Source organism: Impatiens glandulifera, chromosome 3 (assembly GCF_907164915.1).
Source record: "Impatiens glandulifera chromosome 3, dImpGla2.1, whole genome shotgun sequence".
NCBI classification, from domain to species: Eukaryota; Viridiplantae; Streptophyta; class Magnoliopsida; order Ericales; family Balsaminaceae; genus Impatiens; species Impatiens glandulifera.
Window position 1 is genome coordinate 12,489,463 of NC_061864.1, and position 142,175 is coordinate 12,631,637.

At 30.2% G+C, this 142,175-nt stretch overlaps 18 protein-coding genes and 1 pseudogene across 20 annotated transcripts; 14 read left to right on the plus strand and 5 right to left on the minus strand.

The window, feature by feature from the left end:
• Window positions 1-2,175: 2,175 nt before the first annotated feature.
• LOC124932661 (guanylate-binding protein 4-like) lies at window positions 2,176-8,888 on the plus strand. The gene is made up of 18 exons (XM_047473323.1): window positions 2,176-2,658; window positions 2,917-3,019; window positions 3,555-3,624; window positions 3,713-3,751; window positions 3,843-3,960; window positions 4,048-4,105; window positions 4,769-4,833; window positions 4,976-4,982; window positions 5,067-5,127; window positions 5,557-5,616; window positions 5,706-5,725; window positions 5,817-5,882; window positions 6,345-6,512; window positions 6,802-7,059; window positions 7,244-7,456; window positions 7,931-8,202; window positions 8,476-8,608; window positions 8,734-8,888. Exons 1-17 carry the CDS (start codon window positions 2,570-2,572, stop codon window positions 8,606-8,608), a joined length of 1,800 nt encoding a protein of 599 aa, XP_047329279.1. The 5' UTR covers window positions 2,176-2,569; the 3' UTR covers window positions 8,734-8,888.
• Window positions 8,889-15,636: 6,748 nt separating this feature from the next.
• Window positions 15,637-19,680, plus strand: LOC124929560 (tryptophan synthase alpha chain-like). Its single transcript, XM_047469955.1, has 8 exons — window positions 15,637-15,898; window positions 16,548-16,694; window positions 16,786-16,851; window positions 17,412-17,520; window positions 18,091-18,167; window positions 18,923-19,000; window positions 19,172-19,249; window positions 19,329-19,680. Exons 1-8 carry the CDS (start codon window positions 15,683-15,685, stop codon window positions 19,521-19,523), a joined length of 966 nt encoding a protein of 321 aa, XP_047325911.1. The 5' UTR covers window positions 15,637-15,682; the 3' UTR covers window positions 19,524-19,680.
• Window positions 19,681-20,550: 870 nt separating this feature from the next.
• LOC124932327 (transcription factor bHLH7-like) lies at window positions 20,551-21,853 on the plus strand. Its single transcript, XM_047472948.1, has 4 exons — window positions 20,551-21,098; window positions 21,196-21,261; window positions 21,351-21,416; window positions 21,496-21,853. Exons 1-4 carry the CDS (start codon window positions 20,757-20,759, stop codon window positions 21,748-21,750), a joined length of 729 nt encoding a protein of 242 aa, XP_047328904.1. The 5' UTR covers window positions 20,551-20,756; the 3' UTR covers window positions 21,751-21,853.
• A 399-nt stretch (window positions 21,854-22,252) lies between these two features.
• LOC124931373 (NADH dehydrogenase [ubiquinone] flavoprotein 2, mitochondrial) lies at window positions 22,253-27,698 on the minus strand. Its single transcript, XM_047471822.1, has 10 exons — window positions 27,530-27,698; window positions 27,388-27,420; window positions 27,156-27,221; window positions 25,299-25,415; window positions 23,949-24,026; window positions 23,691-23,796; window positions 23,529-23,575; window positions 22,938-23,015; window positions 22,770-22,835; window positions 22,253-22,678 (listed from the first exon to the last, which is right to left on the minus strand). Exons 1-10 carry the CDS (start codon window positions 27,593-27,595, stop codon window positions 22,571-22,573), a joined length of 765 nt encoding a protein of 254 aa, XP_047327778.1. The 5' UTR covers window positions 27,596-27,698; the 3' UTR covers window positions 22,253-22,570.
• A 1,816-nt stretch (window positions 27,699-29,514) lies between these two features.
• LOC124931625 (auxin-induced protein 22D-like) lies at window positions 29,515-30,669 on the minus strand. The gene is made up of 3 exons (XM_047472138.1): window positions 30,394-30,669; window positions 30,016-30,188; window positions 29,515-29,921 (listed from the first exon to the last, which is right to left on the minus strand). Exons 1-3 carry the CDS (start codon window positions 30,588-30,590, stop codon window positions 29,755-29,757), a joined length of 537 nt encoding a protein of 178 aa, XP_047328094.1. The 5' UTR covers window positions 30,591-30,669; the 3' UTR covers window positions 29,515-29,754.
• A 9,722-nt stretch (window positions 30,670-40,391) lies between these two features.
• On the plus strand, window positions 40,392-43,111 carry LOC124932859 (phospholipase A1-Igamma1, chloroplastic). Its single transcript, XM_047473569.1, has 3 exons — window positions 40,392-41,278; window positions 42,298-42,749; window positions 42,829-43,111. The coding sequence occupies exons 1-3, from the start codon at window positions 40,457-40,459 to the stop codon at window positions 43,013-43,015; spliced, it is 1,461 nt and encodes a 486-aa protein (XP_047329525.1). The 5' UTR covers window positions 40,392-40,456; the 3' UTR covers window positions 43,016-43,111.
• A 1,372-nt stretch (window positions 43,112-44,483) lies between these two features.
• Window positions 44,484-46,878, plus strand: LOC124930725 (U3 small nucleolar RNA-associated protein 18 homolog). The gene is made up of 2 exons (XM_047471072.1): window positions 44,484-44,649; window positions 44,897-46,878. The coding sequence occupies exon 2, from the start codon at window positions 44,924-44,926 to the stop codon at window positions 46,583-46,585; it is 1,662 nt and encodes a 553-aa protein (XP_047327028.1). The 5' UTR covers window positions 44,484-44,649; window positions 44,897-44,923; the 3' UTR covers window positions 46,586-46,878.
• Window positions 46,879-51,756: 4,878 nt separating this feature from the next.
• LOC124932627 lies at window positions 51,757-54,063 on the plus strand (annotated as a pseudogene).
• Window positions 54,064-60,141: 6,078 nt separating this feature from the next.
• Window positions 60,142-64,267, minus strand: LOC124931973 (probable galacturonosyltransferase 6). 2 transcript variants are annotated; one of them, XM_047472566.1, is made up of 7 exons: window positions 64,147-64,267; window positions 63,921-64,071; window positions 63,756-63,832; window positions 62,700-62,932; window positions 62,221-62,578; window positions 60,696-61,220; window positions 60,142-60,600 (listed from the first exon to the last, which is right to left on the minus strand). In XM_047472566.1, the coding sequence occupies exons 4-7, from the start codon at window positions 62,876-62,878 to the stop codon at window positions 60,325-60,327; spliced, it is 1,338 nt and encodes a 445-aa protein (XP_047328522.1). In that variant the 5' UTR covers window positions 62,879-62,932; window positions 63,756-63,832; window positions 63,921-64,071; window positions 64,147-64,267; the 3' UTR covers window positions 60,142-60,324. The 2 variants fall into 2 exon arrangements, with proteins under 2 accessions (XP_047328522.1, XP_047328521.1); XM_047472565.1 differs by having other exon boundaries at window positions 63,756-63,844.
• A 3,963-nt stretch (window positions 64,268-68,230) lies between these two features.
• On the plus strand, window positions 68,231-72,023 carry LOC124932933 (E3 ubiquitin protein ligase DRIP2-like). Its single transcript, XM_047473645.1, has 7 exons — window positions 68,231-68,381; window positions 68,524-68,772; window positions 69,091-69,190; window positions 69,270-69,965; window positions 70,058-70,108; window positions 71,316-71,388; window positions 71,724-72,023. Exons 2-7 carry the CDS (start codon window positions 68,652-68,654, stop codon window positions 71,898-71,900), a joined length of 1,218 nt encoding a protein of 405 aa, XP_047329601.1. The 5' UTR covers window positions 68,231-68,381; window positions 68,524-68,651; the 3' UTR covers window positions 71,901-72,023.
• A 1,799-nt stretch (window positions 72,024-73,822) lies between these two features.
• LOC124932371 (signal recognition particle 9 kDa protein) lies at window positions 73,823-75,433 on the plus strand. Its single transcript, XM_047472990.1, has 4 exons — window positions 73,823-73,966; window positions 74,085-74,153; window positions 74,864-74,957; window positions 75,167-75,433. Exons 1-4 carry the CDS (start codon window positions 73,895-73,897, stop codon window positions 75,241-75,243), a joined length of 312 nt encoding a protein of 103 aa, XP_047328946.1. The 5' UTR covers window positions 73,823-73,894; the 3' UTR covers window positions 75,244-75,433.
• Window positions 75,434-85,622: 10,189 nt separating this feature from the next.
• LOC124932919 (histone H1-like) lies at window positions 85,623-86,980 on the plus strand. The gene is made up of 2 exons (XM_047473630.1): window positions 85,623-85,857; window positions 85,987-86,980. Exons 1-2 carry the CDS (start codon window positions 85,690-85,692, stop codon window positions 86,734-86,736), a joined length of 918 nt encoding a protein of 305 aa, XP_047329586.1. The 5' UTR covers window positions 85,623-85,689; the 3' UTR covers window positions 86,737-86,980.
• Window positions 86,981-103,730: 16,750 nt separating this feature from the next.
• LOC124931735 (flowering locus K homology domain-like) lies at window positions 103,731-108,857 on the plus strand. The gene is made up of 7 exons (XM_047472283.1): window positions 103,731-103,831; window positions 104,327-104,833; window positions 106,596-106,830; window positions 106,992-107,140; window positions 107,313-107,588; window positions 108,035-108,229; window positions 108,487-108,857. The coding sequence occupies exons 2-7, from the start codon at window positions 104,330-104,332 to the stop codon at window positions 108,631-108,633; spliced, it is 1,506 nt and encodes a 501-aa protein (XP_047328239.1). The 5' UTR covers window positions 103,731-103,831; window positions 104,327-104,329; the 3' UTR covers window positions 108,634-108,857.
• A 757-nt stretch (window positions 108,858-109,614) lies between these two features.
• On the minus strand, window positions 109,615-112,850 carry LOC124931667 (fructokinase-1). The gene is made up of 4 exons (XM_047472190.1): window positions 112,324-112,850; window positions 111,960-112,219; window positions 111,435-111,879; window positions 109,615-110,204 (listed from the first exon to the last, which is right to left on the minus strand). Exons 1-4 carry the CDS (start codon window positions 112,711-112,713, stop codon window positions 109,809-109,811), a joined length of 1,491 nt encoding a protein of 496 aa, XP_047328146.1. The 5' UTR covers window positions 112,714-112,850; the 3' UTR covers window positions 109,615-109,808.
• A 4,377-nt stretch (window positions 112,851-117,227) lies between these two features.
• Window positions 117,228-118,010, plus strand: LOC124929740 (glutathione S-transferase U19-like). The gene is made up of 2 exons (XM_047470134.1): window positions 117,228-117,542; window positions 117,663-118,010. The coding sequence occupies exons 1-2, from the start codon at window positions 117,228-117,230 to the stop codon at window positions 118,008-118,010; spliced, it is 663 nt and encodes a 220-aa protein (XP_047326090.1).
• A 10,337-nt stretch (window positions 118,011-128,347) lies between these two features.
• LOC124932618 (glutathione S-transferase U19-like) lies at window positions 128,348-129,306 on the plus strand. The gene is made up of 2 exons (XM_047473276.1): window positions 128,348-128,724; window positions 128,842-129,306. The coding sequence occupies exons 1-2, from the start codon at window positions 128,410-128,412 to the stop codon at window positions 129,187-129,189; spliced, it is 663 nt and encodes a 220-aa protein (XP_047329232.1). The 5' UTR covers window positions 128,348-128,409; the 3' UTR covers window positions 129,190-129,306.
• A 1,108-nt stretch (window positions 129,307-130,414) lies between these two features.
• Window positions 130,415-131,481, plus strand: LOC124929741 (glutathione S-transferase U19-like). The gene is made up of 3 exons (XM_047470135.1): window positions 130,415-130,444; window positions 130,756-131,016; window positions 131,134-131,481. The coding sequence occupies exons 1-3, from the start codon at window positions 130,415-130,417 to the stop codon at window positions 131,479-131,481; spliced, it is 639 nt and encodes a 212-aa protein (XP_047326091.1).
• A 326-nt stretch (window positions 131,482-131,807) lies between these two features.
• LOC124931212 (iron-sulfur protein NUBPL) lies at window positions 131,808-134,038 on the minus strand. The gene is made up of 7 exons (XM_047471635.1): window positions 133,847-134,038; window positions 133,569-133,691; window positions 133,386-133,486; window positions 133,164-133,290; window positions 132,749-132,834; window positions 132,321-132,446; window positions 131,808-132,152 (listed from the first exon to the last, which is right to left on the minus strand). The coding sequence occupies exons 1-7, from the start codon at window positions 134,004-134,006 to the stop codon at window positions 131,982-131,984; spliced, it is 894 nt and encodes a 297-aa protein (XP_047327591.1). The 5' UTR covers window positions 134,007-134,038; the 3' UTR covers window positions 131,808-131,981.
• Window positions 134,039-135,323: 1,285 nt separating this feature from the next.
• On the plus strand, window positions 135,324-140,479 carry LOC124929483 (ribosome biogenesis protein WDR12 homolog). 2 transcript variants are annotated; one of them, XM_047469856.1, is made up of 14 exons: window positions 135,324-135,673; window positions 135,812-135,912; window positions 136,058-136,164; window positions 136,820-136,855; window positions 136,944-137,029; window positions 137,584-137,651; window positions 137,729-137,839; window positions 137,924-138,049; window positions 138,647-138,790; window positions 138,881-138,989; window positions 139,081-139,217; window positions 139,836-139,871; window positions 139,971-140,088; window positions 140,217-140,479. In XM_047469856.1, exons 1-13 carry the CDS (start codon window positions 135,511-135,513, stop codon window positions 140,061-140,063), a joined length of 1,317 nt encoding a protein of 438 aa, XP_047325812.1. In that variant the 5' UTR covers window positions 135,324-135,510; the 3' UTR covers window positions 140,064-140,088; window positions 140,217-140,479. The 2 variants fall into 2 exon arrangements, with proteins under 2 accessions (XP_047325812.1, XP_047325811.1); XM_047469855.1 differs by having other exon boundaries at window positions 135,325-135,673; window positions 139,971-140,075.
• Window positions 140,480-142,175: the final 1,696 nt, after the last annotated feature.

The window sequence follows — 142,175 nt, forward strand, 5'->3', positions numbered from 1 at the left end:
TGTCATTGACAGGAATTCTACTTATAAAATGAGATTGAAGACATGAAAAATTCTTATATGGTAGAATTTTGATCATAATGTTGGAAAGTAAAATAAGTTAAACTGACCATATGGGATGACAATACATGAATTATTTCTATGTTATGAATCCAATGAGATTGTGATTTTGACTAACAATATTTATATGAAAGCATGTTTTATGATTAGATGTTGTTGGATCTGTCTATAAGACAGGAACGACTCTGGACTAAACTCATCAACCCCGGAATAAGGCAACCCATCTCCTAGAGCAGTCAATTTAAAAAAGAAAATAATATAATATATATATATATATATATATATATATATATATATATATATATATATATATATATATATATAAAAGTTAAGGCACCACAATAATTCACGTCATCAATTATCTCTCATTTCTTATATTATCTCTTTCTTAATTTTTTTTTTCTCTTATCATATATATATATATATATATATATATATAAATATTTAATATTTTTTAAAAATAAATTTAATTAGGAAATAAATAATATAAATAAACATTATATAATTATTATACATTAAAAAATAAATTAGATGAAAAATAATTATTCAAAATCTAACTTACAAAATATATATATACATACACAAAATTATAAAATTATTTCAACAACTATAAATAGTTTCGCAGTTAAAATGTTAAAATTTCATACTGGAGACTAGAGTTCGAATCGCATCAAAAGAAGTAATTATGAGTGCGCAAATATTGGTAGTTGAAACGAAATCGAGAATGTTGACTTGAGTAACGCAAATATTGGTAAAAACATCTAAGGGTTCATGGAGGAAATGTTGGTTTGAGTAATGCAAACATTGGTGATAAAAAATTAAGGGTTTTTCCATGGAGAGAATGTCGGCTTAAAGTAAAGACCATTGGAGAGAAAGCCTAAAGGTCCTTCCACGGAGGGTGATTTAGGACTTAGGATCATGCCCAAGAATGTTTAAGAATGCACTCTCGAATTTGGTTATTAAATAATTAAAATCATTATAAATATAAAAACTTAAATGAATTGGTTAGTTGATTTTTTTAATATTTAATTTTTTTCAAATAAGTAATATTAGACCCAATAGATAATTTATATAATTATTCAAAATCTAAGTTATAAAATATATTTACATACACAATATTATAAAATTATTTCAACAATGATAAGTGGTCTAGCGTTTAAAGTGTTAACATTTCATACTAAAAATCAGAGTTCAAATTCCTCTAAAAGAAGTAATTATTATATATGTGAGTGCGCGAATATTGGTAGATGAAACGGAAGCGAAAATGTTGGTGAGAAAACCTAAGGGTTCTTTCATGGAGGGAATATCGGCTTGAGTAACACAAATATTGATGCATAAATGTGTAATCGAATGTTTAAGAATGCATTATTGAATTTGATTATTAAATAATCAAAATCATTATAGATATAAAATATATAAAAATTTAAATGAATTGGTTAGATAATTTTTTTAATATTCTTATTTTTTCAAATAAGTATATAATAATAAATAATATTAGATCTTAGTAGAACTTTATATTTGATTGATAATTTGATCCAAAATTCAATGTTGGAAGATTTTTTTATCGAAACTACTTTTATTTCCATATAATGAATGTTTTTAATTTATATGATTTTGGGTAGGTTTAGAAAAATATCAAAACAATTTTAAATAAAACGAGTGGATAAAGGTATCTTTTGTCATATTTTTTAATAATTAAATAAAAATATATATTGAAATAAATTATAAAGTCACATTTTTAACGTAATTTTTTTTATTGATTTTTTATATCATTACTTGTACAAATGCATGGGTGAGGTGTAGTAATTTTTTTTATGCTTTTTCTACTTTGTAACTGGGCATCCCAAAATTCAGGCTCGACATCTCTCATAGAAGTTGAAATTTTGTGGGTGATGTCTGAGTTGAAAATTTTAGATAAATAGAATAGTTATGTGGATCTAAATTGTTCGATTGATGCAACAAATATGGTCTTTTATCTTTTTCTTTCTTTATTTTTTTTTTCTTTTGGTACTGTAATATGTTATGTTTAGCCGTTTTAAATTATAAAAAAGTAAGCTAAAATATAATCCAAGAAAGGTATGCTTACAGTTGCACCTTTTTAGAGAAATGTTCCTTCTTTCCTTCCCTCGCTTTGGATGCAGATCATCTTTATCTTTCTCTTTCTTCTTCGTTTCTATAAACCTTCGAAAGGGGTCAACTTTCCTGCTTTCGAAAGCGCGAATCTCCTGTCTTTCTCCCTTTTCCACAACCCCTTTTCTTTGGGGCCACCCTTTCTGGCTTCTGCAACGACGACGACGTGTTTGAGAAATTAAGTACATACGTCCACCTCAGCCTCAGCCTCAGCCCTCAGGGGATAACTTATTTAGATCCTCGGCACCCTCTTCGCCATTCTCTCTTATCTTCTAAAACGACTCCTCGTTTATGGACGATCTCATCATCTTCCGCACAATTTCAGCTACCACCCCTTTCAAAACTATACACAACATTTTCATCTAATATTTATTTATTGCCAATGTCAATATCTCGATGGCTTGTCATCTTACCTATGCTTTTGTGCTTGTTCCCATCTGGTTCATTGTCAATAGACGATTTTCGCAAAACGTAAGTAATCTCTTCACTGCATGTTCTCAACTTTGTTTCGGGCCAGCCAATGCCTTGTTTTCTTAAGATAATCTTAGGTGCTTCCTCCTCAGATTTGTATTCTTGCTTCTTTAGGATCTTGCTCATGTTTTGCATAATCACAGTCGTCTAAACTGTTTTTTTTTTTTTTTTTTTTTTTCATTCTCAACTTATGGATTTGCAGTAATTTGTGATTATCATTTTGTAAGACCCACTTTCTTTGCCATTGGTTTTCTGTAGATTTCGTATAGTAGAACCTGATCCTGGCCATACAAAGCTTCGTATTTCCAAGGAAGGATTGGATGTCATTGAGAGAATAACCACGCCCATTGCTGCTGTTGCTGTAAGCTTCAAAATTAGTTCTATAAACTACACACGCTTTCTAGTTATCTTTTTTGATAATGTATTGAGTGTAATGCATGATGAGGGTGAGATGACTGTAATTTGACTTGTATCTGTAAGAAAGCAGAATTTTGAACGGCTTATTTCATATTAGACTGTTGATTGGATAGTGGGTTATTTCGAATTAATCTCAAATAACCCACATCACACGAGGCCTTACAAAAACAATATTTAGCATTGAAATGTTCTTGCATTAGGTAATTGGAAGAATTTTATTTAAGTCTAAAAAAAGGATAAGGAAGATCTTTGTATTCTGAAAAAAAAAACCACTGATTTTCTAATAAGTGGAAGAGTTAGACAAAATTGATATATTGATTCTTATGGTTTTCTGGAAGGGGAAGGAAGGCATTCATTCTGCTATCTTTTTTTTGTCATGGTGTTTTTATTTTGGTTAATTCCCTGTACTTTTATTCTCATGCTGTTCATCCATGAACTACTCTCTGATCATTCTCTTTATTCCCATCTTACTGTTTTAGGTTATTGGTCCATATCGTTCCGGAAAATCTTTTCTGCTGAATCAACTTCTATCTCTTTCCTGTTATGAAGGTGACATCTGTAGTATTGTTCTTTTTGTTGATTCTGATCCTGTAAAATTTAGCCTTCTCTAAAGCTCCCCAGCTTTACCATCATGCAGGATTTGGCGTTGGGCATATGCGTGACACAAAAACAAAAGGTAGATTAAATGTCAATGTGATGAAGATGGATTCAGTGTGCACAATTTTTTATTATGACTAGTTTTTTTAACATTTAGCTTTTCATCCCAGGAATCTGGGTTTGGGGCAGTCCAATGGAATTGGAAATTGATGGAGAAAAAACTTCAGTTTTCTTCCTTGATACTGAGGGTTTTGAAAGTATTGGGAAGTCAAATGTATATGATGATCGGTACTCTCTAAATAACTTGATTGTTCCTAGTTGATGCTTTAGTCAGTTTTATTTATGCTAATTTTGTTTTATGATTACTGTTTCCAGGATCTTTGCTCTGGCAACAGTGCTGAGTTCTGTCCTAATTTACAACCTGCCTGAAACGGTTTGTTTCTCTCTTAATATCTCTTTCTTTTGCTTGCTCATGCTGTTTTATTTATAGTATTATCAATTAGGTACCCAAAGGATTCCGAAAAGAGTCTAGTAATGTTCTTATTTGAGAAAGGTTATTATATGGTATAGTTTAATAACAGAGTATTACATCTTTATCTGAAGGAGTCAATCTATTCTATAATTTCTTCACATTAAGGTATGATTTCAAGCTCCAGCTGTGAATATAGTCTAATAACAGAGTATTACATCTTAACTAAAATGGGTGCTGGTTTAACACATTTGAGGATCAGTTATTATTAACTTTCTATGCATGCCCATCATATAGATATTTTCATATGACTGACAAGGTAGCACCCATCATGTCCTTCAGACCACATATTGTCTTTGGGCCAGATGTGATTACTCTTTTTATAACAAGAAAAGAAACTATATTTAGTTATGTGCGAATAAAAAGAAGAATTAGGGTTCGTTGGGAAAAGTAATTGAGTCAGTCATGTCCTTTTGACTTCTCATACACAAATTCTTATTTGGGATTTTTTCTTCTTTGTTCCCTGTCAGAAACTTACTTTAATAAGTTTGATTTATAGTATCTGTAAGCTGTTCATTAAGTTTAAATGGACACTTATATTATGGTTGTCACTGTCTGTGTTGTTAGATTCGTGAGGCTGATATTTCTCGATTATCATTTGCTGTTGAGCTTGCTGAAGAGTTCTATGGAAGGTTTGTGAGTTGGCCATAATCCTAGAACATTTCTTTTATATTGGTTTGAACTGGCATTTTTTTCTTGTACTTGATTCTTAACCTACTTTTGTACTAACACACAAGTTATTATGTGGTGTGGTATCAATGATTGCTGCTGTAGAGTGCAGGTACTCTTCTACTATTTAACATTTTATTTTCATGTTACTCTTAAGGTTTGTATGCTGAGTTTAGTTAACTTGACACTTGTTTAGGGGAAAGATGTTGCCTTTGAACCTGCAAAACTGTTGTGGCTTATCCAACGCGATTTTCTTCGTAAGTTTGTGTATTCCTGGAAAACTTGTCTTTCACAATAGATAGTTAGTGAAGTTTTGTCTAATGCATTTAAAGTATAAACTAAAAATCCCTGGTCTAACAAAACACTCTCTAACTTAGATTTTGTTTTTGTTTCTGCTACATCTTCTCTGTTGCTATATATATAGCTCCTCTAGTTGGGTTACTCGTAGAACAGTCTATAATAAGTTAGATGTAGCACCCACCCAACGTAGCTTAAAAGGTTAGGTCTCAAGTTTGTTTCCCAATGAAGCACCTTGATATAAATGTGGGTCCTGTCGGTGATATAATGTGCTAGCCTCAATGAAAAAACTGTAGTCTAAAAAAATAGATGTAACACAACAATGCTTGAGTCAAATCTTCTAGCTGCAGATTGACTGTTTTTAGTCTAATGCTTTTATTATCATGCAGAAGGGAAATCTGTACAAGAAATGGTACAAGAAGCTCTTAAGCATGTCCCCAATTTGGATGGTTAGTTATTCGCTCTTGCATATATAAAATGTTCTTTCCATGTGTATTTGCATAATGGGATTTGATTTGGAGTGCTTTTTCTATGGCAGGTAACAGAAATATTGATCAGGTTGGCTCTACTATATTGTGTTTTGACTATTTTTTCCCTTTTCAAGTCTGGATTTTTATCAACTTCTTTTCTCTCTATATTATTTAATTAGGTCAACCAGATACGGGATTCGTTGGCCATCATGGGTGACAACAGCACAGCTTTTAGTTTACCTCAAGTATGTGTTTGTGGTTTACCTCATTGTATATTCTGCACTTTTTTTAGTCTTTATTCTAAGAGAGGTAGTTTCTGAAATTATTTGCTGGTAAGGAACTTTCTCTGTTTGTGGATTTTAGAGGTATGAGTTAATAAGTCAAGTCTATTAGAACTTGTTTGATGTAGGGTTTTTTGAAAAAATCTTGTTTGATGAAAAAATGGATTAATTGGGGATTATTTCGGTTAAATGACTAAAATATCATTTGTATTTTATTTAAAATGTTATAAATTTTTTTGTAAGAATAATTTGGTATTTTGAAGGATTTTATTTGTCAAGTGATTGTTGATGTGTTAAGGGGAACCTTTCATCAAACAAGGGCTAAGCTAGCTTCTAAATTTCTAACCATTATATTCTGGAAGAAACTTCTCAACTAGAGACCTCTTTTCTGAGGATAATCTAATGCATATTTAAACTTCCTAACAGCCTCATCTACAACGGATAAAGCTTTGTGATATGAAGGATGGTGAACTTGACCCCATTTATATTAAGAAGAGAGAAGACTTAAAGAAACTTGTTGTTTCTTCTATCCGTCCCAAAATTGTTCAAGGCAGACACCTGAACGGGAAGGAGTTTGTTTCTTTCCTGGAAAAGGTGACTTTTTGAATCTTTATGTTTTATGTGATTTTGAGCATGTAGTTATGCTGAGAATCAGTGAAATTGCAGAGCTGATTATAGATGATCTTACTGCAGCATTTTCACTACATTTTCTGTTTTGTAAACCTTTTTTATAATATTTTTGACACTTTATGACAAGACATATATTTAGGCCTATTTTTACAATAATTTTGAAAGGTAACATGAACCGAGTTAAGAAATGCATTAATGGTTACGGGAGGTTTATCCTTCGCGACTATCGTCATTAAAGCATGTTACTATTCAGATCCTCGAAGCTTTGAATAAAGGAGAGATTCCATCAACAGGCTCACTCGTGGAGGTCTTTAATAAGGATGTGACGGAACATTGTATGAAACATTACAATGACAAAATGGTTAAATTGAAATTACCCCTTCCAGAGAAATCTCTGGAAAAGTATCACCAAGGACATAAAGGGGAAGCCATGAAAATGTTTGATGAACAGCATTTTGGCCGGAATCATGCTAAGATATCTGTAGAGAAACTGGTTGGAGAGATTGAGAAGGTACGCTACTTTCTCAGAATAATTTCTTATCTTTTGTGGCCAAGTGCATGTTCCTTTTTAGAAATTTGGCACTTGTCAAGAAATGATGGGTACTGAAGCTGAAATTTACGGGCTGTATTTTTATGTGCAACTTCCAGGATTTGAGTTGGCAATGTGAAAATCTAACTTGGAAGAAGCTTTGCAGGTCTACAGGAACTTTGTAATGGCAAATGAATACCAGTCTTCAAGATTATGTGAATCATTGTTTACCCAATGTGAAGATAAGATGGATCAGCTTCAAATCCTTAGACTTCCTTCCATGGCAAAATTTAATGCGGGTTTTGTCCAGTGTAATCAAAGCTTTGAGAGTGAGTGTGTAGGACCTTTGAAAAACAGCTATGAGCATCGGATGATGAAGGTACTGTTCTTCCAGCACTTTATTTTCATTATCATTTGTTTAGTATCCACATTCGCTACTACCCGGTAGCTCAAGTGGTAAAAGATTACAAGGTCTCATGTTCGATTCCTACTGAAAGCACCTTGATTTAAGTGGTGGGTCGTGGGGGTAAGATGTTGTGTTAGGCTTATTGCTTCCTATAAGAAACAAAACTAATAATAAGAAGAAGAAAAAAGTAAACATATTTGGCTGCTATATATTTAATTGATGCAAACTTGCAGCTTTTATGGTAAAAAATCAAGGGATCTTTGAATCCTAAAAAAGATAGAATGGTCTTTTTTCTGTTAATTTCTATCAAACTTCAAATTTAAAGGAAATTCTTAATTGTAATATGCTACTGGTAAGGCCCAGTTGATGCATTTTTAGTTATTTCCATTGTCCATGTATGTTCTGTTCTGAACCAAATCTTGTTTGCTTGTCTTTTTGATTTGGCAGATGTTGAACAAGTCGAAGTCTGTGTTCATTAAGGAATACAACCACAGACTTTTCAATTGGTTGGTCACATTCTCACTGGTCATGGTTGTGATTGGCCGGTTTATCATAAAGTTTATTTTGGTTGAGATTGGGGCATGGATACTCTTTATCTTCTTGGAGACATATACAAGGTTGTTTTGGTCCCCGGAATCACTTTATTACAATCCATTTTGGCATGCTATTGTAACAACATGGGAAACACTTGTTTACAGCCCCATCATTGATTTGGACAGGTAACAATTCCATTCTTATTTTATTAACCCTAGGGGTAAAAGACCAATTTTCCCTTGATGCTTGTATAGAGTAGCATATACTAATAATACCAAGATCGTCTACGAGGTCTTACAAAATCATGTCCTTTCCAAAACTTGAAATTAACACTAGATCCTTCATTCCATGAATCTGCTAGAATTAAGAATTAGGGTCATTTAGAATATGCTTCTTTGTGGGAAGTTCAAGGGCATCTCTGGTATGTTATGAACATACACTCTTTTTGTTTTTTTTAGGTGGGCTATTCCCTTTGGTGTGGTACTATCTTTATTTGCTCTTTATTGGAGATGTTATGGAGGGAGTCATGGGCAACATTGGCTTTTACCTCTTTACAACAACAATCAGAAGGATCGCCAAAGATCAGAATAGGTACCCGTTTGATTATTTTGTTGCAGTTCCAAACTATCTTATTTTTTTAGACGTGAATCAAAAACTTAGCCCGACTTAATTTGATTTTCCTTAAGAAATCTTAAATTGTGAAAACTGTTTTGAAGGGGGTGGGGTGGGATGGATGGAGGGTTGCCAAGATCTATTATTGTACAATCAAATGGAATTATATCACAACACCATCATCAGCTGACTACAAACATTGGATATGCTTCTTAAAGTTACCTACAACATTTTCAGGGATAGTTTTTATACTGAAAATTAGAAGTAGTTCAGTTGCGTAAGTGAATTTGTTTGATTTTATCTAATTGTAACAATATTTGACAAGTGGGAATTTCAGGCTTATGTTGTTAAAAAATATATCAAACTATGAAATAACAATTGAGTATTATATTTGTCTTTCTGTGAACAACTTTTCTTATTCTCTTTTATGAGTGGAGTTTGAGATCAAAAGATTTGTTGGTAGGTTTATTTATTATAATGTTATTAGTGTTAATTTTGTTTCATTTATTTACTAATTATAGTACTTTTATATCAACTAAAATTACCTCCACAATAATTACCTTCATTTCTATTTATTGGTCTTCTTAAGTTAAAAACCAACAGATAATTCTTATCTTTTAGAAAGAAAAAAAAATTAGTTGAAATACCTTTGGAGTAAAATTATAATAAATCAACAATAAAATATATATATATAATAATGTTTAATTTTTAAAATATTTAAATTATCTGTAATATATACAAATTTTGAACTTGCAACCTCACACTATAATTTTAACATTTTATACCTTACTAATAATATAACTTCAACATTTTAAATAATTAAATTAATAATACTTTTAATTTATTTATATAATTTATTATATATATATATATATATAACATTTTATATATATATATATATATTTTTTTTTTTGTTAGTCATATCATATATATTCATACATAAATTTATATAAAAAAAATCAACCATCTTAAGTGGTGTAATGGTTAAGTATTTATTCTACATAATAAAGATTGATGTTTCGAATCTCATCCGGTGCAAATTTATAATAATTATAAAGAGGGATTAAAGAATATGTTGGTTGTTTGACGGAAGTCATGGGTTGGTAAGTAGGTGATAATAATATTGTTGTTTGTCGAAAATGAGTTGATAAAGCTCGATAAAGAGGAGATAATTGGGTAATATAGAATATGCTGGCTAACAAAAGTGACTTGGTAAGTGGGTTAAAAAAATATTGTTGGTTGACCGAAAGCTTGGTAAAGAAAAGATGGTTGACTAATAAGGAATATGTTGCTTGATTGACGAAAATGAGTCGGTAAGTAATATGTAGGTGAGGATAAAATTATTATTTTGTTTTTAACCGAAACCTCGCTAGTTCTATTAATGCTATTGTAATCATACTTGGATTCTAAAAATAACTTTTATGTGTAATATAAAAATAGATTTACTTAATTAATTAAAAAGAATATAAATTTGTGTTTAGACAGATATATATTTAATATTTTTGATTCATTTTTATATCCATTTTGTTATAATGATTAGAGTACCAGTATAATATAATATATTTGTAAGATATTATCACATAATTTATGTAACCAAAAGTAACAATTTGATACAATTTTTCTCACTTTAGTTTAACATTGTATCAGAGTCTTGTTATCGTTCTTGAGTCAATCAAGTGATAGTCTTCCGTTGTCTTCATCAATAGTTACTTTAACCATTGATGGAGGACCTTAATCATTTATTATTAATATTATTTTTTGGCAGTGGTCTTAAGTAGTTTATTTGGGCTTTTGAATTTCATTTAAGTGGATTTGTTTTCGTCTAGATGGATTGGGGATTTTGGTAGTTTGGTGGAAATGAGTTTGGTTGTTTTGTTCTTAAGTGAGGAGGATAACTTGGACGGATCGAAATTGATTTGGTTGAATTAGTTGGTTTAGAAGAATGTTGGTTTTATTATTAGTCTTGGAGGAGAGAAAAGCGGATGTGAATATTTGAATATTGGTTTGATTGTTCTTTGTTTGATTGGTTTTGGTTTTAGTTGTTTTGTTGAGTATAGTGAGTTAAATTTGGTTTGATGTTTTCCATATCTCGTGACACACGAGTTTCTTGAATTTGGTTTGGGTTTTCCCTAAGTTTGTAAAGTTTGGTTTATTGGTTTTTGTTTGGTTTGGTTGTTGTGGGTTGTTAATTTCAGTCTGGTTTTTTGGAGGAGTTTGTGAAACTTGGTTTGATTGGTTTTGGTTTGGTAATTAATTTTGGTTGGTCTGAATCGAAGAAGAGTTGTTTTTTGGTGGATGGTCAATGGATTGGGCAGAAGAGAAGGAAAAGAAGAAGATTAAGAATGATGCGTAACTTCTTATTGTCCGCGCTTTCGTTTTCTGACTGTCAAACTCTCAATGCTTATTGTTGTTAAATCGTGAGTTTGAGTGAGGATGTTAGAGTATATAATATAATATATTTGTAAGATATTATCACAATATTATAAATTATGATAATATTAATATTATATTATTTAATTTTCTTATATGTCAATTATAATGTCTATATAATAGACATAATTTATGTAACTAAAAATAATAATTTAATACAATCTTTCTCTCTTAAGTTTAAGGGTAATCATATTTGGATTTTAGAAATTAATTTTATGTTTGTTATATAAAAATAGATTTACATAATTTATTAAAAAATACATAGTATAAATGTCTCACGTTCATCAAATTTGGTGTTAAATTTAAAATACAATATCGGTTTATTATTCCTTCGCAAACCACATGTCAATCACATTTGGTTAAAGTGTTGTACTTGTATGGTTAGGTCGCAAGTTCGAAACATACATATATAATATTTTTAATTTTATTTTTAACCGTTTGAAATTTATAGGCTGGTCAACCCACAATCCGACTCAGGTATCCATTTACTCTCACATATATATTCAAATTAACCACACCTCTTGACCCGGTAATCCGGACACTTTAAAAATTAAGCATCATTATATATATATATATATATATATATATATATATATATATATATATTAGTTAGTTAAAAAAATTAAACTTATATTATTAAAATGTCATACGTTTATCAAATTTTGTGTTGAATTTAAAATATAAAGTCTTATTAACCTAGTTGGTTAAAGATTTGTACTTGTTTTGTTAGGGTGAAAGTTCGAAACATACATAATACATTTTTAATTTTATTTTTAACCGTTTGAAGTTATGGGCGGATCAACCTACAATCTGACCCAAGTATCCACTTACTCTCATATATATATCCAAATTAACCACAACTCTCGACCTAGCAATCCAGACACTTTGAAAGTTAAGCATCATTATATATATATATATTAGTTAGTTAAAAAGTTGAATTTGGTGTTGAATTTAAAATATAAAAGTGTATTTGTCTATTTGGTTAAAGGATTATACTTGTTTTGTTAGGTTGTAAGTCGAAACATACATATAACATTTTTAATTTAATTTTAGAGGAGTGATAGAGTGAGGAAATTTGGTGAGGGAATTTGGTGAGAGAATGACGTGTCATCACCTTCATTGGTTGGAAAATGTAAAAGTGGGAGGAAAGAGATAAAAGAGAGAAATTATTTGATTTTTTCAACGAATAAGATTATGCCATGTCATTCCCTCACCAAATTCCCTCACCCAATCATTTCTCTTAATTTTATTAGTTTGAAGTTTATGGGCGGGTCAACTCACAATCCGACCCAAGTATTCATTTACTTTCACATATATATCTAAATTAACCACAGTTCTCGACTTGGCAATTCAGACACTTTGAAAATTAAGCATCATTATATATATATTAGTTAAAAAGTTAAACTTATATTGTTAAAATGTCGTTCATCAAATTTGGTGTTGAATTTAAAATATAAATTTTTTTAGCCTAGTTGGTTAAAGGGTTATACTTGTTTTGTTATGTGTAAGTCGAAACATACTTATAACATTTTTTATTTTATTTTTAACAGTTTGAAGTTTATGGGCGGGTCAACCCACAATCCGACCCAAGTATCCATTTACTCTCACATATATATCCAGATTAACCATAACTCTCGGCCCGACAATTCGGACACTTAAAATATTAAGCATCATTAAATTTGATAAACGTGAAATATTTTAACCATATAACTTTAACTTTTAACTAACTAATATATATATATATATATATATATATATATATATATATATATATATATATATATATATATATATATATATAATATATTAGTTAGTTAAAAATTTGAACTTATTTTGTTAAAATGTTTCACGTTTATTAAATTTGGTGTTAAATTTAAAATATAAAGTTTTATTAGCATAGTTAATTAAAAGATTGTATTTATTTTGTTAGGTTGCAAGTTCGAAACATATATATCATTTTTAATTTTATTTTATGGGCGGATCAACCCATAATCCGCCCAAGTATCCATTTACTCTCACATATATATCCAAATTAACCACAGCTCTCGACCCGGTAATCCGAACATTTTGAAAATTAATCATCATTAATATATATAAAGATAGATATAGATATAAATATAAATATTTACTAAAATTTTAATTATTTTTAAAATTTATAAATAGATAAATCATTGAATCATGATAAAATATGCAGAAGTTTACTTGAAATGATATTAACATAATAGAAATTATTTATTTACAAAATACAATAAAACAAGTAATCATATTTTTATTATTATCTTATAATTTAATATTTAAACACTCACAAGTTAATAAAATTTGTGAATGACAGATTTAATAATTTAGATTTATAATATCATAGGCATAAACTGACCCACTTATGGTCGAGTAAATAGTATATTATCTAATTTTTATTTATATTATATAGAAAGTTTCTAAAAAAAAATATGCTACTCTAATACTATTTTGATATACTAAAATTTTAATAATGATACAAATAATTTATCAAATATTGAAGTATACTGAAATTTAGGTGAAGTATGTCAATATTTATACTTTTAATATTGAATAATATTAAAGTTTAATTATATTTTGATTTAATTTTTAAAAATTAAATTTTATAATTAAATTAATATTAAATTTATTTAAAGAAAATAAATAAATTTATATCAAATTTATTTAGAGAAATTAAATAAATTTATTAAAATTAGAGATAAATAATAGATATTTCAAAGAAAATAAATTTATTTAAATTGATTAATGGCTGTTTGATTTTGTAAAAAATATATTTATAATGACTGCTTGAATAAAAAGTAATATATCTATATGTATATTTTTTAATTTATAAACATTATTTTGTGTTTCTTTAAATTTGATTCATTTTTTTTTATAAATAAATTAACAACAAATTTAGTTAGAGAAATGAAATAAATTTATTAAAGTTAGAGAAAAAAATATACATTTTTTATAGCAAATCTATTTAAAAAATAAAATAAATTTAATTTTTGAAATGAAAATTTAATCATTTATAAGTATTAATTTTTAATTTTATAAATATTATTTTAATATTTGAGTATAAAATTTATCCTTATTCAGACGCATGTGACAAGCCAAGGCCCTGAAAGGATCACTAACAAAATACCGCATTTAGAAGCCCATTTACTCCGCAATTTAGGCAAAAATGGAATTGTGATGCTGGGATCTTGGGTCGAGACGGGTGATATTTTAGTAGGTAAATTAACGCCTCAGATGGTAAAAGAATCTTCGTATGCTCCAGAAGATAGATTATTACGAGCCATACTTGGCATTCAAGTATCTACGTCAAATGAAACTTGTCTAAAACTACCTGCGGGTGGTAGGGGTCGAGATATTAATGTAAGATGGATCCAGAAAAAAGGGATAATCCAGAAACTATTCGTATTATATATATATATATATATATATATATATATATATATATATATATATATATATATATTTAAAAAATTTAAAAAAATACAACAAATAAAAACACAAACCCCAGACCTACCCTAGCAATTAGAGGTAATCATTTCCCACCAACCCTCTCAAACAGGCCCACCCTATATCCGATTTGTCTTATTCACTTGGATTTCAAATTTAAGGTAACTCATTATCATTATTATTTTTAATATATATTCTTATATTAAATAATCGAACTAATATATCCATCTAAATCTAACTTATTGGAAGTTGATTTATATGCCTATAAACTTTTTAAACAATTTAAAATTATATGAGTGCATTTTTTATATATCCTGAATTGTATGAAAATCAAATTTTAGCGATGTGGGTTAAAAGAAATGATGAATAAGGTCAATTTGAATAAATATGATATATTTAACAGACTTGGGCTGTTTGAGGAAGTAAATTTTTGGGTTTTAGTTTGGTTTTCTCCTAAAAAAAAACTCTTATTTAATAAAAATTAAGAAAAAATTAATTTTTAAAATTTTAAGACTAATTTTCTTACGATAAATATGTGAAAGATTTGTGGATTAGAGAGATAAATGATAAGGTGACTTAAAAAAATGGATAATTTTAGTATTTAAATAGATAAAATTAATTATTAAATTGTTGATAAAATATTTGAATTTTTGGATAAAAATTAAATTTTATCTCCATAACCAATCATCAAATAAGCCCGGTATAAATAATATTTTTAGTATTAATAATTGTGACCAAATTTGTAAATAAGAAAAGTTAAAGTTTCTGTCAATTATATTATTTATTAATGATGTGTCAAGATTAGGATGATTAAGGATAGAGTACAGTCCCTTACCTAATTATTGATAGGGAGAGATGATTAACCCAAAAAATAATAATAATTTTTTTCATTTTTATCATTTTTTCAATTAGTAAAAATTATTTTCTAAAAATAAAATAAATAAATAATCTCCTATCAAGCTTCTTAAAAAATAAATAATAATAAAGCTGATTACATAAATCTTTTAAAGGTCCACTAAATATTTGTTTTTAATTTAATTTTTGTTTTTCTAAGAAAAGGAATATATATATATTTTAACAATGCTATAAAAGCACTTGACCTTGATGGACTACTGAATTCCTCTGCCATAATCGTCTTCTTCTTCCTCGTGGATATCTCCCATGGCAGGATTTACCTTGAATCTGAAAGCCGCCACATTATTTCAAGCCAACCCCGTCGAGGGACGCCGTCACTCCCTCTCCCTTTCATATCCCCGCAGCTTTGCTATTCCAACCAACAGATCATCCAAGTCGATGCTGGCAATGGCCAGTCTCACCGCTGCACCTTCTGTTCGTTCTCTCTCCGAGACTTTCGACCGCTTGAAAGCAGACGGAAAAGTTAGTATCCCGTTCCCTCTCTCTCTGTGTGTGTTTGTGTATAGGTTTAATGGTTCTGTAATTATGTTATTCCCATTTCCTTTACTAAGTAGCTCAATAGTGTGGTGGATGCTTTGTGCATTTCATCTTTCCCTTTATGTTCTGCAATTCATCTCATTTCGACGGATGGTTATGTTTACATGACTTATGATCAGTTTCTTGGTTGCTAGAATTCACATTTTAAGAATTATAGATATGAATTCTCAAATTGAAGATATTCTTTTACTTTTTTCATTAGTACATTTTGATGGTCTGTCAAAAGATTTTATTTTGTTTGGATTTTACCAATTATTGATTGGACCAGGTATAAGGCCATTAAGATGATTTTGCCACTCAAATGTGACTGAGAGTTAGAATCAAGGTCTCAAGAGAGAAATGTTTTTAAAGTTATGCTACTAGTTTGTAGATCATGGACATTAGAAATTCATTTGGTTACCAATATTTAGAAGCCTTTATGATGAGATACCAAATTTCTATGCTTCCATTCTCTAAACAAGTTCCAATTCCTGAATATGTGGTTGATGATATGGTTTTACTACCATTCTTATGGGTATTCTAATACGGGTAAACAATGAAACTGAATATGATGTCTATATAACTTTGATAACAGGTGGCATTTATTCCATATATTACTGCTGGTGATCCTGATCTGTCAACAACAGCAGAAGCACTTAAAATCCTTGATTCTTGTGGATCAGACATTATAGAATTAGGTGTTCCATACTCTGACCCCTTGGCAGATGGACCAGTTATACAGGTGATACAAGGATATTTTCATCCATTTTTTCTATAAACTACTAGTGTTTTCCAAACTCAATGTTAACCTACAAAATCTACTTGTTTGATAGGCTGCCACTACTCGTGCTTTGGCTAAAGGAACAAATCTAGATTCAATCATTTCAATGCTGAGAGAGGTAGAAGTTCTATCACTACACTTTGCTTTCTACCTCATCTGAAAAGAGAAGAAATATGCTTTAGTTTTGCAGAATAATGATCTACATCCTTATCTGTGGTTACTTGAATATCTGAAATTCTTTATTGAAGTAAAGTATTCACATATATGTGTATCAAGTTGTGCTCACAAAAGTTGCCACAGATAATACCACATATATGCCAAAGATTGTCTTCAGACTACAGCTTGAACATGGTCGGGGCTATAAATCTATATGCAGCAATGATGTAATAATTAATTTTTTACATAGACATTCATGTTGAATCTCAGAACTATATCCCCAAAATGATGATAAAACTGTATCGATTTGACTAACCTAATGTATGTACCCTACGTTCTGTTATGCTTGTAACCTTTTTTGTAAATGTACAATGTTGTTGCCCCTAATTCCCTTATACTAAAGAAATGTTTTGCCTATCCAATACTTAGAAGCTTTTAACTGTTCATGTTTTATACAAAGATTAGACCTGTTAACATGCTTTACCCAACATGGACTTATTATGTATGTCTTTACTGAAACAGGTGATACCACAATTATCATGTCCAGTTGCATTGTTTACGTATTACAACCCCATACTTAAGCGTGGAATTGAGAAGTTCATGGAAACTATCAGAGACGTTGGTGTACATGGTAAATTGGTTAGCCATAATATTCTGGACTTCAAAAACTTTAGTTGATCTTCCTCTTTTACTATTTGAAATTATGAAGAAAAATGATAAAATCATCTGTAAATGCAATTCCTATTACCAGTCTGATACTTTTTGATGAGGAACTATTTTGATTTGTTTCTTATATTCAATGCCTAAAAGCCTCCTTGATCAAGGCCTTGTTTCATGTGATTTGAGATTAATTTCATATATAATCCCACTATCCAATCTAGATCTACTCATCAATCACATCATCATCCAAAATACCATCTATCTTTAAAGAAATCATTATAAATTTATACCCCTAATGTTTTTTACCCAAATAACCTAATTTAAGCCTAGATCAAACAAGGCCCATGCATTGGTGTGGGTAAGATAAGTGATTGGAAAATAATATTGCTTTTTCTTTCAATTGCATCTTTGCCTGCAAAAATAATTCTCTGCAAATTTACATAGATGTGTCTATGCAATCGTTAGCTTCAAAATGTCTATGTAACCCACAGAACAATGTCTTAAAATCCTTTCTATGCTTTGATTCATTGCTTATTTTCAGGACTTGTGGTCCCTGATGTTCCTTTGGAGGAGGCAGATATCTTGAGACGGGAAGCTGTCAAGAATAATATTGAATTGGTTAGTTTTCGTGAGAACAGCTATATTATTTGTGCCAAGTACACATACATATATTTGCCCCAATTAATACCTTGTTTAAATTAATTGAGTTTTAAAGGATGTTGGAGATTAAGATCAATAAAATTGTCATTATATATTATCCTTGTGAGTCTATGAACAGGCCTGATCCTCTCTAAAACCAAAGGTCAATATAACATCTCTCTGGTTCTTATGTTCTTCTACATTGCTTGTACAAGATGATCCAAATTAGGACTCTTCAACAGAATGGATAAAACTGTTAATATTTCTCTTCTTCTGGAATGAAATAACCTCCATAGGTCTTGACATCTATTTGACAAGGCCCTGATCATGCTGATCTCTTACTGAGTCTGAGCCATGATATTATTTTGTTAACTGAAATCTTTCTTTGCCACCACAATCAACGTGAAAATCGCATCTTCCATGAGTCGTGATTATATTAATTCAAATTCAGGTCTGATATTGACTTCTTACTTAACCTTTGATTTTCTTGGGTGGGCAAGTGATTATATTAAGAGACATTTGGAAATTGCTCCAAGTGATTCCTTCTGCTGCTGTATTTTTTCTGGGGAATAAATTTGTAATATCTTCAATTAGTAGTAGTAGTTGAGAACTTGAACTTAGAATTTGTACTCTCCTATTGAGTTATTTTAGTTGGGAAATTAGTTTGTAGGATGGTTACATGGATTTGATGAGCTTAATTACATGTTTCCTGAATTGGATCTTGGTTTACTTAGGTCCTTTTGACAACACCTACTACACCAACAGAAAGAATGAAAGCCATTGTTGAAGCTTCGGAAGGATTTGTGTATCTGGTAAGGTCTTTCATAATAAATATTATTCAATCAGAATAACTTTTAATAAAAGGAATTTGGTCCTCTTATGGAATAAGCTTTTGCTGATGGTTGTATCTATTAATGATGAACCAAACCTAGTTGTTGCCAAAATATAACCCTCGTGTTTAAAAGAAGAAACTCTGTTTACAGGTGAGTACAGTTGGAGTGACTGGAGCTCGTGCCACGGTTAGTGGTCAAGTTCAAAACCTTCTGCAGGATATTAAAAAGGTTAGTTTTTTTATGCCTACCAATGATACATATATATATTGAAAGCAAAGAAGATGTTAATATTGTGTGGAATTTGCAGACAACAAATAAGCCGGTGGCAGTTGGGTTTGGGATATCGACCCCTGAGCAGGTGAAGCAGACGGCTGCATGGGGTGCAGACGGTGTGATCGTGGGGAGTGCGATGGTGAGGCTTCTTGGTGAAGCAAAATCCCCACAAGATGGATTGAAAGCCTTGGAAGAATTCACCAAATCACTCAAAGCTCCTCTTCTTTGATCTAATCATCTTATATATATATTATGTACTAATTATTAAATAAGGAAAGAGGGAAAAAAGGACTATAGTTTTGTTTTTCCCATGTCTTTAAGTTTCTTGTAAAAACATTTTCTTTCTTTTCTTTCTCAATTACAGAATTTTACAATTCTCTTTTTTATTCTTTCAATTCTTTTTATTGTTTTTCCCTTGAATGCTTTTGCCCTGTTCTTTTTCCTTCAAAAAAATTGTGTCATTATGAATATTGGAATTCATGACTTTGAGTATCCTAAGTTGATATGTTTTATACCCGGGGACTGTAAAATAAATTAATATGTATTTATACATAATAATTTTTAAATATATTTATGTATTAGTATATATAATTTTAAGTGGTGTTCCAAAATATAAAAGAATAAATATTTTGAAGGGAGGAATTTTAAATAGAGAGATTTTCAAATAGCAATATTTGAAATGAGAAACAAAAATCAGGCTTACCACAAACCAAGCAATATTTAAAGGTTCATTTGATTTTGAGTTTTTCTAGTAAAAAATTATGAATGTTTTAAAAAGAAATATTGTTTGTAAAAAATAGTAATAGATTAAATATTTTCTTGTATTTAAAATTTTAATTTAATTAAAATAAGATTATTTTAATTGATTAATTATATAATTTATCTAGCAAATCATTAATTCAACCAAAATATTAAAATATGTATACTTTACTTTAAAATTTAATTTTTAAACATAAAAATTTATAATAAATCAACTAATTAAAAACTAAAGTAATATTTTTTTCATCCTAAAAAAATTTTAAAACAAAGAACTAATAAACACCCCCAAATAACCCACACATCAAACAAGACCTTAATGTTGCAGTAAATTAATTGTCATTATTAATAGAAAGAAAAGAAGAAGAAAAAAAAGTGGATTCTCCTTTTTTGAGTGGAAGAATGAAAAAGTCGCCGCCCTCTTTCTTTGTTTGTTTTTATTTGATATTATTATTATGATTATGTATATCTTTCTTGTTTGCTCTCAAATACCCGCGGAAGAAAAACTGATAGAAAGTTTTCACACTTCTCATTCATGAGGAGGAGGAGGACTATTCAAAAGCCGGCCTCTTTTTCTGTTTTGTCTTTATATGTAGCAGCTATTTTACTCTCCTCCCACCACCTTCATAGATTGCTTCTATAGAGAGAAGAAAGAAAGAGCTTTTGTTGTTGTTGTTGCCAAATCCTTTATTCTCCATCCCATCCCATGGCTGACGGCGGCACAACTAACAATTTTTTTGAACAAATCCTAGCCTACCCATCACCAGCAGCAACACCCATGATGCTGCAACTGAGCTCCGGCCATGGTGGTGGTGGTGGATTTCATGGTGGAGTTATGAAGGTTGATGATCAAGCTTCAGGAAGTGGAGGAGGCCGAACAAATTCGTATATGAAAACTGTAGTGGTGAGGCATCAGCAGCAGCAACAACATCATCATCAGACGACGACAACAACAACAACAAGAACAGGTGCAGGAGTCGTGAACAAGGGGGGAAGGGTTCGGGCCAGACGAGGACAAGCAACTGATCCACACAGCATAGCTGAGAGGGTAATTTTATTTATTTATTTATTCATTCATTAACTTCTATCTTTTGGTTTGGTTTGGTTGGTCAGGGGTTTCATTCCTTCATTACTTCTTTACACAGTTACGCAGAGAAAGAATAGCTGAAAGAATCAGGGCATTACAGGAATTGGTACCTACTATCAACAAGGTGGCTCTTCACTCTATCTGTCTGTCTGTCAGTCATATTTTACTTGATGATAGATAACATGTTAATTGTCTGTCCCTTTTAATTTGCAGACAGATAGAGCTGTGATGATGGATGAAATTCTTGATTATGTCAAATTCCTGCAACTCCAGGTTAAGGTAAATTCTTGATTTCTTCTTCTTCTTCTTTCTTTTTTTGTAATGAATCTAATAATAATCTCTTCCTTGTTTGGATTAGGTTTTGAGCATTAGTAGATTGGGTGGTGGTGGTGGAGCAGCTGTTCCGCTTATATTGGAACAAGGGGGGGATGAAACCGAATCGTGTTTAAGCAATGATGGAACAACAGAGAAACAAGTTGTCAAGCTCATGGAAGAAAACAACATTGGGGCTGCAATGCAGTTTCTTCACTCAAAGGCACTTTGCATTATGCCCATAACAACAACAATCAAATGTCACTCTACCCTTCCTCCTCCTGCCTTTTTGAATTCTTAGTAATAATACTAGTAGTAGTGCTCAGTGGGTAATTGACAAGATAAGCACTTTTGGTCTAAATAGTGGAATTCTACTTAATTTCTTATTGGAAGAAGAAGAAGAAAAAGATGGTGGTCAACTACTTTACTTAATTATCTTCTTATAAATAAAACCAAGGCTGCCCTGCCCACCTTTTGAATTCTTGCTTCCATTTAATTAATAATAACCTAATAATCCCAGCTCTATGACTTAGTTACTTACTTTCTCACTATATATTAGCCTATGTGATTCTTTCTATAGTTTTATATCATCTATTTATCATTTATTATACTCAAACTTATCAAAAACATATCATATTTGAACTGAACCTAAGACTTCATCCTCTTACTACTTAAAGCTTAAATCTATTATTCGAGGCTGGCTTTGGTAGTTGAAAAATGGGGTTCAAATCCCACTAGCACCAAACAACACAAGTGCATGTGTATTGAAATGAAGACCGAGTTTTCAAATCAACCACCAAAAAAAACATAACCAGGTTATTTATAGTTTGACGATAAAACAAATTGCATCTTCTCATCGTTAACAGGAGAAAATGTGTTCCAGTCAGTTGGTCTTTATTATGCTCTCAACATAACATCAACTAACAAAGGCACACGACAAAAGGGGAACGAGCTTTGTATATCAAGAAAATTAAAAATTCAATAGGATCAACCATAACCTTTGGAATGCTTGGTTCGCCTTTCATGAAAAGAAGGGTGGATCCAGTAGTTGAATAAATAGGCTAATTAATCCGTTCCTCAATTATTATTATAGGGACTGAAGAAGTTGTCAAAGTTCAACTTTAACAAGCATCTAGATCCCGGCATGGGGGAGGCAGAGGATCGCTCAACAAGGTCGTGTTCCCACCTTCAGGTCCAGCATTAAGGCGTTTCCCATTTTGAGTCCCTCGCTACAGAAAACAAAATTTAACATTTCTGCATTCAGTATATAAATCTCACGCTCAACCCCATAATAAATCATAGAAAACTGATCATCCTTACCGGTGGCTTCTCTCCTCTTCTAAACTTCTCAACTATGTCCACAACTCCCTCCGGAGTCACATCTTCCTACAGAAGACCAAAAAAAAATATCCATATTGTTCCATAAATTGCTCTTGTGGTGACTGACTGTCCACAAAAAAAAATAAACTAAACAATAAGGAAGCTCACATAGTAATTATATGTATATCCTTCAGATCCATTGGAATAGTCTGCAACTGTAATCATAGGTGCATTTACACAACATCCCTGCAAACACCACAAACTTATGTTAAGCTTAACAAATGTTTTAGCTCAACCAAACCAACACCTAAAACACTTGGGCCTTGTTTGATATGGGTATTTAGATTAATCTCAAATAACCCACTATCCAATCAACAAACTACTCAACAATCATATCATTCAAATCATCAACCAAAATACCCTCTATTTAAAAAATAAAATAAAATTTTAGTTATATATTTTTTCTCCTAAAGTCTTGTTACCCAAATAACCTACATCAAACAAGGTTATTTGAAAATAATCCTAGATTATAACCACTACAATGCCAGGAAGTGCCTTTTAGGCTCTTGTTTAGGTTTTTTTATCAAGGATCGGATCTTCTTTGAACTTGTCAAAGTGTACTCTTGCAATCATCATGAGATCATACCAGTTTATTCTCATATTTATTTGGTTAGGTGGGTGAGCAATTCTTCAATCACAGTCCTAGTCAACAGCCTAAGCCTACCACATGACAAGGAAGGAAGAGCCAACTGGACTCACCATGCACTCCATTTCTCCAACTGAGAAGAAGCCGTCCTTGGTCACTTCTGCAGAAAAGAAAATTAGAAAACTTAAATCCAAATGCAATCTATATTCAATTGTCAGTAAGAATTTTATAGGCACGTATATGAAAATCAGATGGTGGCAATTGTCAACACGAACCACCACGCTTCACTCCCAGGTGTTTTAGCAAGGCAGATTCAATTTCTCTTGAACCACGTATCATGCAAGGTGTTGTGCCACAAACCAATAGGTGATATTTACCAACCTGCGGAAACCAAGAAGATAAATCGTGTATACAAATGCATAATAACATTAGGCCTGAAAAAATATTTGGACTGTGAAAACAAGGTAATCTCTTCGGGCCCTGTTATTGAAGTACACACAAGTATTATCAAGAGATTAAACCAAATTCCTCACCTTTGCTCGGTTGAACATGGAATAGAATGTAGCAACCTCATAGACCCTGACAGGAGCTACTTCAATAACTTTAGCTACCTGAGTAAATGACAGAAAGCATTGGCAGAAGAAATAACAAGATAAATAAGAAAGTCATAACTCTATTCTTGGTACACTATCAAAAGAAATAGAGTGGCTAGTCGTAAAGTTTAGTACCATATACCCTTCCTTTGTTATTGAAAAGAGAGTGGGAAAGTTTAAGTATATCTTACCAAAAATAGATAAAATTATTGATAGGGAAAGGTGTCGAGTTGGTAGATGAAAGTGTTAGAAATGCTTAAAAGTGGAAAAGAGTGAAAAAGTATCTATCAGATAAAATTGGACAGTAGTAATATTATTAACAAAGGTAAACAATTCAGTATGCCTAACCAGTTGGGTTGTGTCAAGTAAATGAACTTCAAAGCTTCCTAGTGATTATTACAACTAACAATGATATATTGGAACAGGGAAGGTGTGAATGGAATACCTCTTGACCCAACTATGCTTGGTTCTTTTGTAAGCATTTACCTTCCTATCATGTCATTTAATATCACATAACCAGAAAATAATAAAGGTTGCAGTTATAAATCCTGACAACTGTGTTGTCTGAAATTGGATTCAACATGTCATATCATGAGGCCAAAATCAGACATGTCAATCCATGGTATTAGGCCTCCAAAAGATTACTTTAAATAGGAGATATTTGCAATATATTTCACCATTTGCAGTGACATGTATTTGGGTATAGAGGGTTGAAATGCTATCAACGAATTGGGCATTAAATGCAGCAGTATACATGAGCGACAAGAGTATATTCCTATTATCTTTTTAAGGAACTACTCATGTAGCTCACCTGACGTTAGCAGCAACTATATATATCATGCATGTGAACGATGATAGAACTTAAGTATGACATTAGGAAAATGAATATCACTTCTTAGATGCACAAACACTTAGAAACAATATATATATATATATATATATATATATATATATATATATATATATATATATATATATATATATAGGAGGCATTCATCTGTTCAAACCATGTTACTTCAACCAATGAGTCTGATTTCCTTAATGATGGGTGGAGGTGTTATGCAGGCCACATGATTTGCCTCCAAAGATTTAAGTATATGTTCATGTGTAAACTCATCCTAGCATTCAGAATTGGATGAAAGATAGTGGATGGGAATCCATGTTTCAACATGCTTAACTTCATAAAACTTTTCCCAAAAAAAAACTTCATAAAACTACCTTCGTCTTTTTTGGGGTCTAAATTAACAAAAGAGAACTACACATTCCATTAAATGCAGACACCATACTTACAGCATTCATTGCTGAAACAGGAAGCCATCCTCCATGTTGTTGCTGAGCAAGATCTAGCAAAGGAATGGCTGCAGATTGCTTGTAGTTGGATGGATAATGAGAGAGTATCTCCTTCACCTGCATGGGAAGGGATACTGATAAACACCCAAACAAAAGGATTTCTTGATATACATAAAATGCTTCTTATGAGTTATGAGTCGTAGGATAAGAAATGTTCACATCAACTATTTTATTCTGTCAGAATAATGTTATATTGCCAACAGCAATTTAGATATCTGAAGAGAGTCAAGAGACACACACTTATTATCTGACTTGGCACCCTAAGGGGGAAAGAGGATTATCTACATCCCAATTACAAAACTACAAGACAATTTCATAGCAAGAGTATGCTCAGCTCTCACCAGTACTACAGTTTTTATTTTTTGCTAGGAATTACTTACCTGTATGTTAAAAGTTTACTGCACCCAATTTGGTTCACCTCTTTGAAATGAAATCATGTTACAGTAAAAATTCAAATTATTCCAGCATATATGATGTGCAGGGTTAACCCTCCAAAAATCAGGGTAACACCTATTAGAGGACATGTTTGTTTCATAAATAAATACAACATAACACTAACACCCATGAATTGTTATAGGATTATCCTATAGGATGCATCCATAAAAAAACAAGCTCATCAAGTGGTTTGGATACCCAACAAGGATCATATGTACTCATAATGTCATACATGATATCATTCACAGTGTTATGCAAACCAAATAAGAATAATCAATGCCATATGATACCCTTGTATGATATGTATAGATAAGATGTACCACTTCTTGAATCAAATATATTAAAATTTCATGCAAGAGGCCTTGCTTCATAAATTTTCATGAACTAAACACATCTAGTCTGAAGATCATGTCTCATATCATATGCTGTATATAAGTTCTATTGAAACAAGCATAAATGATAATAATAGGTAAGAAGATCATAACAAAAACATCACTTCCTCCAATAAAATGTTAGTTTTCCTTTCAGACATCATAAACCTTTTGTTTGGCTATTCCAACTTTTTGAAAAAGGGTCAACTTTTTATTAAAGAGAAAGTGAACTTGAGGTGCGATTGTTTATACAAGGAAGGATGAGGGGGGAGGAAGACAATAAACGAAAAACAAAACAAAAAGAACGTAAGTTAGATTCCTATCATGTCAAAGAGATTTCATCCCGTGCAAATTCCCCTTTTCTTGATGGAAGCGAACATGTGGAGGAAAAATCCTTTGATCCTCTCATATCCTAGTAGTTTTCCATGGCTATTCCAATTCTACATACTTCTATCATTGTTCTTTAAATATTAAAGTTTATATTAATAAAGTTATCGCGAATGTGACTTCTAATAATACAAACAATGTTTATACCAAATCTTGAACATGTGACTAGCTTTGATCGTTGAACAACTCAAGCATCACACCACATTAAAACGGTAGTTACATAGTTACTATCTTACTATCCTTGACACAGTGTCTAGGTGACAACCTTCTACATTGATAAATATACTCCAAATTTCGGTACAATTAGAAACAAAGGAAAATGATGCGCATGTGGAATATACAATCTAGCCACTTCTGTTGCTGTTACATAAAGCTAGAAATCACACTAAGTTAACTCAAAAGCAACTTTAACAACTGTTTCCAAATAGGCTAATGTGTACAGGGCAACAATAAAGAATCTAGACACCCTATCAAAATCAACTAATCTCAGTCTTAAAATTGATAGTTGAGTTCATGTCAGGATTCATAAGGATGTGGATAACAAAGTATTAATAAAATCGAATGCTCAAATTGGTCAGAGATGACAAAATGAGACATGATTAACCTTTTCCTTGTTTGCTTCGTTGAATTCCCATGGAAGGTCCGGATTGTTGTCAGGTGTGTCAAGGTGCTACATCCAACAACAACAAAAGCTGAATCAAATGGAAACAAATTGGGAGCGCAATACATTCCATCACCACACATCTAGGTATAGATAGAGATATATATAATAGGTGTGCATCTGAAGAAGAGATGATATAATTAGATTAGTAGTTGATGAGCTAATAATTACTTACATAGTTGAGAGCAGTGGAAAAGGATCGAGAAGCCTGCGTGAAATAGGAGAAATCGGAATAATGAGTTTACAGAGATTCTGATATGAATGAAATGGAAGCATTGGAAGGATCGGATTTGAGGGAGAGAGAGAGAGAGTTAAACCTGAGGCGTTCGCCGGAAAGCTTGGCGGATCTCAAGCAGACGCCTAGAGGCGAGCCGGCCGAACATTTTCGTTTCTTTTTAGTTCAGATGGGGGCTCGGACGGACGAGATAAAGAGAGAGAGAGAGAGAGAGAGAGGCTCGATGCTCAACTAATCTATTGTCTATAAACTCTTTAGAACGAGGGCACAAAGCGCACTCAGCTCTTTACAACGCGTGTTCTCCACGAGCTTCTCTACTGTGATTTTTTTGGATTATTTGAAATTGTTTTGTATGTATAAAATGCTTAAATTGGTATGTCATTTTGTAAAAAAAAATTATATATATATATAATTAATTTGCAAAGATAAAATATTTTGATCTTTCAAATTATTTTACCACCATCCAAATTTTTATTTTTATTTTTTTGAAAATTAGGTCAAAGTTATTACCTTCATCTCTATTTATATATTTTTTATTTTAAAAGTTAGTACGATATCATTTTCATTATTCAATTTAAGGTGTTTTAAATAAGAATTAAACTTTAATATATTATTACCACTTAAACTACCTAATAGGTTATTTAAATATTTTTAATAGAATCAAATCTAAAAGTTTTAATCTATATATTAAACAAAATTATCCTAAAATAAAGTCTATTACTTTCTTTTTCATCTAAAATTATATACTAATTATTAATTTAAAACAAAAAAAATCTTGAAAAAGAAAACATAATCTTTCTTAACTTTGAAGGTATTCTCGATAAATATCGAATATAAGTGAAACTCTTTTCACCTAATTAATCAAAGAATGTAATTGAGTTTGTATGGATTTTCATGTGATATTTTGGGTAAAAGTTGTTCAAGAGTAAACCTAATATTTAATTTGAACCTAATAACATTTATTCATGTAATTGACTCGGTAATGGCTTCATTTCACTGTATTTTAAAATTATAAAAATAATTTTATTTTTCTTATATTTAATATGAAATTTTTGATTAAACATTTTTAATAAAAAAAAGTGTGAAGAGTTAACTGTTACAAAAATGGTTCATAACTCTTTTTCAAATGCTTTTTGTCCATTTGACAAAAGTTGTTACTAAAAAGTCTTCATTGTGTATAGGTTTTTTTACTCAGTGATGGGAATTCCTAGCAAAGTCCAGCCCAATCTCCAACAGGCCTTTTATATATATATTTTCATCCTTCATACTTTTAATAAATATACTTCTATTTTAACCCACTACGATATTTGGGTGGTAAGAGTCGATTTAAGATATTAAAAGATCACGTATTCGATTCCATTTAGTAAATAGTTTGTGGATTGACTTTGTTGATTCCCTTCCAAATGGTCATGAATCTTTATTTTTATTTTTTGGTTCGATAAGTGTTTAATAAAAAGATTAACATCTTTTTAATAAAATGACCATTTTATTATAAAAAATTATATATAATAAAATTTAAGAAATCAAAATGATATAATCAACTAAAAAGCTGATTAAGATTATTTGGTTTGCAATAAAATATTTAACATGTCTAAAAACAAGGTGATTAATTAAATGATCTTAGAATGAGTTGTCAAATTTTATCAAATTAGAAAATTTGGACATAGTTTAATTCATTTATCTAGCAATAATAATAAGGATGAATAATTTTGATGTGAACTTTGACTTTAGAAGATGTGGTGTAGGTGAGAGAATAATGGTTTAGAGAGAGAATATAAAATTAGAGGGTAATTTTGGTATTTAAATGATAAAATTATTTGATTTTATGATTGATAAGATGTTTGAATTTTGGGATAAAAACTGGGTTTTATCTCAAAAATCCCTTCCTCAAACGAGGCCTAAGTAAACCTTCATGTAATAAAGACTGTTTTATTTTTTTAAGGGAAACAAATCAATTGATTGGTTAATAAGTCCTAGTCGACATGAATTAATATAAAAATAAAAAATAAATTACTAGTAGATCAAATAAGACAAGTCTAGTCAACTCGATCTCTAGTCCCCTCCAAATTCAATCAATATCATCACATGCATTGAAGTCAAACTCAATCAATTTACATATTTTGCTTCGAATCAAATAACAAAAGCACTATGATCATGATCTATTATATGCAATCAAAAGTATCATATATAAAAATAAATATTCAAATGATGAAAACTATATATATATAGATTTCCCACAACAAAACAATAATGAATTATATATAATTATAAGAGTATGTAAATGTAATGTATATATGATAATATGATCTATATGCACCCCAATCCTTTGGCATCCGACCCTTTCATAACTCTAAGCCTCTTACAAGAAGTGATGAACATCTCCCATGGCACATCTCCAGCCAACATCCAATCCCCATCTTTATCCTCATAAGTTGCTACATATTCACATCCTTCTGATCTTTCACAACACATTCCTGTTAACCCATTCCATTCTTATTAATTAAAACACACTCAATGATTTTATTTTATAAAATGATTACATTATTATAATATGTATCTAGATCTTACCAATGGTGCATTTGAACATGGTCTCCAATGACTTGAGAAGCTCATTGTAGCTTTTGTAAACCCTTAGATCTATCTTTCTCAAATAAGGAGCTCCGTCCATGCTCACTTTTACATACATCACTTGACTGTTTTTCCAGTGAGATCTTACCGGCGGCCATCCCACAATCTGTGCTCTACACGCATCAACAAGGAAGAATTAATGATATTTTTTAAGAAATGTATCATCTGGATATATAAACAAACAAACTTAGAGCTCGTTTTGAGGAATGGGTTATTTGGATTTTATCTGGTTTTTCTTCAAATAACCCTTGTTTGACGAAATTAAAAAAAAAAATTATTTTTATCCCAATAACCAAATATCAAACAACAAGCCCTTACTTGCGTGGAGGAGGGTTGCTGCTGTGTTGGGAATCATCGGATTCGGAGGAAGGAGAGTTGGAACCTGACTCCGATGAAGTCCTTTTAGTACTGCATTTTGAACTATGATCGTCGATGGAGCTGGTCGATCTTCCTGGCAAACCTAACCTAAGCTCGGTCGCTTCAAGAAGAAGATCATTCTCGTAACTCATCATCATCTTCAAACAAACAAACAATAATAGGAGTTTTCACCGACAGAGAGAGAGAAAGAGAAAGAGAGAGGTTTTGTTATTTGTTAAGGAAGGAGTCGGAGAAGACGATGATTTTATATGAAGGAAAGGTGATGATTAGATTATTAGGTGCAAAGAGACAATTTACAGACAAACGTATTCTTTTCTGGTCATGATCTTCGTGCGTGGGGAGGAAGGAAGGAGGGACGAGGGAACCACGCGGGTTTAAATGTACTCGCTGTGCTGACCAGTGATACGGGGACACGTATACCGCGTAAAGGAGGCGCGTGATTGGAAAGCCAGTTACAGATCTAAATGTCGGTAGTTAGACTGACAAAAGTGGGTCCTATTGTTGTCAAGTGCAGGAACAGATGTGGGACATGCCAGAACCGTCCACATTAAAAGACTTTCGTGTGGGTCCTATCCATAAATCCAACGATCCTGATTCAATTGAGACCGGCTTTCTTTGAATTGGAAAATATTAAAATAAATATTCTTGGAGCTCGTTTGATGTGGGTTTTTTATGATTGTTTTGGATTTTAATCAGTTTTTTTTATAAATTATTATCATTCTAATATTTTTATTCTTTTTTTATAAAATTTAAATTTTAAATAACAAAAAATATATTATAATTTAACAAATTAAACACCCAAATAATTTAATTTTTTTATCAAATAATATTATTTTAACAAAATCAAAAACACCCTCAAATAACTAATATGAATAGAGGTAGATCTTGTAAAAAAAAAATTAGTATAGAATAAATCATATTAATAGGATACAAATAACATATAATTTTGACTATATACAGAAATTTTAGTACGATATTATACCGTTTCATAACCAAAAAAAAATAATAATAATTTAAACTTCATTAGGTCTATTTTATAAAAATAAAATAAAATTATACATTTTACCGTGAAATCAAGTTAGAGTTTTATATTTATTAAAATACATGTCTACTTTAATCTAATTCTTAAAATGAAAATTTAATTATTTATAATTTTATTAGTCATTATTTATTATTTATAAATATTATATATTTTAATTTATAAATATTATTTGATATTTAGGTCAATAATCGTATACAAAAATTTTAAAATCTAATATTTTAATTCGATAATTTCAGTATCAATATCATATCTTATAAAAAAAATTCGGTATACCGAAAATTTGATATTATTTTTAAATGCCGAAAATATTGATCATTTTTTCATAAATAATCGTGGAAAAAGCCTTTGAATCAACGAAAATACAAAGCATTCTAAATAATTTTATTTGTACAAGTTATTTAATATTTAAAGTGTAAAAATATAAATATATATATATTAATTAATAATTTAAATAAATGAGTGTTAATTAAATATTATAATATTTAAAAGTAATCTTAATAAATACAAAGCAATAAAGTTGACTGTGATTCATATTATTTGGATTAGAGACAAAAATAAATTTTATTAATAATATAATTATTTTTCTAAGGCCTTGTTCGGTTGTGAGTTTTTTAAAAAATTAAGAGAGAAAAATTAGATAATTGGTGATGATTTTAAGAAAATAATTATTATTTTTTGATAAAAAGATTTAAAGGGTATTGATATTTATAAATAAAATAAAAAATAATAATTTAAAATAGATGGTATTTTTTATTTTGGTTAATGATATGAGTGATGTGAATTGTGATTGGTGAAAAGTGATTGATTGAAAAATAAATTTTGTGTGAGTTTTTTAAATAACCCAAATAGAACCGAGCCTAAAAATACAAAGTTAAAATATGTATAAGAGTTCAAAATATATATGTTGACCATTATTATTAGTTGGCTAGATCAATAATATTTTTATATTTTTGATTTGATTTAAGGATATTGTTTCCGAATATATATAGTATTATTATCATTTATTTTGTCTTTATTATTTTAAATATTATAATGTTATTGAATGATTATTCAATATTTATACTAACATTTTTACAAGGAAAACATATATATGTATTTGCTAAAATTTTGCTTATTTTTTTTTTTTTAAATCATGAGAGACATTACTAAAGGAAAATAAAATGAATAAAAAAATGGCAAGAATTGTCGCTATAAACATACCCAATGACATATATTTAGTAACTCAATGAAACATTGAACTGAACTTGAAATTTATAATTAATTAACAAGTGAAAAGCCTAATTAGACTAATAATTAATGAATTAAGAAAAGATTATCTACAATTTAATTGATTATATAGCTTGGGCATATAGGAATCCTGTTGGCTAAACATGATGTCTTTGATGGAGTTGACATATCACGTGGGATTCTCAAATTTATATTTTATTATTGGGCTACTTTGTTTTTTTTTTGTTGGTTGTTTAAAATACATTATTGTATATGTTTTTAGGTAAGCATATACATAGAAATTGAAATACTAATAAACCATAACAAGTTTGTGGAGATAAAAGAATAAAAATAAAAACTCATAATACTATTGTGGTAGGTTTAGAGTTTGTTTCATTTTGGTTATTTGAGGATTTTTTGGGTTTTATTTAAAAATTTTGTTTGACAAAGAAAACAAAATTATTTGAATTTTTTAATTGATTTAATTATTAAAATGTTTTTTTTTATATTTAATAAAAATAAATTAAACATATATTAATATTTTGTTGATGAAATGAATTATTATATGATATTAAAATGTTAGTGACGTGATATTGAAATAATTAAAAAAATAAATTTAATAAATTTAAAATAAAACTATATCAAACTAGATATTAGATATTAATGAGTCTTTGAATATTTGGTAAAAATTAACAGGTTAATAATAAAATAGATAATACAATTTAAAGTTCATAAATTTGATTGAGAAAAATTAATGAAATAATTAAGGATTTGTGTTTTTTATGTTTCTTCCAAGTCAGCTTTATTTTTATGTTTTCTTAAATGATTTTGGGTTAGCAATAAGGTGATATATATAATCAAATTTGATAATCAGCAATAATAAAATAATTAGTATATATAATTATTAAAAAAAATCTCGAGGGATAATTAATTTGATTCTGACTTCAAATTTTTTAAATGATAGTTTATAAATTTTATTGAGAGGAATAATAAGATAAGATAATTTAAAGCTTACAAGTCTTAGTGGGAAATATATTTAAATTTAATTAGAGTTTATGTTTTTGGTGATTTTTAGAGTTGATTAGTGTTTTGTTTGATTTAGTAATTTTGGATTAAACCATCAAAATAACTCAAATAAAAATAAACATCAAATGTCAGGAAGCAAGTTATAAATCATGACACTGAGTGATTATGTTAATTTACTTTAAAAATAAAAATAAAGTGATTTAAACATTAAATAGTAAGTTTGGATATATAATAAAAAATTATCAAAATTAAAATTGGTTGCATTATTATATGTTTAAACATAAAGTAAGTTCATGAATGATTGATATATCTTCAAAGTTTATGTTTTTGTTTAAATATTTAGTTAAAATTTAAGATAGTCATTTAAATTAGGCCCTCTTTAAAACATGTGCTAATTTGGATAAAGTTGTGCAATTATAGTGTTCTACCAAAAAGTAAATAAAATTATAAAATAGACTCAAATGATTAAAGTGGTTACCATTTGTTAGCAAAAGAAATTAATTATTCCTTCTCTTCAATTAACAACTACTAGCAAAAATATTTAATCATATATTTAACAACTACTATTAAGAAGTTAATTATTCTTTCTCTTCAATTAACAACTACTATTAAGATTAATACAGAAAGTGTCTCTATAATATTGTTGTCGTTGATATATTAGTTATTCTATTTTCTTTATTCAGTTTGCTTCATGAACTGTAATAGCTGTTTTTTTGTTATAAAGTTGTATATCCCAATATCATTCTTAGTTTTATTTCTTCATTTTTAATGATTTTGTTAACAATTAAAACTTTATTGTGTGTGTTTGCCCATCTAATTAAGTAGATGTAACAATCTTATTTGAAAATCATCTCATTTTTAAAATGTAGGTATAGAATGTGTGAAGTTTACCGTAAAATGTCTCACATTTTGGGTCAGTGGACTATCTGGGTTAAATAGGTTAATATGTAGATCTGCTCTTGGTTAAAAGAAGGGAAATTAGTAAAGTTTAACATTGGATGAATTATAATATGAAATTCAATTCGAATCCGAAATACTAATTCTTATTTGATATTTCTGATTTGATTGAGATCGGATTGGATTGAGTGCGAATCGGATTACATTCGAATTGGATTAGAATTATCTAAATTATCAAAACTATCTAAATAAAAATACATTTTTCAATTTTTTTTTCTTTAAATTATATTTTACTTCAATATAATATATTATTTTGAAATTCAATTCGAATCCGAAATACTAATTCTTATTTGATATTTCTGATTTGATTGAGATCGGATTGGATTGAGTGCGAATCGGATTACATTCGAATTGGATTAGAATTATCTAAATTATCAAAACTATCTAAATAAAAATACATTTTTCAATTTTTTTTCTTTAAATTATATTTTACTTCAATATAATATATTATTTTATTTATTTCTGCGTCGTTTAGTAAATAAGATTTTTTTTTCAGATTCAATTTATAAATAAACAAAATTAATTATAACATTAAAAATTTAATACTGTTTTTTTTATAATTAAAACACTAAATAATAAAATAAATTAAGTAATTAGATTTTCTTAATCCAAGAGAGGAGCATTTAACGGATTAATCCGAACCGAATCCGAATTACAAAATTGGATTAACTATTTCGGTTTGAATTAAATTCGAATTGAGTTTAATTTGAATTTAATTTGAATAATCCAATTAATTTAAAATTATTGAATAATTTCACGTTGACATTTACAAATATATAAATATTTTTTAGTTTGTATTGTCCAAACTAGGACGAATTTAAGAAGGGGCTGAGGTGGGCTTAAGCCATCCCTGAAGAAAAAAAAATCTTTTTTAAAAATTATTATATATATCAAATAAAATTAAAAATCTAATTCTTTCCAAATATATTAGTATATATATTTCAATTATTTTATATATATTATAATTCTTTCATAGTTTACTATTGATTTTAATTTTAGTTTATTCAATAACTCGTTTGCAAACAAACAACTTTTTTTTATACTTCTCATATTTTTAGTTGGTATAATCATCAATTTAAGTATATATATATATATATAATTGATTTTATGTATGTTTGATTTAATGTAGAATTTTGAGAATTTATATTGTTAGTATTACTTTTTTTTCATTCTACTTTTTCATCATTGTACTCTAAATTTTTAACTGTTCGGTTAAATTTTTATTTTTATTTTTTAAAATATTTTTTCGTTCTTAAACAATGTTTGATAAAATATTCAATCTTAAAAATTGTGTATAGGTATATAAAAAAAGAGATCGTCAAACTAGTAAAAATTCTCCATCTGCGGTATTTACAATCCAAAATCAATCTAGTAAAAGTTTTCAAATTTTCTGTTTTAACAACGGACATAATTCATTTTGTTTTAACATTACATGTTTCTACCACTACTATTGAGTGATCGTCTGGTTTTAACATTACCTAGAGTTCTTCACGTAAATCAATCATTTGTCTTTGGGGATCCGACATTAATCCCCTCATACCTACTAATTGATGTATCTGAGATGCGTTTTCTCTAGCTCCCTTTTTACTATTACTACTGAGCGATCATTATTAACAATGAATAAGGTGAAGATGGGACTTCACAATAAAATGGAAGATGATTTTCTTGTCGACTTCTTAACACTTTATATTGAACGAGATTTAGCTAAAATATAAATGTAGATTCTATTATAAATGAGTTTTATGTTGTAAAATCTCGTAAAGCTTAACTTATTTAAACATTATAATATTTTTCATATATATATTTATACAGTTTAGTACATTAAATTCAAACCCACCCAAAGTCAAAATCCTGGGTCCGTCCCTGGTTCAAACCATATTTAATCCAATTCATATCCGATACATATTAATTAGTAAAATGGTTTGAGTACGGATCTGATAAATTTAGTTTAAATTTAATACAAATCGGACAAAACGGATTGATTTTATCCATTTGTTTACCCTAAATATTAAAAAAATATATATATGTTATTAGAAAGATGTATATTCTTTGATCAAATCATATCCATACGTTGATATATGATTGAGAATGAGATTCATTCATAGTATTTCCCACAAGTTTGAAGTAATTGTCAATTTGTTATGTCCCTTTCTTTCTTATTTTCCTAACAAAATTAATTGTGATGCATACTAAGAAGGTAACTGTCGCTTTTTTGGTGTGAATTGACATAGATATTTTTTAAAGTTGTGGGGAAGAGATTTGTGGCTTGAGGTTAGAAAATTGAATATTTTAATATAAGTTTTCATTTAAAAGCTTCTCAAAACAAGTTAAAAAGTTTTTGTTGAGTCATGATTAGTTGTGGTCCTCTGATGGAGATGGACTAATCAAGCCATTTTTAAAATTATACATTTTGTATAAAATATTTATGCCCCCAAACAATAAGCATTTGATCATTATTTCATTAACTTTATTTATGAATAAATATTACTTTTCTCTTTCTGCTCATTCTCAGCAACTAATTCACTGTAAAAAAAAACGAATATTGTTTTCTTTTATTTACAGAAACCCATGATAAAATAAAATATTGTAAAAAATCATCCTTATTTATACACGTGCAGCACCGGCCTCTTATTTGGGGTATCTAGGCAATAATTTGTTGGTACCCCTACAAAATAATACATTTGTTATATGATCAAATTAATATATAAAATAAATTAAAAAGTTTAAATATGAAACTACACAATAAAATTATTTATAAAATAAATTACACCTCACTTTAAAAATAGAAAAAATGAATTGTTTTATGCTTAAAGAATATAAAGAGAAAAAAAATTAAATGAAACGTCCAAATAATTAGAAAAGGGAGAGAAGAACAAAAACAATTTCCTATTTAATAATAATAATAATAAGGTTTCACTCGTGTATATATATATATATATAACAATAATAATGTTTAATGTTAAAATATTAGAATTTATTGGATTAAAACAGTGATTAATTTAGATATATATATATATATATATTTATGATAATAAATTGATATTTAGTATTAATAGAGTTTCTTAATTATTATAAAATAGGGTTAGTGGGTTATAGATTAAATTTCAAAATAAATTAAATAACTTAATTCTTTAAACATTAAGTCAGCCTAGTTTCTTAGGTGCCCAATAGTGGTGGTCACTCCTATAAGTACGCTTAGTTTGTCTTACCATTTAGCCGATCATGTGCATTTAATAGCTAGCTACAATCATTGATTTTTAAGTTAAGTTATTAAATGAAAATCAAAACATCATTCTTACCTAGACAATTATATTATTTTAGAATATTTAATACTTATATAATAACATTAATTGATGAATTTTTCTTTTTGACATCATGGTATTGGTTGAGAAAATAAATTAAAAATAAAAAAATAAGAGAAAAGAAAGTAATAGAATTTTTATTTTATTTTTTCAATTAATCACATTGTCACATCATCTTCTTTCACGTCTAGTTTCCAAATTTACTTTCCCTATATTTATAAATAACACTAACTATTTATTTTTGTATTTTATTAGGTGAATTATTATTATTATTATTATATATTAACTTTAAGTAATTCTAATTAGTTTTTGACGAATAAATCAAAATATCAACAAAACAAAACTCAACTTAAGATTTTTTTCATAATAATGTCAATGCTTTTGGTTGATAGAAAATTTCAGTTTACAAATCAACCAAACTGAATTGTTTATAACTTTATCTTAAAATATACATAAATAGTTCAATTATTGTTTCAGAAGTATTTTATTTCTCTGACTTATAACTCCTTATTTCTTTAAACTTTTTATTATTATTATTAATTACTTAAATATATAGGATTCATCGTTATCATATTCACACTCATTCCTCTAAATTTGCTTGTTCTTATTTTTTGGTCTTTACATTTTTATTTTGTCTCAAAAATATTGTTGAATAAAAAAATAGATTATTTGAGATTTTAGTTAGTTTAATTATTAAAATGACTTTTTAAATTTAATAAAAATAAAATAATAATATTTTAGTTGATAAAATTAGTAATTTGATAGTTAAAATAATAGTATAAAATAATTATTTTTTAAAAACTATAAAAAAATTCCTAAAAAACAGTCTATCAAACATGCTCTAATTGTATCTTTATTAATCATTCATTTTTAGATGTTTTTATACCTAAGTTATAAAAAAAAAATCAAAATTTATTTGTTGTCCAAATTATAATTCTAACTATTTGAAACTAGTCTGATATCATTTTAAACATGTTTAAGTCAGCTGCAATCAGTTTCTAACTCTTCTTTTATCACTTATCTCAAATAATTATTTTAATATTTTAATTAATAAAATAATTAATTTAATAGTTAAAATGAAACATATATTATAAATATATAATATATATTTATGAGGGTAAAAATTAGTTTATTTAAAATTCTTTAGCATTCAAATTGTGACATCTTGAAGAGAATCTAACACATTAGTAGTATTCTGATTTTCGGATTATTATTAATTAATATTAAACTCTTCAAATCTAATGTAAAAATTATCTTTAAAATATTATTTATCTTTATTGTAGCATTTAGTTATAATCAAATGTTATATTTTTAATTAAACAATTTTTTTTTAAATATAAATAATATAAAATTAATATACATATCAACAACAACTAATAAATTAAAAATTAATTTTAATTAAACTTATATATAATCAATGTAACTAAAAATAAGTGCATAAATTATTTATCGGTTGGCAAACTCAGAAATAGGCTAATAGCTGGAAATAGAGATAGGCATTATCAAATGGCCCAATATGTAAATTTCTGACATTTCATTTTCATAGATAATTTATTAGAGATGATCTTTATCTTTAATCTGAATAATATACATATATATTGATTTTTATTTTATACTAAAATAATTAAATAAAAATATATATTGTAAAAAAAAACATTTTACAATAAAATATGATGGTAGCCAGCTATTTTAGAATTGGAAGGTGTTCAGACAGTCTAGCTGTTTTATAATTGAAAGATTTTTCAAATTTGACCTGCTCCGAAAATAATGAGAGTTGAGGTAGATATCAAACAACTAAATAAAAAAATTATATAAAAACCAGTAAACAAACATTATTTTAGCATTTTTTTAAAATTAGAGAAAAAAAAATATAATTAAGTAATATCAGAAATAGTCCGCCACAAATGTCGAAATTTATTCATTAATAAATTTGTTTAGATATAATATTTCCATTACATAATTATATTTAATAAATTTATAAATTTTCAGTTAAGATCGTATATTCGAGTCCTTCGGGCGACAAGTTCTGCGTCTACTTAATGATTAAGTGTATTTGCGGGTTCTATGCTTAATTCGTTGTCACATTTATTCCCTCTTTTAGCCTAACAATAACAAGAGATGAATATATCTGATCTCCTTGAAGTCCTAAGTTTGGTAGGCGAAAAATTTTGTGTGCTTTGTTAAATGGTTAAGTGTGTTTATTTGGTTATATGTTTAACCCGCGGAAATTAATCGTATCCATAAAAGAATTGAAACCGAACATTATAAAAAAAAAAAATCCAGTGTACAGCTCCATCATCTTTATTCCTTAATCAACATATAGTAATGTACACATAAAAATATATCCTCACCAACCAGTATACATGATACATGCTTCCCTTGTTTAAGAACATTAGTTGTCACGAGCTCTATATATATTTATAATTAATTTCAATTTCAACCAATCTTCATTATCAAATTTCCAGGATTAATGGCCGCGGCTTCCTCTTCTACAATTCTCGTTTCCCTCCGATCAAGCTTAATTTCAAATCCAAACCCTAAACCAGATCCATCATTCTCTTTACCATTTCCAACTTGTCAAAAACCCTTACCAAATCGATTATCAACCTCCCGTCGCCGCGTCTCGCCGGAGGATAACAGATCAAGCCCATCCCTCTTACCATACACTCAAACAGACGCCGCCGCCGCCGACGATTCGCCACAACTCATCGCCGACTGTTGGCGTCAATTAAACGGAGAAGACGATTGGGAAGGACTAATCGACCCGTTCCACCCGCTTCTACGATCCGAGTTAATCCGCTACGGCGAGATGGCTCAATCCTGTTACGACGCCTTCGATTTCAATCCATTCTCCAAATACTGCGGTAGCTGCCGATTCAGTCGCCGCGATTTCTTTTCCCGGCTATCCTTTTCATCGCCTCAGATCGGTTACACTGTTTCACGTTATCTCTACGCAACCTCGAATATTAATCTCCCCAATTTCTTCAAGAAATCGCGATGGCCTAGGGTTTGGAGTAAGAACGCGAACTGGATTGGATACGTTGCGGTTTCCGACGACGATACTACCCGCCGGCTCGGGCGTCGCGACATTGCGGTTTCGTGGCGAGGAACCGTAACCCGACTTGAATGGATATCGGATCTTATGGACTTTTTACGACCGGTTTCTCAGGATAAAATACCCTGCCCCGACTTGTCCGTTAAGGCTGAATCGGGTTTTCTTGATTTGTACACGGATAAAGACGAGAATTGCCAGTTCTGCAAATTATCGGCCAGAGACCAAATCTTATCAGAGGTAAATTAAATAGAACTCAATTATTTTTTTTTATAATTTTTTAATTAATTTTAAAATATCCAACTACCTAACCCCAGAACTAATTTTAAATCAACATGTGTTGAAATGAAATTTCAAATCAATATTAAAAAATATCAATTAAAATAAACTAGGATTATGTCATTTTCGATGATGCAAATGTTAATTACAAAATAAAGAATTATTAGATGCTTATTTGTTGGTAGATCATGGTTTGATGCAATGTTATTTTATATTAAACTAACCACCTCAAATATAAAACATTAACAAAAACTTTAACTACTAGTCAACTATATTTATGATCAATATATATATATATATTAAATAAAAATATCTCTATATTTATAATCATGAGCTAGTTTGATGTAGGGTTTTTTTGAGATTTTTTTTTTTTTTAGAGATGTTATATAGTTTTTATAAATTCTTTCTATGTCACGTTACAATTATTCTAACTATGGAGTCACTAATTTAATCAAATGGAATATTAAAATATCCTTACTTTATATTAAAATAAATACATTATAGGAATTTAATAAATTAAAACTTAAATAACTTAATTTTTCATTAAATAATTTTTTTTAATAAAATCCTAAAAAATCTAAAATAACTAATATGGAACAAGCCATATTTATTGAACATATATAACTTTTAATAGTTATATAACAAGTAACAAGTGTTACCATGCATACTTCAAATAGTTGAAAAATATATATAATTTTTTTTTTATATGGTACAAAATGTAAAAACTCAAACTCATTGCTAAGTTATGCACTGAACTATAAATCTCCATTAAATGTAGAAAATTAGTATTATCACTCATTTTAACAATGGCTTAATAATATAATAAAATATTAATTTTAAAATATTAAATATAAAGAATAATCATTTTTAACCTCAATAACATCAAATAATTCATTTTCTTTAAAAATAAAATCATATTATTAAACAATCAGTTTCTCAAATCTTCTTCACTCTTTCAAACCTTGTTTTGAACTAGCTAGATAAAAAAACTCATAAACCAATATCCAAACGAGGAGCTAAGCATAACGATCACCGGGCACAGCCTGGGCAGCGCGTTAGCAATATTAAGTGCTTATGACATTGCGGAAACGGGCGTAAACCTGACACTAGACGGGCGTGTTATACCCGTTTGCGTGTTTTCCTTTGCGGGTCCTCGGGTGGGCAACATTGCTTTCAAAGAGCGGGCAGAGTGGCTCGGGGTAAAAGTGTTGAGAGTGGTTAATGTTCACGATGTGGTGCCTAAGGCACCCGGGGTAGTCTTCAATGAGGGAACCCCACTTGTAATTATGAAGGCTGCATGTGGACTTCCGTGGAGTTACTCTCATGTAGGCGTAAAACTTGTGTTAGACCATAGTAAATCTCCTTTCTTGAAGCACGATGCGGATCTGGCTTCGGCCCATAACTTGGAAGTCCATCTCCATTTGTTAGCCGGGTAAAAAGATAGTTTCATAGGTTAAAGTTTGTATTAAGAGAATAAAGGTTTAAAGTTCGATTTTCGTGGTGTATTATAGGTACCATGGGAAGGGAAAGAAATTTGAACTTGCGATTGAGCGTGATCGAGCACTTGTGAACAAGTCATCTGATTTTCTAAAGGATGAGTATATGATCCCACCTTATTGGTGGCAGGAGCAACATAAGGGCATGATCATGAGCGAGCATGGCTGTTGGATGCAACCTGATCGACCGGTCCTTGAATGACTAGGATATGCAAATTTATAATATGGTTTGGTGTAATAATATTTTATTTGGATTTTAGATTATTCTTAACAAATATTGTAAATGCATGAGTTTGTAGTTTGATTTACTTTTAAAATGTAAAACAACTACTGGATTTTTTTACCAAGAAAATTAAATTTAAAGTGTTTTATTGAAGTTTTGAAATGATATAATATGAACCAAGCATTCATTGAAAAAATAAATAGATGCAAGTGTAATGATGGTGACAAAGTTTGATTGGGGATGTTATTGGATGGTTTAATTTAATTGATTTAAGTTTTAGAGCATGTTTGATTTGGGTATTATTTCAGAATTTTACTTAATTTTAAAAAAATATAATTATCACATCATCATTAAAATAATAAATGATTTTGAGTAGATAATATTTTTTTTTTGTTAATGAATCGAGTGATGTGATATTTGATTTTGTTTGAGTTATTTAAATTTTGAATAACTCAAACCGAACAAGACGATAGATTTAAGTTACAATTATGTGAGCTCAATTCACAAAAATAATATATATATATATATATATATATATATTAATAAAATAAAGTTATTTTTTCTTCTTAATTTTATAATTTATTCAATATAATTCATTATTTTTTTAAAATATACATTTATATTAAAATGATAAAATTCATTTAAACACATCAAACAACCTGACAGGAAAATAAATATAAAAGAAATAAAATAAAAAGTGTAACTCAATAAGTTATCGAGTTTATAAATCATCTAAAAAAATAATTAACTCCCCGAACTCTACTGATTCTCCGAAACGAATCTTAGAAAACGTCGTAATAAGAGCATTATGAATGATACGAATCGGACGACTACGATCATTGAAAGTTCGATGATTTATCTCAAACCAAATAGTTTATCAAAAAATATTTGGGATGGTAACCCAAATATGTATGTCTGTCATATCAGTCGCACCAATCCAAGTTTCTCAGCAACTACCCAAAGACTCAGACATCACCCAATAAATTACGATAATACTCCATAAAAAACACCATCGACAATATAAAAATAAGTGAGTTGCCGATTCAATATACTCGCTTTGAATAAGCGTTTCATCAAAAAAAAATGAGATTTTGAATAAAATTTTTGACTCTCAAAATTTTCCTAACAAAATTATATGGAATCTTCTCATAAAAAACATCTTGTAACAATGTCATACATGAAAACTATTAATATTTTTTAACGCATAATATTTTGTTAAAACAGGAAAACTTGTTTGTCTCGTATATCAAAACTAAAACTTTAAACGAAATATTTATATCCAAATGAATTTTGATAATATAAATGATCAAAATATATTTATTTTATTATTATATATATTTTTTAAAATATTAAATATTTGATTAAATAAATCATATAATTGTTAGTGTAATAAAACCTTGGGTTAAAGGTTATGGGCCGGGTATTAGGTTTCCAGATTTTAATCCAGTTTACTATCTTCTCTTCAAACCTATTTCTTTCTCTCTCTCTAGACAAATAACAGCGGCCGGATTTCTTCTCCAGCTTTGACGGCAACATCGCCGGAACTTCTCTTCTACGGCGCCTCAACTTCTTTATCCGGCGGATAGATTCTCGCCTCACGCAGCCCTACTTCGGTAAATCTCTCTTCTTCTTCTTCTTTTAGGAAGGTCATGAAGTTCAAATTAGCAGTATTTACAACCATTAATACAATTCATAGAATTCCTCACCGATTTCTGATTCTTATTATAGTCTTCACATAATAGTTCAACTTACTACCGCCATTGAGATCAAATTCTTATCTTATCTTTTCTTTTCCAACTTCAGTTTAATTCAAAATGGGTTGTTCAATGTTATTATTTATATATTTATTGCTTTTTACAGCTCTGTGTATTTCATTTGCATTCTGCAATGAGTTTGATCTCCCAAAACGCTATTCTCAATGGCCGTGAACAAAAGGCTAAAAGAAAGCCCGAAGATGGAGCTTTACCTTTGGAGACTGACCGGGTGATTGAAGATGCAGAGGAATCTGATTTTGTCATGCTGGAAGCAAAGAAGAGAAAGAAGAAACAGCCTAGTGAAGAACAAAAGCAAATTGAGCTTGAACAAAAGAAAGAAATCAAGAAATTGGAAAACTTCCTGTTTGGTTCTCTTTACACCCCTGTTGAATTTGGAAAGGATGGTGATGAGGAGGAAGAAGAAGAAACTGTTGCACCTACTAAGAAAGATACCGCCCTTTTCTTTTATGATGGATCCGCTGATAGTTCACTACCTGTTTATGAAGAAGATTCTGAATTTTCAGAAAGCGATGAAGAGGAGCTGAAACCTGCATGGGTGGATGACGAGGAGGAAAAGACTAATATAAACATATCTAAAGTGAACAGATTAAGGAAATTGAGGAAGGATGAGAAAGAAAAGGTGATCACTGGTTCTACATATGTCTCCCGTTTAAGAGCCCAGCATGTTAAACTCAATCAAGGAACAGAATGGGCTCAACTGGATTCACAAGTGACATACAACAGCTCTGATGAAGAAGATGAAGAAGAAGAAGATTCAGACATTTTTCGAACAAGTGAGAATCTTGTCGTGAATGGTGGAAGGCTCCTTCCTGGAATTCTTGGTTACTCGAGATTAGTTGATGCTAATAAAGAAGATCGATCAAGCGGTCCTATAAACTCGGTTCAGTTCCATAGAAATGCCCAGTTACTCCTAACAGGTGGACTTGACAAAAAGCTGAGATTTTTCCAGATAGACGGTAAAAGGAATACCAAAATACAGAGTATTTTTCTCGACGATTGTCCGATTAGAAAGGCTGCATTTTTACCTGAAGGTTCTCAGGTAATCGTATCTGGCAGAAGGAAATTCTTCTATAGTTTTGATTTAGTTAAAGCAACTGTAGACAAAATAGGTCCTCTTACTGGAAGGGAGGAGAAAAGCCTTGAATTTTTCGAGGTTTCTCCCGATTCAAGCACAATCGCTTTCCTGGGAAACGAAGGGTATATCTTGTTAGTCTCAACAAAAACAAAACAACTGATTGGAACACTGAAGATGAACGGAACTGCTCGTTCGATAGCTTTTGCGAAGAACGGAGAACATCTGTTGAGTTCAGGAGGAGATGGGCATGTTTATCATTGGGATTTGAGGACTAGGACTTGTTTCCACAAGGGAGTTGATGAAGGATGCATACATGGTACGTCTATTTGTACTAATCCAAACGGGTCATTGTTTGCAACTGGATCAGACAGTGGTATAGTGAATGTTTACAATAGGGAGGAGTATTTAGGAGGAAAGAGGAAACCTATGAAGACAATCGAGAATCTGACAACTAAAGTCGACTTGATGAAATTCAATCAGGATGCGCAGATATTGGCCATTGCTTCTACAATGAAGAAGAATAGTCTGAAGCTGGTTCATGTTCCATCCTTCACTGTTTTCTCCAACTTTCCGCAACTAAACCATCCACTTCATTTCCCTCGATGTTTGGATTTCAGTCCCGGTGGAGGTTTTATGGCAATGGGAAATGCAGCTGGTAAAGTTCTACTCTACAAGTTGCATAACTACAATCACGCTTAGAGCATCTATTCTTATTTTTGTTTTTTTCGCGGTTAACTATTTGGTGCTTTTCCTAAACAATGCCGAGGTTATGGTGCTGAACAGGAACCCTGAATGGGAGGGATTGTGTTATTTTTATCAAGGATTATAATGTACTTTGTTGTTTGATCTGCAATTTTGGCATATTCTGAAACTGAAAGTAGTAAGCTAATTGATGATATACTTGTGGCAGTTATTACTTGATCATCAATCCTTTTTGCTTTATAGAGAGTATCTCATTATTTATTTTATTTACTTTTTACAATTTCTTGATTTGAATTTGTGTTGGTTAGATTAATTTTTTAATAATTACTAAGTAGAAACAACATTTCAGTCTCTTAATTTTGCAAAAATCTTGGTATTTCATCAGTGATTGTATTATGTAGCGATGATGAATATCAATTTAACCTTTTTACCAAATGATTGAATTATAAAATAAAATAAATAAATAAAATTATCCAATTTATCAATGTTATTGGATGAAAAAAATGAAAAGGTGGGATGTGAAAGAGAAATTTTATAATTTTTTTAACTAATTAGATTGTGCATTATAATCTCTCTTATTACCTCACCATGATTTTCTCCCTATCATTTCTTTAATTTTTAGTGTAATTTGTTTTTTTTATTCTTAAATTAATTATATATAATAATATTATTATTTTATAATAAGTTTGTATGATTTAAATAGTTTTTCCTTTTATTTTAATGTTTTCTCACTTATATTTTTTTAAAAATATGTACAAATTATAAGAGAATATTCATGAGTTGTATGCTAATAAGTAGCATAGTGTGGATTGATTATAAAGGGTTTTAATTATGTAAATTTATGGTATTTTCTAGTCTTCAATTTTTATTTTTAGTCTTCATGATAATGTGACATAACTTTGGGACGAGACCACCCTATCTTGTTCTGAAACCACCACATCTTGTCATGAAATCACTATTTTTTGTCCCGAAACCACAATTTCTTTTCCTGAAATCACCATTTCTTGTCCTGAAACCACCACTTCAGGACGATAAACCATTATTTCGGAGCGCATTATCTTATAAAAAATTCAATGTGACAAAATGTTAAAAAAACCCAAAGTTACAACATGATCATATAATTACTATCTTCGTTGAATGTTATCCCCACACGCATTATCTTCGACATATATTTGCGAGAACAAAAGTGATGTGAAGGACAATTGAGCTGATAGTGGATCATTCCATTGTTGTTGTTGGGTTGAATCCAACACTATTGATCTTGTGGCCGTATTTCCCTTCATTTTTTTATCTCGAAAACGACTTCTTAGGAATTTTCTCAATTAAAAATTGTTTCCTCTTTGTTAGTGGTCGTCCTCGACTTCAAACTTTTTTAGAAGAGTGTATCAAAATGGATGTAACTGGAGATGGAGATGTTTCTGTGCTTTTGTCTTTAGATGCTTCTGTGTGCTTCAATAATTAAGTGACATAAATTGTTTCATTAAGCATTTTATGTCGTTCATCCAAAAAGAATAATTGTCTTCAAAATTTACTCCAACTTTTTGAACCTTTTGCATCAATCGAGTTAGACTATTATGACGATTTTTTTCTTCCACAGACATATCTGAATCATAAATGTTGGTGATAGTTTGATACTCATTCTTAATATCTTTACGTCACTAGTCCATTATATAACACATTGATACCTCATTCACCCCCATTTTTTTCAACACAGTCATGATATGCCTACACAAAATACCTCTGAACTCAAACAATCGACATTGACATTTAATATTGCAATCCATTTCGGTATAATGCACTTTGTAAGAAACATCTCTTATATATTCTCCATTAAACCCCAAAATGATTTCATCAACTCTAAATATACAAGTTGTCCTTTCCTCTTCAATGACTGAGATGTCGCACAACATCAACCCTCTAACTTCTTCTTAAACCAACCTAAATATATTTGGAGTGTAGAAGGTTTGGTATTTCCGTTCAAAGACAAATCCACTAACAATTGTTATAAAAAATTAAACGATTGAAAATCAAATTTCTTTTCTCTCGATATTTCTCAACAGAGCCTTATCATATTGCTCGACGAATTGTTTGAGGGATGTTTTGAACTGCACATAGTCATCAAAAAAGGCATTCATACTTTCACTCCGTTGAGATGTTGACATCCCGACCCAAAATTGTTCTTTCACATAAACAAGTATCCATTTAGATCTTTTTAAAAATAAAGAATTCAACCCGACATTATCTTCCAGCTGATAATCTTCTATTAGTCTAATCCAATCGTCTTCGCATTATTGAATATTTATGGAGTTATATACTATGTTTTCAGCCTATTCTTTATTAGATGATATTCAATATGACTTCCAAGTTTTGTAAAAGTTTCTTCATTTTATGCCACAAACAAAAACGATGATGAGTTGTAGGAAATATTTCTCAATTGCAATCGCTATGGATCGACATTGGTATGTGATTATGACATTTGAAGGTCGACCATACATACATTCTAACAAAATTCTAAACAACCAAGTGAAAGAATGTAAATCTTCACTTGACAATAAGCCACATCCAAGTAAATTGGATTGAACATGATGATTAACCCTAACAAACGGAGCGGAAAACATGTCATAGCAATTTGTCAAATAAATTGTATCGAAAGAGATAACATCGTGAAAATCGTCAAAGGCAGCCCTGCACCTACCATCTGCCCAAAACACGTTTTTAATTCAGGATTTCTCGTCTAAATCAATAAGGTAGAAAAAGTTTGAGTTCATGGTTTGCATTCTTAAAAAATAATTAGTGAGTGATTCAGCATCCCCACTCCCTAAACTTAACTTGCGTGCTTCTGTAATGTAATTTTACATTTTCTCTCATCGGAAAACATGTTTCCATACATTTCCGTCTTCTCGTTTGTATCTAATCTTCTCAGTTAAATGTTTTGAACAGTTATTCCAACTTCATCGTTTGTATCCAATCTTCTCTTTACATTTCCGTCTATTACTTTGTAGGATATAACATGGCGTATCCTCTTAAGGCTTAATGTATGGTTGTGCTCCAAACAAATACTTGTTATCACATATTCCTCTTTATTCCGAATAACAAAATTAATCTTTGCTGTACAATCTATCTCCGTTATGTGAAGAGAATTGGTGTAGGCCGATGGAACTTATTTTTGGCCTTCAATTCTTTCATAAAAACTTTTGGCACAATCAATGCTGAAGTATTTCCTTTTACCACATACATTTTTGCTCCCTAACTTGGTAATGCTGAATTCAGTTAAGTGGGCATATGATGTGTAGAATTTTAAAAGTTGTTATTCGAAGGAAAATGTCATTCCAACATTAAGAATTTCACTGCGAAAAAAAAGTGTAACTATAAAAAATACGTCCCGAAACTACCATTTTGGAACCAGAAACCACAATTTCTTTTCCCGAAACCACCATTTCGGGACGAGAAACCACCATTTCGGGACCTGAAACCACCATTTTGGGACCATACATCAATATTATACTAACTATGGGGTCCTGAAACCACAATTTTCTCGTCCCAAAATGGTGATTTCGGGACACATTTTGGGACATTTCCCCCGAAAATCTATTTTCTCGTCCTGAAATGGTGGTTTTGGGACATTTCCCCCGAAATTCTATTATCTCGTCCTGAAATGGTGATTTCGGGACCCGAAATGGTGGTTTTGAGATATTTCCCCCAAAACTTTATTTTCTGAATGAACAATCGGGTACCTTTTCAGTTCAATAGGGGTGATTTGTTCAGGTTCGGTGCTTCATCTACTGCGTTGTTCAGGTTCGGTGCTTCAGTGCTAGTTTCATGAAATATAAAATAGTTCGTTATCATACAGTTATCTTTTAGGGAAGTTTCAGAGAGAGAAATAAATAAAGTCGGAAAAGATTTATATCGAATTTTATTTCTCTCTCCTACCCAGCCACGTAGAATTCGTGGCATTGCTTTCGTTAAACATTCGTTGAGTTTATTATTATTTTTTAAATCTAATATTTTAACTAATATTACAAATATAATTGACCAAAAATATTAATAAATATTTTATCTTTAAACAACAGTTAATCATCCATACTACACAATATAAATTTATTCATCGTAAAATAAATTAATTCATACTACAAAATATAAATAAACTTAAAATGGATATAACAATATACTTAAACATCAAAAATATTCATTATTAAGACACTTTTCTAAAAAAAAAAATATCATTTTTGAATAGCCTTGTAGAAATTACAGAAATCATAATTTTGTTGCTGCTAAAACGGAAGAAAAAGCTACACAATAGAAATAGAAGTAAAGATTAAGTTAATAACTAAGTATAAGATTATAAAAGTTAAGAATAAAATCACAACTTTATTAAATAATAAATAACATTAAAATTAGTAATACCAAATTTTAAAAAATAAATATAACTATTTTTATTATTATTATTGAAGACTTGAAATTTGAACAAAATGTAGAGAGAAAGAGAAGGTTGAAGATATAAATAGAGTTAAAAGAAATGAAAAATAAAAAATAAAGAATGAAGAGTCATGATATAAGGAAAACACTTATTAAAATGATGTTAATGTTGACATGAATTATGGTTTTGGGTAAAGAAAAAATAAATTCTATATTTCTTATAATGATGGTTAAAATAATGATAGTTAAGAAGTAGAATTTGAAAAGTTATTTAAATTTTAATAAAATATATATGAGAAATGATTAGATGAGGAAATTTGGTGAAAGAATTTGATGAGGGAATGACTTGTCATAATCTTATTCGTTGAAAAAATCAAATAATTTCTATCTTCTTACTCTTTTCTCCCACTTTTACATTTTCCGAAGGTGATACTAAATCATTCTCTCACTGAATTTCCTAACCAAATTCCCTCTCTCTGTCAATATATATTAATATTAATATACTCACTTATAAATTTAAGTTTTGATACTATTATTGCCATCCCATCACTATATGTGTAACGAGAAAAGGCAAATCCCTATATGTGTAACTAGAAAAGGCAAACACAAATAGATAGAAAAATGGTGCGCAAATTCTTACAGTACGCTCATCTCCTGCGCAATTTATCAAAAGCTTCACCCCATTCGTTGATTTGAAAACAAATACAGTACTTATAAGGGAGAGAACTGCTCGGGTTCATACCCCTCTCTCTCTACGGCGCTTTGTCCAAATCTATCTTCAACCCGAGCCGGGTCTCTCGAGATCATTGCTAACTATCTGTGTAATCTCACTTCAAAATCCAATCTTTGCAGGTTCAAATCTGCCTCTTTTATCTTTCCCAACTCTCTAAACGCGTAATATGTCTGTAAACAGCAGATTACATGTTATTCGTCTTAGTTCTTTAATGGGTTGTTGCATCTTTCACTGCGTGTTTATTGCTGATTGAATATACAGGTGGGAGTGGGACGTGTAGTGAAACGAATGCTTCCGTACTAGCATGCACCCTACTGTATACGTGCTTAGAGTTTTAGATTGATTAGAAAAAGGGAGGATATTTAGGAGGAGCGCAAGATGTCTAATCGGGCTGCGGCGGCGAGAGTAAAGACGGAGACGATTGCTTCATGCATGACCTGCCCACTCTGCAATAAGCTCTTTAGGGACGCGACCGCCATTATCGAATGTCTACATACTTGTGAGCATTACCATTTGTCCTGTTTTCATACTGAATTCTTTCTTCATATTTGGTCTGGCTATCGTATTTGTGTCATTTTTTGTATATTTCAGAATTCGATGAAGTTCATTATTGGGTTCTTCTTCTGGTGAAGGAATTTAGAACAGTATATGTAGTTGTGGCTATGAAAAGCTTCATTTTTTCTATGGAAGCTTGAATTTAACCCCCATTATTTAATTTTTTTTATTTAGCTACTTTAAACCAAGACATTCCACTTCTGTATAGTTTGCAGGAAATGCATATATAAGAAGCTTGATGATGAGGACCTAAAATGCTGTCCTATATGCGATATAGATTTGGGTTGTGCGCCATTGGAAAAGCTGAGGTTGGATTTAGTCGGTTTATTCCTCTTCAATTTGTTTCTTAATTCACTCTAAATTGTTTTTTCCCTTCTGTTATTAGGCCAGACCACAGCCAGCAAGATGTGAGAGCCAACATATTCCCTTTCAAAAGAAGAAAGGTGAAGGCATCCGAAGAAGTTATACCTTCGGTTTCACTACTTGCGAAAAGAAAGGAAAGATCGCTATAATCTCTAGTTGTTAGTACCCCTAGAGTATCACCATCATCACAAAGCCCATTGACAGGAAAACGTTCCAAAGCTGTTGGTAGAAAGGCATCTTTCTTAGCTCACGACAAAGATCATGTTAATAAAGAGGACTCTACAGATGAAAATGAAGAGAGTAGTTGCTCTCCTGAGACAAGACTAGTGATAAAAGAAAGAGAAGGTGGCTCTGAATCGAAGGAAGGTAAAGACCTTTGGAAGCCTTTGAATTGTTTGGTAGAAGCTGCAGACAGGAGTAAATCCACAAAATATATCTCACAAGGGTCTACTGATAATAATAATAACAGTGATGGACAATCTTGGAAAGCTAAAGGCAAGGCTAGTGTATGTAATAGTATAGATCCTGTGGCTTCGGAATTGGTACAACAACCTAAAAAAACGAGGAAGACTCGCCTCAAAAAGGCGTCTGCTGTTGCTGCTGGTAGTTCTGGGGAGCGGTTCATTTCTCCACAAGAGGTCTTAGATGCTACTAGTGCAAGAGCTGAAAGAAGTACTGGTCCAATATGGTTCTCTTTGGTGGCTGCTGAACACCAGTAAATATCTATTTCCTTTTTACTCTGGTTTTGATGTCTTGTTATGATTTCTCTTCCATTTTCTAAATTTGTTGTTTACTCTTATGATTCAGGCAAGGCATTGCACAATTGCCACAGATACCACTCAATGCATCCAGGGCCAGTCCTCTGACCTCCCACTCGACAGAAGTGCCCGTCTCAACTACTCCACCCGAGTCAACTCCAGTCAATTCAATACCGATCAGCCCAGTTGACGAACAGCAACCCTCCCCAACAGAGCAGCGAACTTCCCCGGCTGCATTCAGTCCATCTGCAGCAACAACTGAAATATTCACAGACATCGATGTAGATGTAGAGACTGAGCAGTTTGAATTTACATCTCCAGCGCTGAATCAGCAGCCCTCTCCATCAGCTGCTGAACAATCGACTCTTCATTCAGCAGCGGAGGAGTCATCTCGGGGAACAGTAGATATCCGACAATTCATCATCGATGCTCTTGCACCTATGCAGCAGAGTATCGAAACAATCTTTAGTAGGTTGGAGTCTCTGACGGAGCATTCTGCTTCGATCTCGAAGGCAATAGCCGACGTAGCCTCGGCGCAGACAAATGCCATTAAGGATGTATGGAGGACTTCTATTGAATTGTCGATTATCCGGAATCAGATGACCAGGATGCAGTCTACTCTGCTCAAGAATTCCTTCGATCTCCACAAAGAGACAACTACAACATTGGAATCTTATCCTCTCTTCTAGCCTAGCGGAAACAAGAGGTGGATATCCCTTATGCCTCCATGAGGTCTTGGGTTCGAGCCCGTCGGGCGTCAAATACTGCGCCTGGTTAAATGGTTAAGTGTGTTTGCGGGCTATGTGCTTAACCCGCGGGGATTAGTCGCACTCTATAGGAGCAGCAGAACCCAACGTTCTAAAAAAAATAAAAAAAAACATTGGAATCTTTCGGTTTTCAGTTTCTCGAAATATCCAAATCCCTTGAGACAGCAGCATCAAAACGTATCGCGGATGCTAGTAGAACAGCAAAACGTCTTGCAGATTCTGCTGATAATACTGTTAAAAATGGGGAAGGTAACAGTCAAGGGGGAAGGGAAGGCTGCAATCAGAGTTTATTGGAAAGACTGAGTCCTCAAACAAGAAGTAAATTATTGGAAAAACTTTTCGGGGGCGAAAGCAGCGAAGACGAAAGCTTTTGAAGATATTTTACTTACTTTATTGGTACATTTATATGGAAAAAAACTTGTCTTAGAATTATGTAATTGTATAACCAGTTCAAGATATAAAACTTCTAAATGTTTATTAAAAATTAGTTAATTTAGTCTTGGTGAGTAACTAATTCTGTTAACTTTTTTTAATTTTTTAATATTTATTAATTAAATATTTATTTTTTTCTATATTTTTATTTAATTAATTAATTAATCTCTTTTTATTATTTTTTTTTGTTATTTGAGTATTTTTTTTATATATTTTTTTTACTATTTTGTTTCTTTTTATATAACATAATATTATGTATAAAATAATTTAATTTTTAATTCTATTAAAAATTATAAATCATAAATTAAAGATTAAATATAAAAATTATTAATTTCATTTTTTTTTTATATTAAGAAAAAAAATCAAAATCAAATCGTTAAGTCTTTTTAAAAAATTAAAAGACCTATTACAAAATTAAACAAATTCTTTTTAAAACATTACAGTAGAAGAAAAATAATAATAATAATAATAAAATTGTTAAATATTTTTTCACAAAAATAGAAAGCATGTTACAATATAAAAAAAACCTTCATAAACCTAAAAAAAATAATTTCTCAAATATTGTACATCTAAAAGATCTCAAATACAAACAAGTTATTAAATCTAAACTCTCATACACTATCAAATAACACTTATGTTATGTGATGTCAAATCTCAATTATCTCACAATATCAACTAACACTCTTGTGTTGGTAAGGATTGCGATGTTTGACCGTCAACTGTGGTAATCATTTGTTTTCTTCATCTTTGAGGCTATAAAATAGAGTACACATTTGTAAATTATAATAAAAATATAATAATTTAAATTGAACTTAGATTTTCAATTGTGACCCCATCATTGGTTTGGTAAACTCCAATGCTTTCAAATTCTCTAGTTCTTCTCAAATTCTTAACAACACAAAACTTATTTTAAATACATATATGTTAAACTTATGTAAATTATGTTAACCAACTAAAAATATTGAATTTAACTTACAATATTATTTGTCAATGATGTTTAACCTTCTTGTTTGCACCTCTTTTATTATGAGTATTTGAACCACAAACACTACAATGCATGATTCTCCCCTTTCTTGACAGCTTTCCAAACTTTTCAAAGTTCATTGGAGGTTCATTCATATATTTACTTGTATTCTTTTTTGGCCGACTTGCCAGTCTCTTAAAGATAGATGGATGAATAATTGGAAGATTCGACGAAGACCACGTTCTCTCCCAATGAATTTGTTCCATGGTGTTGGCATATGATTTCAAATACATGTTTTTTCTTATACCCATAAGATACAAAATCTTCAATTCTCTTCCTAGAGTCATCAATTGCTCTCAAGGCATGTTTACATGGAATACCAGAAATGTTCCATTCTCTATCAGAACAAGATTTATCTCAAAGATTTACAACATGTTTGTTATAACAGAATGCGTGAGAATGACGTAAACAATAAATAGACAAAGATTTAACGTGCTTTACTAAGATAGAACTTGACTACGTCCACATAGAAGAGAGATTATTATTGAGAAAATTGTTGACAAATGATATATGTAAACTTGGGTTATAACACGAGTTTATATAACACTCGGCCCCTAAAACCCTAATACAGAAACCCTAACAAATAGAGAATTGGGCTGACCCATTAAGAAAGCTCAATTATTCAAATCTTATTCAACAAATCTCCACATTGACTTGAATTCTTTCTGATGTCCCAGGTGCATTAATCAATGCCCAGATCTCTCAAATACATTCGTCGATGTTAGATAACCCAAATACATTCGTCAATGTCAGATGACTCAAATGCACTCGCTAGTGTTGGATGACCTAGATGTTTTCGCCGGTACCGGATGTCCCAGATGCATTTATCAATCTTAAATAGTCCAGAGACATTCGTCAATGTTCAAATGACTCAGATGCACTCGTAGGTGTTGGATGACCTAGATGCACTCGTGGAATGGCTCAGATGCTTTCGTCAATACTCGTATATTTCACTAAGGGTATAATAATAATAATAATAATAATAATAATAATAATAATAATAATATTAACTAAAGTAAAAAAATATTTTAAAATATATATCAAAAATATTAATATAATAAGTTATAAACGAATAATTTATTAATTAACTAGTATTTTATTCACAAAAATACTCCTTGTATTTTTTGATGCAAAATTTTTAATTAAATCATTATACTATAAACACTATTTTTCAGTTGATATCATAACTAATTCATTCGTGATATATTGTGTATAATGTCTCTATAATGAAAAAAAATATAATAGATATTTTAAAATGAGAAGAGATTATGAAGATAAACATAAAAATAAGAACAAATAAAAAAAATAATTTAAAAGCATTAAAATGTAACCTCAAATATGATTTTCACAATTAAGGTTGGATTTATGATAAAAAAAAATATAAATTATTAAGGATGGAAAGCGGCTAAAATATAAATAATATAATTACGGTTAGTGATATAAAAGTGATCAATACAATAAGAATAAATAAAAAATGAGTATAATATTAAACTAATATTAAACGATAAAAAATAATAAAACATTTACGAGAGAAAAAAAATAATATATTACTATATTAGATATAATATGGAGGGAGAAAAAATTATTATATTATTATATTATATATAATAAAGAAAAATAAGTAATATATAAAATTATTATATTATATATAACAGAGCAGAAATAAGTAATATATATTATTATATGATATGGAGAGAGAAAAATATATATTAACATATTATAAGGAAATAAATATAAAAAGAATAAATAAATATAAAGGAATATGATATTATGTGATAAAATAGATATTTTATAATATATAATTAATAATAAATATAATAATATTATGAGGAATGATAGAGAGCGCGACTTTGAGACAGCGACTGTGAGCGCGATGCCTACGTGGGTTGACAGCGATGCCTACGTGGGTTGACAGGTAAAATATTCTCTTTTTATTAATTATTTTATCTCTCTTTTTATTAATTAATTTCTCTCTCCTCTTATTAAATAATTTCTCTCTCTATCTCTACAAATTAATTTATCTCATTTATCCATATTCTCACGATTATTATTTTACTCATTTATTTGATATTTATTATCTCTCGTTTAGTTTAACGGTTAAAATAAATCAATAATTTATAACAAATTCTCACATTAAATATTTTAATAATATGTTTAAATAAATTCTAAACCCTAAACCTTAAACCCTAACCTCTAAATCCTAAACTCTAAAACCTAAATATTAAATTCTAAACCCTAAACCCTAATTAATATCAATGATCAGTTGAATTATGAATTTATCTCTTTTATTTTTATTTTATTTTTATGACTTTTCAAATCCTTTATTTATCAAATATTTTTTATGGCCTCTTTTTTCTTTTTTTTATTATTTTTTTTTATATTGACTTATTAATATTTTTTTAGTTTTATTACTTATAAATAAATGTTTATCTAATATTTCTATTTTCACGATTAATTATTTTCTCTCCAGTAACTAATTATTAATAATATGAAAGAGAAAATAATTAATAAAAGGAGAGAGAATATTCTACCTGTCACCCACGTAGGCACACCACGTAGGCATCGCGCTCCCAGTCGCTGTCTCAAGTCGCGCTCTCTATCATTTTTCTAATATTATATACTAAAAATTTAGAAAACTTTGGGGCCTGTGCAATTGCATTGGTTGCATTGCCCTTCGAGTCAGGCTTGAATGCATGCAACCTCTCACTCGACGAAAGTGCCGACTCAACTTCTTCACCCGAGTCAACTCCAGTCAATTCAATACCGATCAGCCCAGCTGCCGAGCAGCAACTCTCACCTGTCGAGCAGCAACCCTCCCCAACAGAGCAGCCAACTTCCCTGGTTGCATCCATTGCATCCAGTCCGTCTACACCAACAACTGAAATATTTACAAAAATCGATACAGATACTGAGCAATTCAAATTTACATCTTCAGCATTGAATCAGCTGCCCTCTCCACAATCCTCTCCATCTCCAAGAGAATCTAGGTCAGCTGCCGAACAATCAACTCCTCATTCAGCAAAGAAGTCATCTCAAGGAAAGGTAGATATACGTGGCCTTATCCAGGACTGCATTGCTCCCTTGCAACAGGGCATTGACACTATCTTATGAAAGATGAAATCTCTTGACTGTCTCTGCTTCTGCCTCTGCCTAGATAGCATCGGCCCAGGACAAAATCCTTGGCCAGGTCACGAAGAATAATATTGAGTTATCAATAATCAATGAATCAATGAGCAGGTTAAGCACGTATTGAGCAATTCCCTCGGCAATTACAACAGAGAGATCTTCGCAAAGATCAATACTATCGGAATACAGATTGCCGAATTAATGGACTTCCTTAAACAAACAAGGGATAATTGATCGGGGTTGCTGATGATAAAAATGGAGAAAGTAGTAGAGGAGAAGGAAGAAACCGGGAAGAAGAAGGTAGCAATGAAAATAAGCCAGTTGTAGGACGCAAGCTACAAGGTAGAAAATAAACTATGAATATCTTACTTAGTGCTTGCTTGATGAATGAATTATTTAGATAAAGTTTGGGTTTTTTCAAATAACCCTTGTTTGATGAATTTAGTAAAAAAACAAGTTTTTGTTTTTTTGTTTTTTTTTCAATTATGCCCTCCTCTTTCTCTATATATATAATATTTTTTTTAAATGAAAATTAAAATTTAAAATATAATAAAATAAATATTAAAAAAATTATAGATATGTTAATATTAATTTTTTTAATACATAAATAAAAATTTAAATAAACACTAATTTTATAAATCACTATTATTCCGCTTTATCTGAAAAATAAACTAGGTTTAAATTATAACTTACCATTCCACTTTAAATAGTTTTTTTAGTTTAATAAAAACGGAATTAACTAGTTCAAATATAAGGTGGAGTTTGAGGTGAATGGAAAAATTTAGAACTAAAAATAGTATTCTATCCACATGAAACTAGAAATATGTAAATTAATGAGAACAAAAAAACAAGGAGATGAAACTGATAGAGTGATAAGTGAGAAAGAAAAGAAGTTTTTTTTTTAAATAGTATAAACCCGCTGGGTTAACCCGGACTGCTAAATTTCTGGTTCAACCGGCGAATTGACCGGGTTTAACTGGATTAATTTCATTTCCGATTTTTTCATCTACCCAACCCGGTTTGATAAACGATTCACCGGGTTTGCCGGTCCGACCAATAAATAAAAAAAAGTTATCAATTGATTAACTATTATATTTTTTAAGTCTAATTTGTTTTTATTATTGTTCTTAAATTAATTATATAAATAATAATAATATTCTTTTATAATAAGTTTTTATGATTTAAAATAAACTAGTATTACAAATTTAGACATGATTTTAAATAGTTTTTCCTATATTTTTTGCTCAGTTATACTTGGTAAGTGTGGTTTAATACAAGCCAATGCATTAAAAAATATTACTTTCTTGGATACAATAATTCTTTCTTACCTCTATAGACAAAAACAATAAAAATGGTCAGCCATTTGTATTTAATAACTATATATATAATTAATTAATTATGTACAACATAATAAACATAGTACAATCCAATAATAATTCTTTCCTCTTATACCTACCTAACTTTTTTCTATTCAAATCATACACTTCAAATTCTCTATTTTTCTCCTCCTCTTCAAGCAAAAATACAAGTTACCACCATTATATCATCTGAAAAAAAATCAATTACTGGTGAATATAGCACTGCTGGAGAAAAGCATGTTCATATTTTACATGTCTCCTCCAATAACCTTTGTACTTCTCCAATCCAATATCCAACCATGGCTTCATAATCCCATCATAGTGTATAACCGCCGCCTTTTCTATATCCTTTTTCGAAACACCCGATTCATAACCTAATCCCAGTACATGCCAACTCCTGTCCAAACCAATCGTGTTGTTATAGAAAGTAAGCCAACCCAATGCCAAACTTCCATCCTTCCAAATTGCCCTCTTCTCCCCCTGCATCAACCCCCATAGTAGTAAACACAACCATAAGTTTCAGAAAAATAAAAAATAAAAGTTTCTTCAATTCGATTAACATAACTGAACCATACCAAGTGCAAATACTTGTGATAAACCCCAATTAAATCTTGTCGTCTCCACTCTATCAGATCAAATATGTTCATTCCAAAAGCCCATGTGCATGCTTCTGGATCAATTCTTTCAGCCACGAATGGATCTGAAACATTGATGAACATATCCATCTTGAGAAATGAAGGTTCCTCTTTTCGACAAGTTTCCACAGCTCCATTCACCTTTCCCTTCATGTTGACACTCCAAAGTTTCGTTAGGTCCTTTTGAACAACCACGTCATGGTCCAACAGAACAATCTTGTTTAGCATAGGGAAAACATCTGGCAAATAGAAACGAAGGTGGTTCAGAGCAGAAGTATATCTTGGATCAATGGAACCACCTTTCTTTTGCAGTGCAACCCTTTTGTTCGAAGACAACCATGGAAAAGATTCTATACTCTCTATATAGATAGTGGAGTTTGCAGGAGGATTTAATAAGAACCACATTGACATTGCTGGAAGGTTGAGGGAATCAGTCACTACGTGAAAAACCAACTTCTCTGGTGCCTGCAAATTGCTAACCGGACACAGTTGAGAAAAAAGCTAGTGCGGAATATAATAATAAGTTAACAAATTCTATTCAAAGAGCTTCGCCTCGCCAAACAACTGTTTAGGATGTTAATAGTGAATACAGATAAAGAAAATGTAAATTCGGAAAATCAGTTACAGAACTTAGACTACAAAAGTTTGTAAATTCAAGAAGAAAAAAAAGTAAATATGAGTAAAAAAAGGGGCTGGGAAGGTAAAATATCTCAAGGAAGATGTACTTATACACTGATCATTTTTTCCCCTTCGAGGAGGCTAACACTCACTGTATTCCACCGCCATGACAACCCCAACCCCCACTTCAATCAATGTGTTATTAGTAGGAATCGGATTTGATAGGAAGACTCACAAGAGAATGGAAGAACACTTAAGGTGTGCTTAGTTAGAGATGTATTGACATTGGCATAGGAATTGGAGGGGGCAATTTCTTATGTTGTTTGATTTAAGAACTTAAAATAAGGATTTGGATTTAGAATTTGAATTCTTATGGAATGGTCCTCCCTTTAATTTACCAGTTGTTAATTTGTCTAGTGTCAGTACCCTTTCTTATAACAAGTATATACTTTTAGTTTGAATTCCACTTAAATTAAGTGAAAAAAGAAGAAACAAATTTCTTAAGATTACAATACTATTTTTTTTTCAAACAGGAGTAATCCAATGTTAATTAGAATTCTAACTCCAATTCTCCTCATCCACACAACCTTAGAGCTTGTTTGGATGTGTATAATTAGAATAAGAATTGAATTACAATTTAATTATGTTCAGAAAAATTCATAGAATCGCAATTCCAAAGTGGGAAAGATGGAATTGACACTTTAAAATTATATATATTCAATTTCATTGGAATTAAAATTCCAATTCCGACCGAACCAAACACAGTCTTATGGAGTCCGTGTGTTGAAGCTACCTTGAACAACAAATAACAAAGATCAATTCTACTTGAGTTGAGAATCCACTTTACCTCGGAAGCAGCAACAGTTGAGCTGATAACCACAGAGCAAGCTAAAATGTTGTCAGAGAAGACAGCAAAGTGAAAAAAGTCAGGATCATGCAGCCTATGTTGGTTAGGAAAGCTCCGTTCCTCAGGTGGCAGGGTGAAGTAATTGACAGTCAACTGCATGGAGAGGCAGTGAAGTCCTTTAGGACTTGTCCTTCCTGCAAGCCTCAAAAGAAACGAAGCTTGATTCTTATGTGCTCGAACTTTTCCTTCAGCCTTATATGTCATAGCACGGAGTTTGGTACTCATGGAGTCGCAGTCACCAAAAAAACGGTTTGCTTTTGATAAGGTGGCCTCCATTGATCTCATCTTTAGTGTAGCACTGAGATTTATAGCTATTAGTCAATTGGGATCCAAATCCATTTCAAAGATAATAAAATACCAAGTACTTAGCAGAACTCATCATGGGAGAAGTGAAAGAGAAGACGGAACAATTTAACCACCTCCTATGCAAATCAGAGTCCTTGGTTGAATCACCCATAGCATGTTCTACATCGTTGATTCTCTGCTTCAGCTCCCTCACTAAACTCGAGGTGCTTTTAGGTGATTCAAATGCCAAATATGTTTTGGCCATAATTACTTGGTCTTTCATTTGTTTAACTTTCTCATCCACCAGTCTCATAGAACTTGAATGTTCACTTTGATTGGAATTGAGAATTGCATGTTTTAAAAGATCCTGCCATGCAAATAAAAATAACCTACTTGACAATATTTCTCACAATTGCAGCAAGTTACAGATGCAAATTAAATAAACTCAGAAAATGCTACAACCAATTGAAACCACTTTTGGTGAATGGATTCCACACGTTTTAGTTGAAACATGTAAATTGGTAAATAGAGTCTAATGACCGATGTTGCACACTTTTTCACATTGACATTGTTAAAATTTTACTGTTCTTGACTACAGAATTCTACTAAAATCATTCATACAACCATACCTATTCAGTTCTTTATATTTTCTCAAGCACTTGAACATAAAGAGACCTACTTGAAGGAACATACAAACAGGGTTGTGGAGACAGTGGAGTACCTGTAGAAATATCAGATCACTTCACAGATCCTAATTGAGAGAAATCAGATTTCTTATTGGTATATATAGGTGCAACCAACTTTTTTTCTCAAAAAAAAAAAGATCTTGAGATTTTTTGTAATAATGAATACAATAGAGCATCTTCTTATATGCAACATGAGTGAGTATAAGATATAATCATATTATAGCATTCAAACTAAATCATCCCAATTTAGGGAATCTCACCAACACCTTCCATATTTTCATTATTTGCAATATTCTACACTTTCATTGAAGGTGGGTTAGTAAATCATGTAATGACTTGTTGGATTTTGTTTGGTTTTTCAAATGTTTTTCTCACATTTGATGCGATTTCAGCATTGACTCTTGATAAATAAAAAGTTTCTCTATTTTCAAACAATATATTTTCATGTACATAACTAAACATCTGAAAGCCTCCTAAACAAGAAAAAAGATCCAAATTGCACACCTTTCTTCCAGATGCATGTGATAATACATCCGTCTGATTTTGCAGATTCTGCTGCTGCTCTGTTCCCTGCTTAGTGTCTGAAAGTAGAACTAGAACCACAGTAGATCAAGTCATTAAGCTATACAAAGATTTTAGTAACTCTAAAAGATTCCTAGACCTTTTTACCTTTTCTATCTAAAATGTCAGAGCTGCTTTCAGCATTCAAAGATACATTAGATGTATGATTGCTTTCAGATGAATTATAGCTAACAATGGAACTTAGATCTCCATCTCTATATACAATCACCGGTGGTTCTTTCAAGCTTTCACCTCCTTCCTACATTAAAGCATAGACACCTTGCTAATATCATCCTATTTTACTAGACAAGAAAAAAGGATGAATCTGAAATACCTTCTCAATAACATTATTAGCTTGAAGTACGTCTGTTCTATATTTCTGCAACAAAAAACATGAGAATCATTAATATAAGTTGGTGGATGTGTAAACTAATAAGATAAATCGTACAATACTGGATAAGTCTTCAATGAAAGCATCCGAGTCTGCAAGAGAAAAGAAATGAAGTAATGATGAGTATTATGAGAAGTAATATTAAGTTGATATAAAATGATTGATGAGCTAACTACCTCCTGCGTTGAAATTCTTGACGGTGCCGGAGAGAAGAAAGATTGGAACAAATACGGAAACAAAAAGGAGAGAGAGGATCAATATCCTCGTAGTTTGACGTATCAAATTCATCATGTATATCTTCTTCGGTGGAAGCAGAGATAGGGATTCGGAGCATTTCTTGTAAGAAAGGAAGATCGAGATTCGTTCCTTTGAGGAATTGGAACTTGAGATTTCTCCTGATTCGAGAGGGTTTTAGGGTGAAGAAGATGGAGAAAATGGTGCCATTGTTGGTTCGTTTTTTGCAGAGTCAGTTAACGAGGTTTTATACATTGGGATTTGTGTCAAGATCTAGGCCGCTTGATTCATTCATTGATTTGTATCATATTTTATTATTCCCACATCTAAGGACCTACAAATGATTAATTCAAATATATTATTAAATTCTTATTTATATTTTCAAATATTAAATAAGCAAACTATTTTATTCAGCCCACACTTTGGGCGGTGGTCGGATTGAGTGAAGAAAAAAATAATAATTTTGATTAATATGTAATATCCAAATTTAAAATAAATTTATTTCCATTTGAATTGTTCTAATTAGATTAGGTTGAGTTCGAATTAGAATAGAATTATTCAAATTATACCAACAAAATAAAATTTTTAATTTTTTTATTAGATTCTACTCACTAAAATATATAAACTAAAATAGAAAGTTTTTGCATAAGTAACAACACACCATACAAATTTTTTGTTTAATAAAAAATATTTCAACTATATCACTTTTAGAAAAAATAAATTTATATTTATTATTAGACAATAAAAATTATATTTATTGACTACATTATTTTATCATTATTATAAATATAAAAAATTTAAATATAACAAAAATGTATTATTAAAAAAAATAATTTAATAACAATTATTTTGTTGTGGAATCAAATGGTTCATAAAAATTATAAAGAAAGTGAGAAAAGTATTAATTAGAAAAAGGAAATATATTAAGCAATGAGATAGAGAAAACCAAATACAATATGTATTAATCAACATGTTTGGATTATGAGTTGGATAAATATAATTTATATTTAGAATCAATATGATAAAATGGATAGATTTTAACCATTTGCTCCCAATCTGATTTCATGTCGTTTTATTGTGAACAAAAAATTGAAGAAATAATGAGTTAAGATTTTTTTTCTCTTAATCTTTGGTACGTACAAAAAGTTTTATTCTAACTTAAACTCAAACTTAAATACATATGAAACTCATTTTAAGATAATGAGAAAGAAAACATAAATCAACTACAATAATAAATGAGAATATATATCAAAGAATCCTATGACATAATATATATAAGAAAAGTCACTTCTCAAGAGATCTTTTGCATCTCATTCTCTTAGAGCTTGTTGGGGTTATTTTAATAGTACGAAGGAAGGAAGAAAAAATTAATGAGGCATGATATTTAAAGAAGGTAATTATTATTTTTGATAATAAAAATATTATTATATATAAATAAAATATAAAAATAATAATTTTAAATATAAAGTATTTTGGTTAACAAATTGAATTGAATGGCATGATAGATAAGAGAGGAATGAAATGACGTTCGACAATAAATTTGGACATTTAAATAGTTTTCAATCTTTTGTCTCTCTTGTGATTTATTTTATCCTTTTATTTTTTATTCTATTTTGACTTTGTTATTCAATATTGTAATGTTTATTATTAATTTTTAAATAGTAATATTTTATTAATATAAGAAAAAGAAAAAATAATTAAATGATATAAGCATATGAAATTAAAAATTATTACTAATTACATCTTTTGAATAAATAAAAACAAACTAGAAGGAATCCTATGAGACCAAAATATGACGGATTTGACTTCAACTATGAAATAAAAATTATAAAGGATCATGCTAACAGACTTTTATTCAAATTTCATGTAACAAATCAACTAATTAATTATTAAAATTATGCATTTTTCATTATGTACAAAGTAATGTATTATGAGTTGGGTTGACTAATTTGTTTCAAATTCAATTTGGAATAATAACACGTTTTAAATCTTATTTTCAAATTTATGTTGGAAACCAAAAACTAAAATTTCAAATAAAAGGTCTTGTTCGGTTAAGGGTTTTTAAAAAACTAAGAAAGAGAAAAATTGATTGATGGGTAATGATTTTGAGGAGATAATGATTATTTTTGGTAAAAAGACTTAAAGAGTATTGATATATATAAATAAAATATAAAATAATAATTTAAATTAGAGGGTATTTTAATATTTTAATTAATGAAATGAGTGATGTGATTGTTGAGAAGTGATTGATTGGAAAAGTGATTTGGTTTGGGTTTTTTAACCTTTTTTAAATAACCTAAAGAGAACAAGGCCCAAGCTATAAATGAATAACTATATTAAGGTAGTTTAAAGGACAAAATTAATTTTTAAGAAATTAAATATTACGAATTTGATTACCACTTAAAATATTATAAATGAATATATTTACAAATTTAAAAACAAATTATATTTTTTTTTATTCATACACATCTTTTTTTTTTTACATTGATTCAATCATAATTAAAAACAAATATTTGATTATTGAATCAGATTAGCACAATACAAGAACATTGAAAAAAATATATGTCCAAACATTTATTTTTCTTTTAGACATAATAAACATGTTTCATTTTCAACAAGCTTGAATTTGTTAACTTAGTCATTAGTTTACCAAAGTAAACTAGACAAAGTATGAATTAATGCATTGAAATATTTTCTATTAATTACATAAATTTTCACTGCTTTACTAATTCACACATTTTTTTGAGTAGTTGAGAATTTATCACACACTTTTCAAATTTCATTAATATTTATAGCATAAATCAAATTTTAGAGTAGGGGTTTAGGGGTTAGGCCTTGGTTTGAGTTATTTAAATAACTTAACTCACTCAAACATCATTTCACTTTTTTTCTCATCAATCATATCACTCAATTCATTACCAAAAATACTAAAATACCTTATATTTTAAATTATTATTTATTATTTTATTATTATATATCAATACATATTAAATAATTTTAAAAAAAATATTCTCAGCTCTTCAAAATCATTACTAATCAATATTCATAATAATCTCAATCCAAACAAAGCCCGATGTATTTCGAAGTTTCATTAGTCATCAAATATATGAAATCTCTTTTAAAAAAAAAACAAAAAATGAAATCTTAACTTCTTTGCAACTTTCCAATGAGATTACATACATAGTTGTGTATTAAAAAAAAAAAAAAAAAAAAAAAAAAAAAAAAGGCTGTCATCTCATAAAATTTTGCCAAAAGAAAGTGTATCTTGCCATATTAAATTTTAAAACCAAATCTTTATTTAACTACTTCTAATAAAATGATATTTTTTAAAAAATATTGTTTTTTATTAAACACTAAAAGAAAAGAAAAGTGAATAACATTTATTTTATTAATTTATTTTGACTCATTTGAAGTGGGAGTTATATAGATCTTTTAAAATAACATCTTATCTATCATCGATTGTTTTTAAATCATAAAATTACTCATTTTGTATTATTATTATTTTTATTTTTGTATAAAATTTAAATATAAAAAAAAAATATTTATGAATTTAATCCAAATAATTTATATTTTTTTAAACAAAATTTTATTATCCTCAATCAAACTAGTAGCTTTTAATGTGACTTGCAGGTTTGAGTTTGGGCTAACATGCGCCTGTCATAGCAATATATAACTAGAAAGGGCAAAGCAAATGGTGCGCAGCTTCTTATCGTACGCTCATCCCCTGCGCATTTTATCAAAAGCTTCACCCATTCGTTGATTTGAAAACAAATACAGTACTTATAAGGGAGAGAGAACTGCTTGGGTTCATACCCCTCTCTCTCTCTATATCGATTTGGATCTCCCGCGGCGCCTTCTCCAAATCTATCTTCAACCCGAGCCGGGTCTCTCGAGATCATTGCTAACTATCTGTGTAATCTCACTTCAAAATCCAATCTTTGCAGGTTCAAATCTGTCTCTTTTATCTTTCCCAACTCTCTAAACGCGTAATATGTCTGTAAACAGCAGATTACATGTTATTCGTCTTCGTTCTTTAATGGGTTGTTGCATATTTCACTGCGTGTTTATTGCTGATTGCATATACAGGTGGGAGTGGGACGTGAATTCAACGTGTAGCGAAACGAATGCTTCCGTACTAGCATGCACCCTACTGTATACGTGCTTAGAGTTTTAGATTGATTAGAAGAAGAGAGGATATTTAGGAGGAACGCAAGATGTCTAATCGTGCGGCGGCGGCGAGAGTAAAGACGGAGACGATTGCTTCATGCATGACCTGCCCACTCTGCAATAAGCTCTTTAGGGACGCGACCACCATTATCGAATGTCTACATACTTGTGAGCATTACCATTTGTCCTGTTTTCATACTGAATTCTTTCTTCTTATTTGGTCTGGCTATCGTATTTGTGCCATTTTTGGTATGTTTCAGAATTCGATGAAGCTCATTATTGGGTTCCTCTTCTGGTGAAGGAATTTAGAACAGTATATGTAGTGTGTGGCTATGAAAAGCTTCATTTTTTCTATGGAAGCTTGAATTTAACCTCCATTTTATTTATTTATTTAGCTGCTTTCTCTTTGTTCCAAAAATCATAGCCTTAATATAATCAAAATCACAAGCTTTAAAGTTTAAACCAAGATATTCCACTTCTGTATAGTTTGCAGGAAATGCATATATAAGAAGCTTGATGATGAGGACCTAGAATGCTGTCCTATATGCGATATAGATTTGGGTTGTGCTCCACTGGAAAAGCTGAGGTTGGATTTAGTCGGTTTATTCCTCTTCAATTTGTTTATTTAGTCCACTCTAAATTCTTTTTTCTTCTTCTGTTATTAGGCCGGACCACAGTCTGCAAGATGTGAGAGCCAGCATATTCCCTTTCAAAAGAAGAAAGGTGAAGGCACCCGAAGTTATACCTTCGGTTTCATTACCTGCGAAAAGAAAAGAAAGATCGCTATCATCTCTAGTGGTTAGTACCCCTAGAGTATCACCATCATCACAAAGCCCATTGACAGGAAAACGTTCCAAAGCTGTTGGTAGAAAGGCAACTTTCTTAACTCATGACAAAGATCATGTTAAGAAAGAGGAGGACTCTACAGATGAAAATGATGAGAGCAGTAGCTCTCCTGAGATAAGACCAGTGAGAAAAGAAAGAGAAGGCGGTTCTGAATCGAAGGAAGGAAAAGATCTTTGGAAGCCTTTGAATTGTTTGGTAGAAGCTGCAAACAGGAGTAAATCCACAAAATATATCTCACAAGGGTCTACTGATAATAATAATAATAATAACAGTGATGGACAATCTTGGAAAGCTAAAGGCAAGGCTAGTGTAAGTAATAGTATAGATCATGTGGCTTCGGAATTGGTACAACCTAAAAAAATGAGGAAGACTCGCCTCAAAAAGGCGACTGCTGTTGCTGTTGGTAGTTCTGGGGAGCGGTTCATTTCTCCACAAGAGGTTTTAGATGCTACTAGTGCAAGAGCTGAAAGAAGAACTGATCCAATATGGTTCTCTTTGGTGGCTGCTGAACACCAGTAAATATCTATTTCCTTTTAACTCTGGTTTTGATATCTTGTTATGATTTCTCTTCCATTTTCTAAATTTGTTGTTTATTCTTATGATTCAGGCAAGGCATTGCACAATTGCCACAGATACCTGCCTCCTTCTTAAGAATCAGGTGAGTTCCAATTAACAAGATTTTTGTGTGTTTAGTAGTCTTGGATCATCTCTCAAGGTATCTCTCATTTTGATATATGAAATTTTCCCAAACTATACTCTCTTTTTTTACTTTTTTTCTTGCATGTTGCTGAAAGTTTGGAGCTTTGGTTGATGTTTTTTATTTTATTTTAAATAAACTGATTTTTTGGAGAAGGAAAAAAACCTTGTTTGATACATAGGTGGATTATATGGGTTAAATGGTTAAAATATCTTTTGTATTTAATATTTAAAATGTTGTAAAAAATCAAGTAAGAGTAATTTAGTATTTTGGTTTATGATTTTAATGATTTAATTGATGAAGTGATTAATGATGGGATAAGTGATTATTAATCCAAATAACCCTCCATTAAGCAAGGCCTTGAAAGTGGGGATTAGATGTGGAAGTTAGACTGAGCCTTGACTTTAATATGTATTAGAGTTTAATACTAAATCAAGAACATAATCAATATTAGATGCAGAGCTAATATGGTCTTACATGCTAATTTTACCCATATTGCCTTTATATAGTTCCATTTTTTCAGGATTTTGCTAATAATTTTATGTCTAATTGGTGTTCTATTCACATTGATATATTTGTCCTTTTTGGAAATCAATTATTTCTCATGAATGTGATCTTTTTGGCTCTCCTGTACTAGTGTTTTGTAATTTATTTACTTTTTATAAATGTGTAATGTTGGGCATTGTTGTTTGTTCCATACATGAGAATTCATTGTCTTACAACAAAACTAGTTTCACCTTTGTAGCTTCCATTTTCCATGTTTCCTAGCCAATTGGGCAACTTCTGAAAGGTTTTTGTGAAATGTTAGAGTTTGTGTTAGTATAGTTGTCACAAAGGAGACTTTATAGTTGTTTGATTGAACAATTCATGCTTCAAGCCATGATGAATTGGGTGGGCATGATCTCACAGATTTTAACAAGAATGCAAAGCTGCCTTCTTGTTTAATTTCAGTTTTTCATTACAAACTTGCTTTTCACTTATTCTTTATAAGAATCAGAAACAAATAACTGGCAATTTTTGTTGTTAATGGAATAATTGCTTCATTATTTTTAGAGATGTGGGACACAGTTCATATGAATATGATAAATCTGCTGCCTGGGCTAGTTGGTTGGATGAGGAAATAGAAAGATTTGAACTTGAATGACATGTGTATTTCTTTGTTCAACAGGGATGGGTCAATGCCCGTTTCTTTTATCCAGAAGTATCTCGTAACAAAGCTGAATCTGACTAGTGAAGATGAGGTAAGTAAATCAGTATAAGAACAATTCATTTGAGTAGAAAAAAGTATGCATTTTGCATCATTGGTTAGCAGTTCTTCCTATGAAATATTGTTTGTTTTGGGAAAATTTTCAATTTTAAGAGGGTTCATATCGTTGGCTAACACTTGCAATTACCATTTTACCCTTCATTACTAATGACCCAACTTTGTTTGGCTGTCCTTGGTGGGCAATTCTGTAAGTGACACCCATCGACAAAAAAGATTAATAAAATGAAACAAAAAATTGTAGTTTCTGGAAATTTATGGTTTAATCCATTGATGGTGGTGAGAAAACATTTGCACATTTTTCTTATGCAGATTGAGATCAAATGTATGGGTGAGAGGGTGATTCCGACATTACAGCTGAATCATTTAGTGGATTTATGGCTTCAAAGCACCTCGATGTCGTCCCAAAAGGTAACAGCATTGATTGGTTCGTCGGCCAAGGAATTCGTCATGGTCTTAACTTATGCCCGCAAAGTTCATCATCCTTAGAGAGAAACAATTCTCAACATTTTTTTTACCTTTATCATTACATATGGATCTTTCTTTTTTGTTAATTTGATTGATTGCACATTAAGTTGAATGGTTGCTACTGATGATCAAAAAATTGTTTTATAAATTTCCTTTTATTTTTCTGTTTACAGGAGACTCTTTAACCATTTTATCTAGGAATATCAATTTCTTTATTAGGTAGTTAGTAATATAGGGGAAATATACAATTGACCTAATACAAATTATGTGCATTGTTTGAATCTATGCCATATGTAACTTAGATAACCAGATGCTTCAATTATTAGGTTTACCATAATACCATTAGGTTTACTATATATATATATATATATATATATATATATATATATATATATATATATATATATATATATATATATATATATATATATATATATATATATATATTATTTATTTTATTTTTAATCACATTTCTAACCACAACTAGGGTTAATTGGTTGGTTTTTGCGTTCCTCGGTTTAGGTTCATTGATTTTTTTATTAATTTTTGTAAAAAAAATTTTAAATTTTTTTTTAGCTAATTTAAGAACCGAATTTAAATAAATTCAAATAAAATCAAATAAAATTGAACAGAAATTAAATTAAATTTGATTTCCAGTTCGAATAGGACAATTTGAATTAAACATTTTTTAAAATATATTATATAATAATATATATAATTATTTAATTATATGTATCAAATTATATAATATATAATCAAATATTTAATTAAAATAAATAATTAAAAATTAATTCGTTTTTTTGTTTGATTTTCAAGTTAAAACCAATTTGAAAATCGTATTTGATTTAAAATACGATTTGAAAACCGAAAATAAAATTTTAATTCAATTTATTCGAATTTCGTTAGATTTTCGGTTTGTACTAAATATTGAATCCTTTAACTATAATTTTATTATGAAAAGTCTTTTTAAAATGGTATGTATTATATGAAAAATTAGTTTTTATTTATTTATTTAAGTATAACAATTCTAAGAATGACAAGATTATCAAAAAGATTAGGCAAATTGAAAAAGAAAAAAATAATGGGATGAGTCATAGAGTGAGTTTGTGGAGATGCGAATAAGGATATATATATATATATATATATATATATATATATATATATATATATATATATATAATTTTTATTTAATGTATTTTATTTTCTTTTATAATATTTTAATTTAGTTTATAATATTTGTTTTAATTATTTAATTTAGTAAGTTTAATATTAATTATATATATTATATTTTTACAATTTGATACATATAAAATATTTGTGTTATTTTAATATTTATTTAATATATTATATTTTAATATTTATGTGATATATTTTATTTTAATATATAATATATAATATTTATATTTTATTTTAATTCTTTAATTAAGTATTATTAATTTTAATTATATATATTTTATATTTATAAAATGAAACAACAAGAGTTTACCTCGTAAAATAAAATAGGAAAAGTGGGTATTTAAAAATAAAATAAAAAAGATGTAGGTATAATGTGAAAAATTGTATAACCCATTGTTAAATTTGATGAGTAAAATATTGATACATGATTATTTGGAATTAATCCAAAACAGTTCACATCAAATATATTAATTATAATTATATTTATATATTTTATTTTATTTTATTTTAATATTAATATAATATATAATATATATTTTATTTTAATTATTTAATTAATTATAATTATATTTATAAAAGGAAGTAAGTAGTGAATTTGAGGAGAAAAAGTGGGTATTTAAAAATTGTATAACCCATATTGTTAAATTGATGAGTAAAATATTGATGATTATTTGGAATTAATCTAAAATAGCCCACATCAAACAAACAAACAAACAAACAGGGCCTTTAAGGGACAATTCAATTTGAAGAAACGTAGTCGCCGAAAAACCATTCATCTTCTTCTTCTACGCTGTGAAGCTACCCCAGTTCTCTTTCTCTCTCTGCTTTAGAAGGTGAAGATGGTGTATATTACCTCCTGGGACGAGTTCGTGGAGAGATCAGTGCAGTTGTATCGAGCAACCCCTGAATCGGTACACCTCTTCTTACCCCTTTTGATCTTTCGTTATTAGATCAATCAATCAATCAATTCCCCTCTTTTTATGTATACTAACTTTTCCTTCTTTTTTAAATCAATCGCTACGAGTTTAGACGCGTTATGTCATGAAGTACAGACATTGTGATGGAAAATTGGTTCTCAAAGTTACTGATGATCATGAGGTATGCTTCTTCAGATTTATCCTTCCTTTTGATTAATTTTCAATTCATGCTAATGGGGTTTCGTTTTTATTTCTACATCCATGAACTCTTTCTCTTTTACGCTTTTTAGAATTACTATTTTCTTGAAAGGCATTATTGTGGGATTCAATCAATTATCTAATTTTACTTTTTCTGCTGAATTCAATGTGATAGTGATGATTCAGATGGGAAGTGATTATATTTAGATTCACAATATTGTCAAATTGCAGAATGTTGATCATCTGCTACTGCATTTTACCCTCAAAACATAAAAGGCTAAGTCTTTTGTACATTTTTCCTGTTTAACAGTTTCCAAGAGCAGGTTTAGGCCAAGATTTGTATCTGATAGTAAGTTTTTAGCAGCTACAAGATGAAATAGTTAACCCTGTCTTATGTATATGGGCTGGTATATCCCTATTTCATCAGCCCTAGCCCTAGCCCGAAAACCATTCTATCTTTCAGTTTTTTAAGATGTTTTAATGTTTGTTGTAGCATAGTCGAGAAGAATCAGTTGGGTTTTGTTCCCGATAGTTTGTCTGAAACATGATGTTTTATATTGCAACATAATTTTAATATCCAAATATGATCTTCTAATGTTGCAAAGACATAGTGCAACAGAATGAAAGTGTTTGTTTAGGTTTGAATTGCTACTTGCTACTTCATTTAAGGTGGTGTTCTTTTTTTGTTTTCAGTGTCTCAAGTTTAAGACAGACCAAGCTCAAGATGCGAAGAAGATGGAGAAACTGAATAACATCTTTTTCACTTTGATGGCTCGTGGCCCTGATGGTAAATTCCACATCTCTTCCTTTGAAATCTGATACAGAACCATATCCATCTCTTCTCTGAAATTGCTGAGTCTGTGGCCTAAGAAATTGAATCTATTCCTAATTTCCTATAATGTCTCAATCGAAAAAGACACTCGAGTATGCATTTCTGTTTGCTTTTTCTGAATTCTGGTAATGATCATTGATTTTGTTCGTTATGTGCTTTTGCAGCCGATATTTCGGATGTTACTGGAAAGGAGCCCACAGAAACACAGCCTGCTAAAAAGGGAAGGGGAAGAAAACAATAAAAAAAATTAGGACTTGTGTTTTTACCGTTGGAGACTAGGTTACAATTTTGTTTGTAAAAGATTTTCTTTGAGTGGATTAATATTTATTTTCTTTGGAATATTATGAGGCTGACTTATGCTTCAATTTTATAATGGGGAACTGTTTCTATTTTATTTTTTTTTAGCATTAATAAAATTTGCATAAATTTCTTAAGGCAATGTAAACTATCATTGGTAACATCAGTTGTTTTTCGGAAGTCCCGAAAACAGTAAGATAGATTTGAGATAATAGATAAAAAATAAAGAGGTACTTCTAAGAATAATCACCACTTATAAAGTTCACAACTTAATCTTAGTCCAAGAAAAAACCCTCCTAATGATGTTGGTATATATTCCCGTGGTTATTGGATTGGATTCCATCGTCACTTTTGCAACCCGTCGCTATAGGTGTGAAGTCCGTCGTTCAATGCTTTTAACGACGGTATTAAGAGTCGGTATATGTTGTTAGACCATCGCCAATCTTATAACGACGAGCACAGTTTACCGTCGTTAAAATAACAACGGGAGCTAAAAACTGTCGTTATAACCTTCCACAAATAGAACTACAATTTTAATGCCTATACAGAACCAGCAGCAATGGAACACTTTCTATAGCTTCATACTATATATTAATAGGACCATGTGTTTAGAGATTAGAGTTAGCTCCCGACAAGAAATAAATAGAAGATTGAGCAATTTGCAATGAAGTATGTTATGTGAATCAATAAGTGATTGACACAATTGGCCTGTTAACTCAATCCCATTATCAGATTCCGTTATTTTTCCTTAGGTTTCATACTGAGTTTTTTTTAGGCGACTAACACAACAGTTTTTCACCGCTATAACCCTGTGGGCTGGCTTTTATAAGGTAACAGATATGTCTAAGGATGGTTTATGTATGAAATATGTTTTAAAACCTTAATTGATGAATGACCCAATTTTGTATGTCAAGACTCACAACGATCAACAATTTTATTCTATTCCTGTAACATTAGACACATTTTGCTAAAAACATGAAACATCTAACATACAAATTTCTAGCTATTTTTTATCTTCCAATGATAGCTTTAGTCTGAAGGTCTTGGTATAAAGCATTGATTTGGGGATAATGAATATATATTATATCTAAAATGAGGTATGAACAAAACATGTTTAGTTAAGCTTCATTCTGTTATGAATGATAATCTTTCTCGCCTAATTCTGTGCTTTTACTTTCTTTCTTGTATCTGGTACACTGAACACGAAAGCCAATCCCCTTCATTAATTTTTCCATTATATTAGACATATTTGATGGAACCATCTGGTAGGTGTACAGGGGTAGATTTAGGGATAGGTTTATTGTCAATCATATGCTAAGTTTTTCTTCTTATTATAATCAAGAATACAAACTGTAATATTAAAAAACATATTTGACAGCTGTTCTTCAACTGCTTCATCTTGTATCTTGCTGTCTTTATATTTGTTCGGTTACTTACTGTTGTAAATTAGTATATGGAGCACACTCCATCTTGTATATATTCTTGATCTTATGAAGAGTTTGTATTGTGAATTCTAATGATGTAAATCTAATTGTAAGATAACATTGAAAGTTTAGCCTTTGAAAGTTGCATGCATCATACTCTTTCTTTCCAGTAGAGTTCTCTATTGATTCTTTGAATAATCTCATTCTGCTGTAATGTTTCTCTAATTACAAAATATATGAATTCAAGGTGAACAAACTCAAGTCCATGTCTTCAAAAATATAAAGTTTACAAAAATCTATTTCATTATCTCTCATGTGTCATTTAATATTTTGTTTTAACAGGGAATTGGAAATCCTATTAAAAGTGATACAGACAAAGCAGTTAGTCCGAATAGATACACAATCTTTTTTAAATAATCTTGAAAATTTATTAAGATTGATTATTTGAGTTCGTTCAAATTCTATGCTACGGGTTCTTTTGAGAAATGTTGAAATTATAGCTTTATTTTCCTTGTTAGAAAAATTCAAGGGATAAGGAACTCAAAACTTCAGACCTATTTAGCCTCGTGACGAACTTTTATAAAATATTGGCAAAGATTATAGCTAATAAACTCAAAATTATAGCTAATTAACTCAAATTCGGAGAATGATAGCAGGAAACTCATTGAGATTGTTTCATTGAAGAGATAAAACAAGCATTGTTTTGCATGAAATGTGACAAAAGCCTGGGTCCAGATTGTTACAATGCTACTTTTTTCAAGGAATATTGGGAAATTGTTGGGCAAAGTGTTAGTGGAGGGGTCATGGAGTTCTTTTGGAATCGAATGATGATCAAACAATGAAATGTTACAGTTTTGAACCTCATTCTGGAAAATTTCACACCCGAAAGGATTCAAATTTCCGTCTAATTTCATGTTGTAATGTAATTTACAAAATCATTTCCAAAAATTATTTCTCCAGCTTTTATTCATGGTAGATCTGTTTCTTATAATATATTGTTTATGCAGGGATTATTAAAATGATATGACAAAAAATCAATCTCACCTTATGTGGCTTTTAAGGTTGATATTCAAAAATCTTTTGACTCAATTAGATGTAATGTTATTCATGAGTTTTTAATTATCTTTGGATTTCTTTGCATCTTTATTGAGTGAATTATGCAGAGTGTTTCGATTTCTCATTTTATTGTTAGCGTTAATGGTATTAATGATGAGTTTTTCAAGGATAAAAATGGGGTAAGACAAGGAGATCATCTCTCTTCATACATATTTGTCCTCATAATGGAGATCTTTGAGAGCATCTTTAAAATGTTCCGAAAGAATCGATAATTTACTCACCATCCATATTGTAGAGAAGAGAATATCACTCATATGTGTTTTGCGGACGATTTGTTTATTGTGGCTCATGCTAATGTTGAATTCATCAAAACTATAAAGGAAATATTAACAATCTTTTCTAGTGTTACGGGTCTCAATATTAACAGGATAAAAGTTTAGCGTTTATGGTGGTGTGAAGGAGGAAACAAATGAGAGCATTTTTAACATTATGGGGATCAAATAAGTCACTTTACCAGTTCGTTATCTGGGCATTCCATTATCTGCTAAGCAGCTACAGATTTCACGCTTATTGATAAAGTTAAGAATACAATTAGAGGATGGGCGACAAAAAGACTTTCGTATGCGGGCATAATTGAGCTTGTTCAAAGGATATTCATGGACATAATTGGTTACTAGGCGCAATCTCAAAGAAGGTAATGAAGGACCTTGATCAGCTCATGCGAGATTTTATTTGGGGTGGTCAAGAAAGAGGTGAGAAAAAGTCAAATGGGAGGATGTGTGTAAGCCAAAGGAGGAAAGGGCCTTGAAATTAGAAATTGTATTGAATGAAATGTTGCTCTTATGTATAGACACTTTTGGGCGATTTAGAAGAAATAATACTCTCTTTAGGTTAAGTGGATACATTCAGGGTTCATGAAAATGGAAACTAGTATTTGGACTTGCAAGATCAAGAGTGACATGGGTTGGTCGTTGAAAAAGATTCTCAAACTAAAACAAAGTGCGAAAAATTATGGAATTCCGGATTAGTGATGGTAAGGGCACTCTATTTTGGCATGATCATTGGATTGATGGTAGTCTTATTGTTTCTAAAGCTGATTTTAAGAGAGTTCAAATTAGAAGAGTCTGTCAAAGGGCTAAGGTGTGAGAAATCAATGATGGCGATTGGAACACACTTCAGAGGTGAATTCTAAAAGGGGTCATAATATTTGAAGTGATGAATCAAATTAGTATTCACGATCGTATTGATTGGGATCATTTGGTTTGGTCTTTCAAGATTATCCTTCGGCATCAAGTTGTTCTTTGGCTTGCATTTCATGGGGGGCTATACAATAAGTACATGATTGTTCCTAGTATTTGTTGTGTTCTATGTTCGAATGAGGAAGATACTATTGCCCATATTCTTGGAGAATGTCGTTTTACTAGTGCATTGTGGGGGAATTTTCCTAAAAACTTGAGATTGCATAATATTTCTTTTGATTGAATTCACAAAGAAGTGGTGCTTGGAAACGCCAAAGGCAATTCGTTCAATGTTAATGTTAGTGTGGACGAAAAGAAATTCAAGGGTGTTTTCAAGAACAAGAAAAAATGAAGATTGAAGTTAGAAGGAAATCGTCATTGATGGTCATGCATTTATTCATACGTAGAGGAGAATACACACGAATCCAGAAAATTAGGAGCTATGTCAAAATTGATCCGTCAACTTTGAAGAAGTCGCAAAAATTTCAATGTTTAAGACGCGATAGATTACTCAAGTTTGTTAGTTAATTTGTTGATTGTTTGTAAGCTTGTTAATGTGGTTTTATTCATTTTGCTTGTATGTCGTTTTTCTTTAAAATTAGAGCAAATGTTTGTTTTACTCCAATTCATGAACTTATATAGATTTTTTCCTTTAAAAGTTTTTTTTAATGAAATGACGTTAAGTCATTTTTTCAAAAAAAAACTCAGTTTTTTTTTAGAACTCATTTCTCCTAATCATATGGCATTCATATAAGATAGACAAACCATTGACACTTCTCTCTTTGCAAATGAGTGCATTGACTCTATTATTAGATAGATGGGACAGAATGTCTTTATAAACTTGATACTAATTTTTTTTCAATCACGTTAGTTTATAATTTCTCTTATCTCTCTTGAAAAGATGATTTTTTTTGTTAAATGGAGGAGGTTGATCAAAACTTGTGTTATTAAACTTAAATTCTCAATTTTTATCAACAACACAGTGTTTGGGTTTTTCAAGAGTTCGAGAGGGCTTAGACAAGGGGATTCTTTACCATGTCTCATTTTCACGGTGGTTACGAAGGTTTATCAAAACTATTTGATAGAACAATCAATGTTAGTCTTTTTAAGGGGGGGGGGGTGGTGGTGGTTAATAAGATAATGATGAGAAAATCCAACTGCATATCTCACTTATTTTTTGTTGATGACATTCTTTGTCTTACTGAAACTATAACGGAAAACTTTTATTCTCTTAGGAAGCTTATTATTTTTTTGAGGTGTACTTAGGGTTGAAGATTAATAAAGAAAATTCTAAACTTTATTTAATCGGTAACATTCATAACACTCATAACACTCAGTCATTGATAAGTATTTTGGGGTTTATAATCAGTTCTCTCCCATCAAAGTATATCAACTTTCCCTCTGTGCTTAATTCAGTTGCAAGAAGATTTAAAATCCTATCATCGATAAAATGGGAAGCATGTTGAATATTTGGAAGATCAAAATTCTCTCTAAATGCAACATGGTTGGTCCTCATCAAGAACTTTATCGCCACAATCCCAACATTCAATATGTCATTCTTTCATATTCTCAATTTGGTGGCCACAAGAATGGACACAATAATTAGGATTTTCCTTTGGAGCAACTTCAACTCTTCTAAAATCTCATTCATTTAGTGAGATGGAACACAACAAAACTTGACGTTGTTGTCGACCGACTCAGAATCAAATAATTCTCCCTTTTCAACACTTCACTCCTATATAAATGATGGTGGAGATTTCTCAATGACAGTGCAAGCCTCTAGAAGAAATCAATCATCGCCATGTACGGACTTCTAGATAACGAAAGAATGTCTCTCTTTGAGAGAAAATTTATGGGTAGGAGCATCTTTGGTCGTATCACTAAAACTTGGGAAAAGCTTCACCCCTTCTTATTTTTACGGTGAACAATGGTAAGAAAACCGATTTCTAAAATGATCCATCCAAAGAAAAATTGTCAAACTCTTTCTAGGAACTTTTTTGAGATCTCTAATAAAAAAAGGCTCAGGTGTCATACTATTTTCGTCTCTAATTAAATTGTTTAGAGAATTTCTTTAAATAGAAGATTTTTCATTGAAAATGAGGGGAGACGGGCTCTCATGGATTCTCTTACCCATGTTTCGATTGACAAAGAGACCGACGACAAATTTTCTCTAACTAACTCGTCCGATTTCAAAACTAGCTAAATTTATTATGTGACCCTCTAAATACTCCATCCCGGTTTACTTGAAAAGAGGTGTGAAAATAAAAAATTCAATCAAAAATTTCATTTTTTTTGTTCGGAAACTATCAATGAAGGAGTTTTGACATCTAACAAAATGAAAAAGAAGATATTTATTTGACTAACATATGCAACATTGGTTTGAAGAGTGAAGAAATCATTGATCATATTCTTTTTCATTGCGACTTTGTCAAGCATGTAGACTCTTCTACATAACCTCCTTCATTTTCAATGGAATACACCAACAAATGTCGCTGACTTCTGGGTCAAATTGATTGAATGTAGTTCTAGCAACAACATTACAGACGACTGAAAACCAATTTCCCTCATCATGTGGTGAATGATATTGAAATAAAGAAATAAAATAGGTTTTGAAGGGAAAGTTATGAGTATGATCGTCTCAAAAGTTTCATGTTACAAATGTCCGCTTCAATCTGAAAAATGAGGATTTGTAATTGCAATAAAGGAAACATAAGCCAAAATGTTCACCAACAAATAAACATAACATAAAATCAAATTTTAATAAGTTCGTAGATTTTCAAGAAAATCAATGAGTTCATTGACCGCCTCTACCAGTTTTCAGAAGAGATCTCTCCAATCGTCATAATAATAGAGCTGTGGAGTAAACGAGTTGGGCAATAGCGATTACTGAACGTTCTACGATTTTTTTCAACCAAATAGTCTATCAGAAAATAATCTTTAAGCATGATACTACATCTATGGTTCAGAATTATTGTTTTTCACTAATATAAATATGAAAGTACCTCTTCTTGAATTACAGTTAGTTCCAATATATTCAAATCTTCACATGAGATATGCTACTATTTTTCTTCTTATTGTTTTGAATCTCAACATGCTCTAAGGTTTCAGTTGGTGCAACATTTTTTTCTTCTTGTAAAAAATGAGCAAAATGTTCATTTTTGAGGTTCTTTATTTATTTGCAATGTGTTTTTCAGCATTTTGTCTAATTGGTCTGATTGTCTTTCAATTACTTTCAGATCTCTAGTCCAATTTATCATTTCTTTCAGCTTCTTGATAGTTGCTTTCTTGTTTCTGGTCTATAAATGTTACCATGAGAACCTTCACTATGACTATTAATCACGTCTTTTAATTCAATCCAGGTTAAAGTTGCGAGCATCTTTTACATACTCTTTTTTGCCATCTCCATGTCTTCTTTTTCGAAGAACTTCTCCATTTCAGAATTTCATTATTCATCCATCAAATTGTGGAAATATTGGCTTTTCCCATAAGTGTAGAAGAAAACCAGTTTTCTTTGAAAAATAGTTAAAAGTCTTAAACATTGTATCACATTCTCCCTTAATCTACTTTTGTCACAATCTACTTTTCATGTCATTTCTAGCTGTGAAATATGTCCAAAGCTATACAACAGAGAAAATCATTCCTCATTAATACAAGTAGGTTATTCATTCAAGACCCTTGATGTTTTCAATTGAATTGATTATCAACAAGAACTTTATTAGTTCTGTGAAAACATTGGCACAAATTAGCATCTAAGAGGATAATTAAAGTGGTGTATAATGTGAAATATCATTAATTAATTTGTCTTTTCAAAGACATTAACTTAAGTGTTGAAAGCAAGGCTGAGGTATTCCCAACAAAATATTCATTTATACATATTTTGAAACTTGTTATTTATTTAACTGGTCTCTTTTATTTTATAAGTTGTACTTTCATTGTAATAGTTTAGTATTCCAAATTAAATAACAAAAATGTATCAATTTCTCTTCTCTTAAGGTACACATACAAAAAATAGTAAGTAAAAAGTGTTAGAAGTACAAAACATAAATAGATTGAATACTTATTTTTAGGCTTAAAATTGACAATCATTATACTACATTGCATATCCAGAATACACATTTCTCAAATTTCTATATTGTCCTTACATGATACTTTCCTCAAATCCCATGTCAGAGAATTAATGTGACTTGTTTTAACTTATATTTTTGAGTCATTGTTGTAATGTGCAATATCCACAAAGTGACAAAATTCTTGAAACATCTCTTTATATCTTGCAATAGGATTCTTTGTTGGAGATGTCACTTCTCAAAACATTCTTCCTTATGTCACCCCTCTATTAGCAACAAATTTTGATTGTATTTTTTCCAACTAACCTTTTTGAACAATGATCGAATTTCATTAGCAAAATTCGAGACATAACAATTTTTTATTTGATAGGACTCTTCTCTCGAAATGGTGTTGGAAGACTCCTTTTAGAAAGAGGGTCAGTTTCAAATGGAAGTTTTTTCAGATACAATGTGAAGTTCAAGATGGGGGATGACCAGTCTATTAGTTTTTGGTATGATACATTGACACTTGTTGAAATGATTGTTTGTTAGAAGACAATGAAACATATGTTTGATCAATAAGATGGATTTTGGGGCCAATATCAAATTTTGCAGAAGACTTGATGAATGTGAGATGGGATCATGGGAGTGTTGACATTTTGACTAATAAGAGACTCCAGTGTTCATTTCGGCTAGCAGATAGCATATGTGCTTGGGGTTTCAAAGAGACAAATTCTCACCTATTATTCCTTGTCCACATGTGAGCTCAAATTGGAACCTTTAATAATTGATGTTTTTTGGGAGACTTGAGCACATTTGTGAATGAGTATCATATGATCTAGAAGAAGTGACTCCCGATTTGGTCATCATTTGGTTCGACTCGAATCTTAGGTAAATTCTTTACAATCCTACAATAACCTCTTTGTTTCTTAATGCTTATTTTGTAGTTCATGAAGTTCAACTCTTATGATCATGTTTTGTTCTTACACGAAACAGGTTAATGGACTAGTATGCTGTTGCTGTTTGTGGATGAATGATAATTATTGGAAAAAATTACCAGTGGTAAATGATTCCTAAGTTATCACTTAAGCCAATAATAATATCTACACCATAACATACAAGGATTATATGTATTTACTCTTGACTGAAAGTCTGAAATTGCTTTTACATCACCCAAAGTTACATTAATATATGCAGGTTCATGCAATATGTCACTATGTGAAATCTTAGTTTATACTTTTACTCCACCAAGTTAAAACAGAGTAAAGTTACATAAAAATTCCTGCCTCAATTTCTCAGTACCCATAAATTGTCATTTACTAAGTTAGATTTTCTTGTGTATGTGTTCTTAAATGGAAACATATTCAGCCAAAATCATTTGGAAGCAATGAACTAATATCATACCGGTTAAAACAATTTCTTTTATGTTGAAAAGTATAATCTATACGTTAAAATACTATTTCGGTACTCATAGGAGGTTGGGATGATGTACATATTGTATTCCTTTATGTCGAGATTGAAATCAAGTGATTTGGAGATAATCATGTTACATTTATATTTAGTATGGTAGATGAAAGCATAATTCATTAATTAATGATTCGCGTGTCATTGATTTGGAAGAAACGCTTTGATTAATGCGTTTGAAATTTTTTTAAGTATCACGTGTCATGCCAGTATCCGACAAAAATTTTGAGTATGGTTTTCTCGATAAGGAAGATACTTAACTTCATACCTATGTATTAAAATGATAGTATACGACAACTTTCATATAGGGCAAATGATAGTATACGACAACTTTTCCGAACATTGTTCACACTTCATACCTATATATTAAAATCTTAAATTGATTTGATAAATTTAGTTATCATAAATGCTCATAAAAGATATGTAATCAAATTACATGCCATGCATAAAGATATACATGATTTAAAAGTAATTTTACATCATAAAATTATCTTATAATTAACTCACTCGATAAAATGTTCATCTTCAGTAGCAATCAAATTAAATTTCAAATACCCAAACGTGTTCCAAATTCAACGATTCTCGTTGTGATAGATTCCTCTACAAGGCTTCTACCATAGGTAATGTTAAAATTGATTTTCGGTTTTAAGCATTTTACATAAACTCATGAAAACCTCAACATGATCAAAGTTAAACCATGTAATGACACTTAGTTGTTTGACTCAAAATATCTAATGAATGAAAAAAGATTAGGTCTATTATGAATATTCATTAGAAAGCTAATGTAATTTGCTAGAAATCCATAAAGATTTCATTAAAATCCATTAAGTATAGGTAAAGTTATTTGTAAAACAATTGAGGCTAAAAACACAAATAAAGTATTGTAAATAACCAAACTTTTGTTGAAGCTACATCCCAAGCTTCATCCTTTTGTTGTTATTACCGTTAGATGGGATGTAATCTGACGGATAATATTCAAAATTTAACAAAACAGCTATCCGCGTGCGTAGGGTCTAAGCCAATCAGGTTTCAGCTTATGGATATAGCTTGTCGTCCTCTTACTATTTAAAGTCCCCTATATTTCTTCATCGTCTCACATCTGCAATATCTCTTTTTGATCTCAGATCCGATTTTTATCAAATACCCTTTTCTCTCTCTTTCTGATATGGCCACCGAAGAAGCTGTAGCGGTAGTTGAGGCACCTCCGGCCGTCGTGGAAGCTGAGCCGGCGGCGGTTGTTCAACCGGCGGAGAATGCAGGAAAGGTCAAGACGGTTAAGGAGCCTAAACCTAGGAAGGCCAGAAACCCTCCTACTCATCCTCCTTATCTTGAGGTTAGCATATATATATATATATATAATGATATAATAATCTAGGGTTTAGTTTCGTTTTGTGATTTGTTTAGGTTTTGAATTTGAATCCTTCTTAGATCTGATCAATGGTGTTTGATCTGTATGATTCAGATGATTACCGAAGCGATTGTATCGCTTAAGGAGAAGAATGGATCGAGTCAGTACGCGATCACGAAGTTCATTGAGGAGAAGCAGAAACAGCTTCCTCCTAATTTCAAGAAATTGTTGTTGGTTCAGCTGAAGAAACTTGTTTCGACTTCCAAATTGGTGAAAGTGAAAGCTTCTTTCAAGCTTCCTGCTCAGTCGAAGGTGGCGAAGTCTGCCGCCGCTGCTCCTGCCAAGAAGAAACCGGCACCGGCACCGGCGAAGGCTAAGAAGACTGTGAAACCGGCTGAGAAGAAGAAGGCGCCAGCCAAGCCTAAGGCCGCCGCCGCAGCTAAACCTAAGCCAGCAGCAGCTAAACCTAAGCCAGCCGCGAAGGCGAAGACGGCCAAACCTGTTTCAAAAGCGAAGCCAGCTGCTGCTAAACCTAAGGCCAAGGCTAAGGCGAAGCCTGTAGTTGCTGCCAAAGCTGCTAAGCCAGCTGCGAAAGCGAAACCCGCAGCTAAGCCGAAGGCTGCTGCTGCTGCTGTGGCACCCAAGGCAAAGGAAACTGTGAAGCCGAAGGTAGCTGCGAAGCCAGCTAAAGTGGCTAGGACTTCTACAAGGACATCTCCTGGAAAGAGAGCTGCGGCTCCGAAACCGGCGCCGAAGAAGACTCCGGTGAAGAAGGCGGCGGCTCCGGCTAAGGCGGTGAAGGGGAAGGCGGTGAAGTCGCCGGCGAAGAAAGCAGCGGCAGGTGGTAAGGGGAAGAAGAAATGAAGAGGAAGCCGCAAATTGGGGGCTGTTGTCTGCAGGGGTAGTCCTGTAAATTTGTCGAACTTTGTGGGTCTTTTACCCATGGAAAAAGGGTTTTTACTATATAGTTTGGTTCTGTTAGTATAGTTTTTTTTATTTTTAATTTTTTTTCTTATCTTTTGGGGTCTCTGTAACTTGGGGGTATTTTTCATTTGTCTTTTTGGACCATTTTAGTGGAGGAGAAGAATCAGTTCTAGAACTTCAATCACCTGGTTTTATTCTTTTTTTTTTTCTTGGATGTTTTTTTCTTAGATGTTTTTTCTTTTTTTTTTCTTAGATGTTTTTTCTTTTTTCTTTCTTAGATGTTTTTTCTTTTAACAATTAGTGATTTAAACTGAAAGTAATTGAACTATTTACTATAGTAAATGAATTAGTAATAATTAAGTAATTATGTAGAAAGTTTATTATTAATCTTTAAATTGTTGGGCCGATAATTTTGGATCCGACAAAAAAATTTAGGTTAGGGTAATGTATTTTTAGGTTGATTTGTTTATATCAAAATCGGGTTGACTTGAAACCATTCATAAGTTTTTAATTTTTTTTTTTTTTGAGTTTTGTGTGATTATTTTCTATTCACTCACTTAATTTATTTTTACATTTCTATAAACGAATTACGATTTAAGTTTATTTTTGTTTTGTGTTAATATTATTTTAATTTAAAATAAAGAGATGTGAAATAATTAATCGGATTTGATTCGAGTTGAGTTAAATAAAATAGGTCAAACGAGTCAAGTTCAGGCCAATCACAAATAAATAGGTGATGTTAGAGATTTTGACCCGAATTACTAAACATGCCAGATTCAGGTTAGTATCGTTCAACCCGTTAACCTGAAATTGACCCAAATAGCGAATCTACTAAATTGTAATTTCGGTGATGTTAGTCTAGATTTGTTTCATTGTTATTTCATCAAGTTACTGATTCGTTTCATTGTAGCTTCTAGTTATTTCATCAAGTTAGCACTATCTTTTTGGACCCATATATATCTCCTAGAAAGCCACCACTTTACTCGACATACACTATCCCGCATTATTATTGCTCCACAAGAAGTATTGATATAACATAGGAACAATGTCATATTGGAATGGAGATATCATGACAATTTCTAATCTATATTGCCTATATATGATAAATTAGTTTATCTTGAAACTTAGATTCTTGTATGAGGGACTTACTAATGAAAGGAATATCAGAATAAAATGAAACAAAACAAGGTACTAGATTTCCAATAATTAAAATGCAGAATTCAACCGGTGTTAAATGAGGGAGAACATTCTCTCAATTCATTTCTAATCCAGACAATTAAGGAAGTTTCTATTCAGCACCATTGATGGTTCAATTCCCCACTCTTTGCACAAAAGACCGATTTTAAAGTGTTGGCTTCTCTTTTCCAGTTGCAGCTTTGAAAGATACTACTCAATATTGAACCTCTTGCCTTTGTTTTACTCATCAAATAATCTGGATTTTTTAGTTCCAACCGATTTCAATTTTCATACAAACAGTCAACAAACACGCATTTTTGTAGGACCTAACAATATTCTTCGACTTGGACTGAAATGAGATTCAAAACATGTACCACTGTATGCAAAATTTCACCCCAAAAGAACTCGTAAATTGTGATTAGAAAACAAAGATCTCGTCATTTCAACTTGAACATCTAACTAAACCAAGAAGGTGTTTTTTTATGTCTAATTTTATGTTTTTTTGCAATAGTCATCAAAAGAACCACATTACTCACCACTATTATCCGTCCGAATACATTTAAGTTTTACATTTCCAAAAAACATGAAATCGTTTGAAAACATCTAACACCTGATATTTGGACTTTAAAGTATACATCTAATTCTTTCTTAAATGATTATCAATAAAAGTCACAAAATATAAAACACCACAAAGTGTTATTGTTTTCATAGGACCACACAAATCAGAATATACTAAATCAAATATACAAGATTTCGTGAGTTTTGAATTTTTTTTTAAGGCAACTCTAATCTTCTTTCCTACTAAACAATGATCACACTTCAAATAACTATTTTTCACTCTAGAAAAAAGATTTTTCTTAGCCACCATTATCAAACCCTTCTCGTTAATATGACTAAGTCTGTTATGCTAAAATTCTACACTTTTCTTCCTCATCAATTACCAACATCATTGTTGAGCTAAACAATGACTATAATTTGTAATAGTTGCCCATATCATATAGAATGAGAAACACATTTCTCCCTTTGCTAATATCAAGGAGTCTTTAATAACTTTTAATTATCGTCACAAAACTTGTCAATATTGAGTTTACCGGTGGAGATCAAATTCATACGGATGTCGGAGATGTATGCTTCACATTTTTCAGAATTAATGTGTTGTCATTTTCAAGTTATATGCACATTTCAAAATTTAATAATTTTTTAGCAATGCCATTGTTACTCATTTTAACACTTCTAGAATCATTGGAAGTGTAAAATGTAAATAAATACATCCGCGATGTGGCATGTATTGAAGCACAGTTGTTAATCACCAAACTTGTTTTTTTACCAGCGAGATTAACATCACTGTTATATAAAATAAAGAAATCATTGGTGGCCACAATAACTTTCTCATGTTTATCACTTTCATTGATTTTCCTTTATTTATTATTTGTATTTTTGTTATCTCTTAGAAACGTTTAATAAAATTTCTTGATATACTCCTTTTTGCCACAATAATATTAGTCATTGTTAGCATTGTTATTCAATCTGTTTTTGCTTCTAATTTTCTCATCCAGGTCTATACTATTAGTATTTCAGCAATTTCTTATATTTATATTGATGACACTATTCTTTATTGTCTCCATAGTACAAATATCATTTAGGGCTGAAATGGATAATAACATTTTGAAGGTCTACTATGAGGTTGATAGTGTACCAAGAAACAATAATCCTTACACTTTATCATCAAACTTGATATTCATATTAAACAATTGATTAATGATTCTCTGCAATATATTCAAGTTACCGGACATGGTTTTCCGAGCATTTAACTTTTCAAACTTTCTCCATAAACCCTTAATATTTATTTCTTCAGTGACATTGTTGAGAACATTATCATCCACCCAATGCCTAATATAACTCCCACACTCCTGATGATAACTCAAATGCATTTCTTATCAGTTTTATCTACTTGTTTTTTCACTAACGAACACATATAAATAATGATTTTTGACATAAAAAAGATCTTCTATCTCTTGTTTCCACACATGTTATGTTATGATACCAATGGTTTAAATGATATTCCAATTCAATTTATAGTGTTTTTTTGATCTTTAAACAAGACCCTTCTACTAAAAAAAATTATAATTAAAATAAAACATGGATAAAAAAACTTCAATTTTTTTTTGTTTAGATAGCATCCAGCTTTTGATAAGATTCTGGCCTCCATCAATCATCATTTGACAGTTGAGTTCTTTCACATCCCATATGAAAGAGGACAAATGTTCCACTCTAATGCATTTTTTTTTTTTTTAAATTTTGGGCGGGTGGATAGGTGAAATGTAAAATTGTTTTTTTTTGTCATATCTCTATTGTCTATGGCTGCCTAGACAGGAGTGATTGAAAAGAATTGTAGAATATTATTAGAGAGAAATGTTAGAATATCAGTTATATGTGTGTTGGAAACTCATGTAATCATTAGAACAAGAGTTGGACCTAATGTTTTGGGGGCAGGATCTATTGTGCCTCAACCTGTGCCACCATTAAAAAAAAGTCACTTCAGTATCTTATATACGACATCGTTTTTAACAGTGTGAGGCACAACAGATCCTCCCTAATGTTTCATAGGTCAACAAATGCCTTTAGTTTGGACTTAATTCTTCCTATAGAGATGAAGTGCTGCTCATTTTTCAGCTCATATCAGAAAAACATTTTTATGTTAAGCTTATTTGAAAACAGAGGTATTTTGTGGGATCAAACTCCCACAATCACAATTACAATAACTTAGATCACCTTCTCTACAAACATGATAGGTTTTTCTTTTAGTTAGTCGAGTTTTCACTTATTACACTTGTTTTAATGAGATTTTATGCGGTGATGGGATCTGAATAATTTCAATATGAACATTATTACATTTATTAATAAAGTCAACTAAATTGAGTTTTGCTGGAAAAATTTGTGGAAATCTAAGATGTCTATCAAATTTTTTTTCGTTGGAGTGTTATTAACGATGAAATTTTCACTAATGATAGATATATAAAGAATAACATGATTATTATGAGTCATATGTGTTATAAGGAGGTGAAAACTAAAGATGATTTCTCATATTCTTTTACATTGTTACGTTATGATAAATATTTGAAGCCTTTTGTAAAATTTGACATGAATCCAATTGATTATTCCAAAAACTATCGTTGACTATTGGGGGACATGGAAGTTGTCGTTGACTATTGGGAGACATGGATTGAGACAGCTAAAATAACGAGATTTACAAGATGTATCTATGTCCCTATAATTTTATAGTTGACTATCTGGTTAGAAAAAACCCGGAGATAATGTAATTGTTTGAATATAAAATAATATATCGGTAAGATATTATCATAATATTATAAATTACGATAATATTAATATTATATTATTATAATAGACATAACATATGTAACTATTCATAACATTCAACACAATCTTTCTCTCTTATTCTAACATGGTATCAAAGCCTTATTATCGTTCTTGAGTCAATCAAGTGATAGTTTTCCGCTGTCTCCATCAATGATTACCTTATCCATTGATGAAGGGCTCTAATCATTTATTATTAATATTATTTTTTGTCGGTGGTTTTAAACAACTTATCTGAAGTTTTAGATTTTGTTTGAGTGAATTTATTTTTGTCTAGTTTGATTAGGGATTTTGATAGCTTGGTGGAAATGAGTTTGGTTGTTTTTGTTCTTGAACGAGGAGGGTAACTTGGACAGATCGAATGTTTTTGTTCTTGAGTGAGGATGGTAACTTGGGCATATCGAATGTTGATTGGTCTTGGTTTGATTGGTTTTGATTATTGTTGTTGAGAATATGGAGTTGAATTTGGTTTGAGTTTCCCTATGTTTGAGAAACTTGATTTGATTGGTTTTGGTTGTTGTTGAGAATAGGGAGTTGAATTTGGTTTGGTTTTCCCTGTATTTCTCAAGGATGATTTAATGAGTTTAGTATGGTTGTTGTGAAATTGTTTGATTTTTTGAGGAGGATGATGGTTTAATAAGTTTGGTTTGGTTGATAATTTTGGTTGGTCGAATCAAAGAAGAGCTGTTTTTTGGGTGAATAATTAATGAATTGGGTAGAAGAGAAGGAAGAGAATGATTAAGAATGATGAGTACCTTTTGTTGTTCGCACTTTCGTTTTTAGACTAACAAACTCTCATTGTTTATTATTGTTGCATCGTGAGTTTAAAAGGGAATGTTAGAATATAAAATAATATATTTGTAAGATATTATCACAATATTATAAATTGTGATAATATTAATATTATATTAGTTTTCTTATTTGTTAATTATAATGTCTATAAAATAGATATAACCTATGTAACCATTCATAAAAATTCAATACAATATTTCTCTCTTCATTCTAACATGGTATCATAGCCTTTTTTTTGTTATTGAGTCAATCAAATGATAGTCTTTTGCTGCCTCCATCAATGATAACCTTAACCATTGATGAATGACTCTAATAATTTATTATTAATATTAGTTTTTGTCGGTGATCTTAAATAACTTATCTGAGGTTTTAGATTTCATTTGAGTTGATTTATTTTCGTCTAGTTGGATTGGAGATTTTGGTAGCTTGGTGGAAATGAGTTTGGTTGTTTTAGTTCTTGAGTGAGGAGGGTAACTTGAACAGATCGAATGCTGATTTGGTTGAATTAGATGATTTAGAAGAATGTTGGTTCTATTATTAGTTTTGGAGGAGAGGAAATCGGAAGTGAGTTTTTGAAGATTTGTTTGATTGGTCTTGGTTTTATTGGTCTTGGTTTGATTGATTTTGGTTATTGTTGTTAAGAATAGGGAGTTGAATTTGGTTTGGGTTTCTCTATGTTTGTGAAACTTGGTTTGATTGGTTTTGGTTTTAGTTGTTGTTGAGAATAAGAAGTTGAATTTGGTTTAATTTTTTCCTGTGTTTCTGAAGGATGATTTAATGAGTTTAGTTTTGTTGTTGTGAAATTGTTTGTTGTTTTTTAAGAGGATGATGGTTTAATGAGTTTGGTTTGGTTTTTAATTTTGGTTGGTCTGAATCGAAGAAGAGTTGCTTTTTGGATGGATGGTCAATAGATTGTGTAAAAGAGAAGGAAGAGATGAAGATTAAGAACGATGAGTACCTTCTTGTTTTTCGCATTTTCGTTTTCTGACTGACAAACTCTCAATGATTATTGTTGTTGCATCGTGAGTTTGAGAGAGAAATGTTAGAATATAAAATAATATATTTTTAAGATATTATCACAATATTATAAAATGTGATAATATTAATATTATATTATAATATTATATTAGCTTCAACCATTCATAACAATTCAATACAATCTTTCTTTCTTCATTCCAACATAGTATCAGAACATTGTTATCGTTATTGATTCAATCAAGTGATAATCTTTCGCTGCCTCCATCAATTGTTACCATTGATGAAAGGCTCTAATTATTTATTATTAATATTTTTTTGTCGGTGGTCTTAACCAACTTATCGGAAGTTTTAGATTTCGTTTGAGTGGATTTGTTTTCGTCTAGTTGGATTGAGGATTTTGGTAGCTTGGTGGAAATGAGTTTGGTTGTTTTTGTTCTTGAGTGAGGAGGGTAACTTGGACATAACGAATGTTGATTTGGTTGAATTAGATGGTTTAGAAGATGGTTAGTTTTATTATTAGTCTTGGAGGAGAGGAAATCGAAAGTGAATTTTTGAAGCTTGATTTGATTGGTCTTTAATTGATTGATTTTGGTTGTTGTTGTTGAGAATAATGAGTTGAATTTGGTTTGCGTTTCCCTATGTTTGTGAAACTTGGTTTGATTGATTTTGGTTGTTGTTAACAATATGAAATTGAATTTGGTTTGATTTTTGTCTGCGTCCTGAAGGATAAATTAATGAGTTTAGTTTAATTGTTGTGAAATTTTTTGGTGTTTTTGAGGAGGAGGATGGTTTAATAAGTTTGGTTTTGTTGTTAATTTTGGTTGGTCAGAATTGAGATAGAAATATTTTTAACAAAGAATTAAATAAGATAAATATGTAATAGTTTTTGGATTTAAGCTATGTACCAAATTAAAATATTAATAATGAAAATAAGAACAAACTATATGATCAAAAACAAGTACAGAAAAAACAATTGAATACAAAATATTAGATTGAATACAAAATATTAGATAAAAGAAGTGGAAATATTTTGTTTTCTTAATTTAATTGAAATGATTCAAAAATGAGATATGAAAACACAAATTTGAGACACAATCAAATGAAAACCAATTATAAATAAGTTTTTCAAGTTGTTTTCTATTTAAATATCTATCATAGTCAATTATACTAATAAACTGCAACCAATTTCTATGAATAGTAATTGTAATATATATTATTCTTGATTTACAACTCAAAAAGTTAGTCAATAAAAAACTTTAGATGGTAAATTTACTGCCGTAACCCGGCATTGATGTTCTTGACACCAACTGGAGATTTTTACCGACGGATGTTCGAAGTAACTTCAACGACGGTATATGAACCGTCGTCAAAGGACACACAACTTTTTTACTATCCTTTAACGACCGTAAAAAGAGTACGTTCTTGGGATGCAGCATGATCATTAATGATCCATTTGATTAAGTCAAGGTTTGATTCTACATATTACGACAAATAATCGGTCGGGGTTATCAAGAGAAGAAATAAAGACCGAGTACGTAAAAGGATAACTAACCTTTTGTAAGAACCAAACTATCTTTCATTGGTTGAACTAATTCTCTCCGGTTGAGGGGAATGAAGCCTGGTCCGAAATCATCCAAATAAAATTAAACCATACGAGTGAATGACCTCGAACCAAACAACATTCCTCTCCACCATTGAAAATGGTAGAAATGAAGAGCTAGATCGATCTTATGCATGCTCGGTGGTGGGTATATATGTATGAATGAATATAAATTATGGAAAGAGATTATTGCTTTAATTTGTTCACATGAATGAGACTCCACTTTTTCTCTCTTTGTCACTAGCTCATAATTATAATGCATGCTTTTCTGTTCTTTCCCTTTTCCTCACATATGGAAATGGAACAATAATCTTGTTCTCTTGCAGAGAGCATCCTTCAAGATTTTGTACACATGTATATGTTCTTTTGTATGAAATAAGCTAGCTACCATTATTACCCTTTTTCCTATTCTATATAATATACTACTCTCATTCGAAAATATGCATGGGATTCTATATAAGGTCTATTTTTAATATCCATTTTTAATAAAATAAAATAAAAACACATACAATGTTGAACATCATTCGAATTGTTGCGAGAAAAAGATCTATGGATGCATGCACCCTAAGCTCCGTTTAATTAATTACGTTGGCTGGGGTTTGGACCAGATCGTATTTAACTAGAGTTGCAGACCCTGAAAAAACTCTTATGTGTTTTCCACATTGCTCATTCACCTTAACTCAATTGTAAATGAATAATAATTCCCTATTTCATTAAAGTTTTAAATCTCTAACGTCTTCTTGAGGGATTTTAGAGCATGATATCGATGTCCTTTGGCTATGTTTTGTTTTAGCTAGACTCCTTATTTAGATTTTTGTCATATTTTATTGATTTTGTTGCCTTTTTCCAAAAAAAATAATGGGTTCTACAACCAGAGTTGTTGTTCGATGTCATTTGTCACAGCCCAATCTTCCTGGCCCAGGAAGAGGAGGCTTAAGGAGAATGTCACGGCCCAATCCTCCTGGCCCAAGAAGAGGAGGAGGCTTGAGCCCTCTTAAGCCCAACCCAAGGAAGATTTTAGACTGGAAGGAAGCTGGAAGGAAGGTCCTTGATTAGCGCACCTAATTGAGAGTTAAAAGGAATTCCTTGATTAGTGCATCACTAATTGACGTATAAAAGGAATGTCCTTAATTAGGAATGTCCTTGATTGATAATTATAAGGAATCCCTAAATTAGTGCACAATTAATGTAATAGCTAGAATTAGTCCTATAAATACCTGAGAAGTATTGCATTGTAAATCACCAAGTATTCGAGTAATATACTATTCTTTGTAAGAGTTACTCTCTCTCTCTAGAATTCTTGTGTCAATTATATTAAACGCCGAGTGTTGCGTCGAGTAAGGCTGACTAGTTACTCGTTCTTGCGAAGATCGTAACTAGTGCCGCACGGATCGTCAGTGAAAAGACTGAGCCCGTGACAATTGGTATCAGAGCTGAAATGACGAAAAGATCGGAAGAAACTTCAAAGGTCGTGGACGAAGTAGAGAATCTTCCCCACGGGACCGGAGAAGATGGTAGGAACTCTCGCAAAGTTCAGGCGGGAGGAACCAAAGCTACCAAAGAAAGAGAAAGATCAAGAGATGCTATCGTTGACATTATCGCCAGGTTGGAGAAGGTAGAACTCACCGTGGCGTACGGACAAGATAATGACGGGGACCTAGAGGAATGCATTGCCGAGCTTGAGAAGGAAAGAGACGAGCTCCGAGGAGGAATGCAAGGTGCCCTGAATGAAGGCTTGTCCAAGTGTCAAGAGCAAGCTCAGATCGTGGAGCAGACCCTCCTTGGTAAAATCATTACCTTGACCGAGAAACTCGAGGTAATGTCATCTAAATTACAAGCCACTGAAGAGGATGTGGCGTTACTCAAGAAGGCGGTTGCGCAAGAGTGCGAACGTGCGCCTGTAGTAGTCCACAATCCGATAAGGATAGATGTTCCAAGGCCTAAAGCGTATTTAGGCGAGAGGAATGCGAAAGAGATCGACAACTTCTTATGGAGTCTGGACCAGTATTTCAAAGCACTCGGCCTAGTAGAAGAGGCGAGGAAGATAGATACTGCCACGACATACCTGGAAGACACCGCAATGCTGTGGTGGAGGCGAAGGAGTAGCGACATTGAAAGAGGTACGTGTTCTATCAACACCTGGGGTGAATTCAAGGAGGAAATTAAGAGACAGTTCTATCCTGAAAACGCCATTCGAGAAGCAAGGGCCAAGTTGCGGCGACTCTCACACAGAGGGAGTATTAAGGAGTATGTCAAGGAGTTCATCGCTACTCTCCTTGAAATCCCTAACTACTCAGACGACGAAGCCTTGTTCGCCTTCACTGATGGTCTACAAATGTGGGCGAAGCTGGAGTTGGAACGACGTGGGGTCCAAGATCTAAGCACCGCTATTGCCGTGGCTGAATCCCTTTTCGAAATGAGAAGGCAAGAGAAACCAAAGTCGATCTATGAGAGGATTGACAAGGGGGAAAATGGTGGAAACCATATCTACAACAATGAAGACCCAATTAAGTCTACCAAACCCAATGGTAGAGAAGATCGGGAGGAGAAACATGTAGAGAGACCCCGGATAAAGTGTTTCTTTTGTGAAGGACCGCACAAAGCAAGAGAGTGCCCTATGAAGAATAAACTATCAGCATTGATGGAGGAGCAAGAACGCATTCACGATGAAGCTCGATTGGGGTCGTTAAACCTACTTAGTGCCGTTACAGCAAAGTTTGATAAGTCAAAGTCCGCGAAGAAAGGACGACTATTTGTGGAAACTAGAGTAAGAAACCACATGGTTAAAGCTTTGTTAGATACGGGAGCCAACAACAATTTTCTAAAGGTAAAGGAGGCGAGAAGACTGAGGATTAAGTACATTAAAGAGAAAGGGTGGCTTAAAGCAGTCAACTCGGCACCTAGTGCGACTTATGGAGTTGCTCGTAATGTAAAGATCAACTTGGGGGAGTGGACCGGCCTTTTGGATTCCTCCATTATCGACATGGATGACTACAAAATGGTTCTCGGCATAGAGTTCCTAGACAAGGTAAATGCCATCCTACTCCCTTCTGCCAATATGATGTACATTCTAGAGCAAGGTAATACTCGCACAATACCTTTAACAAGAGAGGGCAAGAGAGAAACTAGGCACATATCTGCCATGCAACTCTCAAAAGGTGCGGAGGGCACCTACCCATCATCTTTTGTCACTGTGAAAGAAGATGAGAAAACTGTGTCTAAAGAGAAGATACATCTAGAAGTTACAACTGTCCTAGAGAAAGGTCCTGATGTAATATCCATTGGATTATCAGAGAAATTCCACCATAAGAGAGAGGTGGATCATAGAGAAAAGTTAGTCAAATGTACTAAACCATCGGCGACGGTTCTTTATCGCATTAAACCTTCCAAATTGGAGGAATTGAAGAGGCAACTAGAGGAGTTTCCATTCAAGAAAGAGAAGTGCGAAATAGCCAAGACCGCCAAAAGAATGAAGAAATGGGAGGAAAAGAAGAGAAGACACTTGGAGTTCGGAGGAAACCGAGTGATAATAAAACTTCTCCTCCATCAAGAGAGACAATTTTCCAAAATTCATAAGGGGCTTGTGAGGCAATACGAAGGCCCTTTCTTAGAGAAGAAACGGGTTAGAAAGCCAGCACGTCGCTCAAAACTTTTATCTCATGTGGAGACATCATCCAAGCCTACAAGGAGGAAGCGACGAGGACGTCGCCAGATTGAGTGGGGGAGAATGTCACAGCCCAATCTTCCTGGCCCAGGAAGAGGAGGCTTAAGGAGAATGTCACGGCCCAATCCTCCTGGCCCAAGAAGAGGAGGAGGCTTGAGCCCTCTTAAGCCCAACCCAAGGAAGATTCTAGACTGGAAGGAAGCTGGAAGGAAGGTCCTTGATTAGCGCACCTAATTGAGAGTTAAAAGGAATTCCTTGATTAGTGCATCACTAATTGACGTATAAAAGGAATGTCCTTAATTAGGAATGTCCTTGATTGATAATTATAAAGAATCCCTAAATTAGTGCACAATTAATGTAATAGCTAGAATTAGTCCTATAAATACCTGAGAAGTATTGCATTGTAAATCACCAAGTATTCGAGTAATATACTATTCTTTGTAAGAGTTACTCTCTCTCTCTAGAATTCTTGTGTCAATTATATTAAACGCCGAGTGTTGCGTCGAGTAAGGCTGACTAGTTACTCGTTCTTGCGAAGATCGTAACTAGTGCCGCACGGATCGTCAGTGAAAAGACTGAGCCCGTGACACATTGCATGTGCAAGTTACAATTTTATAGTTAAAGTATAGTTGTTGTCGTATTATTGAAATATTTGGACATTTTAACGGAAGTGTATATATTAATTTTGTAATTTTATGTTTACACAAATAAATACAGATCAGTAAAGTATTTTACTATTATTTTAAAACAACTTTAATTAAACCGCTTATTTTAAAACAACTTTAATTAAACCGCTTCTCGACAATCTATTTGATGTCTAATTACGGAATTTTTTGCATCATTAACTCCGATTCGGTTGTTTTATTTAAAATTAGTAGAATATTAAAAGTATGTAAGGAGTGGAAAGGTATAAGTTGGATTCCCGATTCCCGGTTCCCCAATAGTTATAAAACATTGATTTAGCAATATAGTACTTTTTGTTATTTAATTCCTCTTCTATGTTAATTAATTGAGTGCTCACTTTAATTTTAAAATGAAGAAGAAAAGGATGCTTTGCGTGCTGTGCTGGTATATATTCTCCAATGGCCCTGGTCATACTTCTTAATGATAGCTTTGCCACAACTCCCAACCTTAATTAATCTCATATCAATCAATCCAATATTTTTTTTAAATTAATGAATATATATAATTAATAATCTAACACACTAAGTAACTTAAGTCAAGAAGAAGATAATTATCTCATGATTCAAATGTCTTATTTTTTTTATTTTTACTTAAAAACATCTTAAATTGAACCGGTTGCAACTATGTTATAATAACCTCCTAAAAATAAATTCATTTAAACACATAAAATAAAATCTATAGTTATTTTTTTTTTCTTTCAAACTTTCAAGAGTGAACTATTAATATAAGCTTGGTAATAAAGGAAACACATTTAATAAACTGAAAATAAAATATTTTATTTAATTAAGAAAGAAAAACACGATTTCGAGTAATTTAAAACCTATAATCCACTCATTATTTCTATGAATATTGGACTAGTACAAGTCGAAAATAAAATGCTCTTATATTTTCAAATTTATATATTTATTTCTTCGATGGACGATTGAAAAACAACTCTTTGCGACTAAGAAGAAAACCACTACAAGCTCGAAATAGAATCACAAACATTGAGAAAGTATGAACAACAAATGACTCACCATTGAAAGAGATATTCGAATAAAAAAATTTATTAAGAACAAATTCAATCAAACTAAACATCACGTCGTATCGAACAAAACTCAATCAACTTAAATTTGAATAAGAAAACACCCAACCAACTTAAATTTGAGTAGTAAAAAAGGGAAACAATGAAGTTGAAAATGACAAATTTGAGTTCATATAAATTGCAATAATCAAGTACTGTTTTATTTTTTTGAAATGATCAAATACTTTTTCATTTATTCACGATAATTAATCAAATAATAAAACCCATAAAAAACAATTTATTGTAATTTATTGCATAATTGTTATAAATTAAATAGACATTAACAAATCCATCAAAACAAGTCTAGAATTCAAATTAGGAAAGTAATGTAAATGAGTGTTTTGAGGCACTTCAGAGGATATTTGACTCCAAATTAAGTGTCGTTCCCCTACCTTCAAGTAAAGGATATCTCTTTTTGTTTCCCATTAGGGAGAAATTGATAAAGAGTGAAGAACCTTAACCAACCACAAAATATGTAGATCTAATGCATATACAATGATGCCAAGCTTCACTCCCAAGCTTATAATTAGGTCCTATCAAATCAGGATCATTATGAAGTAAAATGAGTTAGTTAATTTATTTTTAAACTTATCATAAATAAATTTATCTACTTAAAAGTTTGCAACACAATTAAGCCATTTTCGACAACATTAGTGGCTGAAATTTACAAACATCATAAATTCTCAAAATTTAGCCCGGTAAGTTTACATATATTTGAATTTTCTAATTTTTGTTACGTGTCAATTGAAAGCGGTTGCCCAATTATATAGGGGCTATCTTCTCCCATATAGCGATAAGGGTTAATGTCCTCTTATTTCTTCGAGTTGCCTTTTAGAAAGTATGTATAACTTCTAACAAAAGATTCATTAAAAATGAATATCGATAAGCATTCCTAGTCACCCGGGATAATAAATAAAACTTTAAAGTTTTTTAGGGATAATAAATAAAAGTTTAAATTTTTTTAAAAACAGGTATAAAAACAAATATATATAAAGTATACAAATTATGAAAAAATACTTAAACATGTATGGATACAACCACAATTCATCCATAATTTAAAATTTCTATTTATAGACCTCAGATCACTAGGACTCACTTTTGTCCTATTCCATTAATGATTAATAAATGAGAAATGAATAGAATGAAATTTGGGGAGAAAATAAGACTGAACTAAACGTTGGCTAGTTCAGTTGGCGCAACCTAATTGGTTAAAAAATTAAAAGAATTTCTCTATTTTTCTCAAAATTTTTCTTTTTTGGTAACATATGAATGATCCCACCTCATACTATCACTTATCACCTCAATCTAAATAGGATTAGAGAGTTCAAAATAAGTAGAAATGAGTGTATACTTACATTTAAGGATGATATTCATATTTAAGTCAATATCAATAAAAATAAATCTCATGTCTAGAAAATGATTTAAACTATGAGTATTGTTTGTAAAGAACCCATTCAATATTTTGGTTCACTCTCTAATTCTACCCACTTTTTTATTTTTATTTTCAAATTATTCATCTTTTTTTAGTTTATAAATTATTTAATTTTATAAATATAATATATATAATTAAAATTAAACATAATAAATAAAATAATTAAAATAAAATAAACTTAAATATTCATTAAAATAAAAAACATTATAATAAAATACATTAAATACAAATTAAAAATAAAAATAAAATAAAAATGACAATTTGGATCTTCCTAATATAGTACTGTATATTTATGTTAAAAATAATTGTATACAAACTTAATAACTTAATCAAACAAAATAAAAATAGTTTTAGTTGCATCTTATTAATCTTTTCTTTTGAAAAATTTAACGAAATGAGCTGATGACCACTTCATATTATTTTGACTAGTTAAAAATAATTGTATACAAACTTAATAACTTAATCAAAGAAAATAAAAATTACACAAGTATGATTTTTATTTTAATCTTTATAAAATTAATTTTTTTACCAATTATATCACTCGTTTTATTAATCAAAATATTAAAATATATTTTATTTTAAATTATTATTATTTATTTTATTTATATATATTAATACATTTTAAATATTTTTACAAAAAATAATTATTACTCCCTCAAAATCATCTCTCATTATTTAATGTTTCTCACCATTGCTTTAAAAAAAAACAAGAATTTCACAGTATTTTAATTTTTTAAATGTTCATATAATTATATATCATGTTTATTATTGTCGTGGTTCGTATCATCCATTAATTATATTTTTATTAAATATAGTTAAAACTTTGAAGGTACAGACATTGATTTGTAGGATAGTTACACACACGAATCCAATCAATAAGACATTTATTGTGATAAAATATTAATATTACAGTACAATCAATAAGGCATTAGTGTGATATTTGATTATTTGGATAAAATAAATTATTTTATTCAAAAATTTAATATCAACTATTCAATTAATTATTTTATTAATTAAAATATTATTATTTTTTAATTTTTTAATATTAATTAATTATTAAATAAAATTATAAAGAAAGAAAAAGTAATTTGGTAAAAATTACAAACTAGTTTTTTCTTAGTTTTAATCCAACAAGATTTTTGGAAAAAAACTCAAACAAAACCTATTAATGACTCCCTCAAACAAGCCCTTCACCTGAGAGAGAAAAATCATATCAAATTTGTGATTTTTTTTTATTGAGGGGTATTTTATTAAGGGGAAATAATAGAAAGCTTTAAATTATTGACACAAATATGTAGAAAAATAATGCATCAACTCTCAATTGGATTGAATTGAAAATTCTCTCATATTACATTTTCATTTCATTCATTTCAATGAAAGGATGACACAATATTTTTCTATATATTCATGTAAATACTTTTCCGCTTTCTATTATTTCTCTTTGTTAAAATCACATTAACAATTATTAAGAAAAAACATATTAAAACTCTTTGAGTCAGGTGGATACGAACGGTTTGAATTAGGTGGGGGTACAGATGATGATGTGTTATTCTAGTTCTCCTTAACTAAAATAAAATATATTTTTTTGAAAATAATTAAATTAAAAAATAAAAATAGTTTTAGTTGCATCTTATTAACCTTTTCTTTTGGAAAATTTAACGAAATGAGCCGATGAATAGCGCATAATTTTAAATGCGTCGATGACCACTTTATATTTTTTTTTTGACGAAATTTTAATGTGGATACCCTGTGAAAAATCCACAATCGCGAGACGATATTTATTTTTGAAAAGTCAAAAAAAAAAAAAGAAAAAAAAAGTAAATTTGCGTCTCACAATTGTGAACTTTTCACATGATATTCGGTTGCGTCTCGCAGTGGTACGTTCGTCAAAAAAAAATATGAAGTGGTCACCAACGCATTTAAAATTATGTGCTGATCACCCACTCATTTATACTATTATGAGGATCATTTCGTCAAATTTCCCACTCTTTTTAAGCGTAAAATTTGTGATTTTTTTAATTGAGCTACAAATTTTATTTTGCTAAATAATTAATTAATTATTTATTTCATACGAAGTATTTGACTATTAACTTATTAAGAAAGTCGTGGGACCGAACCGGAACCGAATTATCGAAAATATAAAACCCGTTTTATTTTCTCGTACAACAATATCTCCAATTCCAATCCCTCATTTTTCTCCTGCCCTTTTCCCGCTTAATCGGTGCACCTCTTCTCTGTTCTTGCTTGCGTCGTAACCCTCTCACAGTTTCTGTAAGTTCATTCTTGATATCTTCTTTTCTTTCTTTCTTTGCAAGATCTGTTTATGAATCGAAATGCTTAGCAACCTAGGGCTAGGCCATTTTCTTGTTTTTCTTTTTCTCTTTTAACTCTCCTACTCTTCATGCAAGGACTTCATCACTGTGTTGTTTGTCATATAATTGGAAGAATCTGAAGACGCACACGAAATGTTGCCTTCTTCTATCTTCTTTAACTCTTATTAGTTGCCTAGCAAGTCTTGCTTTCAATTCTCCGTGATTCCCTTTTTCCTCGGCTGCCTCATGCTTTGGTTATGCTTCTAGGGTTTCTAGGGTTTCTGGGTTTCTAGGGTTTCTGGGTTTCATCCCAAAATGGCTGATTTACTAATAAATTCAAAACAAGAAAATGTTAGTTGGTTTTCAATTTATTAGCATTTACTCTCTAAAGCAATGGATTTTGTTTTGCAATTTACTCTTTAAGGTAATTATTTATTAAAGCATTTGCATGTAGTAAATGGATGAGGAGAATTTTGAGGAACAAGTTACAAGTGAAATGCCTGAGGACCCAGATCCCCTTGAGACGGATGAGGAGAATTTTGATGAACAAGTTACACGTGAAATACCCGAGTACCCAAATCCCCTTGAGACGGATGAGGAGAATTTTGATGAACAAGTTACAAGTGAAATACCCGAGGACCCAAATCCCCTTGAGACGGATGAGGAGAATTTTGATGAACAAGTTACAAGTGAAATGCCCGAGGACCCAAATCCCCTTGAGACGGATGGAATTCCCGAGGAGACAATCTCACCTGAAACTCAAGATTCTGAAAAAGATTTAGCAGTTGAAGTACAGAGATGGCCTGGATGGCCTGGAGAAAATATTTTCAGGATGTTGGTTCCCACGTCCAAGGTTGGTAGTTTAATTGGTCGGAAGGGTGAGTTCATAAAGAAAATGTCCGAGGAGACAAAGGCTCGTATCAAGATACTTGACGGCCCATCATGCAATATGGAAAGAGCTGTAAGTTTCCTAGTATATGTATCTCATACATTTGATTAACGGTCACTTATTGAGTCTCGGCTAAGATGTTTCTCACCTTGTCCTTATAGAAATTCTATGCAATAGGCTTTCAGTTAAATGACTCTTGAGTTTCTGATGATTATGATCTTAGTTTCCAGAATACTCAGTTTTCATTTTACTTTTCTATATTAATTAACTATGATGTCAAAAGTTACAGTCAGGTAATTAGGTGTTTTATGGTTACAATATAGTGCCTGAGAACTTGGATGCTTTCATTGTCAATGGATACTTCACTATTAGATGTTGGTACTGTCTTCATGTTGCTAAGCTGCTTTAAGCTTCCGTTTCTCAGTTAACGCTGTTTGAGGCGATATAATACTTCTGATGGAACTGTTAATCTGAGTTTAATAACAATAAGAAAATATATCAATCAGAAGCCATGGACTTCATTTATTGACATGCTAATCAAAGGAAGTCAAATAGTGAACTAATCAGGAATAAACTGGAATGGAAATGTCAACATCAAATAACAACCGGTTAGATAGGAGAGAAGTGTGTGCACCCCAATAACAAACCTAAATGTTTGCAGGTTATCCATTACAAGAACAAAGATACAGATTGCAGGACTCAGCATGAGCTTTACAAGTGCTGAAAAGTTCATCTGACTAAACTTTCAGAAATATCATGGGTGGACATTGGTACTTGGAAGCTTCCTGTTGGATATGGTAACATCAAAACTTGGTTGTTTGGTGTCTTGCCACATTGGAAAAAATGTTATGCAAGAACAAAAGCATTTGTTTAGTTTAGTAGAAATAAGATATTCTGAATGTGTTACATGAATGAAATACTAAGATACTTGAAAAAACAAATGAGATATATAATCTGATGTTATTGGATCCAAATGTTCGGAATGACTATTAACTTTCTACTCCTAATATCTTCTCACACTAGGAGTAGCCATATATTTCACCTAGTTCTTATATTATTCAGGTTCGTGGGGATAAAACCTAGAAATTGTCTCTTTGCATAAAACTCTATTGAAATCTTAGGACGCCTCAAATATGTTTCATGGACAAAGCCCAAATTTTAAGTCAGAATTGTTTTGATGCAAATGGGCACAAAAAAACGTGAGGTGTTGGAGAAAGTTGGTAGTAAACAAGAATCATTAGATAGGATTGTGGTGACTACTGAAGGTGTGAGGTTTTGCTTAGTTTTCCTCAGAAATGTGTTTTCCCAACATATGACTAAAAGAACAAGTAGAAATGTGTGCTGCATCAATCAAGAACTATAATGAAAAATGAGTAAATGATTTGAAACCGGTCTTGTCTACTCTCCATTTATTCATGCTGGTGCTGTACATTTGTGCACTTCTCACTTGAGTTCCAGAATCTTTTGAATGAATTGAAGCTTAGCTTTTGATTCCCTCTCAAGAATTTGAAAATCTAAATTAATTATTCTTTAAGGAATTCAGGGTACCAAAGTTAGAGAATTATGGGTTTGAACATGACCTAAAAAATTATGAGGCTTGGGATTTGCAGGATGAAAACCCAGGTAGTGCCTTCTGTGCAGCTTTATCTTGCTATCTTTTGCATGGAAGCATAACTTAGATTTGTACTCCTTAGATGGCGAAACAATAGTTGCAAAAAGGATATGTATGCTTAAGTATTAAGGGTTATAAGTCTAGCCAACATTTTGATAAATGTGAAACTATGTGGTTAAAATCTTTTGATTGTAATGTTGAACATTCTGGTCCTTTTGTTAGGTATTGGTTTCTGCAAAGGAAGAGCCGAGTCTCACTCTATCTCCTGCTATGGAAGGTTTGTTAGCGGTTCATGCGCACATTGTTGATCTAAACAGTGATCAGCCTCAACCAGGGAAAGTTTCCACAAGGCTTCTAGTGGCATCTATCCAAGCCGGAATCTTGATTGGAAAGCAGGGAGCCACCGTAAATTCTATCCAGGATGAATCTGATTGCACAATTCGTGTTCTTTCAGGAGGTTGTTTATTCTGTCCTTGATTTAAAATATTTTTATGGTATTTCTTGAATGAAACTGTCAAATTTTCTGTTAATTGAGAATCATCCTGCAGTATTTTTGTTCTTTGGGCCCTTTGGTGGGGCTGATTTTCCCTGAACTTGATCACCACTTTCTTGCTGCAGAGAACCTGCCAACTTTTGCTTTGTCAGATGACAGTGTTGTTGACATACAAGGAGAGCCCCAAAATGTGCATAAAGCAGTTGAACTGATTATAACCCATCTCAGAAAGTTTTTGGTTGACCGGAGCATTGTTCAGGTTTTCGAAACGCAAGTAAGCTCTTTTCGACTCCTTTTTCATGTTTTTGCCTACTGATTTGTGCTGGTTTGGTTAGTTCGATCTGGCTCAACATAATGGGCGTACCAAATTGCCTTTTTTCTCTTAATAACCTGAATCCTGTGGGCATATGGGAACACTTCCTATTAACTTTTGTTCTCTAATGCAGATGCAAATGCCAAATGCTCGAGCAGCCCAGAACATGCCTCCATCTTGGGGGGCATCACCTCAAGGTTTTCTGAATAATGCTGGTGCTGGACCTGGCTATATGCATAGCGATCCTCCATACAGACCACCTCCACGTAAATATGACAATTACTATCCTCTAGCCGATATGCCTCCCCCAGACAATCATCCTCGACAGGGTCCATTGTCTTATGGAAGAGATGGTCTTATGGGAGTTAGTACGCCTAGTGCACAACCTCAACAATCCTTTATTTCTAAGGTTGTCTTTGTGATCCTTCTTTCTCTAGATATTATTTGACATTTGGTTCTTATCGAAGCATTCATTTCTAAGGTTTATTATATTATTGATTTATTTACAATAATTAGCATTATTAAATAACTAAGAGACCAAATGTCTCAATCTTGATTCTCACTAAGATTGCTCTGAATTAAAAGGTGCTCATGACGGTTCATGCTAGCCACTCCGGGACTAAACCCGGGTCACAAAAAAAACTAGAGAACATGATTGATTGATTACATGAGTAATAAAAAAAATTAAAAGCTTCATTTATGCAGCTGTAGAATTTTAATGATGTATATTTTTTTGAAAGAAAAATCCTAGCAAGAAGAAGGAATTTCCCCCCTTGTTCCAATTTCAATTCTTCTCGTAAACAGACAGACTAATGCCAAATTTGCATTAATGAGTTCCATTTTTGCTTCATCCAGGTTGGACAGACCATGCAAATTTCTTTATCATATGCAGATGCTGTAATTGGGACCTCAGGTGCAACGATTAGTTACATTCGGCGTGCTAGTGGAGCAACAATAGCCATACAGGAGATGGGCGGTGGAGTGGGTGAGATGACTGTCGAAATAAATGGTTCAGCATCCCAAGTGCAGGCTGCTCAACAGTTGATACAGGTGAGTAGTGAGTTACATGTATGGGATGAACAATAGGATCCATGTGATAGAAGTGCCCTAATTAGATTAGTCCATTTGGAAACACTCATATACTAAATTTAGTCAAGAGAAAAGAAATTGTTTATGTTTTACTATCTGGAATCGAATCCATATTCGAGATACAGAAACAAAAAACATTCTTATATCTTTCTTTTCTATTTCTAGCTATATGGATATGTATGGATGTACTCATCACTGTAGTTATTAATGTGATGCAGAATGTGATTGCGGATGTTTCTACTGCTGCAGCCCCGCAGATTCCAGCAGCAGCGGCTCCAACTGGTCAAGCTTACCCCAATTATCCCAGCTACGATAATGCAGCTCCTCCTCCAGATTACAGTTATGGAACCCACTATGGGTACTAGTTAAGCTAGCTCATGTATGTATCAGGTACCCAACATTTTTAGTATGAAAAAAAGTGTTGGCACTCTCTTTTGTTTCTTTCTCTAATGTGGGAGGTTTTCAAAATATACATTTGACTCAATAGACATGTTTTTGGGTCCCCGCCCGCAACTTGCGATAAATGGTAAGTGGGATTTTGTCACCACTAGCAGTGCCATACAATGTTCAACTACACTTTGCTTATGTGTGCGTTTATTTTAATTTTTTCCGCAAACTGTTTAGAAACGTTTATTGCATTCCACCATCTATTTTAATAAAATGTTGACCTTTATAAAAATAAAAATAAAATGTTAGGTGAACTGATTTGAATCATAACCATTATAGAAAGCAAATTATTTAATTTGTGACATTTTCTTTAAACATAAGAAATCAGTGTTCTATAATTGATATTGGAATTAAGAGGTCAAATTTTAATTTTTAAATTTGGTACTCTTTTATATTTAGAATTAAAATTTTAATTCATTATAATATAATTTTATAATTATTTATTTCACTATTTTTAGTTCGGAATTGTAATTTTAAAATTAATTTTTTTAAACAAAATAATTTATTATTTTATCATTAAAATTTTAATTTATATTTTTTTTTAATTTAGAATGTTAATTTTTTTTATTTTAAATTTATTAAATTAAAATTTTGAACTAATATATATTTTTATTTAAATAGTTAAAATGTAGAAATTATTTTATTTTTGAATTTACGAAGTTAATAGGTAAAATTGAGATTTTTTAGGTAAAAATTAAAAATCTTATATTAGTTGAGTAAAATTAATATTTTAATAAAATAAATAATATATATATTAAAATAATTTTTTTATATAAATTTTTTTAAATATAGAATTTGAATTAATTTTTTTAACCATAAAAATTATAATTTAATGTCAAATTCTTATAGAATTAAAATTTCAATTCCAATTACATTCATCAAAACATACCCTAATTAAATAAAAGAAAATAACCTACCAACTCAATATACAACAATGTCAATGACAAGAGCCTTGAGGCAATAATAAAATTCATGTATATTACCCATACAACAATAATCCTCTAATAATGTGGATAATACACTTTAAAATTGAATTGCGAAAAATAGTCTGCAAATGAATAATATGTGTGGTATACTTGCGCCAACACAACTCTCATAATGGCACAACATTTGTAACATCAGCCCTTTCAAGCAAGGGCAAAATATCAGTAGTGACCTTATTAAGTGGAATTTGTTTCAGCTTATTACTGATAGTGTTGCTCAGCATTGTCGATTTAGAGAGGAGTGTGATTTCCTCTTCTCCATTCAAGTGGTCAGAAAGTAATTTGTTCCAAAATACTTCATCCTCGTTTAGATTCGCATCTCTCAAGATCTCTAGGACTCGTTTGTTGGTCGCGACATTTCTGCCTGCACCAGACCCCGTGGCGGTTGCAGCACCAATAGCATTTCCGATTGTTAAGGTATGAATCATGGGCATATCATTAATTAAACCAAACGCAATGGCGGCTACAAAACTATCTCCGCATCCAACAGTGTCAACAACATTAACCTGTTTATTATAGAAGAAAAATAAATCATAGAAATCTAAGCATTCCTGAAAAGAGTAACAAATCCACAACAGCAAAGACTGATTTTCAAAGCATTGATAAGAGTCTATGAATAGTAATACATAAAGACCTAATTGTAATATTTGTTTGTCCTGTTGTTTGATTCAGAAATTCTAGGGTCGTTTGTTTTCCATCTTATAATCAAAGCTAGGGTTTGTTGGTGCTAAGCTGTTTTTCTCCCAAAAAAGAAAAAGAAAAAAAGAAGATAGTGCCAAATACAAGTATGTCAACAATAGGTAACATGTAAAACTGAATCAGCAAAATAGAACTCCTGAAATAATCAACTTTTTTAAAGCATGAAAAGAAATATGGACAAATTGTTCTTCTTTTCCAAAATTTGGAATTGACCAGCTCTATTTTTACTCCAACAACAGCTTCTTGGATTACCCAAAAGGAAAATAGAGACATAAACACTTGATCTAGAATTTTTTTTTGGATCACAATCCAGAAATTGGTCAAGTGTTCCAAATGTTCTTTTAAGTAAAAATTAACAAGAAATTGATATCATAGCACCTTCGAACTTCTCTAGTTTCGAATCTAGTCTCGGGTGAAATGTCATAAAGGTAATGGTTATGAAAAGAGGTAGAACCTCCAACCCAATAATCAATATATATATGCAGTAAGGGTAAACTGGTAAAAATCCTAAAAAGCGGATCAGAAAATAGCCCAAATCTTTTACACCAAATGAAGTTTCTATGTAATTCAATCACACTTGTAATACTACATGACTTTACTTTCTACGTAATAAAATTGTGACAAAATTTCAGTTTCTAAAGTCTAACCCTAGAGAAACATAAACTAGTCATAACTTTGTGCATGAGAAAAGATAAAAATGCACTGATTGAAGGATGGAAAAACTTTATGTTTCTGTAAGTGGATCTGGATGAGAATCCGCCAATAAATCTCAATATGTAGTGTCTAACTAAGACTCTAAGTTCAATTTTCAAATAAGATTTCATCTGAATCTAGATACATGTGAGAAATCAGAATTAAAAAATGTTTCCAAATGAAACCAGAAGAGTGAAAGCAATTCTTAGTTGAACAGTCTTTACTGTCAATCAAATGCATGTTTAAGGAAATTTAACATCAATCATCAAATAAAGAAAATAGCAATAGTAATAAGTAACTTGAAACCTGAAGAAGGGAGAAACACTTGATTTATAAGATGATACCTTGAAACCAGGTGCACAAGATATGCTTGACATGGTGATTAAGATGGAACCTTTTGCCCCCAATTTGATAATCACCCATTTTGTGCGTAAACTGTTTTTAAGCAATTCCTTCCCAGCTAAGACCGGGTCCTTTATGTAAGTTAATGATTCAGCCTCTTCAGAAGTTAGAAGAATCACATCACTCATTCTCAAAATTTCCCTTAGTGCTCTTTGTTCTTCAGATGTTCCTCTTGATAGGCTTTTCCCCTTTGGACCAGGATCAAAAAAGACAGCAGTTCCAACTTCTGTAGCATACTCTAAAGCCGAAACAATCAGTCCAGGAGCAAGCTCATCAAAGCAGTAACCATTACAGAATAATGTCTTCGAACTTCTTATGGCCAATTTTACATCGTTTGTCAAATTGCTCATCCATTTGAATGCAGGTTCCTCACTAAAATCAGCTCGACTATTGCAGAACAAAAGATATGAGAAGATTACAATGTAGACCAGGCAATGTGATAAATTCATTTTAATGCTTGTTTTTACCTGCAAAAACCGTGTCTTTGCAATGGGTCAACTAATACCCAACAAAGAAGTGTTTCATATGAAGAAGAACTAGAACTCTTCTTGTTCATTTCATCACTATCAGTGCTCATCTCAACCATACCTATTCCTTCTTCACGAAGCACTTCCACGAAGAACTTACCATAAATTTCATCACCAACGTGTCCAATTGCTATACAGCTAAGTCCTAGTCTTGCAGCTGCTATTGCCATATTGCTGTTCCCACCAGCTTCCCAGTATTTCTACATTCAAACCAAAGACGGTCCATCGACTAGAAAAATAACCATGAAAGTTTATCCATCTAAATACAAACAACATTCGCAGGCGTAGACATAGAGAAACTGACCTTATCAGGAGGAGACTCAGCCAATTTATTCATGTAAGCCTGACGGTCTTCTTTCGAACCAGGCGGCAACTCCGGCACATTGAGCACAATATCAACGCAGAGATTCCCGAAGGCGGCCACATCAGTTACCTTGGCTCCACCACTTCTCAACCTCTCCCTATCGTCGGAACAATTGAAGAATTCGGGCGTGAGAGTCCGGCGCCTTGGAACGGAAACTTCGAGTCCATTACAGCGAAGAGTGGAAGAAGAATAAGACAGAGGGTAACCTCTCTTTTGTGAAGAAACGGGGAGAATGGAAGGAATTAGTATAGGGTTTTGGAGGAGGGTTGATCTAGAAGACAACCCATGTAATGAAATTGGGGATTCGAGTGCTGCCGCTTGATGATGCATCCAGACTCCAGTGAGCAGCTACTTAGAACTAAAACCTCAGCTGCAAAGAATAGTCCGTGTGAGAGAAAGTCAGAAATTGAGAGTAACGAAATGGAAGCACAATACCAGATGAATCATGGAAATGGATATGGGGTTTGGGTTTTAGGCTAAAGTTGATGACTTTCAGTTCCACATCCGTTGATTCTGTAATCTGCATTTATGGGTCTATTTGATCCCTAAGCATATGTTTAAGGGACTCTTTGATTGCTGACTAGAAGTTTAGGGGGCCTTTTGTTATGCTGTTTTATTATTATTATTTTTTTTTATGGAAGACCAACCTTTTATTAAATAAATAAATTATCCTTTTTAATGAGATTTTAGCTTTATTTTAATATAAACTCTCTAATGATATTTTAATTTTAATTTATGATATTATTAAGAATTAATATTTTTTATTATTTAAAGAAGACTCTATTATAAAATAATTGAAAATAAAATTTTCAAAATAACAATTCCCAACAAAAACAATTATAAACTAAAACATACACCTCATTTCTTCAAAGACATACCCAATTTTAGAAACTACAATCTACCGACCTAGTGTTAGTAGGTAATTTTTTCTTACTTAATTTGTATTTATGTTATAATTGAAAATATATAATATTTTTTACTATAAATAAAAAATAAAAATAGTAAATTGATTAAATATTATGATAATATTTAATATGGTCACATACCTTATACCTTATACATTTTTATTTATATATTTTTTTTATTTATTGTGTGTGTTTGAAGAGAGGTGATTAGGCGGACTATTTATCCGGCCTCACCCTGACTCATTCATGTTTAAGGATTCATTATAGTTATATTCCATATATATATATTTTTTTTCATTATACTCCTTTTTACTAAATTAATCATTTTATCTCTTAAATTAACTTAAATATTATCTATCATATAAATATTAAAATAACATATATTACATAAATATTAAAATAAAAATAATATTATATAAAACTAATAATTTAAACTTTTATTACTTATAACATCATAATTTAAAATATAGTTATATAATAGAGGCATCAACAAAATTAAACACGACACGAATTTGAATTTTCATATTTTGCGACACAAACACTTCTCGACACAAATTTGAATTCCCATATTGTGTTATACCAACACCATTTTATGAAATGACACCAACATTAATCATATATATATATATATATGATAAAATTTATAAAATGAAAATATTTATAAAATCTGTGCTATTATAATAACTAAATATAGATTCTTTACCCAATTTAGATTCCTGACTCTATTTTATTTGGTTAAATTATAAAGTTTGTATGTAATTATTTTTAACATATATAAGTATATATTAAGATTATGTAAATTGTCATTATCTATGTAATATATTTTATTTAATAAATTTTATTTTAAATGAAATATATTTATTTTAATATTTATATAATATATTTAATTATTTAATTTAATTATATATATTATATTTATAAAATTAAATAATTTATAAATTAGGAAAATTAAAACGTGATTAATTTGAGAATAAGGATATACATTAAAAATATTCAGAAATATTAGATGTTCAGGTATCATCTTCGTCCCAGTTGATATTATTGGTATAAACCATGTTTGGGTTGAATTTAATATAGTTTAATTGATAACATTAGTATAAAACATTGTGTTTGGGTTGAATTTAATATAGTTTAGTTGATAGTATTAATATAAAACATTGTGTTTGGGTTGAAATATTTAATATGCATGACCAAGACAAGGTTTTGAGTATCTTTAACAGGCCTTAAAACGGACAACCATGAGACTTTCTCTTTGGAATGCAACCATAAAACTGAAGAGGTATTAATAATCCGAGTTTCAAAAATGGGTTCTTGTCATCAATATCTAGTTGAGTGTTCCTGTTTGAAGTAAGAAAACATTGAATCAAATGTTTCCAATATATGATGGAAAAGAGACTAGCTCTTTGGAAGACTCTAATTCTTTTGGAAGGTTAGTAAGAGGTAGGGGAGCGCCTTAGTGAAAAGCACTCTTTCGAGCGAGCATTGTTATTGTTAATATTTATTTATCCTCTTTTAAAAGAATGTTATTCGAGTCATTATGATTCTATACTTTTCAAAAGTGAATTATTGATATTGTTGGACTCATGGTGCATGATATTGTAAGTTGTAATAAGGTATCCATGTCTTAACGATGATTTACAAATGAGAAAAATTCTTTATTGTTGAGAACTATCCAAATTTATGTGGACCTCTTATATGCTACCGATATTAAATTCAGTTAAAACAAATATTATATATACAAAATCTTTATATTCAAATTTTATAAAAATATATTATCTGTCAAGTTAGTGTTTAATATTATAAATTATTATTGTATTTAAAATATGACAATTCTTTATATAAGTTTAGCTATTTGAGTTTGGATTATGGAAGAATTCATGATAATATTAAATTTTAGTCTTAATTAGTTTTTTTAAATAACCATTATTAAAAAACTAGGTCACTCACTTACAAATGCAAGGAATAATTAGTTTTGTAAACTTTTTTCATATTTAAACTTTATGGACAAAATCTTTACATTGCTATTATATATTATTAGTTGTTACTTTTTTTATATTTTTTTTTTATATTTATTTCATTTTAACTTCTTTTTTTGTATTTTTATTTCACTTTAATTTTTTTTATTATTTTTAATTTATTTTAAATAGTCCCTTAACTTGACTTTAGATTAATTGGACCTCAAATTTTAGTTTGGAATCAAATTGACCTAAAATACTATTATTTTTAATTGATTTTAATATTCAATTTACTTTTCTTCAATCCGTTTTGACCAAAAGTTTCTTCTTAAAATATATATGACTAATATTTTTAATAATATTATTTAAAATGAAACATATAATTAAACTAGTATACATATATACCTAATATGAATTAATTAAATAAAGAGGAGGTAGGTGAGTTTAACACCATCTTTTTTAATTTGAATTATATTTTGATTAAATTGAAAACAGTCTACTTTGATGACTAAATTACCTAATTAATTTATAATAGTAATATAATATTTACTTATTGACCAAATTACATGCATTATGATGCATATAGATACTTTATTTTTAGTCCACAAGCCTGACCTTTTCAATGGTATGTGAGGAACAACCATTTCTCTCATATAAAATATAATGTCTTTTTCTTTGTTTTCCATTTGATGATTATTTTTAAATAGAAGGGTGTCTCGTATTATTTTTACCACTCAAATTTAAGTTGACATTGTGTTTGGTTTGATTCGGCGTCTTGTTTAGCCGGATCAGATTTTTCACCATAAATTTTTATAATTCGAAAAATTATCCGAGCAGTGGGTGGGTCATTTGTTGCTCATACCCTCTAATTGTCTTGAAGAGATGGAGTTAAGAGAGAGATGATTTTTTTCTTCTAATAAAGAGTCACTGAAATAGATCTTTCATTTGAGATCCTATTATTTTTATAGGTTTCTCACTTTTTTGACTATATATATATATATGATCAGTTATCACTTTGTAAAAAAAATTCGGACATTGTTTATCAACCATCGATGGAGGAAATTTTTTACTACCGCTCATAATATTTTGTAGAGATTCTTCCAACACAGTTTGCTTAGTTTTGTTCGACTTACTTTACTTCATCACTAATCGTTACAATTTTTTGGAGTTACCTTGTTCAAATTACAAAGTTGTTCCACATTTCTTAGAATTTTAATTTGCAATTTAATTTTCGATATATAACTCATTATTTGAATTAACGAAATTTTAAAATTTTTAATAAATAGTATGCGAGGACAATCATTGAATAATTTCCAAAACATAAGGAAAATATGGAAGATATTTTGTTTCAAATCAAGAAGCTCTCCAGATGATATATGTTCAGTATATCAAACACAAGATGGTTTAATTTCCCATGTAGTTGATATATTTAACGACATTAATTATTAATTATCATTAAAAGATGATAGACATTTTTCTGTATTATTTTGAAACAAAATAATTAAAAAGAACAATTAACAGACAGTATTTTTTACAATCATTAATACCATAACAGACTAAAAAACATAAGGCACAATAATTTTTTACCATAGAGTTTTTTTTGAACACCTGAACAAAATTATAGCCCCAATGATTGATATAGTCAACAAATATAGAACATCTAGAGAGTATCTTGGTTTGGAAATTAAAATATTTCTTACAGACGTCACTGAAAACAGAAAAGATATCACGCCCCCCAAAAATAGTATATATATGCATGTAATTAATTAATTTGGTCAAAATGAAAATATTATATTACTGATATGAATTACTTTTATTTTGGCTTGAATAAAAATATAATTCAACGTAAAAAAGATGGTGCTAAACTCATCTATAAAATAGTAATTACCTGATATTCATCTCTTCACAACTACTCATTGCATTCTAGATCGAACTTTCCATCTAGCTAGAATTAACTCAAAACTCAAAAGGGATCATCATCTCAATGGCAGAAAAGCTTGTTTTGTTGCACATATTGCCTAGCCCGTTCGCTGCAAAGGTGAGAATTGGCTTAGCCGAGAAAGGCGTGGAATACGAGAGCTTCGAAGAGGATTTGAGTAACAAAAGTCAATTGTTGCTCACGGTGAACCCCATTTACAAACAAATTCCCGTTCTTATCCACAATGGAATACCTATCTCCGATTCTTCTATCATTCTAGAGTACATCGATGAGGTATGGACAGAAAATTCTCACATCTTCCCATCCGATCCTTATCTACGAGCCAACGCTAGGTTTTGGGTTGATTACATCTCCAAAAATGTAAGTATATGATTATTAAAAATCCTTATAAAAAAATATAATACCTTGGAATATTATTGTCTATTTAGTTTTTGAGCATTTTTCACTTATATATCAAATTGGATTATTTTTCTCTAACAGATATTCGAAAGATCGCGTGACTTTGTGGTGAAGAGTACAGGAGAAACTCAAGAAGCGGAAAAGAAAGAGCTGGTGAAGCGCTATAAGGTGTTGGAAGGGGAGCTCGGGAACAAAACCTATTTTGGCGGAGAAAGTTTCGAAGCTGTTGATATGGCGTTGATTCCTTTTTCCGGGTGGTTTCTTTCATATGAGAAGACGGGACTAAACATTAAGGATGAGTGCCCTAAGATTGTGGAATGGGCTGAAAGGTGCCTGAAAAGGGAGAGTGTTTCCAAGTCTCTTGCTCCTCCACAGTTGATATATGAAGTCTTAATGAACGTAAGGAAGCAATATTTTCAGGACAAGTGAAGAAGGTTGATTGACTTGCCAATCAATAAGTTTATTGTGTAATAATAATATGAATAAGAATAATGCTTCTTGCTATGTTATTATATATGCTATGCCTTATACTAAATGTTTGTAATATCTTCCATGTATTATTGAATGAATGAAAGAATAAATTACTAGTGGTTGTACTTTTATCAATATTCACACATGAATGTGAGCTTAAGTTTTAGGTATTCAACATTTATTACTTTAACTAATTAATATGACTTTATTAAAAATATGTTAATACTATAATATTCCAAATGATAAGAAGCCAACCATATAAAATTGTCGCGTCGGTTATAACACAAAATAAATTATCGCTTAAACTATTTTAAAATAAAAATAAAGAAACTTGTCCGATCTAAAAGTATTTGTGTAGAATTTCAATTTATAAAATTAAGTGTTGTAATATTAAAATATGTCAATAATATGACAATATAAAGTTAATTAATATTATGAAAATTGTCGCAATAAAACATCAAATAATTGAGGAGAGCCTATTGAATAAAAAAACGCCATAAATTAATCTAATTTGACACCGATTCTTAATTACTTTCAATTACATGAATTATTATAAATAGAAAAATGTAATCTTTATTGTTTAAGAGTACTATAAATGACTTGTATGACTATATATTTTTATAAAGAATCGTTTATAATATTTTAAAATAAAAGTTAGAAACTTGGTCAACCCTTATACAATTTTCTTAAATACATTCTCAAACTCATGAATTCTCATAAACAAAAAGAAGGGCTGTTATAAATATAATATTTCAATTTAAACTTGTCAGATTTAATTCTAAAAAAAATATCAAGATTTCAAAGAAAAAAATGATATATTTTTTAAACATTTTAATTATTATATATACCACTGATCATCAAAGCTCTATGGTGTATCAGCCGTGATAATTTGTATTGTGGACTACCATTTAATATTACCTTTGCTCATTTGTAAATCACCATTAGACAAGGGTGGTGCCTTATTAAAAGTACCTACAATATCATATAGCAAGAGTCCACCATTAATAAAATTTCTTGCGCGAAAATTGTGAGGCGATCAATACTCGAATTCATAATTTAAATATAGACATGATTTTTTAAGCTCTACAACTAACTACATAAATCTTCACACCATTATCAAATTTCACAAGATGTTGAAATGAGAGTTACTTCCACCCATAAAATAATATCTGGTTTTCTATCACCATATATTTCACACATCAAATAATGTTAATATGAATGATAGAGGTGAATAATTCGAATTCAGAACTTTGACACAAGCTTTGATTATCTTTGGCAGGACTTAAAACTAATATGGCATGTCTTGTTTTTGTCCAACTGCAAGACAAACTTAGTTTTGACAACATTTTTATTTATAAACTAGCGTGTAGCTCATAAATTTGCACGAATAATGATATAAAAAATCGTAAAAAAAATACGATAAAAATGTAATAGCATTTTTAATTCGAAATATACACATAGCATTTTTTTATTTTATTTTAAACCGTTTTAAATTTATGGTCTGTTCAACCCACAATCCGACCCAAATATACATTTACTCTCACATATATATTCAAATTAACCACAGCTCTCGACCTGACAATTCGGACACTTTAAAAATTAAGCATCATTATATATATATAGATTAGTTAGTTAAAAATCTGAACTTATATTATTAAATTGTCCCGCGTTCATCTAATTTGGTGTTGAATTTAAAATATAAAGTGTTATTAACCTAGTTAGTTAAAGGGTTGAACTTGTTTTATTAGGTTGCGAGTTCGAAACATACGTATAGTATTTTTAATTTTATTTTAAACCGTTTTAAATTTATGTGTGGGTCAACCCACAATCCGACCCAAGTATTCATTTACTCTCACATATATATTCAAATTAACCACAGCTCTCGACCCCGATAATCCGGAAACTTTAAAAATTAAGCATCATTATATATATATATATATATTAGTTAGTTAAAAAGTTGAACTTATATTATTAAATTGTCCCACATTCATCTAATTTGGTGTTGAATTTATAATATAAAATGTTATTAGCCTTGTTGGTTAAAGAGTTGAACTTGTTTTGTTAGGTTGCGAGTTCGAAACATACCTATAATATTTTTAATTTGATTTTATACCGTTTTAAGTTTATGGGTGGATCAACCCACAATCCAACCCAAATATCAATTTACTCTCACATATATATATCCAAATTAACCACACATCTCGACCCGACAATTCGAAAACTTTAAAAATTAAGCATCATTATATATATATACATAACCCGTTTAAATTGATTCACTTCATTTGTTCATAGATAAACTTTAACTAACGGATTTAAAATATGGTCATTTTGTAAATAACTTTAAATATGTGAGTTTCTGTATACAACTTTAAGTGTGAGTTTGCATTATGTAAGAATCATAAGATTAAATGGCTATATCTTTTTTTTTTTTTTTTTTTTAATATTTATTTTATTTTTAAACTTATTAATAAATAGCCCATTAACTTAAATTTAGATTAATTTCACCTCAAATTTTAGTTTGGAATGAAATTGACCTAAAAATAATTAATTTTGATATTCAGTTTATTTTTCTTCAATACATTCTGACCCAAAGTTTGATCTTAAAATAAATATATAACTATTTATTATGAAGCATATAAACTAATTTCAGATATTTCTCTCTGATTGGTCATTGGTCATTGGTCCGAAACACTGAATGAGAGGAAAAACTAATTCTGTAAGATCTGATTTGGTCAAACATGAGTCATGATTTAATTTCCCATGTAGTTGGTGTTATATTTAACTCAATATTAATTATTAATTATGAGGACATTTTTATTTATTCTTTTGAAACAAAATAATGATAAAGAGCACTTTTACCATCATTAATACCCTAACAGATTAAAAAATATACGTTATTTTTTATTTATTATCCACGACGACAGTTTTAATTTATTGCTGTTCATATTTAAATTTTAACGACAGTAGTTTTTACCGTTGTTAAAGAACGAAAAATGTTCAAAAACAAAATATTGAAAAATAAACATATAACAGCGACACTATTTGATCGTAGTTAATACCAAGTGAGTTCTTTTTGTTAATGTATTTACTACTTTATAATTTACTTAATTTTTTTTATCAATAAAAGTTTATAGTTCTGGTTAATTTTTTTATAAAACAAAAACAAATCCCTTTCAATTACAACTTTTACACTTTTTTAATAAAAAAAAACCTCATTTTCTATGTAGTTACAGTCTGATATTTTGTCACAATAATTTTTAATAATTATAAAAAAAAAATATTTTGTTTGGTATGTAAGCTGTGATTAATTAGATTAAACTTTATTTGGTATGATTGTTTCCTATAATACTTTTGACATGTGTACCCTTTTATGTTTAAATTTAAGTGATTTAAAATATTTATTTAATTTTTGTATTTTAAATTTTAAGTTATTTTATTTCTTTATAAAAAAAACATATTTGGTATTGTTTCAAATAAAATATAAAATTTTGAAAATACACATTTCTTTTTTTATCTCCACTCCCATCTAACCTTAGGTTTGTTAAGTTCACAAATATATATATATATATATATATATATATATATATATATTATACATTATCTAATAAAATTATTTAATTTATCCGGTAATTATTATTTTTGTTTGAACATCTTTATTAGAATGGCATATGATGTTGTTGATAATCTCTACTTATTTTTTTTTTTTTGTAAATATTAAAAATTTGTTTGATATAATTATTTTTTTGAAGAATAACATGTCTTATTAAATATTTTTATCACTCACAATTAACATTATAATATTTATTTACAAATATTAAAATATATTTTATAAACAATTAAATTTTATGTTAAAATTTGAAATTAAAAAATATATATAATTAAGAAAATCAAATATTTTTTAATATAGAACAAATATTTTAAATAATTTTACAAAAAGATAATTAATAATACACTTTACAATAATTATAAAATGTATTTTATATATAAAATACAAAATAAGTGATAATGTTTTTAAAATAAAATAGATTAAGAAAATAGTAAATAAATTATGAGGGTATTTTGGTATTAATAATATATAATATATTTTTTATTGATAGAATAAATGTGATAATTTTTGTCAACAGTTTTAGATAATTTTAGTGAAACATATATTTCTTGATTTTTTATAAAGTGATAAAAAGTTGATACCAAAAAATAAAAATATATATGCTCAAAAGAAAGATTTGGCAACTCCTTATTCGGAATTAGTGTTACTTTCTCTCCTACAATTCCTAATTAATTTTTTTTTACTTCATATATATATATATAAAAGAAAACATATGATAAGAAAGAAAACAAATTATTTATGAAAATAATGTAAAATGTATATTGTCTAATTAAATATTTTTATATTTATATATAAAATATTACATAATTATTTATATATAATAAAACAATAATAATTATGAATTCACTAATAATAAATTATATATATATATATATATATATATATATATATATATATCATATTATTTTTTTATCACAAATAATTTTATTTCTCTTCACTTTCATACTCCGTTAGTCAGTATATTTCCATCAATCGGCCTAAAGTTGGGCAATTGGTTGGATCAACATGAACCGACACGATATAACACGATATTAGTACGGAACGATACAATACAATATTATTTTACTTGGTTCGTGGGTTGTACACGACACAAACACGAGACGACACAATTATGATTTTATACGATTGTAACAAGATCACAAGTCGACACGAACACGACACGAACACAATTTTATACACGAAACGACATAAACATAATTAGTCACATTACCTAAGTTATACAACTTTACATTAACATTTTCTCTAAATCTATTTACATCCTCATTCAATTAATAAATTATTTAATTTTATAAATATAATATATATAATTAAAACTAAACCTACAAAAATTAAAATATTAAAATGAAAATTTATCTTAAATAATACAAATTAAAATAGAATATAAATATAAAATAAATAAATTTTATGAATAAAATTGTGAGTCTCCAAATAATTCTCTCCGATATTACTTTATTAATTAATTTATTTTTAAAATTTTAAATTATTTTATAATATCAATTATTTTTAACACATTAAATAATAAATACATTATAATAATTTAATTTTGATAATATAATATTTATAAATGTGACAACTATAAATTCCTTAAATTTCTATTCACATTTCTAATTTCTTTCTCCAAACTAGCAGCTAACCTACACCTTTTGTGGAGACATGCCTCCCCTACAGACGAGGGTCTTATCTCTCCGGAGCTATACTCCACTTATTAAGGGTGACCAAAAAATTCGATTCGAAAGATCCGATCCGTTGATCCGCCCGATCCGAAAAAATTCGTATCCGATGGATCGAATTCGGATATCGATCCGATCCGATATTTTTACCGGATTTTCGAATCGGATACGGATCGGACAAAAAAGATTTCAGATATCCGAAGTCGATCCAATGATTTTTAAAATTTATTAAATAAACAAACTCAAACAAAAATATTATTAAATAAATACAAACTCAACCAAAAATCTCTCTTTCTATATTTTCCTTCCCGTTTCTCTTTACAAACCTAAATAAAAATATTATTAAACAATTACAAACTAAACAAAAATATATTTCTTCCTTTCTTCTCTTTACAAACCCAAACAAAAATACAAAATCTCCCTCTTCCTTATATTTTCTCCCATTTTCCTTTACAAACCCACAAACCCAAACAAAAATATGTCTCTTTCATTTGTTTTTCTTCTCATTTCTCTTTAGATCTGTTTGTGATTCTGTTCTCAAATCGTCATTATTCATAACTGAAATTCTTAATCAAACAATTTCAATTTTCTAGCATATGAAAAAAAATTAAAAATATGAAAAAATGGGATCAGCGGGTATCCGGCTGGCCGATCCGATCCGATCCGGTATTTTCGGATCGAATAGTGGTCAGATACCGGATCGGATACGGATCGCAAATTTTGGAGAAAATAGATGAGGATATCCGATCTGAAATACCGGATCGGATCCGATCCGTGGGTTTGTCCACCCCTACCACTTATCAGTACATTAGGATCATTGACATTGATTACGATAATGAGGAGGAAGATTCTTGATTGGATTAGCTTGTTTACCTCCTCAAACTACCCATTTTTAAATTAATATTCTCAAACTATTTATATTATTAATCAATTAATAAATTATTAATTAATTTTATTTAGATAATTATTTATAAATTTTAAAATATATTTTAAATAATTGATATTCAAATTATTATTCAGAAATTATAGGATAAAATCTATATATAACCATCTTACCTATTTAACATCTTAATTAATTTTTTAAATATCATATTTAATACATTTAACTTATTAAATTATTTTAAGTTTTTTAAATTAAAATAAATTAATAATTATATATTTTTACTAACAATATAATTTAATATATATATATATATAAATATTTAATTAATATGAATGTGTCAAGACACACGACATTACACACATGAAAACGAGCATCAATACAATATGATTAGGTCGAAACTCTAGTCGGAATAACACGAAACAATACGACATGATACGACACACATAAGATTAAGACACAACACAACCCAACACGATTAAGAGTCTAACACAATTTGCCCGAGTCAAATAAGACCGTTTAGGCATGATGCCAAACTCTAAAACGGTGATAGCGAAAAGTTTGAGATATGGTTGGTCTTTCTTCCATCGATCATCCGGATAAACTAAAAAATAAAATAATAATAATTAATTTATTATTTTATATTTCCTAATGAATTTTTTTATTATTTTTCTCTTTTATTATATATACATATATATATTATTTTTCATCATAATATTTTATAAATATAATTTATCTAATAATCATTTAAAATGTATATTGTCTAATTAATTATTTTTATATTTATATATAAAATATTATATAATTATTTATTTTTATATATAATAAAACAATAATATATATATATATATATATATATTTTATCACAAATAATTTTATTTCTCTTTACTATCATAATCTAAAAAATCTTAAAGTAATAATAATTTATATTTTATTTTCTAATTAATTTAATTTTTAATTTTTCTCTTTTATCATATATATATATATATATATATATATATATATATATATATATATATATATATAAAAACAACACTTTTATAAATATAGTTATATTTATCTTTCATTATTAATTTTATATAAATACATTTTATTTTTTATTATATATTTTTTCTCTTATTATATATATATATATATATATTTATATATATAATATTCTTTTTTCTAGTATTAATTATTTGTTGGTTAATATAAAGATTAACTACAAAATATATATATACACACAAAATTATAAAATTATTTTAATAATCTTAAGTGGTCTACTAATTAAAGGGTTGACATTTCATGCTTAAACTAGAGTTCAAATTCTCACAAATGCGAATTTTGATTGATTTTTCTCTAGGGATAAAATGTCGGGTAAGGGGTTTGGTTGGTGGTTGGTTTGACAATGGGATAAGATGTGTGTAAGGTCACGAGATGGGATGTCGATTGGAGGGTTTAGTGGTTGTTTTGACGAAGTGATGGATAAATATAAGAGGTCGTTAACAAATTAGATATTAGTGGTTAAGAATATATGAATGAGATGTTGATTGACTGAAGTTGTTGATTGAGATGGGTTATTATTTTGTTGAAGTGAGGGTAAAAGAGGTCGTGATAAGAGTAAAAATGAATATATGTGAGCTCACGATATTAGAGGTTGATTGATATTGATGGTTAGTTTGTCGAGGGAGATAAAATGTGTGTGAAAAAATGTGACGTCACGAGATGAGATGTCGATTGAGATTGGTGGCTGGTTTGGAGAGAAATAATAGGTGTGTGAGATCATGATACGAGATGTTGATTATATGATTGGTGGTTGGTTTGTCGAAGTGGTGTTAAAAAAATGTGGTAAAAAATTAGAAGTAAATACATCTAACATTATTTTAGATAAGAGTAAAATGTATTATTTATAATTTCAAGTAATTCTCTAGATAAATTTGTCTTACCTAACTAAATAAATTGTGTAATTAACTTAATTCTTAGTAAGAATAAATCTCTTTTCATTTAATTATTTTAAACTCATAATTTTTTTTTCTAACTTTAGTTATTTGACAAATTTTAAAATATATATTAATATTAAATTTTAGATTGAATTTAATTTTTATAAACTAAAACTAATTTTAAATTTATTAAATTTAAATAATATTAACTTTATTTAAAATATTTATATAAATAATATTTTGTTTATATTTTTATTCATACATATAATTAATTAATGCTAGTTGTAATAAAAACATTTTAAATTAAGGTGAGATTATATTAACTTCCTAAATGAAAAAGTAAAAAACATAATATTTTGCTTCAAATATGCTTTTGTTTCTTCAAATTATACATATATATATATATATGGATCAAATTAATTTTTGTAACTTCACTAAAGGGGAATTATTTGTCTCTTTTGGTCCAAGACTAAGACTTGACTTGGCCACATTTAATGTGTGAAAAATATATCTAAATTATATTTTGTTTATATTTTTATTCGTGCACATAATTAATTAATGTTAGTTGTAATAAAAACGTTTTAAATTAAAGTGAAATTATATTAATTTCCTAAATGAAAAAGTAAAAAACATAATATTTTGCTTCAAATATACTTTTGTTTCTTCAAATTATACACATATATGTAATTTTTTAAATGGATCAAATTAATTTTTGTAACTTCACTAAAGGGGAATTATTTGTCTCTTTTGGTCCAAGACTAAGACTGACTTGGCCACATTTAATGTGTGAAAAACATATCTAAATCATAATTAGTGGTCTTCCTTACAAGAAGACTTTGACTCACATTTTTTTAATTATGATTTATATTTTGGAAAAAATGTTAGCACGGTTAAGACTCACTAATTAGATACATAAATTTTAAACTGCACTTCTTTATTTAGAATAAGAGACATACTAATTATCAATAGAGTATTTACTTTATGAAGTTAATTGCAACAACCCTAGTTAGATTAATTGAGTCTTTTTTAAAGTTGTATGATAACAATCACAATTATTATTATTATTAAATAAAGTCGATAGGACTAGATTTTTTAAGTGTTTTTATACCATGTTTTATTATTATATTAGTACGAAAAACATAACACATCTTAATTTATTGGTTTAATTTTCAACTTTAACTTAAAACGTTTCAAATATAAATTAAATTTGTAACCATTGATTTGTTAGATAAGATTCTTATCACTTGAAAGAGCCTAGCATTAGAGTAAAACAAACCATTTTATTAAAAAAAATAAACTCAATTTTCTTTACATGAACTTGTATAGAGAATTTGAGAAAAGCATTTTCTAACAAACAATTCCAAAAAAATTACACAAAACTAAACACACACCTCATTTCCTTACCTATATAATGTACTTAGAAGTTAGGTTTAGTTTATAGTATTAGTATTAAACATAATTGTATTTGGATTGAATTTAATATAACGTGCCTACATATAGAAAGTGAGTTTTTTTACATTGAAAATTTGTAGTAGTTGATTGAAAGGTATTTCTTTTTGTTTTTATCATATAACAAATAAAAGGGTGGCTGAATTAAGTAAATTATAATTTAGTTAATACCTTAACATAAAAAACTGTTTTTCTTGACGTACGGTCATAAAATAATGCTATTATATGTTAAAATTTTAATAATTTTGTTTTAGAAAAAGTACACAAAAATATACGTCATGACCTTTAACTACGGTAAAAATTATTATAGTTAACCTTACTATGATGGTAAAAGCACTGATTTTTTCAAATCTGTTATAGTATTAAATATTAATCCCTCATTGTATGTTTTTTTATTTATTTAAAAATAAATCATAACCTTTAACTACGATTAAAAATTAATGTGGTAAAATATAGTTATCAACTATATATAGTCAATTATATAGTCAACATTATATATAGAACATCTAGAGAGTTTCTAAGTTTGGAAATTAAAATATTCCTCACAGACGTCACTGAAAAAAAGGTCACGCTCATGGCCTCCAAAAAATTAGTATTTATACGCATGTAATTAATTAATTTGGTCAATAAGAAAATATTAAATTACGATTGAGAATGACTTTCATTTTGGCTTAAATAAAAATATAATTCAAAATAAAAAAGATGGTGCTAAACTCACCTATAAAATAGTAATTACCTGATATTCATCTCTTCACAACTACTCATTGTATTCTAGATCGAACTTTCCATCTAGCTAGAATTAACTCAAAACTCAAAAGGGATCATCATCTCAATGGCAGAAAAGCTTGTTTTGTTGCACACATTGCCTAGCCCGTTCGCTGCAAAGGTGAGAATTGGCTTAGCCGAGAAAGGCGTGGAATACGAGAGCTTCGAAGAGGATTTGAGTAACAAAAGTCAATTGTTGCTCACGGTGAACCCCATTTACAAACAAATTCCCGTTCTTATCCACAATGGAATACCTATCTGCGATTCTTCTATCATTCTAGAGTACATCGATGAGGTATGGACAGAAAATTCTCATATCTTCCCATCCGATCCTTATCTACGAGCCAACACTAGGTTTTGGGTTGATTACATATCAAAAAATGTAAGTCTCATTATTAACAATCCTTATAAAAAATATAATACCTTGGAATTATTGTCTATTTAGATTTTGAGCAATTTTCACTTATATCAAATTGTATTAATTATTTTTCTCGAACAGATATTCGATATATCGCGTGACTTTGTGGTTAAGAGTACAGGAGAAACTCTAGAAGCGGAAAAGAAAGAGCTGGTGAAGCGTTATAAGGTATTGGAAGGGGAACTCGGGAACAAAACCTATTTTGGCGGAGAAAACTTCGAAGCTGTTGATATGGCTTTAATTCCTTTTTCCGGGTGGTTTCTTTCATATGAGAAGACGGGACTAAACATTAAGGATGAGTGCCCTAAGATTGTGGAATGGGCTGAAAGGTGCCTGAAAAGGGAGAGTGTTTCCAAGTCTCTTGCTCCTCCACAATTGATATATGAAGTCCTAAAGAACATAAGGAAACAATATTTTCAGGACAAGTGAAGAGGGTTGATTGATTAGCCAATCAATATTCAATAAGTTTGAATTATATTTGCAATTTTAATAAGTTTTTTTGTGTAATAATAATATGAATAAGAATAATGGTTATTGTTTGTTGCTGGTTGCTTATGCCTTATCTAAATGTTTGTAATATCTTCTATGTATTATGGAATGAATAAATTGTGTACTTTTATTAATATTCACATATATTATTACTTTATTATACATTTGCTTGGTATTGTTGGATAAGTTAACATGAGCCGCTTAAAATATTTTAAAACAAAAATAAAGAAATTACTTAGACCAATCTAAACTTATCCGTGTCAATCTCAAATTATAGATTATTCTATTATAATGTTAAAATATGCCAATAAAAAGTTAAGATTATAAAATTGTTGCAAATCTGTGACGTTTCAAATACATAAATTTTTATAAATAAAAAATTGTAATTTTATTATTTAACAATATAACACGATTTTATATGTTCATTTTATCAAATTATTATCGAAAATTGTTTATGATCTTTTAAAATAAAAAAGATAAAAACTAGGTCAACTTTTATACAATTTTCTTAAATAGGTTTCTCAAAGCACATAAATTTTCATAAACAAAAAAAATGTTATTAATACCAAAATTTTCTGCTTAAAATTCTTTAAAAATTGATACATTTTTCATAAGTAGAAAATAGACATTTTAAGTCTTATGAGACTCAAAGTTGTATTGTAGACCATTATTTATTTTGTACAATGTACGTAAAGACATCAATTTTTATTTAGGATCTACAACTGATATCAAATACAATTTCACAATATAGTTGAAATGAAACTTTATTGAAAACAGTCCGAACTTGAACCCATGATTATAAGGACACGAGTTTATATTCTATATCATTGAGCTATTAGTCTTCGCTACATATGTCCCAAATATATGTCTTCTCCCTATGAGAAAATTTCATAAATTTTTTTTTGAAATTAAACGAGAACTAACATGATATCCCACCACTATGACTCCCGACTTAAACCTAGAGCGCATTCAGATAGAATCGAGTTGTGACCAAAATAACCCTAAACCCTAAAATTTCATAGTTGGGTTAGCCTGTTCGGACATCCTATCCTAGTTTTAAGACCTGTACATACTTTAAAGCTAATTATTATTAAATAAAATTTTAATTTTCCTGTTTTGAAATTAAATTTCTTAATTTTTCTAAATATGTTTTGGAAATAATTCAATGATTTTCCTCACATACATCACTGAGAAGGTCAGGCTCCTGGCCTCCAAAGAAAAGTATCTATATGCATGTAATTTGGCCAATAAGAAAATATTATATTACTATTATAATGAATGACTTATGCAATGTAGTCATCAAAATAGATCAAACAAAAAATATATATGGTGCTAAACTCACCTATAAAATACCTCAGATTCATCTCTTCACAACTCATTGCATTCTAGATCTATCTCCCTAATTAGAATTAACTCAAAACTCAATAGGGTCATCATTGATCATCCCCATATGGCAGAAAATAGGTTGTTTTGTTGGACCTATTACCTAGTCCATTTGCTGCAAAGGTGAGAATTGGCTTAGCTGAGAAAGGTGTGGAATATGAAAGCTTCGAAGAGGATTTGAGTAACAAAAGCAAATTGTTGCACGCGATGAACCCCGTTTACAAGCAAGTTCCTGTTCTTATCCACAACGGACTACCTATATCCGATTCTTCCATCATTCTAGAGTACATAGATGATCTATGGACCGGATATTCTCACATCTTCCCATCTGATCCTCATCTACGAGCTCAGGCTAGGTTTTGGGTTGATTACATAGCCAAAAATGTAAGTAACCACTAACCAGACCCTTATAAATATTATATAATATACATTGGATATTATTGTCCATTTAGTTTGAATAATTTTCACTTATGCAAAACTGTGATCATTTTTCTCTAACAGATATACGAAAAATCAAGTGGATTTGTGGTTAAGAGTTCAGGAGAAAGGCAAGAGGCAAAAAAGAAAGAGTTGGTGAAGTGCTATAAGGTGTTGGAAGAGGAGCTCGGTAACAAAACCTACTTTGGCGGGGAATGCTTCGGAGTTGTTGATATGACGTTAATTCCTTTTTACGGCTGGTTTCTTTCATTGGAGAAGACGGGGCTAAACATTAGGGATGAGTGCCCTAAAATTGTGGAATGGGCTGAGAGATGTATGAAAAGGGAGAGTGTTTTCAAGTCTCTTGCTACTCCACAATCGATATATGAGGTCCTAATGAACTTGAGGAAACAATATTTTCAGGACAAGTGAAGTGAGTTGGTTGATTAGCCTTGAATTATATTTACAACTTTAATAAGTTTATCATGTAATAATAATAATATTAATAAGAATAATGCATGATTTTTGCTAAGTTATTGTATATTATGCCTTTTATACAATGTTTGTAATGTCTTCTATGTATTATTGAATGAATAAATTACTAATGATTGTACTTTTATCAATATTCACACATGAATGTTTGTAATGTCTTCTATGTATTATTGAACATACTTTTTTGCATTAATACATTATAGTGAGAAATAGTTTGCCTATAGAAAAAACGGTTTGACTCGCCATTGACAAATATCAATAAGAGATTTACGAAATACAAAATTTTAAAAAACACTTGCAGAATTTTTTTATAAGAACAATCATGCATGGTATAGTTATAACTTTTCTCAAAAGTTTCATCACAAAGACTTGATGGGTTGTCATTATTAATAGCATTCTATCCTCAATACTGTCACTTACTTGGGATCAAAACTTGACCTTTACAGGTTTATCTCTGGTCTAATTGTTGTTTGTCCAGAGAGTTCTTCAAGTCGCCTGACTAATTTATTCGCCATTTCAGTGTAAGCTACAGAGGCTGCAGAGTTTGGGCTTGTCAACACTATGGGTTTCCCTTCATCTGAGGTACTTCGAATATCAACTTCTAACGGTATCTGAAAATTTATAAAGAAAACTTCATATTAGCTACAAACCAAATCAAATTGAGATCTTTATCATCTCCCAACTAGAACAACTCAAGTTAAGGAAAATTAGAACTAAGAATTTTGTTTTTGGAATCCTTAATGGTAACCCGAAAAGCTAATAACAGTAGTTTTGTGTACCTCGCCAAGGAATGGCACACTCATCTCATCAGCAGTCTTACGAGCACCTTCTTTCCCGAAGATATGTGAAGGTTCACCACAGTGTGGACATTTGAAGAAACTCATGTTCTCGATGATTCCTAGTATCTGATAGATATACAATAATTATGTATAATGAAACATAAATTAGAAAGAAATCCTCAACTTATATTGGAGTGGTGGTTTCGAACAATACCCACATTCGGAAACACTTGTAATTTTTTTTTTGTATCTGGATGCAGATGTAGATCAGAAACAACAATAAATTTCTGAATTGTCTCTGTCTTAATCCTTTCATCCAAGTGTTTCCATATGGGGCATAATCTATAAATTGAAGAACAACAAAAGCATTCAAAACAACCAAACATAGATGTGGACGTAAAATTGAGTATAAGAAATAATAATCATACAGGAATTTTGACTTTAGAGAACATGTTGACTCCTCTTCGAGCATCCATCAAAGCAACATCTTGAGGAGTTGAAACAATCACAGCGCCTGTTGTGAATCCACAAAACGCAAAAACATCTTTTTGAGGAAAAATGGGAATCACAAGCAAAAAGTTAGATACTTGATTCTGTTCATTTTTCATGGTTCATCTTTTCTTTCTCAAAGTAAAATGAAGCGAGATCCATTTGTAATAGTATGAACAAAGAGAGACAAGGGTACTAGACTTAGTCCAAAGCGAGATCCATTTGTGATAGTATGAACAAAGAGAGACAAGGGTACTACACTTAGTCCAATACTTATTTGTAGATTCAATTTTCTCTAATATTTCTAATTCTTCTTTTCGAACAGGGTTTATTATTCTCTAATATTTCAACTACCTGATAATTGCAGTCTCTGTGAAATAGATAGCTGAACATCACCAGTTCCAGGGGGCATATCCACAACGAGAATATCAAGATTTCCCCACTCAACTCCCCTTGACATCTGTTCAAGGGCTTTCATCACCTGAAAATTTCACTACTTTTCATTTTTTAAACTAAAACAATCGTAGAAATAAGAACAACCCATTTCAAAGCAAAGGAAAATACAATGAGACATACCATAGGGCCTCTCCATACAATTGCATCAAATTTTCCCTCTACCAAAACTCCCATTGACATACACTTCACTCCATAGTTTTCTATGGGTACTAATTTCCTGTCTACCATAAACATAGACAACAAAAGCACACCTTAATAAACCAAAACTCTCATGTACATTATAAACCTTAAACCTCATCTCACCTTGACTCACATCTGGCTTTCCACTAAGTTTCATCATTGTGGGAATCGAAGGTCCGTAAACATCAGCATCAAGCAATCCGACCTTGAGTTTGCAATTGTTAGCAAGTGCCACAGCCAAGTTGACTGCAGATTCAAAGATTTTAGACATGACAGAATTAATTTCATTCCCCAAGTGCACAAACGCAGAATTGATAATCAAAACGTATCACTATAAAGGAAATTCTTTTCATTTATTGGCCGATGAATGAATGGAGAGGAAGCAGCTGAAAAACTCTCACCTGCCGTGGTGGACTTGCCCACGCCTCCTTTACCGGATGCGACGGCGATAATCTCTCGGACACCATCAATTTTCAGGCTAGGGGAAGAAACCCCCTTCGCGGCCTGCACCGAAAAGCTCCTAAAGCCTCCTCCGACCTTCTTCACCAAACCGAAACCCATAGAACCAGATGAAGAATAGAACAACCCCAACCCCTGAGTAGAGAGTTTTTGAATAATTACTTTAAGGAATTATAAATTAAATTTATGTTAAATCGATTAATTTTTAATTATCAGTACTATTAATTGTTTTAAAAGAGTTAATTTTTAATTATTTTTAGTGACACATAAATTTGGTGAGAGAATGACTTAGCATCATCTTCATTTGTTAGAAAATATAAAAATGGGAAGAAAGAGAGAAATTATTTAATTTTTTCAGTTAATAAGATTATGCAAAGTTATTCCTCACCTAATCAATTGGTATTTAAGGTTCGAGTTTAAATTATTATTATTTTTTTGTTTTTTTAAATAAGTTTCAACTTTTTAATGATATCGTATTGAATTATTAAAATTTTAACAATTAAGAGTTTTTTTCTTAAATAAACAAAACTTTTATCAATCTTATTTATTGTATTATTTTAATTTTTTAATTATTTGAAAACAATATTGAGATATTTTGTAAGTATTTTTTTTTTTAAATTTAATATTATTTTTGAGATTTACACATTTTAATTTGTTCAAATTTAGTTAGGTGATTAAAAAAAATATGTAATTTAAAGAAATATTTTGTTTTTTTTATAATAGATATAAATTTTGTATTTTAAATTTTAAAATATGATTTAAATGTCATAAAAAAAATTGTGTTATGCGTTGAAATTAAAGGTTAGACATGGTCCTAGGGTAAGCTCAACATGTCCACCGGTTAAGAAAGTTTCTAACAGCTCATTTAATAAAATAAATAACATATTATTAATTTTTTTTAAATATAAAAAGTCTTGCCTAATGGTTATGGATGAAAACTTAAAATTATTATTTGGTTATAGTTCTAATCTCACGAAAAAACTAATTATTATTAATTTTTTTAACGTTTTTTTAGACTCGGATAATTCAAAACTCGAACGCTCTATTAAGGAGTAAGTTATATCAAACCGAATTCATTACGGTTACCTTTAAACTAAACCGACGATTTAAAATTTAGTAAACCAACATCAATGGGTTTGGACCGCTTACCCGTAGGAGAAATAATTGGAAAAAGAATTATTATTTTGTTTGTGCAAATATGGTAAATTATTTAAAAGTAAAAATAAAAAAATATGTTAAATTAAAATCACTTTACTTACTTTCATTATTTGTTTTCACTTCAGAATGGGCCTAAATACAATAATTCTGTCCGGCCCAACTGAAAATAAAAGTAGGTCATTGGTGTTTATCAAAGTGCTGAAATGCGATCAGCAACAGTTTTGTTTTTTTTGAGAAAAAAGGAGCTTAAAATTAAAACGGACTTTGACAATGGTTTAGTGGCAAAACGGTAGATATATAGCTTTTGCCGTCTTCTCCATTCAACACTCTGGTTTGCAGAAGGAAGAATTGTCTCAAAACCTATCAAAATTTTCCAAAAGACTTATCCCCAATTCATATTTACTCGGTTGAAGACGTCTCTTCTTATAGTTTCATCTTCTATACTGAGATGGATAACAGCGGAGCTGATGATGAGCCGTCAAGGCGTGTTCATGTACGTTTTGTCACCAAACTCAAGTCTCCGTTCAAAGTTCCAACCACCTCTATTGCTATTCCATCAAACCTTACCCGGATGGGCCTCTCAGCCATCGTTAACAACCTTCTTGAAGCTGGTAAGTATAAAGGAATGGGTTCTTGAATTTATTCAGGAACTAGTGATTTTGAACTCAAAGGTGCAACCTTGTAAAGAAGTGGTTACTTTTCCTCTTTATTCTTATGAACTAAGTATTGTTGCTCTTCTAACTCTCCAGGTAACGATGATTGGCAACTCGAGCCCTTCGATTTTCTTATCGGGGGAGAGTTAATTCGGATGTCATTGGAAGAGTTTCTAGTTGCTAAGGGTATCTCTGCGGTAATTCTTCTTTCTAACTGTGCTCCAGTAATTTTTAGCTATATGCATTAATGGTACTGTATTTCATTTGCTGTAATTCATTTATGTCATTTTCACTGATAACTATACAACTACTATTCTTCAAACAAGCTCTTTTGTCTTACAGGAGAAAGTTTTAGAAATTGAATACGTCAAGGCTGCAATCCCAAGGAGAGAGGAAGAACCTTCTTTACATGATGATTGGGTCAGTGCTATTGATGGTTCCAATCCTGGGTAAGCTTGTTATGCCATCTACACTTCTGCAAATTTATATTCTTTTTGGTGTTATTTCCATTCATACAACAACACAAACTATTGAAATGTGTTGTATTCAAGTCTGGCATTTGTGGCTTTAGAGTACTTTATTTTAACCCGGGTTTAATCCCAAGCACAACATTCCACGAACCCCCACTTCAATTAAAGTGATTAGGGGGTAGGTAGTTCATTAGTATATAACTGGCGAATTCTATTGCAGTCCTTTCATGTATATTTGTTAGTGTGTGTGTGCATGTAGAACTACGGTACTTGTATATAAAAGTCTTTACTGGTTAGTTCCAAAGGATTTTTGAGAATTCCTTTATTTTCCGATGATCCTCAAAGCATTTGTCTTTCTTAATTGTTTGGTCTGAAAATGTAGAGTTTCTATCAACCATTTTCGAGAAGCCTGTTGTCACAAATAATTGTAACATAAGATTTTCCACAAGTTCAATTACTGGCCACTTCAGAAGTTGAATTAAGTTGCATTTTGCACTGTTATTCAATTGGTCTTTGCAACACTCTCCCATTCTTCTTTCCCTTTTCCCTCCTTTTCCTTCAAGTTTTTATGCTACGTGTTATTATGATTTCTTCAAGCGTTGAGTTTTTCAAACCTTGTTCTTCTATCACACAGGTTCATCATGACGGGATGCTATGACAATTTAGGCAGGTAAGGTTAAAAATTATAATGTAGGAAATCTACCATAAATTATTTTATGTTTGAAGAATAAACCTATTAATTGCATCACCTTGTTTAGGCTGTGGAAGGGTGCTGGTCTGTGTTCGCATATATTAGAGGGACATGGAGCCCCAATTACTTCCATAACTGTTGTTAATCAGAAAGGTAGAAAAAAATCTGTAGATTTGTTTAATACAAGTACAATGTTCTATTTTCCACCCTCTTTCCATGTTCACTTATTACATTCTTTTATCTATTTAAAACTATATAGAATCATTTCTCATATTTTATAGCAGAAGGATGTTGGAAAACAAGGGTACCAATTAACATATTTCCAACAAAAACTTATAAGCCTCAAAGACCAATCTGATTTGGAGGCCATGTTGGCAAAATGCAAAATGGTTGTTATTTGCATTTTACACAGGCTTCAGGTCATTTGACTCTTCCTAGGTTGCCTCCTGAATCTCTCAATCCTTCCTGGTCTTGATTGTACCAAAAAAAGGCCAATGTTACCAAGTTATACACCTAGAACCCACATCACCTGAAAATCTTATTGTTGAATTTGGTAAAGTTTTGGATTTACCAAAAAAAGATCTGTCCTAGTTTGGCTACTTTTTGCTTTTTGGGAGAGTTCTCCTCAAACTGAAGTCAACCAACTTTGATGTATTTCTGGCTTGGTTCTCATTTTATTCTTACTTTTTGGGCAATCTATTGGGCAGGTATGACAGGTTCCAACAATACAACATTTGCTACTGCTTCAAAAGATAAAACAGTGAGGCTGTGGAAGGTATTTAAAACACAGCCTAGATTTCATGCTAATCTAGAAAGCATCCACTTTCTAACAACATATATTCTTTTGTTAAGTTTGATGTAGAGGATTCCACTGAACAATTTACAAAGATTCGAGCTTACAAGATTTTATCTGGGCATAATGCATCTATTCAAAGTGTTGCAGCAGATCCTTCTGGAGATAAGGTCAGACAATTAATCTCTTATACAGTTAGTTACCGGAAACCATTAAAAAGTTCTTTTCACACTATTTTTATCATGTGTTTGTAGATTTGTTCTGGTTCTTGGGATTGTAGCATCAAATTGTGGCAAACAGATCAACTTGATGCTGGAAGTGATCAAGTGTCTACCAAGAAAAGGAAAACAGGAGTTGATGATGTAGAAGTTCAAACAGAGGTAAGTATATTCTTGGGAATATAAATATTACTAAAACAGGCTGATTTTCTTGTTGAAAATATTCCTTTCATACGATTTTAATGTGGCTACTCCATGGAGTTTAAAAGTTATTAGTGATATAGAGCTTGTTAAATGTAGTTATTTTTTTTTTTTTATAAATCAGTTTTTAACTGGTTTGATGGAAAATGGATTATTTGGGTTAAATGACTAAAATATCCTTTGAATTTAATATTTTAAAATGTTACAAAAATAAAGCAAGGATACTTCGGTATTTTTGTTGATGATTTAATAGAAGAAGTGATCCACATCAAACTTCAGACAAGTCCATAGTGCTTTGACATAAAAATCAGCTTGAAACTAAAGCTATTTTAGTAACTAAAAAAGTAAAACAAAAAACTAGTCATTTGGTGAGAAGTATTGATTTTACTGGAAAAGGTGATCAAGTATGGCATTATATTATTACCTAGAGTGGGACTGGAAAAAGGATTGTCACTCAAAAATGGGACAGAATGAATAGTATATATTTTCCATTGTCATTTCATTCTTCAAGTATCTAACTTGCTTTAATTGTTATTTTTTATTTTCTTTTCGCAAAAGGGTGAAGCTAGTTCCACTCTTGTGGGCCACACTCAGTGTGTGTCTTCTGTTTCCTGGCCGGAATATCGCACCATTTATTCTGGATCATGGGATCATTCCATTAGAAAGTGGGATATCGAAAGAGAGGAGGCTACAGATGAAAGGGTATGTAATTATCGTGATTTCCAACTCAATAAAGTCAACCAACCGCCTTTTCTTATTTTTTGTTTATTTAATATCCTTGTTTTCTATCAGTATACTGGAAAAGTTGTCAACTGCCTTGATGTTGGAGGAGAAAGCTCTGCTCTCATTGCAACTGGGAGCTCTGACCCGATTCTTCGTATATGGGATCCTCGGAAGCCAGGTATTTTCCCTATTTCCCTACCTCTTATAGATAGTAACTTACTTTATCAACAAGTTCATAATATGCATCTGATTCATATATTTATGTATAGGTACTACCGCTCCTATTTTCCAGTTTTCATCACACAGTTCCTGGATCTCTTCTTGCAAGTGGCACAAGACATCATGGTTTCATTTGGCTTCTGCATCTTATGATGGAAAAGTTATGTTGTGGGATTTAAGAACTGCGGTAATGTGGTCTTTCTCTATAACGTGCCTATTTTGGAAACTAGTATATTGTCACAATCACGATCTCTTGAAAAAAAAACTGAAAATGATTTTATTCCATTTGGTATAAGATATTTTTATTTATCACCATCATTTTAGAATATGATTTTGTTACTTCATGGGCTGTTTTGGTGTAAAAATAAATAAGAAAACATGATGAGGTCCATTTGGTAACACTTTCTTGATCTCTGAATAGGGGTCTAGACGAGAAACTGTATATAATTTTCTTTCAAATTACCTTTTACTATCAGATGAGTGTCTCATCTGGATCCTTCTTTGAAAATAAAACTTAGTTATACACAAATTCAAACATTTATTGATGGTTTCTTATCCAGGTACGTATCTAGATCCAAAAATGTATCCAAATGGGCAAAAAAAATTCTAAATTTGTTATGTTTGAGAGATCTACAAAAATATTTCGGAACATGATCAAGAAAAAAAATCTCTATATCAAATATACAAAAAAAAACAATTACACTAAAATTTGGATAGTAATGTAGTTATATCTGCATTCTATACCAAGTCCTTCAATATAAATGAAGAAATATTTGTTGACGTCTTAATTTCATCTTACTTGCAGTGGCCGCTTGCAATGATTGAATCACACAAAGACAAGGTATCATTGATGTTTTTGCTTCTTTTTGTAAAGTTCTCTAATAGTCACTTGAGCTGAAAATAGAACTCTCCAAATTTGGTGGCCTATTTCAAATTTCAGGTGTTATGCCTGGATTGGTGGAGAGAAGATAGCATCGTCAGTGGCGGTGCAGACTCAAAGCTCTGCATTTCTTCAGGCATATCTGTTCAGTAATAATAAAGAGAGGTACCTTCATTCGATATGAAAATCGAGCTCTTCATACAAAATCTATGAAAAGTCATAATACACAACAATTATAATGCCTTTTCCTTTTCAATCTCTGCCCTGATTAATTCTTTTCCTTTCTTGGTTTTGTTTTCTCTTCAGCAATGAATTATGTTGCGATTAAAATCCCAGCCAGAACAAGTTATGATGGATCTGGATTCTTTGACTGGAGTTTGTGTGACTTTTGAACCAATTTTGAGCTGTTGTAGCTGCTAGCAGTGTAATTTAGTTGACCCTTTTCTATTCTTAGGTTATATTTTTTCCTGGACCATAAATTTGTTGGATATGTTCTTAATGGAATAGATAATAGACAGCTGAAGTAAATTATATGTTACAAGTCAATTTTGATTAATGGGTGGATACTCATATATATTTATATATTTGATTTCTAAAAATCACTCAACCCATTTTCATATTTCACTTAATTAAAATAAAATTATTATTTCAAAATACTTTATTTTAAATTATCAAAATTATATATCTAAAAAGATTATGTATATTATATCATTCATATGTCAGACTTGATGAGACAATAACCAAATCACTTTACTCAATCTTTTACACAATAATCATTATTTTATAATATATATTTTAAAATTTTTCAAAATAAAATTATTATTTCAAAATAATTTATTTTTAATTATCATAATTATATATCTAAAAAGTATTATGTATTATGATTTAATTTTAATTTTTTAAAAATATTTATCATTATATATATATATATATAATTTATTTATTTATAATTCTTAAAAAATTCAAATAAAATATTTTTACCCAATGTATTATATGTTATCAAATTATGTGGTTTATAAAATTATTATATCAAAATATTGTATTCTATATTATTACTATTTTTTTTTAAGTTGAAAGGACAAAAATTTACAAACTTCTATTCTGTTCAATTTAAGACTTTATAATAAACATTTAGTCATTTTAAAAAAATATTATTGCTAACTATGTTGTTTAGTTGGAGTTTAAATCATTTAATAAGATTAATCATTTAGATTTATAAATAAAATAAAATATTGTTTTAATAATTAAATTATATTAATTATTTATATATATATATATTTTTAATAATCTAATTATTTTTAAAAAATATATTGCTTAAAAGTATTTAATTTAAATTTATTATAAAACAAAAATAAAGACATAAATAAAAATAAACTCTATAAAATTATCTTAACTGTGAATAGTTGTATAAAATTTAAAACAATAAAAATTCACAAGAATATTCCACAAACCATATAATTTTCTTTTTAAATTTAAAAATTAACACAATTCTTATAATTCTAATAGACATCAATTTATAACATTTTTAATGGAATCGATCCGTAACATTTGTTCTCTTAAACTCGATTATTAATCTTTGAACTATCCTAGTTAGTTACTTAAGTATTTGTTGTTAGAATAAAATAACGCAGTTTTAAATATAAAAATAATTCAGTCTTAAATAAATATATTTAATCTTGTATAATCATATATCTTATTATTATTATCATTCCTTAAAATAATGATGAAATTATTAAAAATGTTATAAGTAATTAATATAATATTATTAAAATCCTTTATACTACATGAAATCAAAATTTATTGAAATATAACCTATATTTTGATTCAAATGTTAGAGGGTATTCCTTTTGATCAAAACTATTTTGGCTAGAGTTGTATGGGTGAACATTAATGTTTGTACTTCATTTTTATTCTTACTTCATACAAAGTTATTTGATGAATAGAGTTTACTACTTTTAGTATTATATATATATATATATATATATATATATATATATTAATCTTTCATTTTTAAGTTGTTTATTTATCACTCAATTATAAATTATGTTTATTTTGTTATAGTATCTGGTATGTTGTCTAATAGTTACAATAGAGATAAATTAATTTTGTTCAACATAATAATGTTTAAATAATACACAAAACTAACCTAAAATATAACATACCAACATATTAATTTATTAAAGATATATAAAAAGATATATCTTCTTTCTTTTTTAAGATATATAAATCATTTTATCCTTTATTTCTTCAATTTTTGTGACAAAT

Excerpts from the sequence above, each read along its gene's own strand:
- LOC124932661 (XM_047473323.1), top strand. The coding sequence starts at position 2,570 with ATGTCAATATCTCGATGGCTTGTCATCTTACCTATGCTTTTGTGCTTG. Across the intron at positions 5,128-5,556 it reads TATCCAACGCGATTTTCTTC|AAGGGAAATCTGTACAAGAA; the intron begins GTAAGTTTGTGT and ends ATTATCATGCAG. Across the intron at positions 5,726-5,816 it reads GTAACAGAAATATTGATCAG|GTCAACCAGATACGGGATTC; the intron begins GTTGGCTCTACT and ends TTATTTAATTAG.
- LOC124929560 (XM_047469955.1), top strand. The coding sequence starts at position 15,683 with ATGGCAGGATTTACCTTGAATCTGAAAGCCGCCACATTATTTCAAGCC. Across the intron at positions 16,695-16,785 it reads CAGATGGACCAGTTATACAG|GCTGCCACTACTCGTGCTTT; the intron begins GTGATACAAGGA and ends CTTGTTTGATAG. Across the intron at positions 16,852-17,411 it reads TCATTTCAATGCTGAGAGAG|GTGATACCACAATTATCATG; the intron begins GTAGAAGTTCTA and ends TTACTGAAACAG.
- LOC124932327 (XM_047472948.1), top strand. The coding sequence starts at position 20,757 with ATGGCTGACGGCGGCACAACTAACAATTTTTTTGAACAAATCCTAGCC. Across the intron at positions 21,099-21,195 it reads CACACAGCATAGCTGAGAGG|TTACGCAGAGAAAGAATAGC; the intron begins GTAATTTTATTT and ends TTCTTTACACAG. Across the intron at positions 21,417-21,495 it reads TCCTGCAACTCCAGGTTAAG|GTTTTGAGCATTAGTAGATT; the intron begins GTAAATTCTTGA and ends TGTTTGGATTAG.
- LOC124931373 (XM_047471822.1), bottom strand. The coding sequence starts at position 27,595 with ATGTTCGGCCGGCTCGCCTCTAGGCGTCTGCTTGAGATCCGCCAAGCT. Across the intron at positions 27,421-27,529 it reads CTTTCCGGCGAACGCCTCAG|GCTTCTCGATCCTTTTCCAC; the intron begins GTTTAACTCTCT and ends TATTTCACGCAG. Across the intron at positions 24,027-25,298 it reads CTGTTTCAGCAATGAATGCT|GTAGCTAAAGTTATTGAAGT; the intron begins GTAAGTATGGTG and ends TCATTTACTCAG.
- LOC124931625 (XM_047472138.1), bottom strand. The coding sequence starts at position 30,590 with ATGATGATGAGTTACGAGAATGATCTTCTTCTTGAAGCGACCGAGCTT. Across the intron at positions 30,189-30,393 it reads AGCAACCCTCCTCCACGCAA|AGCACAGATTGTGGGATGGC; the intron begins GTAAGGGCTTGT and ends TGATGCGTGTAG. Across the intron at positions 29,922-30,015 it reads CATGTTCAAATGCACCATTG|GAATGTGTTGTGAAAGATCA; the intron begins GTAAGATCTAGA and ends ATGGGTTAACAG.
- LOC124932859 (XM_047473569.1), top strand. The coding sequence starts at position 40,457 with ATGGCCGCGGCTTCCTCTTCTACAATTCTCGTTTCCCTCCGATCAAGC. Across the intron at positions 41,279-42,297 it reads GAGACCAAATCTTATCAGAG|ATAAAAAAACTCATAAACCA; the intron begins GTAAATTAAATA and ends TGAACTAGCTAG. Across the intron at positions 42,750-42,828 it reads CATCTCCATTTGTTAGCCGG|GTACCATGGGAAGGGAAAGA; the intron begins GTAAAAAGATAG and ends GGTGTATTATAG.
- LOC124930725 (XM_047471072.1), top strand. The coding sequence starts at position 44,924 with ATGAGTTTGATCTCCCAAAACGCTATTCTCAATGGCCGTGAACAAAAG.
- LOC124931973 (XM_047472566.1), bottom strand. The coding sequence starts at position 62,878 with ATGAGACTGGTGGATGAGAAAGTTAAACAAATGAAAGACCAAGTAATT. Across the intron at positions 62,579-62,699 it reads GACTCTGATTTGCATAGGAG|TGCTACACTAAAGATGAGAT; the intron begins GTGGTTAAATTG and ends TATAAATCTCAG. Across the intron at positions 61,221-62,220 it reads CAACTGTTGCTGCTTCCGAG|GCACCAGAGAAGTTGGTTTT; the intron begins GTAAAGTGGATT and ends AGCAATTTGCAG.
- LOC124932933 (XM_047473645.1), top strand. The coding sequence starts at position 68,652 with ATGTCTAATCGTGCGGCGGCGGCGAGAGTAAAGACGGAGACGATTGCT. Across the intron at positions 69,966-70,057 it reads TTGGTGGCTGCTGAACACCA|GCAAGGCATTGCACAATTGC; the intron begins GTAAATATCTAT and ends CTTATGATTCAG. Across the intron at positions 71,389-71,723 it reads ATCTGACTAGTGAAGATGAG|ATTGAGATCAAATGTATGGG; the intron begins GTAAGTAAATCA and ends TTTCTTATGCAG.
- LOC124932371 (XM_047472990.1), top strand. The coding sequence starts at position 73,895 with ATGGTGTATATTACCTCCTGGGACGAGTTCGTGGAGAGATCAGTGCAG. Across the intron at positions 73,967-74,084 it reads ATCGAGCAACCCCTGAATCG|ACGCGTTATGTCATGAAGTA; the intron begins GTACACCTCTTC and ends CTACGAGTTTAG. Across the intron at positions 74,154-74,863 it reads AAGTTACTGATGATCATGAG|TGTCTCAAGTTTAAGACAGA; the intron begins GTATGCTTCTTC and ends TTTTGTTTTCAG.
- LOC124932919 (XM_047473630.1), top strand. The coding sequence starts at position 85,690 with ATGGCCACCGAAGAAGCTGTAGCGGTAGTTGAGGCACCTCCGGCCGTC. Across the intron at positions 85,858-85,986 it reads CTCATCCTCCTTATCTTGAG|ATGATTACCGAAGCGATTGT; the intron begins GTTAGCATATAT and ends TGTATGATTCAG.
- LOC124931735 (XM_047472283.1), top strand. The coding sequence starts at position 104,330 with ATGGATGAGGAGAATTTTGAGGAACAAGTTACAAGTGAAATGCCTGAG. Across the intron at positions 106,831-106,991 it reads AATTCGTGTTCTTTCAGGAG|AGAACCTGCCAACTTTTGCT; the intron begins GTTGTTTATTCT and ends TTCTTGCTGCAG. Across the intron at positions 108,230-108,486 it reads CTGCTCAACAGTTGATACAG|AATGTGATTGCGGATGTTTC; the intron begins GTGAGTAGTGAG and ends AATGTGATGCAG.
- LOC124931667 (XM_047472190.1), bottom strand. The coding sequence starts at position 112,713 with ATGCATCATCAAGCGGCAGCACTCGAATCCCCAATTTCATTACATGGG. Across the intron at positions 111,880-111,959 it reads CAAAGACACGGTTTTTGCAG|TCGAGCTGATTTTAGTGAGG; the intron begins GTAAAAACAAGC and ends GTTCTGCAATAG. Across the intron at positions 110,205-111,434 it reads CTTGTGCACCTGGTTTCAAG|GTTAATGTTGTTGACACTGT; the intron begins GTATCATCTTAT and ends TATAATAAACAG.
- LOC124929740 (XM_047470134.1), top strand. The coding sequence starts at position 117,228 with ATGGCAGAAAAGCTTGTTTTGTTGCACATATTGCCTAGCCCGTTCGCT. Across the intron at positions 117,543-117,662 it reads TTGATTACATCTCCAAAAAT|ATATTCGAAAGATCGCGTGA; the intron begins GTAAGTATATGA and ends TTTCTCTAACAG.
- LOC124932618 (XM_047473276.1), top strand. The coding sequence starts at position 128,410 with ATGGCAGAAAAGCTTGTTTTGTTGCACACATTGCCTAGCCCGTTCGCT. Across the intron at positions 128,725-128,841 it reads TTGATTACATATCAAAAAAT|ATATTCGATATATCGCGTGA; the intron begins GTAAGTCTCATT and ends TTTCTCGAACAG.
- LOC124929741 (XM_047470135.1), top strand. The coding sequence starts at position 130,415 with ATGATTTTCCTCACATACATCACTGAGAAG. Across the intron at positions 130,445-130,755 it reads TCACATACATCACTGAGAAG|GTGAGAATTGGCTTAGCTGA; the intron begins GTCAGGCTCCTG and ends TTTGCTGCAAAG. Across the intron at positions 131,017-131,133 it reads TTGATTACATAGCCAAAAAT|ATATACGAAAAATCAAGTGG; the intron begins GTAAGTAACCAC and ends TTTCTCTAACAG.
- LOC124931212 (XM_047471635.1), bottom strand. The coding sequence starts at position 134,006 with ATGGGTTTCGGTTTGGTGAAGAAGGTCGGAGGAGGCTTTAGGAGCTTT. Across the intron at positions 133,487-133,568 it reads AAAGCCAGATGTGAGTCAAG|ACAGGAAATTAGTACCCATA; the intron begins GTGAGATGAGGT and ends TGTTTATGGTAG. Across the intron at positions 132,835-133,163 it reads ACAGAGACTGCAATTATCAG|GCGCTGTGATTGTTTCAACT; the intron begins GTAGTTGAAATA and ends GATTCACAACAG.
- LOC124929483 (XM_047469856.1), top strand. The coding sequence starts at position 135,511 with ATGGATAACAGCGGAGCTGATGATGAGCCGTCAAGGCGTGTTCATGTA. Across the intron at positions 137,030-137,583 it reads AACTGTTGTTAATCAGAAAG|GTATGACAGGTTCCAACAAT; the intron begins GTAGAAAAAAAT and ends TCTATTGGGCAG. Across the intron at positions 137,840-137,923 it reads CAGATCCTTCTGGAGATAAG|ATTTGTTCTGGTTCTTGGGA; the intron begins GTCAGACAATTA and ends ATGTGTTTGTAG.